General features: G+C 46.8%; 5 protein-coding genes across 7 annotated transcripts in view; all 5 read left to right on the plus strand.

Annotated features, from left to right (window-relative positions):
* LOC309566867 (uncharacterized protein) overlaps window positions 1-25,825 on the plus strand; it is a gene marked incomplete at its 5' end in the record, with an annotated part of 43,445 nt that extends 17,620 nt beyond the window's left edge. Inside the window, 5 exons of the mRNA XM_082272215.1 lie at window positions 2,249-2,368; window positions 8,049-8,300; window positions 11,813-12,019; window positions 23,330-23,377; window positions 25,642-25,825. Of these exons, the coding sequence (XP_082128341.1) occupies window positions 2,249-2,368; window positions 8,049-8,300; window positions 11,813-12,019; window positions 23,330-23,377; window positions 25,642-25,643 (629 nt within the window). The 3' untranslated portion in view covers window positions 25,644-25,825. The remainder of the gene's footprint in view (window positions 1-2,248; window positions 2,369-8,048; window positions 8,301-11,812; window positions 12,020-23,329; window positions 23,378-25,641) is intronic.
* A 5,240-nt stretch (window positions 25,826-31,065) lies between these two features.
* MYADML2 (myeloid associated differentiation marker like 2) lies at window positions 31,066-32,293 on the plus strand. Its single transcript, XM_082272633.1, has one exon. It carries the CDS (start codon window positions 31,176-31,178, stop codon window positions 32,082-32,084), a length of 909 nt encoding a protein of 302 aa, XP_082128759.1. The 5' UTR covers window positions 31,066-31,175; the 3' UTR covers window positions 32,085-32,293.
* A 15,228-nt stretch (window positions 32,294-47,521) lies between these two features.
* Window positions 47,522-83,625, plus strand: PYCR1 (pyrroline-5-carboxylate reductase 1). Its single transcript, XM_082271305.1, has 8 exons — window positions 47,522-47,560; window positions 56,820-56,946; window positions 57,127-57,197; window positions 72,348-72,527; window positions 74,711-74,932; window positions 80,928-81,020; window positions 81,627-81,790; window positions 83,385-83,625. The coding sequence occupies exons 2-8, from the start codon at window positions 56,880-56,882 to the stop codon at window positions 83,545-83,547; spliced, it is 960 nt and encodes a 319-aa protein (XP_082127431.1). The 5' UTR covers window positions 47,522-47,560; window positions 56,820-56,879; the 3' UTR covers window positions 83,548-83,625.
* A 7,658-nt stretch (window positions 83,626-91,283) lies between these two features.
* Window positions 91,284-104,088, plus strand: MAFG (MAF bZIP transcription factor G). Of its 3 annotated transcripts, XR_014225923.1 has the most exons (4): window positions 95,576-95,669; window positions 95,752-95,821; window positions 102,309-103,655; window positions 103,817-104,088. XR_014225923.1 is itself a non-coding variant. In XM_082272601.1 (3 exons), the coding sequence occupies exons 2-3, from the start codon at window positions 95,780-95,782 to the stop codon at window positions 102,759-102,761; spliced, it is 495 nt and encodes a 164-aa protein (XP_082128727.1). In that variant the 5' UTR covers window positions 91,284-91,498; window positions 95,752-95,779; the 3' UTR covers window positions 102,762-103,808. The 3 variants fall into 3 exon arrangements, 2 of the variants coding, with proteins under 2 accessions (XP_082128727.1, XP_082128726.1); XM_082272601.1 differs by lacking the exons at window positions 95,576-95,669; window positions 103,817-104,088 and adding an exon at window positions 91,284-91,498 and having other exon boundaries at window positions 102,309-103,808; XM_082272600.1 differs by lacking the exon at window positions 103,817-104,088 and having other exon boundaries at window positions 102,309-103,808.
* A 17,937-nt stretch (window positions 104,089-122,025) lies between these two features.
* SIRT7 (sirtuin 7) overlaps window positions 122,026-144,179 on the plus strand; it is a 29,000-nt gene continuing 6,846 nt past the window's right edge. Inside the window, 8 exon segments of the mRNA XM_082272692.1 lie at window positions 122,026-122,156; window positions 122,227-122,364; window positions 125,182-125,286; window positions 128,078-128,148; window positions 131,150-131,222; window positions 134,417-134,515; window positions 138,044-138,280; window positions 142,603-142,683. Coding sequence (XP_082128818.1) covers window positions 122,079-122,156; window positions 122,227-122,364; window positions 125,182-125,286; window positions 128,078-128,148; window positions 131,150-131,222; window positions 134,417-134,515; window positions 138,044-138,280; window positions 142,603-142,683 — 882 coding nt within the window. The 5' untranslated portion in view covers window positions 122,026-122,078.

Consider the following 144,179-nt stretch of genomic DNA (forward strand, 5'->3'; position numbering starts at 1 on the left):
TTTCACCGCGAACGTCAGCTCATGGGCAGCAATTCTAACACCAGATCTCCTCTGTAACTCTAAAGTAGTAACCTGTAAAGGCTTTTAATTGGTCGCCAAAGGATAGTAAAATTGACGCCGTTTATTAGACAATCGCGACATGTCTGAAATTTATTTACTCAGCATAATATCATCTTTTATATCTTACAAAAATATTAGGTTATCTATTTTTTTTTTTTTGCATTAAAATTCTAAAAAGTGTATTTTTTCCCAAAAATAATTGTGCCGCGTGACATTTAAAAAAATGGCAAAACCCAACAATGTATTCTCTAGGGGCCTCGGATTTAAAAAAATACATACAGTATCTCACAAAAGTCAGTACACCCCTCACATTTTTGTAAATATTTTATTCTATCTTTTCATGTGACAACACTGAAGAAATGACACTTTGCTACAATGTAAAGTAGTGAGTGTACAGCTTGTATAACAGTGTAAATTTGCTGTCCCCTCAAAATAACTCAACACACAGCCATTAATATCTAAACCACTGACAGCAAAAGTAAGTACACACCTAAGTGCCAATGTCCAAATTGGGCCCAATTAGCCATTTTCCCTCCCCGGTGTCATGTGACTCATTAGTGTTACAATGTCTCAGGTGTGAATGGGGAGTAGGTGTGTTAAATTTGGTGTTATCGCTCTCACTCTCTCATACTGGTCACTGGAAGTTCAACATGGCACCTCATGGCAAAGAACTCTCTGAGGATCTGAAAAAAAAAATAATTGTTGCTCTACATAAAGATGGCCTAGGCTATAAGAAGATTGCCAAGACCCTGAAACTGAGCTGCAGCATGGTGGCCAAGACTATACAGCGGTTTACCAGGACAAGTTCCACTCAGAACAGGCCTCGCCATGGTCAACCAAAGAAGTTGAGTGCACGTGCTCAGCGTCATATCCAGAGGTTGTCTTTAGGAAATAGACGTATGAGTGCTGCCAGCATTGCTGCAGAGGTTGAAGAGGTGGGGGGTCAGCCTGTCAGTGCTCAGACCATACGCCGCACACTGCATCAAATTGGTCTGCATGGCTGTCATCCTAGAAGGAAACCTCTTCTAAAGATGATGCACAAGAAAGCCTGCAAACAGTTTTCTGAAGACAAGCAGACTAAGGACATGGATTACTGGAATCATCTCCTGTGGTCTGATGAGACCAAGATAAACTTATTTGGTTCAGATGGTGTCAATCGTGTGTGGGGGCAACCAGGTGAGGAGTACAAAGACAAGTGTGACTTGCCTACAGTCCAGCATGGTGGTGGGAGTGTCATGGTCTGGGGCTGCATGAGTGCTGCCGGCACTGGGGAGCTACAGTTCATTGAGGGAACCATGAATGCCAACATGTACTGTGACATACTGAAGCAGAGCATGATCCCCTCCCTTCAGAGACTGGGCCGCAGGGCAATATTCCAACATGATAACGACCCCAAACACATCTCCAAGAGGACCACTGCCTTACTAAAGAAGCTGAGGGTAAAGGTGATGGACGGGCCAAGCATGTCTCCAGACCTAAACCCTATTGAGTATCTGTGGGGCCTCCTCAAATGGAAGGTGGAGGAGCGCAAGGTCTCTAACATCCACCAGCTCTGTGATGTCATCATGGAGGAGGGGAAGAGGACTCCAGTGGCAACCTGTGAAGCTCTGGTGAACTCCATGCCCAAGAGGGTTAAGGCAGTGCTGGAAAATAATGGAGGCCACACAAAATATTGACACTTTGGGCCCAATTTGGACATTGTCACTTGGGGGTGTACTCACTTTTGTTGCCAGCGGTTTAGACATTAATGGCTGTGTGTTGAGTTATTTTGAGGGGACAGTAAATTTACACTGTTATACAAGCTGTACACTCACTACTTTACATTGTAGCAAAGTGTCATTTCTTCAGTGTTGTCACATGAAAAGTGAGATACTGTATGTATATATATATATATATATATATATATATATATATATATATAAGTTTGGGGGTTGTAAAACTCATTGTTACATGTAAACAAAAAATGCCAGAAAAAGCCCGGTCCAGAAGTGGTGGTACAAAACATCGATGTAATGAGATTAATCGGCTGCTTATGAGAAACATCAGTACTTCATATCAATCGTTTTCCTCCCCATGAGATGCAAGTAGTTTTGTCTTTAGCCTAAAAACATTGCTTTGGCCTTTGTTAGGATTAGCGGATGAGCGCCGTATATTTCCATGTATAACTGTGGTAGACTTAACTTTTCAGTGCACCATTCAACGTTCCTCGGTGAACAAACTGAACATCACTCCACCGCAATACCCTCAACTGTCACCAAGAAGGCTCTCCAACCCATCCCTCAAACGACGCACACTGCAAACATAACAAGTAAGTAAATCTCCAACTAAAACCTAAAGAGAACCTGTCATCACAGCAACAATATTCCCATAAGATTATTTACCTGTTACCTATCTACATACAGAGGGGAAAATAATTATTTCATCCCCTGCAGATTTTGTAGGTTTGCTCACTTACAATGAAATGGCGGGTCTATAATTTTTATCATAGGTGTATTTTATATGATAGAGACAGAATATCAACCAACAATCCAGAAAAAAACACATGATACAAATGTTATAAATTGGGTTGCAGTTCAGTGAGTAAAATAAGTATTTGATCCCCAAGAAAAACATGACTTGGTGGTAAAACCCTTGTTGGAAGCACAGAGGTCAGACATTTCTTGTAGTTGGAGGTTTGCACACATCTCAGGAGGGATTTCGGTCCACTCTTCTTTACAGATCTTCTCCAAATCCTTAAGGTTTCTTGGCTGTCGCTTGGCAACTCAAAGTTTCAGCTCCCTCCATAAATTTTCTATAGGATTAGGGTCTGGAGACTGGCTAGGCCACTCCATGACCTTAATGTGCTTCTTTTTGAGCCACTCCTTTGTTGCCTTGGCGGTATGTTTTGGGTCATTGTCATGCTGGAAGACCCATCCATGACCCATCTTCAGTGTTCTAGCTGAGGAAAGAAGGTCCTCATCCAAGATTTTACAATCCATTGGCCCCTCAATGCGGCAAAGTCGGCCTGTACCTTAAAGCGGAACTTCGCTTTAAGGACTTGTCCCCCGCTCCTCTTGCACAGTTGGCACTTTTGAGAAGCGGGTGGCGATTTTGACAGGCCCCTGCTCCCACTTCGGTCCTGAGCACCATGGCACTCGGGAACGGAAGTTCTCCTCCTTCCTTCCGCCCTGCAGTCTTCTGGGAACATGACAGGTCCCAGAAGACTGCATCCACCAATCCAGGATGCACCGCGCAACTCGCGCATGTGCAGTGAACACCTGGCTGTGAAGGAGCGGGTGGCAATTTGGACCGGTACCTGCTCCCACTTCCGCCCTGAGCCCTGCAGCACTCGGGAATGGAAGTTTTCCTCCCTCTATCCGCCCTGCAGTCTTCTGGGACCATGACAGGTCCCAGAACATTGCATCCACCAATCCAGGATGCACAGAGTGACTCGCGCATGCGCAGTGGGCACCTGGCTGTGAACTAGCAAGTTGTCACAGCTGGGTGCCCATAGTGAAGATGCCAGCACCGCTGAGGGAGGACGGAGGTGGAAGACGGCTGGGCTGAGGGCACCGCTGGACTGTGGGACAGGTGAGCAGCTGTTTTTTTGTAGCTGCTGACTTTTATTTTTTTATATAGGAGGCTGGAACTCTTTAAGCAGAGAAACCGTCCCAAAGCCTCATGTTTCCACCTCAGTGCTTGACTGTAGGGATGGTCTTCTTAGGATCAAATGCCCCCCGGAATCTCAACTTCCCCTTGAAAGTGGTTGTTAAGCCACTTTATACCATCCTGTCTGGTCTGTTTAATAATCCCATGTGCCCTTGTGTCTGAGTCTGTGTTTAAAAAAAATAAAGCGTTCTTTACCAGTTTTCAGAGAGCCGATCGCCGCTCACGTGACCCTCCAGCTCTCTCCTCTCCCCGTCTGACAGCTGTCTGCAGCGGGCAGGGCCCAGGATTCCTTGCTGTTGTCAGTTGGGAGGGGAGGAGGAGAGGAGGGGGAAAGGAGCAGAGAGGCGGCAGGTCACGTGAGCGCTCTGATTGGTGCTCTGAAATCTTGTAAAGAATGGCTTATTTTTATAAAACACAGACACGGGGGCACACAGGAGTTCTAAACAGACTGTAGACAGGATTTGATATTTTAAATGAAACTACAGCAGCAGGAGGGGAGGGGGAGGGCACTGAAACAGGAGCAGACAGTCAGGGAGGGAGGGGGGAGAGAAGACAGAGGAGGACAGGAGAGCTGCGGATGATGGAGGCACATAAACTGACCACGGTGTCAGGGCTCAGCAGCCATGATATACCGTGGTCAGTTTACAGAGGGGAGGACATAGACAGGCCGGATCAGCCAGGTAATTTAGGTGATAGAAGGGGACAAATTACACAGCACAAGCACTGTGCTCTGTAACATGCTTTAAGGGAACAGGATCAATATATTGTTTTTTTTTTTTTTACGTTAACAAACATTTTAAAAATAAATGTTGCCGTTTGCCCTTAAAAAATAAATACTCAAAATAAGTATAATAACCAAGCCCCTCCCCTTCATGACATTATTAAAAAGGGGCGGAGCATGGGTGACCTTAAAATGATGCCCCCCCCCCTGAAAAAAGTTCTGCAGACGCCCATGCCCAGACTTAGGGCTCTTTCACACGGGCGGTCCGATCAGATCCGCCTGTCAGTTTTTTAGGCGGATCTGATCGGATCCTCCATGCAGCTCTATGGGGCAGCGGGTGTCAGCGGAGACACCTCCACTGACACCCGCTGCCCTCCGCATCCGATCCTGTGCTGAAATCTGGATGGATGGAAACCCTATTTTTCCATCCGTTCAGTAATCGGAGCGGAGCGGATCTGATGAGAGCGGACAGGCGGTCTGCTCTCATCCGATCCCCCATAGAGGGCAGCGGGGGCTGAGACACCTCCCTCTCCGCTCTGCAAGCGGAGACGGAGCTGTCATCCGCCGGCTCAGCGGGGATCGCGGATCGATCCCCGCTGAGCAACACGGATCCGCCTACGGAGGCGGACCGTGTGAAAGAGCCCTTAAGCTAAACTCCCCACCAACAGCTAAATATACAGATGAATTAATATATCTATTTACACTGAACAAAATAACAAAATTATAAACGCAACACTTTTGTTTTTGCCCCCATTTTTCATGAGCTGAACTCAAAGATCTCAGACTTTTTCTATGTACACAAAAGGCAGATTTCTCTCAAATATTGTTCACAAATCTGTGTAAATCTGTGTTAGTGATCACTTCTCCTTTGCCGAGATAATCCGTCCCCCTCACAGGTGTGACATATCAAGATGCTGATTAGACAGCATGATTATTGCACAGGTGTGCCTTAGGCTGCCCACAATAAAAGGCCCCTTTAAAATGTGCAGTTTTATCACACAGCACAATGCCACAGATGTGACAAGTTTTAAAGGCATGTGCAATTGGCATGCTGACTGCAGGAATGTCCACCAGAGCTGTTGCTCGTGAATTGAATGTTCATTTCTCTACCATAAGCCGTCTCCAAAGGCGTTTCATCCAACCGGCCTCACAACCGCAGACCACGTGTAACCACACCAGCCCAGGACCTCCACATCCAGCATCTTTACCTCCAAGATGGTATGAGATCAGCCACCCGGACAGCTGCTGCAACAATCGGTTTGCATAACCAAAGAATTTTTGCACAAACTGTCAGAAACTGTCTCAGGGAAGCTCATCTGCATGTTCATCCTTCTCATCGGGGTCTCCACCTGACTGCAGTTCCTCGTCGTAACAGTCTTGAGTGGTCAAATGCTCACATTGGATGGCGTCTGGCACTTTGGAGAGGTGTTCTCTTCACGGATGAATCCCAGTTTTCACTGTACAGGGCAGATGGCAGACAGCATGTATGGCGTTGTGTGGGAGAGCGGTTTGCTGATGTCAGCGTTGTGTATGGAGTGGCCCATGGTGGCGGTGGGGTTATGGTATGGGAAGACGTATGTTATGGATGGAGAGGCCCATGGTGGGGGTGTGGTTATGGTGTGGGCAGGCGTATGTTATGGATGGAGTGGCCCATGGTGGCGGTGGGGTTATGGTATGGGCAGGCGTTCATTGTGTATGGAGTGGCCTATGGTGGTGGTGGGGTTATGGTATGGGCAGGCGTACGTTGTGGATGGAATGGCCCATTGTAGCGGTGGGGTTATGGTATGGGCAGGCGTACGTTGTGGATGGAGTGGCCTATGGTGGCGGTGGGGTTATGGTATGGGCAGGCGTATGTTGTGGATGGAGTGGCCCATGGTGGTGGTGGGGTTATGGTATGGGCAGGCGTATGTTGTGGATGAAGTGGCCCATGGTGGCGGTGGGGTTATGGTATGGGCAAGCGTATGTTATGGATGGAGTGGCCCATGGTGGCGGTGGGGTTATGGTATGGGCAGGCGTATGTTATGGATGGAGTGGCCAATGGTGGCGGTGGGGTTATAGTATGGGCAGGCATATGTTATGGATGGAGTGGCCCATGGTGGCGGTGGGGTTATGGTATGGGCAGGCGTATGTTGTGGATGGAGTGGCCCATGGTGGTGGTGGGGTTATGGTATGGGCAGGCGTATGTTGTGGATGAAGTGGCCCATGGTGGCGGTGGGGTTATGGTATGGGTAGGCGTATGTTATGGATGGAGTGGCCCATGGTGGCGGTGGGGTTATGGTATGGGCAGGCATAGGTTGTGGATGGAATGGCCCATGGTGGCGATGGGGTTATGGTATGGGCAGGCGTATGTTATGGATGGAGTGGCCCATGGTGGCGGTGGGGTTATGGTATGGGCAGGCGTACATTGTGGATGGAGTGGCCCATGGTGGCGGTGGGGTTATGGTATGGGCAGGCGTACGTTGTGGATGGAGTGGCCTATGGTGGCGATGGAGTTATTTTTTGGGCAGGCGTATGTTTTGGATGGAGTGGCCCATGGTGGCGGTGGGGTTATGGTGTGATCAGGCGTATGTTGTGGATGGAGTGACCCATGGTGGCGGTGGGGTTATGGTATGGGCAGGCGTAAGTTGTGGATGGAGTGGCCTATGGTGGCTGTGGGGTTATAGTATGAATAAGGCATACGTTGTGGATGGAGTGGACCATGGTGGTGGTGGGGTTATGGTATGGGCAGGCGTATGTTGTGGATGGAGTGGCCCATGGTGGTGATGGGGTTATGGTATGGGCAGGCGTGTGTTATGGATGGAGTGGCCCATGGTGGCGGTGGGGTTATGGTATGGGCAGGCGTATGTTATGGACAAGGAACACAGGTGCATTTTATTGATGGCATTTTGAATGCACAGAGATACCGTGAGGAGATCCTGATGTTGCAGCATGATAATGTGCGGCCCCATGGTGCAAGGATCTGTACACAATTGCTGGAAGCTGAAAACATCCCAGTTCTTCCATGGCCAGCATACTCAACGGACATGTCACCCATTGAGCGTGTTTGGGATGCTCTGGATCGGCGTATATGACAGCGTGTTCCAGGTCCAGCCAATATCCAGCAACTTCACACAGCCATTGAAGAGGAGTGGACCAACATTCCACAGGAACCAATCACCAACCTGATCAACTCTATGCCAAGGAGGCAAATGATGGTCACACCAGATACTGACTGGTTTTCCGATTCCCCCCCGGACACCCCCCCCCCCCCAATACAGTAAAACTGCACATTTTAGAGTGGTCTTTTATTGTGGCCAGCCTATGGCACACCTGTGCAATAATCATGCTGTCCAATATCAGCATCTTGATCTGCCACACCTGTGAGGTGGACGGATTATCTCGGCAAAGGAGAAGCGCTCACTAACACAGATTTACACAGATTTGTGAACGATATTTGAGAGAAATCGGCCTTTTGTGTACATAGAAAAAGTCTTAGATCTTTGAGTTCAGCTCATGAAAAATGGGGGGCAAAAACTAAAGTTTTGGGTTTATAATTTTGTTCAGTAAACGAAACGAACCTCACATGTCTAACCTGGCAACCCTGACAATGAATCTGACCATTTCTCTCTTCTATTCGCAGAGTCCATATCCGTGCCAAATGTAAGCATAACGCTGGGCAATGGCTTCCAGATCACCTGCATCTCCGAACGTGGACCTCCGGCCATCCACTACGAGCTCATCCAGGGGGACAGAATAGTGAAAAATATGACGGTCCACGGGGGGGAAGCGGCCACATTCCAGCTTGATATAGCTCCGGGATCGAATGAGTTCTACTGCCGAGCAAGAACTCCGTCTGGAGAGGAGGAGACGAGTAAACCTCTAAAAATTTTAGGTGAGTAAAATGGTCCTTCTAGACTTGCCGAAACAATGATGGAATTTGGATGCTGAGCTTTAAAAAAATGGAGGAGAGGAGTAATAACCTGATGGGTTTCACGTTCTCCCTCTCTTCAGCCCTCCACCCCCCCCCCCCCCCAACCAGCAAACCCTTACCTGTAGAATCCTTCACCACTCCAACCCTTCTCTTCTCTATTCTCCTCTACAAGAAGAACTCTGTGTATACAAGGGAGCATGGGGAAGCTCATGGCCAGGGCCGCTGATAGGGGGACCACCAGACCTCCTGTAAGGGGTCCGGGCACACAGGGGGGGCCCCAACAGCACGGGGAATCGGTGCGGTCAGGTGGAGGGGCAATTACAGAAAGAAGCCCTGTGCAGCTCTCTGCAGCGGCTGAAAGCCAGTTTCTCCCCCTCCTGCCAGCTTTCAGCTACTGCAGGGAAAGACACAGACACAGGGCATCATTCCTGTAATTGCTTCTCCAACACCGATCCCCCTCCCTGTTCTTTCTGCTTCTGATCCCCCCCCCCCCACCTCTCCGTGTGCCCCTCCTTCAATGTGCCAGCCCCCCCCCCCCCCCCCCTGCAGGCTTCCCTGTCCTGTGAAATAAATAACACAATACATAAGGGGGGATATGATCTCCATGTATAAATACATGAGGGGGATATTATCACCATGTATAATGAAAAAAGGGGGGATATGATCACCATGTATAAATACATAAGGGGGGATATGATCACCATGTATAAATACATAAGGGGGGATATGATCTCCATGTATAAATACAAAAGGGGGATATGATCACCATGTATAAATACATAAGGGGGGGTATGATCACCATGTATAAATACATAAGGGGGGGATATGATCTCCATGTATAAATACATAAGTAGGGATATTATCACCATGTTCACCATGTATAAATACATAAGAGGGGGGGGGGGGTATGATCTCCATGTATAAATACATAAGGGGGGTATATGATCTCATGTATAAATACATAAGGGGGGATATGATCTCCATGTATAAATACATAAGGGGGGGTATGATCGCCATGTATAAATACAAAAGGAGGGGGATATGATCACCATGAATAAATACTTAAGGGGGGGGATATGATCACCATGTATAAATTCATAAGGGTTGGGGATATGATCACCATGTAGAAATACAAAAGGGGGGATATGATCATCATGTATAAATACATAAGGGGTCCATATAGTGAACTTGGTGTTGAGTTATTCACTTCAGAGTCATCACAGAGGACAAGGGGGCACTCTGCATCTGGAGGAAAAGAGATTTCATCACTAAATACAGAAAGGCTTCCTCACAGTAAGAGCTGTGAAAATGTGGAATAGACTCCCTCCAGAGGTATTTCTGGCCAGCTCAGTAGATTGCTTTAAGAAAGACCTGGATTCTTTCCTAGGTGTACATAATATAACTGGGTACAAATATTTATGGGTAAAGTTGATCCAGGGAATATCTGATTGCCTCTCGGAGGATCAGGAAGGAATTTGTTCCCCTGCTGGAACAAATTGGATCGTGCTTTGCTGGGGCTTTTTGCCTTCCATGGATCACTGTGTATATAGGATTGTGTATACACTGGGGAAAATTATTATTTGGATCCCCTGCAGATTTTGTAAGTTTGCCCAATTACTAAGAAATTAAGGGTTTATCATTTTTATCATAGGTGTATTTTAAATTATAAAGACAGAATATCAACCGAAAATCCAGAAAAAACACATGATACAAATGTTATAAACTGAGTTGCAATTCAGCGAGTAAAATAAGTATGCAATCTCCTGTTGTCCTGCCTCGAGTTGCATCACCAACCTCACCTTAAAATATCACCCAAACCATCCTCCTCCAATAATTGCACCCAGGACCTCCCCAGAGCTTCTCCCATCCTCTGGAACTCCTTACCCCAATCGTTCCACCCCCTGGAATGAAGAGATAAAGAGTACCTGTTTAGGCACCAAGTCAATCTGGTTGGGGCTTACACAGGGTTAAGGGACCACCCCATGTAATAGCAGGTGATTGGCTGCTGAGGCATCCAGCAGTGTATTGTAGGTGGAGGGGTGTGGGCAGGGGAGGACTGGGTCAGGAGGGAGGGGGACAATTGCCCCCCGGGCCGCTCTGATGCCCCGTAAAAAGGCTGCACCGCTTCTGCCACAGACATGCCTAAAGGATTCCTGGTGAAGAGAAGTAAATATTCCCCCTGCTAACCTACTGAGTGTGGGATGAAGACAAGGACAGAGCGCAGGCCTCCCCACAGCATGGATGGTGTACACTGTGTCTGAGCGGAGGCCCGTTCCATGCCCCACTGGAGACTCTCCTCCCCCGGCCAGCCCTGAGTTTGGCCAGTGAATAGAGAGTACCTGGAGTGGAGCTTCAGCTTGGAATGGGGGTCAGGAGGAGGCCAGGAAGAGGGAGAGTGGGAGGAAGGCCGAGTCGCTGCACCATGGGCCTCTGGTTTGTACTTGCCCCCTGGGCCGAAAGTGGCCAGGCAGCCCTTGGGTGTGGGTCTGTCACGTACCTGATCCAAGGCCAAGATGCAAAGAGGGCTCCCCTTGCGGCTGAGTGCGGCACACCCCTGGGGTTGAGACAGAGGGTGTAGCGCCCACAGAAGCACTGGTTGCCGGCAGGATCCTGATGGTAGACAGGCGGTCTCTAGCAGAGTGCTGGGCAGGAATACACCGGACAGTCCAAGGAGGAACCAGGAACAACCAAGCAGTAGGTGTAAGACCGGCCGGGGGTCAAACACAGGGCTCGGCAGGAGGCTGCAACAGGTGCAAGCCAAAGGTATAGCAGGAAGGCCAGAAGCAGACAAGTCCGTGGGACAGCCAAGATCAGGTACTGGAGGGCAGGTAGACAGGAAGGAAGTCCGTGAGCCAAGCCGAGATCAGATAACGGGAGAGCCAAACTGGAGCAGGGATGGTCAGACGAAGCCGAGGGTCAAAGCCAGGAGAGAGAGCAGATAGGTCAGGAACAAGCCGGGTCAAACTGGAATCCAGGAAGTAGCAATGCTCAGGAAACAGGAAGAGCGAAGACAATCCAGCAATCTGATGGGCTGAGCAGAGTCCTTTTATAGGCCAGTGAATTAGTCTATGGCCTGAGTCCATTGCGGCCATGGGAAGTACTGGCAAAGTTGCCAGTTGCAGCACAGCCATTTCACTGACACTGAGTCTATGGCCTGAGTCCATTGCGGCCATTGGAAGTACTGGCGGAGTTGCCAGTTGCAGCATGGCCGTTTCTCTGACAGGGTCACATGATCCGCCATACATTGGACTACTAAGCATTTTCTTGCACTCTGTTGGGTGAACAGAGCAATGAAGGGTGATATATTTTGGCTGGAGTTGGCCGTTAAGTGAGCCTGTTTCTTTACCCAGTATATGCAACGCTCTGGTTTACTCTGCAGATAGTATATAGCGCTCTAGCTGAATATATAATTGATTCATGTGTATGGTGTGTATATGGAGCCGATTGGTCATTTTGTCTCATTCCACATACAGGCGCAACCACAGAGAGTGAGGACAAACCTGGGGACAGAGCAAAGTCTGATAAGGAAGAACGGGACGCTGCACCCAAATTCCTGATTTCATTAACGCATATCCTGACGTCTGTGTCCAAACCAGTGCAGGACCTGAATGCCCTCATCATCAGCATCTGCGGCCCCATTATCCTCATTCTGCTTCTATTCGTCTTCTTAATACATTTCTGTAAGTACAAAGAGAACCTGGAAAGGAAAAACCGGGGCAGAGAAGACCATTAGGCAGGACGGGCCTGAGCCTGGGTGGGGCGTGCCATCGGCCAAGGAGGCATCTCTCCTTTTTTTTTTTAACCTGAACTCTTTGTGAGTAAACTCCCCACAGAGGCTTCTGAATGAGGAAATTCGAAACTTTTCATAATTATTTAAAAATGTTCTTTATTTTCTTTAGTTTTTCTACTGCTAACCCTAAATTCATATGCCTTAAAATTGACCCCCCCCCCAATCAATTTGCTTGTTTAGTCCTTCCTTATAAAATATAAGGATATTCCTGTTTATACAGGCTATGACAGTGCTGGGCCCACCATCGTGTTAGAAGAGGTAAATCTCCAATGAGGTTCTCACGGATGCAGATTGAGGGGCTCCACAATGTTGGTTTTTGAGTGAAGAAAATAGTTATTTCATTTTTCTCAGATTGGGTTCTGGAGTCTGGAGGCTTCGAAGAGTCCTTGGAAAGGATGAAGCCTCTAACCCTTTGTCGAGGTCTTACAGGAGACCAGCAGGCTGTGCATGTAGGTGTGCACAGCCATTATAATCAAGGGCCTGTCTGTAATTCAGGGATCAACTTTGGAAACAGGAGGTCCCTGCCCAGAGGTCAGGGTGTGGGACAGTGCAGGAGGGAGCTGTGAGAGAGAGAGAGAGAGAGAGAGACAGCCGAGAGAAAGACAGACGCAGAGTCTAAGTTTCTTGAGATGGTCTAAAGGACCAGACAGAGGCCTGAAGGGTGAGGTCAAAGCAGCGGCACTGCCAGAGCAAGCCGGTTGATGTTCTTTGTTTATGCAGGCTGCCCACACCCCCTGTGATGGCGCCCGCCTTGCCACTGTGTTTAAAGGAGGTACATCTCACACAGGGTTCTCACGTTTGCAGGTTCAAGTTTTCTCCAGGATTGGTAATGCCTGGATTGGGTTCTGGAATCCAGAGGCTTCAAAGAGTCTTGGGAGGGATGAAGCCTCTAACCCTATGTCTAGGTCTTACAGGAGACCAGCAGGACGTGTGTGCAGGTGTGTACAGCCTTTAAAATTAAGGGGCTGTCTGTAATTCAAGGCTCCACCCAGGAGACAGGAGGTCCCCTGCCCATAGGCCAGGGTGTGGGCTAGAGCAGCAGGGAGCTGAGAGAGATGAAAGTGCCGAGAGAAAGACAGACGTGGAGTCTAAAAATTCTTGAGATGGCCTGACGTGGTCAGAGCAGCGATGCTACCAAAGCAAGCCTGGAGGTATTCCTTGTTTTTATGCAGGCTGCCCACACCCCCCCTGTGACAGTGCCGGTCCTGCCAATGTATTACAAGAGGTACATCTCACACAGGGTTCTCACGGATGCAGGTTCAAGTTTTCTCTGAGATTGGTAATGCCCAGATTGGGTTCTGGAGTCCAGAAGCTTCAAAGAGTCTTGGGAGGGATGAAGCCTCTAACCCTATGTCCAGGTCTTACAGGAGACCAGCAGGACGTGTGTGCAGGTGTGTACAGCCTTTATAATTAAGAGGCTGTCTGTAGTTCAGGGCTCTACTAAGGAGACAGGGGGTCCCCTGCCCAGAGGTCAGGGTGTGGGCCAGAGCATCATTGAGCTGTGAGAGAGAGTCAAGAGAGAGGCAGATGCAAAGTCTAGAGCAGAAGGGAGCTGAGAGAGATGAAAGTGCCGAAAGAAAGACAGACGCAGAGTCTAAAGTTTCTTGAGATGGCCTGATGTGGTGAGAGCAGCGATGCTACCAAAGCAAGCCGGGAGGTATTCCTTGTTTTTATGCAGGCTGCCCACACCCCCCTGTGACGGCGCCCGCCCTGCCACTGTGATTAAAGGAGGTACATCTCACACAGGGTTCTCACGTTTGCAGGTTCAAGTTTTCTCCGGGATTGGTAATGCCTGGATTGGGTTCTGGAATCCAGAGACTTCAAAGAGTCTTGGGAGGGATGAAGCCTCTAACCCTATGTCCAGGTCTTACAGGAGACCAGCAGGACGTGTTTGCAGGTGTGTACAGCCTTTATAATTAAGAGGCTGTCTGTAGTTCAGGGCTCTACTCAGGAGACAGGGGGTCCCCTGCCCAGAGGTCAGGGTGTGGGCCAGAGCATCATTGAGCTGTGAGAGAGAGAATCAAGAGAGAGGCAGATGCAAAGTCTAAAGTTTGGTGAGATGGTCTGGAAGACCTTACAGGGGCCGGAAGTGTGAGGTCGGAACAGCGGTGCTGCCAGAGCAAGCCGGGTGGCTTAAGCAAGTTTTTATGTTACTGAGAAGCATTGAGAGAGGAATCCTCAACATGGCTGTAAGGGTAACCTCTTCGTTCAAGTGGGCCAGCAAGCTCTGAAACATATTTCCTAAACTTAATGTTAATGAACTTAATGTTAAAGGCACTACACTTGTCTCTCCTCTTTGCTTCTTGATCCGTTACAGTCCAACAATGCAGGACCAGTGGTTAACCGCTTGACGACCGCCGCACGACTATTTACTGCGGCACTCAGCCCAGTACAGGCAAAGCGACGTAGGGCTACGTCGCTCGCCCACGAGCCTCTAGGGGGCGAGCGAGCGCCGCCGGAGGCGCGCTCCCACCCCCGCTCGTTCCCTGCCTTCCCCACGCGAGTGACTAGCGGCTCCGATGTCCGCCGGTCACTCGCAATCTCCCGCTGGAGAGGGAGAAAGGCAGACGGATGATGTAAACAAAGCCGCCTGTCATTCTCCCTGGTGTAACAGCAGAGATCATACGATCCTACTATGTAGGATCGTGTGTCTCTGTGGTTACATCAGAAGCCACACCCCCCCACAGTTAGAAACACGCCCCTAGGGATACATTTAACCCACTGATCACCAATAAAGTTAACCCCTACCCTGCCAGTGTCATTTTTACAGTAACAATGCATATTTATAGCACTGATTACTGTAGTAATGTCACTGGTACCCCCAAAAGTGTCAAAAATGTCAGTAAAGGGTCCGATCTGTCCGCCGCAATGTCGCAGTCCCGCACGCAAAAAAAAATCGCCGCCATTACTAGTAAAAAAAAACAATAAAAATGACATAAATCTTTCCCTTAGTTAGTAAATGCAATAACTTTTGCGCAAACCAATCAAAATACGCTTATTGCGATTTTTTTTTACTAGACATATGTAGCAGAAAACAAATTGGCCTAAAATGTTAAAAAATTTAGATTTTTACATTTTTTGGGGGGAATTTCATGTATAAAAAAATGTGAAAAATATTGTTATTTTTTAAAAATTGACGCTCTTTTTTTGTTTATAGTGCAAAAAGTAAAAATCGCACAGGTGATCAAATACCACCAAAAGAAAGCTCTGTTTATGGGGAAAAAAAGGACGTCAATTTCATTTGGGTACAGCGTCGCACGATCACGCAATTGTCCATTAAAGTCACGCAGAGCCGAATCGCAAAATAGGCCCTGGTCTTTGAGCAGGAAAATCCTCCGGGGCTTAAGTGGTTGCTATAAATGGATTTTTGTAAGAACTTACCGTAAAATCCTTTTCTCTTAAGCTCATTGACAGACGTAGTCTTCTTGATTCTCAAGAGCTGGGTTATGTTGTCTCCGCAGGAGTAGGACTAGGCAGAATGACAAAACGTTCTGGCTCCACCCTAGGGGCAGTCCCTGAGGGTATATCCTCCCTCTCTCTGCTACAGGGAATCAGTTCTGTTTAAAGCAGTACAGAGAATTTAACCCAACCCAACTCAATGATAGAGGGGCGGGTACTACGTCTGTCAATGAGCTTAAGAGAAAAGGATTTTACGGTAAGATCTTACAAAAATCCATTTTTCTCTATCGCTCATTGACAGACGTAGTCTTCTTGATTCTCAAGAGCTGGGACATCCAGAAGCAGTGCCACAAATGAGGGGTGGGATTGACAAAATCAAATCCAATCTAGAAGGCCCAACCGGTGCCAAACTAGAAGTTTTAAAGGCTCATTATAAACAAAGAATGAGGCTAAAGAAAAAATTTTCCAACGGAAAAAAACCCTCGAGGTAGACCACTGGTCTCCTCAAATTGCGGCCTGCAAAACCTTGCGGCCAAATGAGGCATCAGACGATGCCATTACATCAACTTTATAATGTTTAGAGAAGGTATGCACCGACGACCAGGTAGCCGCCTTGCACACCTGGACCACTGACGCCTGATGGCGAAAGGCCCATGACGCACTAAGTGCCCGAGTGGAGTGCGCCTTAACAGGGAACGGGGGCTCCCGACCCTTAATAGAATAAGCCTGCACTACCGTCTGTCTGATCCATCTGGAAATGGTCGCGGCAGATGCAGGCAACCCCTTTTTGGGTCCATCTGGGATCACAAAAAGTGAATCCGTCTTGCGAAACGAGTCTGTCGTTTTCAAGTATACCCTGATCGCCCGGACCACATCCAAGGAGTGCAAAGCAAATTCCCGAGGATGACTGGGCTTAGGACACAGGGAAGGTAATACAATTTCTTCATTCAGATGAAATTCTGAAACCACTTTTGGTAGGAGGGATGGATTCGGACGAAGAACCACCTTATCTCTATGAACCACCAGATATGGTGAACGACAAGATAATGCGGCCAGCTCTGACACCCTGCGTGCAGAAGTAATAGCCACCAAGAAGGCCACCTTCTGGGACAACGTGGGTAGAGGAATCTCCCTAATATCTTCAAAGGGAGGTTTCTGAAGAACCGACAACACTAAATTAAGATCCCAGGGGGGTAACGGCGCGTGCACTGGCGGAGCCAGATGTCGCACCCCCTGGATGAAATTCCGCACCAAGGAATGAGTAGCCAAAGGCTTCTGAAAGAAGATGGCTAATGCTGAGACCTGACCCTTGATAGTACTCAAGGCCAGTTTCTGCTCAACCCCTTGTTGCAGAAAAGCCAATATTCGACTAATCGAATAAGACCGAGGACGGAACCCCAAAGGTTCACACCATGCAATGTAGGACTTCCATGTGCGATGATAAATCTTTCTGGAAGTCGCTTTCCTTGCTTCAACTAGAGTAGGAATAACTGAAGCTGACAAACCTTTGTCTTTCAGCACCTGGGTCTCAATAGCCAGGCCGTTAAAGCCAGCGATCGTAAAGCAGGATGGAAGATCGGTCCCTGAGACAGTAGATCCTCTCTGAGAGGAAGTCTCCATGGGACGTCCGCCACCAGTCTGACCATGTCGGCGTACCAAGCTCGACGAGGCCAGTCCGGAGCTACCAGGATTACTGGGATTCCTTCCTCCTCTACCCTGCGAAGAAGTCTTGGCAGTAACGCGAGAGGAGGGAAGGCATATATTAGCTGGTATTGCCCCCACGGGGCGATCAGTGCATCTGCGGCTTCTGCTAGAGGATCGCGGGAGCGAGCCACGAATCTCTGAACTTTCCTGTTGAATCGTGATGCCAACAGATCCACATCCGGGGTGCCCCACCGTAGGCACAACTGGTGGAAAACGTCTGGATGGAGGGACCATTCCCCCTGATCCAGGGTCTGACGGCTGAGATAATCTGCCTGCCAATTCTCCACCCCCGGAATGAACACCGCAGAGATTGCTGGAACAAATCGTTCCGCCCAGCGAAGAATGCAAGCCACTTCTTTAGCCGCTCGGACACTCTTGGTGCCCCCCTGATGATTGACATAAGCCACGGCCGTGGCATTGTCCGACTGGATCCGAACCGGGCTGCCCTGGAGCTGCTCGGTCCAGTGAATCAGACAAAGTCTGATCGCTCTCAGTTCCAATACATTTATCGGTAATCTGGATTCTTCCGGGGACCAAAGTCCCTGGACAGATAACTGACCAAGAATTCCTCCCCATCCGGATAGACTGGCATCCGTGGTCACTATCGTCCAATATATTGGCAGAAATGACTTTCCCTGGCTGAGCATTGGAGACCGAAGCCACCAAACCAGAGACTCTCTGGTCTGTTGCTCAATAGTATCTGATTGTCCAGGGATTCCGGATTCCGATTCCATCTGAGAAGAATCTCTTGCTGAAGAATTCGGGTATGGGACTGGGCAAATGGGACTGCTTCGAATGAAGCCACCATCAACCCCAGAACCCTCATGCAAGTCCGAAGGGAAGACCAGCTGTTGGACAGTAACAACTGGACTGCTGATTGAATCTTTCGGAGTTTCCCTACCGGAAGGAAAACTCTTGTCCTGACTGTGTCTAGAATTAGACCCAGATATTCGAGCCTCTGGGTGGGAACCAGAAATGACTTTTGCTGGTTCACCAGCCACCCGAATTCCTGTAAAGAAATCATAGTAATTTCTATGTTTTGTAGCAAGGTCTGAGGAGACTCTGCATGAAGCAGAAGATCGTCTAGGTAACCTAGAATCGATATACCTCTTTGGCGCAGAAGTGCCAACATTGGGGCCAACACCTTTGTGAAGACCCGCGGAGCCGTGGCGAGACCGAAAGGTAACGCCACAAACTGATAGTGGTTCTCCTCTACGGAAAAGCGTAGAAAACGCTGATGTCCTGCGAAAATGGGAATGTGAAGATAGGCGTCCTTGATGTCTATGGACGCTAGGACATCCCCTGGATGCAGGAAGGCTGCTACCGTGCGAATGGACTCCATTCTGAATCTTCTTATGTTGACGAAAGAATTGAGTGCTCTTAAGTCCAGAATTGGACGCACTTTGCCCTCTTTCCTGGGTATTGTAAACAGGTTTGAATAAAACCCTTGAAACCGTTCTGTCCAAGGAACGTGGACTACCACTCCTTGTTGTAGTAGATCTGTGACTGCTCTCCGCAGATCTTCTAGACGATCCGGAGATAGTCGGATATTGGAAGGGAAGAATCGCGCCGGTGGGAGAGATCGAAACTCGATCTTGTACCCTGACTTTATGACTTCGCAAACCCATTTGTCCGGGATTCTGGAAAGCCATGGATCCGGGAACCGGCGAAGACGTCCCCCCACCCCAGTTATGGGTGGGGGCGCACCTTCAGGCTTTGGATGGTTTATCTTCAGGTCTGGAGGGGGCGGGCTTTTGCTTGCCCGACCAACGACCCCTGACGCCTCCTGCAGGAGCTTTGGAGGACTTAGTTTTTTCACCCGCTGGACGAAAAAACCTCTTGTGAGCAGAAAAAGAAGGCCCTCGTCTTTGACGAGTTCCTCTACCTTTAAAATTTTGCGGTAAAAAGGTGCTTTTTCCACCGGTGAGATCCTTAATGATCTCATCTAAGTTGGCTCCAAATAGACGCTCTCCTGAAAAGGGGATATTAGCCAATGCTTTTTTGGAACCTTGGTCGGCTAACCAACCTTTTAGCCACAGTGTACGCCTGAGAACCACTGCTGAGACTGATGCTCGCGCCATTATGGAGTGGCGTCTAACGCCGCATCACATACAAACTGTAACCCCTGTATCATTTGTTCCAACAAATCTGATACCGCCTGAGGGACTTCTTCTAAGTCCCGGCGTAACCACTTGGTCCATTCAGTTACAGCCTGCGAAACCAGACCAATAGCAATTATTGGCCTGAAAGCTGATCCAATCAAGGAAAACATGGTGCGAGACATAGCTTCTATCTTGCGATCCACTGGATCTTTAAAAGACGGAGCGTCTTCTAAAGGAATAACCGTGGCTTTATTCAATCTAGCAATAGGTGAATCCACCACAGGTGGTTCTGTCCATTTCTTAATAAGGGTTTCCTCAAACGGATAACGCCTGTCAATGCGTTTAGAAATATTAAAAGTGCGTTTTGGCAGACGCCATTCTTCATCGATTGGATTGCCAAAACATTTGGGCAATGGAAAGACCTTTGCCACTTTGATGCGCTTTTTAGTCCCAAAAGGGATTTCAGTTTCAGCTATTTCTGATGGAATACCCTGTAACCTTAAAGTCTCTTGAACAGATACAATGAGTGCGTTTACCAACGCTTCCTCTCGGGCTATGGCAGATGCCGAAACATCCTCCTCACTGTCTGAAGAGACAGGACCCGAGACACCAATACCAGATGAAGTACCTGCAACTGCAGAAATAGGCTCAGAGTCTGAATCCGAGGTTTCAGATAATAAGGGGTTAGGCGGGGGTCGCTTTCTTGCGCCCTGTCCCTGACAAGCCACTTCCACCCGGGACACAAAAGTTTCCATAATAGCTGACAAAGATTCAATTGTCAATGGGGTGCTGGAGGATCCCGCAGACCCCTCGAGGGGATCCGGAGGAGATACATGAGTGGCAGGGTCCATGTTAATACAGGACACCTTTGCCAGCAAAAACAAAAAAACTTTTTTCTTTTTTTTTTTTGTGTGTCTCCCCCTAGCGCAATAGCGCCCCTCAGAGTACCTGCTTCTCGATCCCAGAGAGAGAGAGAGAGGGACCCCCAAGGCTCACCAACCGATGCAGTGCAGTTTCCAACAAACTGCAGCCAGCGTCTGTCTTACACAGACTGGAAGGAGCTGTTTGCTTTTTCCCGGGCAGAAGGCGTGGCTCCGCCCCCTGTGTACGCCTTCCGGCGTTCCCAGCCCTCCACGAGGAAGCTGGGCTCACAAAACATGGCCGCCCCCATAGAAGAGACATAAGACTCCAAAAACATGGCGGCCGGCGTGACCTGAGGACATATATGTATTCGGTCTACGGCAAAATGGCGGCGGACCGCCGAAATCGTCTTCCCAGCACATCCACCTGTACTCTGCTAGAGGTGACATATGGATCTACAGAGATACACTGCACATAAGGTAGGATTATACCTCCTATGTCTGCTGTAATGTTACAGTCTGCTGGGTAGAGTGTTAGCTCTTGAACCAAGTCCACTTCCCACAAACACATGCTGTATTACAAGGGGGACTTGTAAGTATCAGATATATACTGACCATATATGGAGGGGCCCATAATACATACTGCCTCATAATGAGGAAAAAAGGGAACGTTTACTCACCATACCGAACCGATAGGCACCCTCTCTTCACAATACCCTCTCCACCGGGGTGGGGGTTTGTGGACGCCTCGACTCTCTGGTACCTGGCGTCCAAGCGAGCTTTTAACTCGCAAAGTCAGTCCCTTTACTGGGACTCCGTCGCGGCCGACTCAGCGCACTGGTCTGCACGCGCTTTTAGGCAGAAACCGGGGTGACCACTGGATCTCAACATCCAGCCCGTCGCCCGGCCCCGCATACTTACTTGAATATGTCGCGGCCGACCAAGCGCAATGCCATGGTCTGCGCGCGCTCGTAGGCCGGCTGGGGTGACCACAAGTGTCGCCCAGTCCGGCATTTTTGCTTGAAGATCTCACAGGAAAAAACACTGGAGAAAACTACCTAAAAAATGTCTTTTTCTTAAAGAAAAAAAGTCTTGCCAGGACCAAAAGATCCCAGCAAGGAACTTAGGTCCTTACTCCTGACTAGACAGAAAAAAACTGATTCCCTGTAGCAGAGAGAGGGAGGATATACCCTCAGGGACTGCCCCTAGGGTGGAGCCAGAACGTTTTGTCATTCTGCCTAGTCCTACTCCTGCGGAGACAACATAACCCAGCTCTTGAGAATCAAGAAGACTACGTCTGTCAATGAGCGATAGAGAAATTAGGATGGCAAGGGTCCATCCTCTTCTGATCTTCTCCAGTGATGGGTGGTCCATGGACATGATCTCAGTGCTGTTGTCTCCATCAATAAACAGTGAATGTGGTGGGTGGATCCATGGTGATTTTCACTCACTGTAATGTCCTCAGTCTTCCTCGATGAGGCACACTGAGCATCGCTCAACCCAGAAAACCGAGGACATCTTGTGGCAGAAAATAGGTACTGCAGGGGACAGCAGTGGACTGAAAGTGAATATGCTTTAAATTTTTAATGACAATTTTTTTTTTTTTTTTTTTGCCAAAGATGCTTAATTTCATTAAATGATAAAGTAACAAGTATAACAATTATTTATGAACGAACCATCACAAATAAAAAAAGATATTCTGCGTCGGTGTAAATATCATTCAGCGTGTGACAATTCCCACTAACTTAGACTGCTGCACTCACTGTATTTCACATAACAATACAAAGCTAGTAAAAGGGGGAGGAGGTGTGTTGCATTTAAAGTGCATATAAGTGCCTTCTAATTCCTAAGTGAATACAATAAAAAATATAAAATAAATTAAATTAAATGTGAAATATCAAATAAATGTGATATATACTGCATACATATAACAATAATTCCATAATTCATAAAGTGCCTTCTAATTTATAAATGAAATAAAAAATATAAAATAAATTATAATATCAAATATAAAGCAATAGTCCCAGAATTCATTAAGTCCATATGCCAATATCAAGCAAAAAGGAAAATCAATCCCAATATAAGTAGTGATATTGTATGTATTGTAAATAAAGTGCTCTACTCGCGTGCCTCCTAGAATTCCTGTGCTTCAGATGATCACTCAATTGTGCTCCACCAGGAAAAAATATTAATTTAACCTCTTCCCAGATAATAGGACCTCATTACAAAGGTCTAAAGCCCTGTACACATGTACCGATCGTCGGCCGAATGATCGGCCGTCTTTTGTCCCCGGGCTGTCGTGTCCGCTGAAAAGTGCTAAAGACTGCACACGAATTTTGTCGGCCAACAACAGCCGACTGCAGAAGTGATGTCATGTGATGGTTAACTTTCCTTGTCTTTTTTCTTCTCTGAGCATGCCCAGTCTTGCAAATCTGCTGATTGTCGGCCGAATTCTGTACTGACTGGGGAACAATCGGCCGTTCTGGTGTTGGCCAACAAAAATTTTAATGCCTGCACGACAGATTCTGTTCAGCCGAAAATGCGCTGTCGGCTGTCGAAAGCATCATACTAACAAGCCTACAATCGGCCGATCGGTCATCGGCCGAATATTTACGGCCGACGATCGGTACGTGTGTACGGGGCTTAACTGTGCCTTGGTGAAAACAACCCTCATTCGGGATAAAGCAGCTCGGCTCCAACCGGAAACCACTAAGAATTTCAGTCAGCGGTGTACACTCTTGATGCGCGCTTCCTAGACGACCTTCCACGGCAAGACTAGGGCAAGATACTTGCAACATATGGAGAGGCATTTACTTGTAAAGAGGAAGAGAGACACTCATTGTGCAGTGTCTAAAATCCCAACTTATTAAAAAAAAAGTAGTGTAGTTCCAAGCACAAAGAGTAAACAGGCATCATTCCCATAAAATCAAATGGAGCCCCAGCGGGCATGATGACGTCACCACTGCAAACTCTTTCCTCTACGCGTTTCATCCTAATGGACGTCGTCACTGGGGCAACACACCTCCTCTCCCTTTTAAAAATGACTTGTGTTATTTCAATTTTACCCAAACTGAAACCTTCCTTTATAGTTTAAGATTCTTATCAGCTGAAAGGTAATTTTTCTTCTATTTCCAGCTAACCGCCGAGGACGTAAGACGGGATCAACTCTTTTGTCCGATGTGTGTAAGTGTCCTATACATATCATCACCTGCCTAAATGATATCCTGTATGTCATATACACAGCATCTCACAAAAGTAAGTACACCCCTCACATTTTTATTATGAATATTCTATCTTTTCATGTGACAACACTGAAGAAATGACACTTTGCTACAATGTAAAGTAGTGAGTGTACAGCTTGTATAACAGTGCAAATTTGCTGTCCAAGGAGGAGGTGGATGTCTGTCTCTACTCCTGCAGCTGTAAAGGAAGGTGGTTCAGGCAGTTTGCCTGTTGAACCAAGTGTGGAACTGGGCTGCAGAGGATCCAGAGTGCTGACCAGTGGAGCTGTTGGTAGAAACTTTGGGAAAAACAGTATCGTGAGTACCAAGGGGTCTGCCTAAGAGAAGGGGCCACTCCAGAGAGAAGTCAGGGGATCAAGGAGCCAGCTCACACAGGAGTGTATCAGGAAAGAGGGTGCCGTGTAGTTGACCCTGAAGATAAGGAACAAAGGGGGTGCCAGGAACGGCCCTGAATTTGTTCAGCAGTACAGTGCAGTTTACCTCAGGATACAGATTACTTAAGAAAGCTCAAGTATTCACTTCACAGCCATTCAGCGTTACTCAGCGTTACTCAGCGTTACTCAGCGTTACTCAGCGTTGCTCAGCGTTACTCAGCATCTTTCAAGTCGCCCCAGCCAATTGTGCATAGTGTATAAAGTTGGAGTATCCCACTCATTCCCTTCTCCTATCCAAGTTCCAAATAAAAACACAAAGACCAAAGATACTGGACTGTCTCCTGACTGAGCTAAAACACTTGGGAAAATGTCAAACTGTCATATTGTTGCTAATGGTAACCCAGGGGAACCCATAATCAGTAGCTCCCAAGGGAGTAGTGCTACATCACTTAGGGGTGTACTCACTTTTGTTGCCAGCGGTTTAGACATTAATGGCTGTGTGTTGAGTTATTTTGGGGTGACAGCAAATTTACACTGTTATACAAGCTGTACACTCACTACTTTACATTGTAGCAAAGTGTCATTTCTTCAGTGTTGTCACATGAAAAGATAGAATAAAATATTTACAAAAATGTGAGGGGTGTACTTACTTTTGTGAGATACTGTACACTATATTGTCAAAAGTATTGGGACGCCTGCCTTTACACACACATGAACTTTAATGGCATCCCATTCTTGGTCCGTAGGGTTCAATATTGAGTTGGCCCACCCTTTGCAGCTATAACAGCTTCAACTCTTCTGGGAAGGCCGTCCACAAGGTTTAGGAGTGTCTATGGAAATTTTTGACCATTCTTCCAGAAGCGCATTTGTGAGGTCAGGAATTGATGTTGGACGAGAAGGGCTGGCACGTAGTCTCCGCACGAATTCAGCCCAAAGGCGTTCTATCGGGTTGAGGTCAGGACTCTGTGCAAGACAGTCAAGTTCCTCCACCCCAAACTCGCTCATCCATGTTCTTATAGACCTTGCTTTGTGCACTGGTCCAAATCATTTGGTGGAGGGGGGATTATGGTGTGGGGGAGTTTTTCAGGGGTTGGGCTTGACCCCTTCGTTTCAGTGAAGGGAACTCTTAAGGCGTCAGCATACCAAGAGATTTTGGACAATTTCATGCTTTGTGGGAGGAGTTTGGGGATGGCTCCTTCCTGTTCCAACATGACTGCACACCAGTGCACAAAGCAAGGCTCATAAAGACATGGATGAGGGAGTTTGGGGTGGAGGAACTTGACTGGCCTGCACCTTTGCCCTCTTCTGCAGGCAGATCACAGGCAATACTGGTGACTAGGCCTTTGCCCTCTGCTGCAGGGAGACCACAGGCAATACTGGTGACTAGTTTTTGTCCCCTGGTGGATGGAAACCCCAGACAATACTGATGACCAGTCCTTTGCCCTCTGCTGTAGGCAGACCACAGAATCTACTGGTAACTAGTCTTTTGTCTTCTGCTGCAGGGAGATCACAGCTAATACTGGTGACTAGTCTTTTGCCCTCTGCTGCAGGGAGATCACAGGGAAATCAGTGACTAGTCCTTTGCCCTATGCGGCAGGGAGACAAGAGACAATACTAGTGACTAGTCCTTTGCCCTCTGCTGCTGGGAGACAAGAGACAATACAAGTGACTAGTCCTTTGCCCTATGCTGCAGGGAGACCACAGACTATACCAGTGACTAGTTATTTGTCCTCTGCTGCAGGGAGATCACAAATAATACTGATGACTAGTCCTTTTTCCTTTGCTGATTTTTGTCTGTATGATGTGAATTGTATTTTTTTTAATTTTTCAGGATATCTTTGAGAATAAAACCACATCCCGGGACCCGGAAGATGAGGATCTCAGCTCAGGGAACTCCATGATATGGGAGACGATATGTAAATTATTCCTCGTCCTCTGCTAAGAAAAGATGATGTACAGTAGATGTAAATCCCATGGGATGACATATAATACGCCGTGTATAAATATATAAATAAGGATCTTTTTCCCATTAAATATAATTTTCATCTATATCATCCTTCTCCATCTTTCAGCCATTTCTTGTATACAAAGCGATGACAAGATGGACAAAGCATAGACCACGACCCAATCACGTAGTCTACTATGTGGTGGGTTCCAGTCTACCATGGTGTACCATGTGGTGGGATCGGGTCTACTATGATCGACCATGTGATGGGGTCATGTCTAACATGGTCTACCATGTGCTGGGGTTGGGTCTACCATGGTCTACAATGTGATGGGTTCGGGTCTACCATGGTTTACCATGTGGTGAGGTCGGGTCTACTATGTGGTAGGGTCGGGTCTACCATGCTCTACTATGTGGTGGGGTCGGGTCTACCATGTGTTGAAATCAGATCTACCATGTGGTGAGGTTGGCTCCACCATGGTCAACCATGCGGTAGGTTTGGGTCTACCATCATGACATGTACCATGTAGTAGGGTTGGGTCTATCATGGTCTACAACGTTGTGGGGTTGGGTATACCATGGTCTACCAAGGTCACCTTTTTCCATTGCTCCGCAGTCCAGTTCTTATGTCCATGTGCCCATTGGTCAATTATGGAAAAGAAGTTCATCAAATCCAGAGATATTCGCCATGGGTCGGGTCTACCATGTGGTGGGGTTGGGTTTATCATGGTCTACCACATGGTGGGGTCAGGTCTACCATGGTCTACCACATGGTGGGGTTGGGTCTACTGTGGTCTAATATGTGGTGGGGTTGGATATACCATGCCATGGTCTACCAAGGCCACCATCTTCCGCTGCTCCGTGGTCCAGTTCTGATTTCCATGTGCCTATTGGTCGACCATGGAAAAGAAGTTCACCGAATCCAGAGAAATTCGCTGGAAAACATCACTGAAAAAACCCCATTAACCACAAGAAGAGGGAAGTCGGACGGAAATTTGTTTTTTGGAATGATTGGCTAGTGAATGTAGGAGGAACTTTGGGAGAATCTGACATTAACCCTTTATTAGTGAGGGTCATTGCACTCCGACCATTTGCCACTTTGCCCCAATGTGTGTGTTTTGTATATTTTCTTACATATACAGTACAATAGAAATAATAAATTGTTTGGTAGTTTGAGTTTTGTAGTGGAATCAATAAATGTTATAGAATTTTTAGGATTGTGTATGTGTAGTCCTTGGGCACCAAGTCCACTAGCAGTCATATGGCATTTCATTGACTATATTTTGGATTTGGTTCCCCACCAATTACACCAAAGAAGCTCCTGCACCTTTTTGGGCATAGAACTTTGCATGACTTTTTTACAGCTTGTTTTAGCATGTTTGTGACGCGTTTTGCTGGCTGTTAAATGTTAAAAGGGGAATGAGGTGTGTTGCCCCAGTGATGACTTCCATTAGGACGAAACGCGTAGAGGGAAGAGTTTGTAGTAGAGACGTCAGCAATGCCCGCTGGGGCTCCGCTTGTTTTTTTGGGGAATAATACCTGTTTACGCTTTGTGTTTGTAAGTACACTACTTCTTTTTTAATAAATTGGGATTTTAGACACCGCACAATGAGTGCCTCTCTTCCTCTTTACAAGTAAATTCCTCCCCATACGTTGCAGGTATATTGCCCTAGTCTCGCTGTGGAAAGTCGTCTAGGAAGTGCGCATCAAGAGTGTGTTGAGTTATTTTGAGGGGACAGCAAATTTACACTGTTATACAAGCTGTACACTCACTACTTTACATTGTAGCAAAGTGTCATTTCTTCAGTGTTGTCACATGAAAAGATATAATAAAATATTTACAAAAATGTGAGGGGTGTACTTCTGTGAGATACCGTAGTTGATGGTAGATTGTACAATCAGATTGTAACATGTGTGGTCAGCTTAAGGCAGGGGTCTTCAAACTATGGCCCTCCAGTTGTTCAGGAACTACAATTCCCATCATGCCTAGCCATGTCTGTGAATGTCAGAGTTTTACAATGCCTTATGGGATATGTAGTTCCGCAACAGCTGGAGGGCTGCAGTTTGAGGATCCCTGGCTTAAGGCCTCTTTCACACTTGTTGTCAAAGCTTAATTGAACAAGCCGAAGTTGGAAGCTGATTGGCTCACATGCACAGCTGCACCAGATTTTGCACCCCCTGGCCTTAGTAAATCAACCCTAAAGTGTCAGAAAAAGGCGTGTTCTTCAAGTGGTTAAGGGCTTGTTCATACCAGATGCGGTGCGGGAACATGGGAAAAATCTCATGTTTTCCTGTACTGCATAAAAACGCGCTGCCTTCTGCAGACACCCAGTGGGTGCCATTAATTCTTAGAGGCAGCTCCATCTATCTGACAAATGCACATGGGTGCACGCCCACTAAAACGTATTGTACTTGAGAGCAATGTGTGTTGGTGGGGCTGCGCGAAACGACATAGGGGTACGTCGGTCGTTGGAGTGGTGCTGGGGGAGGGGCAAGCGTGTGCCACCGGTGGTGCGCTCCCACCCCCACTAGGCAGCGGGGATGCCGATCCACGGGACCCGCGGCCGCGATTCCCACAGGCCACCCGCGATCGCTCCCCGCTGAGAGAGAACGACGGTCTGCTGTTGTAAACTTCTCTCTGAAATGATCACAGAGCGCCTGTGATCCTTCTTTCTAGGGTCACAGGTCTCTATGGTCATTTCACAAGTCCCTCTCCCTCACAGTTAGAAAGCACCCCCCCCTTTGATCACCCCTGGGTTAACCCCTTCCCTGCCAGTGTCATTAGTACAGTGACAGTGCATATTTTTAGCACTGATTACTGTAGTAATGTCACTGGTCCCCCAAAAGTGTCAAAAATGTCAGTTAGTGTCTGATCTGTCCGCCGCAATGTTGCAGTCCCGCTAAAATTTGCCAATCACCGCCATTACTAGTAAAAAAAAAAATAAAAAAAAAAATTAAAAATGACATAAATCTTTCCCCTAGTTTGTAGACGCGATAACTTTTGCGCAAACCAATCAATATACACTTACTGGGATTTTTTTTACCAAAAATATGTAGCAGAATACAAATTGGAGTAAAATGATGAAAAAATTCGATTTTTAAATGTTTTTTTTTTATTGGGAATGTTATATAGCAGAAAGTAAGAAATATATATATATATCTTTCCAGAATTGTCGCTCTTTCCTCGTTTGTAGCGCAGAAAATAAAAAAAATGACATAAATCTTTCCCCTAGATTGTAGAGAACTTTTGCGCAAACCAATCAAATTACGCTTATTGAGATTTTTTGATTTTTAAATTTCATTTTTGGGAATGATATATAGCAGAATGTGAAAATTATTGTTTTCTTTTTTTATTTTCAGAATTGTTGCTCTTTTTTTGTTTATAGCACAAAAAATAAAAATCGCAGAGGTGATCAAATACAACCGAAAGAAAGCTCTGTTTGTGGGAAAAAAAGGACATCAATTTTATTTGGGTACAGCATCGCACGACCGCGCAATTGTCCGTTAAATAACATAGTGCCAAAAAGGACATCAATCTTATTTGGGTACAGCGCTGCATGACCGCGCAATTTTCCGTTAAAATAACGCAGTGCCAAAAAGGACATTGATTTTATTCGGGTACAGCGTCGCACGACCGCGCAATTTTCCATTAAAATAATGCAGTGCCAAAAAGGACATCCATTTTATTTGGGTACAGTGTCGCACGACCACACAATTTTCCGTTAAAGTAACGCAGTGCCAAAAAAGACATCAATTTTATTTGGGTACAGCGCTGCATGACCGCACAATTTTCCGTTAAAGTAACGCAGTGCCAAAAAAGACATCAGTTTTATTTGGGTACAGCGCTGCATGGCCGTACAATTTTCCGTTAAAATAACGCAGTGCCAAAAAGGACATAAATTTTATTTGGGTACAGCGTCGCACGACCGTGCAATTTTCCATTAAAGTAACGTAGTGCCAGAAAGGACATCAATTTTATTTGGGTACAGCGCTGCATGACCGCACAATTTTCTGTTAAAATAACGCAGTGCCAAAAAGGACATACATTTTATTTGGGTACAGCGTCGCATGACCGCCCAATTTTCCGTTAAAATAACGCAGTGCCAAAAAGGACATCAATTTTATTTGGGTACAGCGTTGCATGTCCGTGCAATTTTCCCTTAAAATAACGCAGTGCCGATTGGAAAAAATGGCCTGGTCATTATGGGAGGAAAATCTTCTGGTCCACAACAGATTAAAGGAACGTGCGCAAAAATTGGACACACTCAGATGTAATTCATGGTACAAATGAGCCCTTAGTGGACGTGAAATGCCAAATCATATGCAATACATTCCGACAGATTTACCAACAATAAATAAATCTAAATTTCATATATCAGAGCTCCAGCAACTATTGGGAAATTTAGTGCCGGTTCACACTAACGCGGCACGACTTCGGGGGCGACCTGTGAAGTCGCGTGCACCGCGAATTCGGCGTGACTTGCATGGACTTCATAAAATGAATGTCTATGCAAGTCGCCTCCAGGTCGCCCCGAAGTAGTACAGGAACCTTTTTCTAAGTCGGCGCTCCTATTAGAACCGTTACTGTAGCACAATGGACCGCGACGGACCGCGACTTGACAGGCTGACAAGTCGCGGTAGTGTGAATGGACACTAAGAGCCCATTCACACTGATCCGACTTGGACCGCGACTTGTCAGCCTGACAAGTCGCGGTCCGTCGCGACTCCCATTGTGCGGTACAGGAGCCGTTCTAATAGGAGCGACACAAGTCACTCCGACTTAGATAAAGGTTCCTGTACTACTGCGGGGCGACCTGGAGGCGACTTGCATAGACATTCATTTTATGAAATCCGTGCAAGTCACGTCGAAGCCGCGGTGCACGGGACTTCACAGGTCGCCCCCGAAGTCGTGCAGCTGCAGTGTGAACCGGCACTTATTATGCTCTACCTAAAATCAGATTTGATACATAAATAAATAAAAAGTTCAGATTTCTTATAACATTTTTCTGTCTCAAGGAATAAATAACTCCGTCCAAAATTCTCCAAATCCCGCTCCACCCAAAATCTTTCTGAGCCGCGCCAATCTCTGTTGTGCAGCTAATGTTGTCTAATGGCCATTGGTGGCGTGTTGGAGTGTGTGACGGTCTGAGATCATTATCCAGTTCGAGGTATGTGAGAGCTGTGACAGGTGGACTTTTTGGAATGTGCTTGTCTGTAAGGGGAACCATCTCATCCCCTCGAAGGGCCTGTTCTGAACTTCATCCAACACTATAAATACTGCCTCCTATTTATACTCAGAATATTCTCTGAGGATCTCTGCACGGTCATACTGCCATTCTGGAGGTGACCAGCCAAGTGAGAGACACAGACTGGTAGAGGAGCCCGGAAGACCAAGGACCCCTTCAGTTCTGCACCCAAAAATGGACCATTCTGGAGGGGCTTATCTAAATGTCCAGGCCGTGTGGTCCAAAGTCGGGATTATCCGCATGCTTCAACTATTATTCGGATGTACCACCTTCAGCCTGGTTCTCCACCGAGCCGGGTTCAGCGCAGCTTACGGAACCTTCTGCGTCTTCGTTTGGTGCTTCTGTTTTGCTATCACCACCCTCATCGTCATCTGCGACTTCACGAGGCTGCAGTCCTGCCTACGCAACCTCTCCTGGGGGAACTTCACCGCCGCCTTCGCCATGTTGGCTTCTCTCATGACCCTCACTGCCTGCGTCATCTACCCCCTCTACTTCGTTACCCTAAACTGTTCATCGACCGACTGCGCCACCAGGAACCACAGACTGGCGGTCAGCATCTGCGCGGGGCTTTTGTTCCTGGTCTACGCCATGGAGGTGTTTTTGACTCGTGCCAAGCCCGGTATGCACTGCAGCTACATGGCCACGGCGTCGGGGCTTCTGAAGGTGGTCCAGGCCTTCGTGGCATGCGTGATCTTCGGAGCTCTGGCTACGGAAAGCCAATACAAGAGGTATGTGGCCACTCAGTGGTGCGTGGCTGTGTACAGTTTTTGCTTTGCAGTGACTGTGGTTGTGATCGCACTCAACATCACTGGACGGGCGGTGACGCTACGCTGCCCTTTTGAACGCTTCGTGGTGATCTATACGGTGGTTGCGATACTGATGTACATTAGTGCGTCTGTTATATGGCCCGTGTTCTGCTTCGATACCAAATACGGGTCGCCAACCAGACCAGCCAAATGTTACTGGGGGCGCTGCCCATGGGACAGCCAACTAGTGGTCACCATCTTCACCCACATCAACCTGGCATTGTACATAGCGGACTTGGTGTACACACAGAGACTGAGATTTGTGGCTCAGCGCTAACGCCTGTTTATTGCGTGTACACAGGACTTGGGGACCACGGGAGGTACTGATTTACTAAAAAAAAAAATAATAATAATTGTGCAATCATTCATATTTATTATACTTCATGACGTGAGTTTATTACTTTTTGCCTGCATTTATTCTGTTTTTGAGAATTGACTTGAGAATGTAATTGTATAAATAAAAATTATTTTTTCTATAATTAGCTATGTCATGGGTCGGAGTATAAATTGGGCTCAGAAGGGCTATTTTTAGCTGCCCATTTCTAAAGCCAGCTTTCGTTGAACTGTAAGTATAAAATGGAATTTATAACCCAGACTATTCTTTTAGCCCCGGTTCATACCGATGCGACTTCTCATGTGATTTGTTTCAATCTTGTTTTATTAAGGTTTTCAAATCTAGGAAAAAAAAAATTAAATGTATTAGAAAAAAAAAAAATTAAATGTATTAAAAAAAAAAATTAAATGTATTAAAAAAAAATTAAATGTATTAAAAAAAAATTAAATGTATTAAAAAAAATTAAATGTATTAAAAAAATTAAACGTATTAAAAAAAATTAAATAATATAAAAAAAAATGTACAATAGTTCTATTATAAAAAAAAAAGAGATGCAAACATTTAAGATATGATGTCCACTTAGTGATTACCAAGGGTATACTTTACCAAAATACTATATATAAAAAAAGAAGAAAAAAAAAAAAGGGAGGAAAACAAAAAAGAAAATGAAAAAAAAAAAAAAAAATGTTACCTCAGCACTTAGTAGGATCCAGAAATCCAATTAAAAATTAGATAGTCTTATATTCCACCCTTGCGTTCTGGGATACATCTATGTGTGTATTATTCATATTGTCTTTTTTATGTTATTTTTTTACTGAAATTTCAATGTAAAACTAAAAAACAATTAAAACATTTATTGAATTTAATGGGAAGGATTTTTCGTGAGCTTTAAAGGCGCTTTTTTTTTTTTACCGCCAAAGCGCTTGAAAAGCTATGTGAAAGGCTCTTAAAGCAGGAGGGGTTTATTGTTACTGCCAGGGCGGGTGCTACCACTAGGCGAACTAAGCAGCCGCCTAGGGCGCACTGCCACCTAGGGTGCAGCCATGGCCAGTGCCACATTCCTCTCCTTTCACTACCTCATCCCCTGTGGGTGTTACCTCTAGAGAGGGGGGCAGTGTGTACAGGAAGGGGGGTGTAGGGTTAAAGGGGGGCAGTGTGTATAGGAAGGGGGTGTAGGGTTAAAGGGGGGCAATCTGTATAGGAAGGGGGTGTAGGGTAAAACGGGGGTAGTGTGTATAGGAAGGGGGTATAGGGTTAAATAGGAGCAGTGTGTATAGGAAGGGGGGTATAGGGTTAAATAGGAGCAGTGTGTATAGGAAGAGGGGTGTAGAGTTAAAGTGGGCGTAGGGTTAGAGGGGGGTAGTGTGTACAGGAAGGGGGGTGTAGGGTTAAATGGGAGCAGTGTGTATAGGAAGGGGGTGAAGAGTTAAAGAAGGGGGTAGCACTAAAGGGGGGCAGTGTATGCAGTAAGGGGCTGTAGCACTAAAGGGGGGCAGTGTGTGCAGGAAGGGGGTGTAGCGTTAAAGGGGGGCAGTGTGTGCAGTAAGGGGCTGTAGCGTTAAAGGGGGGCAGTGTGTGCAGTAAGGGGCTGTAGCATTAAAGGAGGGCAGTGTGTGCATGAAGGGGGCTGTAGCATTAAAGGGGGGCAGTGAATGAAATAAGGGGCTGTAGCATTAAAGGAGGGCAATGCGTGCAGGAAGGGGCTGTAGCATTAAAGGAGGGAAATGCGTGCAGGAAGGGGCTGTAGCATTAAAGGGGGGCAGTGTGTGCAGTAAGGGGCTGTATCATTAAAGGGGGCAGTGTGTGCAGGAATAGGGTGCAGCATTAAAGGGGGGCAGTGTGTGAAGGAAGGAGCTGTAGCATTAAAGGGGGGCAGTGTGTGCAGGAAGGGGCTGTAACGTTAAAGTGGGCCAGTGTGTGCATGAAGGGGGGTGTAGCATCAAAGGAGGGCAATGCGTGCAGTAAGGGGCTGTATCATTAAAGGGGGGCAGTGTGTGCAGGAATAGGGTGCAGCATTAAAGGGGGGCAGTGTGTGAAGGAAGGAGCTGTAGCATTAAAGGGGGGCAGTGTGTGCAGGAAGGGGCTGTAACGTTAAAGTGGGCCAGTGTGTGCATGAAGGGGGGTGTAGCATCAAAGGAGGGCAATGCGTGCAGTAAGGGGCTGTAGCATTAAAGGGGGGCAGTGTTTGCAGTAAGGGGCTGTAGCGTTATAGGGGAGCAGTGTGTGCATGAAGATGGATGTAGCATTAAAGGAGGGCAATGCGTGCAGTAAGGGGCTGTAGCATTAAAGGGGGGCAGTGTGTGCAGTAAGGGGCTGTAGCATTAAGGGGGCAGTGTGTGCAGGAAGGGGGTGTAGCATTAAAGGGGGGCAGTGTGTGCAGGAAGGGGGGTTTAGCATTAAAGGGGGGCAGTGTGTGCAGGAAGGGGCTGTAGTGTAAAAGGGGGGCAGTGTGTGCAGTAAGGGGCTGTAGCATTAAAGGGGGGCAGTGTGTGCAGGAAGGGGGGTGTAGCGGTAAAGGGGGGCAGTGTGTGCATGATGGGGGTGTAACATTAAAGAGCGCAGTGTGTGCAAGAAGGGGCTGTAGTGTAAAAGGGGGGCAGTGTATTCAGTAAGGGGCTGTAGCATTAAAGGGGGGCAGTGTGTGCAGGAAGGGGGGTGTAGCGTTAAAGGGGATGAGTGTGTGCAGGACGGCGGGGGGGGGGGGCAGTGCAGAGGCGGGCTGGCCCGGGGGGCAAGGTGGCAATTTCCCCCCGGGCCGGTCTAATCCCCCTCAGAAAAGGCCGCTCAGTTTGGGGTCAGTCCCGCCGTCCGTCGGTATGGTATGTCGCTAGTCAGTGAGTCACAGTCACAGACACGCTGTCACTTCCTGCCATGGCCCTGCCCTGGAGACCTGGTTGCTAGATCACCGGCCGCTTAGCGTCTAGCAACCAGTGACGTAGCGGTCTCCAGAGCAGAGAGGAGAGGAGACCCATCATGCAAAGCCGTCGGCCGTCCTCCGCGCCGATCACTGGCCCCAGCCGCCCGGCCCCTCCCACCTTCGGCTCCTCCCTCCATCCCATCAACGTGGGGCCGATGCAGAAGAGGTGGCTGGCCTGGCCTAGGAAAATGCAAGTCTGCAACGGGCAACAGCGGGTCAGCGGCAATCCAGATTGAGATTCTAAGTGAAGTTACCTGCTGCGGTGCGGTGGACAGTGTCTGTGAGGTGGTCGGGACTCGGAGAAGAGCAGCGGCAGCCAGTGAGTGACAAAAAAAAAAGTGACATGTGGACATTTTTTCCCTGTACTTTCCCCTGGCACTGTCACTCGGAGAAGAGCAGCCAGTGAGTGACCAAAAAAAAAAGTGACATGATGTGGACATTTTTTCCCTGTACTTTCCCCCTGGCACTGTATACAGCCTGTATATTGATGTAAAGCTGTTCCTGGCACTATATACCTGTATTATACAGGTATGAGACAAGTATTTAGAGCCAGGAGCAGCTATACATCAATATACATGCTGTATACAGTCCAGTTAAAGAGGTTGTAAACCCTTTTTTTTTTTTTTTTTTCTTTTTGACCCTGCAAGAGAGACATAATGAGCTAGTATGCATCGCATACTAGCTCATTATGAAATACTTACCTTAGAATGAGCCCCCGCCGTGCCGCCCGCTTAGCTGGATGACGGGCGACATGTCCAGTCGCCTGTCTTCCAGGATCGCGGCATCCGGCCATCTGATTGGCCGGAGCCGTGGTGACGTCACCGGACTCTGAAGAAATGGCACCAGCGGCCGGTCCTTCAGAGCGCATGCGCCAGTAACGTCACTGGCTGCATGTAAGGTAAATATCTCCTAAACAGTGCATTTTTAGGAGATATTTACACTACCTATAGGTTAGCCTTAATAAAGGCTTACCTATAGGAAAAAGTGTCAGAGGAGGGTTTACTTCCTCTTTAAAGAGATAATTACCTGACATGCAGCCAGTGACGTCACTGGCACATGCGCTCTGAAGGAACGGCCGCTGGTGCCATCTTTTCAGAGTCCGGTGCCGTTCCTTCAGAGTCCGGTGCCGTGACCGTCGGCTCCCGCGGCTCTGGCCAATCAGATGGCCGGATGCCGCAATCCCGGAAGACGGGTGACTGGACATGTCGCCCGTCATACAGGTAAGCGGGGGTTCGTTCTAAGGTAAGTATTTCATAATGAGGTAGTATGCGATGCATACTAGCTCATTATGGGTTTCTCTTTCAGGTTGCAGCAAAAAAAAAAAAAAAATAGTTTCATGGGTTTACAACCTCTTTAAAGGTATTGGGTCCCTGAGGTCCCCTAGGGCTCCCCCTTGTGTCATGGGAGCGTAAGCTGGCCGCAAAGGAGGAGGTCACATGTGTAGATCTCAGCCAGGGTTCATGCTGGGACTTGCAGTCCTTTGCTTTTGGGGATGTAATCCCCCCAAAAGTGAAGGACTACAGGTCCCAGCATAAGCCCCTTTAGAGCTCAGCATGTGTCACCCACCCCCGATCCCCCAACTAGTGCAGGACTACAGGACCCATTCATCCAGCTTAACCACTTCCAGACCGCCCACCGCATATATAGTGTGGCAGGGCGGCCTGGCTGTGCAAAATCACATACCGATGCGTGATTTTGTGCACGGGTTCTAGGGGACGCGACACAGCTGGAGCCAATCAGCAGGTCACCTGCGATCATGCAGGAGAATGACAGAACGGCGGTCTGCCTTTGTAAACAAGGCAGACGGCTGTTCTGTCACAGGAAGATGGAGATCTGTGTTTCAGCTGAGCTGAAACACAGATCTTTTTATTTTCTCTAGTACATCCATCCCCCACACAGTAAGAAAGCATTCCCTAGGAGCAAACTTAACCCCTTGATCACCCCTAGTGTTAACCCCTTTCCTGCCATTGTCATTTATACAGTAGCAGTGCATTTTTTAGCACTGATCACTGTATTAGTGTCACTGGTCCCCAAAAAGTGTCACTTTGTGTCAGATTTGTCTGTCGCAATGTCACAGTCCCACTAAAAAGCTGGGCATGGATGGTGAGTTGATTCGGTAGTTCAACGGGCCACTTGACCTGACTTGCCCCCCAGGCTTAAGGCTGCCAGCCCTCCCCTGGGGCAGTGTGTACAGGAAGTAGGGTGTAGGGTTGGGGGGGCATTATGTGCATGACGGGGGGCAATGTGTACAGTTTTTTTTTGGGGGGGGGCTGCAAGTGGCTTGTCTTAACTAGGGCGCAAAATATTCTAGCGCCGGCCCTGGTTACTGCAATGAAGGAGGGTTAATTATTACCACAGACCCTTAATGAAAAGGGGGATCGGGGGGTTAATTATTACTGCCAACAACTACCAATTAAGAGGGAGGGGTTAATTTCTTACTGCCAATGACAACCAATGAAGGAGGGCATTCATTTTTATTGCCACTGACCGCTAGTTAAATGGAGGATTGGGGTGTTAATTATTACTGCCATAGCCATTCACTATACAGCATGGATGGATAATCCTCCTGCTGCAGCTGTTGTATCCTGACAGCCAGTGCCAGTGGCTGTCGGAATACCTGAACAGTAGCTGCATTTGATTGGATGCAGCCACTGTACTAATGACAAATTTCTGCCTGGTTCCTATTGATTTTTAAATGTAAGGATGTTGGGCAGGAGGGTGCCGACAGAGCCACCCATGAAGTGACTTTTGGTCGATCATCAGGAACCGGCAAAAATTTGATGAGTGAATGGCCAGCCTGAAATGTTGGATTCTATCTCAGTTACAATGGCCATCAGAAAAATACTGTAAAGATGGGGGTGAATCTTCCCAGCGGGGCCCCAGACGGCAATAATAACCTGTCTCAGGATCTTCTATCCAAAACTAAAAAAAAAAAAATAAATAAATAAGTTTTGCCTTTACAAAAACTAAAATAATAATTTCATATGAAAACTGTTTTCCTGGTTTTGGATAGTTGGGAAGAATCGGAATCCCTGTCGCACCTCTTTCAACATTGAGTACATTTACCTTCACTTCCTGTCCTGGGGTCACCAGGACAGGAAGCGATGGAAAGGTTTCCCAAACATGCAGGAAGAGAGCACGATAAATCTGATCAATGTTCCGGAAGGCATGGATGGGGGGGGGGTGCCCCTGCGCCCCCCCAATGGACGGGCCACCACTGTATTACAGATAGACTAAATCAAACTAAAGCTGTACTGAAATTTTTATTTTTTTTTAAATCTAAACTTGTGTTATAACCGCGTCCGCTTTTTTGACCACACCCACTCGCGGTACGTAAGCAGGGCACGTTTTTCTTTTTGTTCCCTTCAAGGTGTCCCTCACATACCATGATGGAGTCTTCTATTACAGGATGTCTTTATTACACATTCATCCTTGTAGTGGCGGGGTCAGTGGTCACTCTAATCCAGGTTTTCTCAACCAGGGTTCCTCCTGAGGTTGCTAGGGGTTCCTTAAGGCTACGTTCACATGTGGGCGTAGCGATCGCGGGCAGAATCACTGCGATTCTGCCCGTGATTTGGAAATCATTGCAAATCGTGGGACGCCTGTGCGTTGCCCGTGATTTGCAATAGCACCCCCCTAAACGCTGTGCAATGTTGCCGTGATTTCCGCTTGCCGAATCGCAGTAACATCGCGCAAACAAAATCGCAGGACGCATGACGCCCCAAAGAAGCTCTTGTACCTTTTTTGGGCGTCATGCGACCCACGATTTTGTTTGCGCAATGTTACCTGCGATTCGGCAGGCGGAAATCGCGGCAACATTGCACGGCGTTTGGGGTGCTATTGCAAATCACGGGCAACGCACAGGCGTCCCGCAATTTGCAATGATTTCCGAATCGCGGTAATTCTGCCCGCAATCGCTACGCCCACATGTGAACGTAGCCTAAGAAATGGGCAATTTCTGCCTCTCAGATAAGTTCCCAATGACACCATTGTTCCTTTTAGCTATCTGTAAGGGGGGGTAATTCTTCCCAATGATGACAAGAGTAAGGAGCATTCTTCCCACTGACTGTCACACTAATGTGTCATGAGTCAGGGGCGTAACTACAGGGGTTGCAATTGCAACCGGGCCCCATGCTCCAGGGGTCTGTGTGGCTCCCCTGTACACCTGGATAGGAGGGGCGGCGGGGGCAGCATGTAGAGAAATCACTGTCCTCCTTTTTCCTCCTGTAGCTGCAGGAGGAAAATGGAGGAGATTGGTTCCTCTGTATTCTGCCCCCACCACCCCTCCTATCCAGTTCACTTGTGTTCTGCTGTCTCTGGGCCCCTGTGTGCTCCCCTGGTCCACTCCCCCACCCCCACACCGTGCTCCCTCCCCTCTCCTGCCGGATGCTGCAGGGGATGTGTCACAATAGAGAACCAGGAAGGGGTCAGTGAATATGTAATTTACCAGCTCCTTCCTTTTCTGAATGGACAGAGTCATAGTCAGTGACATTGTAAAAAAAAAATAAAATGATAAAAAATAATACAATTAAAATACCAAAAAATAAAAACTACTGACACCAGTGGGTGAACTTCCAGGATGGCAAAGGTCACACTTGCAACGGGGCCCTGGCATTCCACCATCATGGGGAGGCCCCAAGATGGCAGGAAGGGGGGCCCACTGTATAACTTGTGAAAGGGTCCCGCTGTGGGACCGTACTAAAGGGCCCCGCAATGAGAGTAAAGGGCCCCAGGATCAGTAGGAAGAGCCCCAGGTTTGTAGGGAAAGGCCCCGGCTAGGGGTCCGGGGGGTCCTTCATGGTTTCTTGCCCTGGGCCCTGAAGGTTCTTGTTACGCCTCTGTCATGAGTTGTAGATATGGTAATTTTTAGCAGGGGTTCCCCGAGATCAGAAATTTAATTCAAGGGTTCCTCTGTGTTGAAAAGGTTGAGAAAGGCTGATCTAATCTACTTCTGTGTTCTGTGTCTGTAAAAAGTTCATGCGTCCCAAAGGTGAAGACAATAAACATGTGAGCGCTGCAAAGCTCAACAGAACTTCATATTTTTAGGAAGATAAACCCGGCCCAGCAAGGTCATCATTTTTATCTTCTACACAAATGCCTGTGAGTAGCAGATGGCAGAAAGGTGAAAGGCCGGTTGTACCAGACAGTGGGGTTGAAGGAAAGCATAAAATTATTTATATCAAAAATGCATAAAGAAAAACAAACAATAAATAAATAAACAAATAAAATCTGTTGGGCAACACAAAAAGCTTCCAGTTTTTTTATTCATTAAGGGACAAAACTGGGGGGGACTGACTTGGTCCGGGACAAAGTCATCAGTACGGGGAATGTCCCCAGAAACCGAGGACGTCTGGTCACCCTAATGTAAGGGAGCACTTTGATGGGGACACCTGATGTAGGGGAACATGCTGATGTAGACACCCAATATAAGGGAGCATTCTAATGGGTAGACCTGATGTAAGGGGACATTCTGATGGGAACACTAAATATAAGGGAGTACTCTGATGGGGACAGTTGATGATGTAAGGGGGCACTCTGATGGGGACAGTTGATGTAAGGGAGCACTCTGATGGGGACACTTGATGTAAGGGGGCACTCTGATGGGGACAGTTGATATAAGGGGGCACTCTGATGGGTACACTTGATGTAAGGGAGCACTCTGATGGGGACAGTTGATGTAAGGGGGCACTCTGATGGGGACAGTTGATGTAAGGGGACACTCTGATGGGGACAGTTGATGTAAGGGAACACTCTAATGGGGACAGTTGATGTAAGGGGACACTCTGATGGGGACAGTTGATGTAAGGGAACACTCTAATGGGGACAGTTGATGTAAGGGGACACTCTGATGGGGACACCTGATGTCATGGAAGCACTCTAATGGGGACAGTTGATGTAAGGGAGCACTCTGATGGGAACAGTTGATGTAAGAGAGCATTCTGATGGGGACAGTTGATGTAAGGGGGCACTCTGATGGGGACACCTGATGTAAGGGAGCACTCTGATGGGGACACCTGATGTAAGGGAGCACTCTGATGGGGACAGTTGATATAAGGGAACACTCTGATGGGGACACCATATGTAAGGGGGCAATCTGATGGGGGTACCTGATATAAGGGAGCACTCTGATGGGGACATTTGATGAAAGGGAGCACTCTGATGGGGACACTTGATGTAAGGGAGCACTCTGATGGGGACACTTGATGTAAGGGAGCACTCTGATGGGGACACTTGATGTAAGGGAGCACTTTGATGGGGACACTTGATGTAAGGTAGCATTCTGATGGGGACACTTGATGTAAGGGGGTACGCTGATGGGGACACTTGATGTAAGGGAGTACTCTGATGGGGACACCTGATATAAGAAAGCACTCTGATGGGGACACTTGATGTAAGGGAGCACTTTGATGGGGACACCTGATATAAGAGAGCACTCTGATGGGGACACTTGATGTAAGGGAGCACTCTGATGGGGACACTTGATGTAAGGGAGCACTCTGATGGGTACACTTGATGTAAGGGGGCACTCTGATGAGGACACTTGATGTAAGGTAGCATTCTGATGGGGACACTTGATGTAAGGGGGTACTCTTATGGGGAAACCAGATGTAAGGGGACACTCTGATTGGGAAAGTTGATGTAATTGGACATTCTGATGGGGGTACCTGATATAAGGGGGCACTCTGATGGGGACACTTGATAAAAATGGGACTCTGATGGGGACACTTTATGTAAGGGAGCACTCTGAGCGGGACACTTGATGTAAGGGAGCACTCTGATGGGGGCACTCTGATGGGGGCACTTGATGTAAGGGGGCACTCTGATGGGGACACTTGATGTAAGGTAGCATTCTGATGGGGACAGCTGATGTAAGGGAGCCCTCTGATGGGGGCACTTGATGTAACGGAGCACTCTGATGGGGACACTTGATGTAAGGGAGCACTCTGATGGGGACACTTGATGTAAGGGGGGCACTCTGATGGGGACACTTGATGTAGGGGGGCACTCTGATAGGGACACTTGATGAAAGGGAGCACTCTGATGGGAGCAGTTGATGTAAGGGGACATTCTGATGAGGGTACCTGATATAAGGGAGAACCCTGATGGGGACACTTGATGTAAGAGGCCACTTTGATGGGGACAGTTGATGTAGGGGGGACTCTGATTGGGACAGTTGCTGTAAGGGGGACTCTGATGGGGACCGTTGCTGTAAGGGGGACTCTGATGGGGACAGTTGATGTAAGGGGACATTCTGATGAGGACACCTGATATAAGGGAGCACTCTGATAGGAACACTTGATATAAGGGGGCACTGTTATAGGGACATCTAAAGTAAGGGGACACTGTGATGGGGGTACATTTTTGATAGACATACAATAAATACATATATGCTGTCTGAGTCAAAGTACAAACAGGAGATTCGAATCTTTGCTTGAACAAAATTTTACTGACTGGACCTCATTAAACTTCACTTCTATACTCCAGGAATATTTGATTATTTGCATGGCCAGCATTATTATACCAGATCCTGTACAGTTCCTATGTGCCTACTGCATTTGTTTTCTCTATTTTTACTCATTTTTTAGATTGTATTGGAAACAAATTCACAATTTATATGTACTGTACATCTCCCAGACACTCTTGGATAGCATTCTTGCTAGAAGTGGTCCTTGATTACTAACAGGAGTGATCTAAAATTATATATTTTTACAGAAATATTTTACCCATCTCTGGAATGTTGAAAGGTATTTGCTGTATCTCTATTCTTGGGTCCTGGAAAGCTCGTGGCCCCCGGTGATTGGTGTCGGCCCCCAGTGATTGGTATGCTCTGTCTAGGCTCTGTCTAGGCAGGAGGCTATGGACACAATGTACACACCATCCAGACAAAGCCATGTGCTTGCAGTAGACAGCTGACTCTCACAGAGGGGACAACTCCTAGGAATGGATGGAATGGGCAAATGCATGTCGAGGAATTTGTTTCTTCTAGCATTCCAGGAATGAGAGAGTTTGTGTTATCCTTGTGTAGTCCTCTTTTGGGGGGGGGGTTGAGAAAAGGTGTTCCCTAAACAGGATATTGTGCTAAACCTGTAAGCAAATAAAAGAACCAGAACCTTCACTAAGAAGAAGAATGGGATTGATAATACAGTTGGCAGCATCTCCACCCAGGACAGGGCTTCTGTGAACAGAGGGGATTCCCTTTGTGGGAAAAGAGCCAGTAATCTAATCAAAGTATTTGGGAGCAGAGGAACTACTGTAACCAGCATATAACATTACCCACAAGTATATACACTATATTACCAAAAGTATTGGGACGCCTGCCTTTACACACACATGAACTTTAATGGCATCCCAGTAAAGCCCGTACACACGATAAGAAAATCTGTAGGGAAAATTCGTCCGACGACCGATCTGCCGATTTTCGGATGGTTAGTATGGTGCTTTCGACAGCCAACTCCGACTTTCGGCTGACAAAATCCTGATGGGCAGGCTATAAAATTTTTGTCGTCCGTAATACAACATACGATTTTCGTCTCATTAGTACAGATTTCGACAGAAAAAAATCTTAATAGCAAGACTAGGCATGCTCAGAGACGAAAGAACACATACAAAGCAATCCAACACATGACATCACTTCTGGAGTAGAATTCTGTCATACAGGAAAATTTGTATGAAAATAACCTCTTCACTTTCCACATCAGACTAGCATGCCACAAAAAAACAGACGACAGATCTTTCGATAATCTGATCGTGTGTACGGGGCTTTAGTCTGTAGGGTTCAATATTGAGTTGGCCCACCCTTTGCAGCTAAAGGAGCTTTAACTCTTCTGGGAAGGCTGTTCAAACCTTCAAAACACCTTCGGTTCTAGGGTGGCAACACTGCTCCTCCCCTGATAATGTACAGTGTGTAAGAGTTGTCACCCTAGGACAGGATATGAAAATAAAAATGTATGCACCCACCATATCTAAGAACTGCCATGTTTCAATGCAATATAATAAATTCTATAATACATTATATTTAAAAAAAAAATGAAATTTTGTTCGTTGCTTTAGATACACTTTAACGGTGAAGCTCAGGAGGTCCGGAGACCCCATTATTTATGGTAATGCTCTCAGTGGAGGAATGATGGCTACCTTGGCCCATTATAAAATAATTTTCCCACCACTGAGTAATAGGTAATCCTTCCACATGGCAAATGCCCATTTCAGACATTCCTTGGAGTTTTCTCCCCATTGAGGGTCAGCTGGCAGATGTCTTTGCTTTTATTATTATACACCGGGCTCCCCAACATAGTCGAACATGCCAATCTGTGGGCTGGGGGTGGCGGAAAATTCCTGTCCATTTTTAGTTACACAACATTCCAAATTCCAGAGATCGATTATTTGCAGGAGCTTGTTACAAGCTGGCCAGTAATAGCATAGTACAGTACAGCAATATAATAGAATAGTATCATATAGTAAAGTAATATATTAGTATAGCACAGTATCATGTAGTATAGTATAGCATCATATACTATAGCATAGTATTGCATAGTATAATACAGTATAGCATTAAAATAGTAAAGTATCGTATAGTAATATATTAATATAGTATCATGTAATATAATACAGTATAGCGAGTATAGTATCATACAGTATAGTAAAATTATAGTACAGTACAGTATTGTGTACTTTGTAGTATAGTACATTATATTATAGTATCATATAGTATAGTAATATAATAGTTTAAAATCGTATAGTATACTGTAGTAATATAAAAGTGTAGTATTGTATAGTATAGTAATATATTAATATAGTATTGTGTAGTATCGAATAGCACAGCATATTATCATATAGTATAGTAATATAATAGTGTAGTATGGTATAATATAGTGATATAATAGTAAAGTACAGTATAGTAATATAATAGTACAGTATAATATAGTATTACAATACCAGTATATATCCTAACACATTACCCAGTCCATGCCAGTATAGATCCTAACACATTACCCAGTCCAAACCAGTATAGATCCTAACATATTAACCAGTCCAAACCAGTATAGATCCTAACATATTAACCAGTCCATACCAGTATAGATCCTAACACATTATCCAGTCCATGCCAGTATAGATCCTAAGGGTCCTTTCACAAGGGCGGTCCGTATGTCCGTATATCATCCCATCCGTTTGCGGATGATATACAGACATAATGTATGTCAATGGGATTGCGGATGTCAGCGGATGACCATCCGCTGACATCTGATTTGCGTCCTTTCAGTTCTGTTCCGTTTTTTGGAATGGAACAGAACCCTATTTTTCTTCCGTTTAAAAAAAAACGGAAAGGACGCAAAATCGGATGTCAGCGGTGTCATCCGCTGACATCCGCAATCCCATAGACATACATTATGTCCGCATATCATCCGCAAACGGATGGGTTGATATGCGGACATACGGATCGGATGACACAAGTGTCAACTGTGTTCCAAAAAAAAAAAAAAAAATGCCGGAGCGGATCAAAATACCGTCCGCCCCGTTTGAAAAGACCTTAACACATTACCCAGTCCATACGAGTATCAGTGGCATCTGGTGCTCAAAATTTTTGGGGGGGTACAAAAAGAAAAATTTGCGGCAAAAAAACGCAGTAAAAGATTGCGTGACTTTGATGTCACACAAGTGTTAAAGGGGCCTTCAGTAATCAAGGAACAGTGCCTTGAAAAAGTATTCCCCCCATCAATGCAGTGACCAGCTTGTCTGCCCCCATCATCAATGCAGAGACCAGCTTGTCCGCCCCCATCATCAATGCAGAGACCAGCTTGTCCGCCCCCATCATCAATGCAGAGACCAGCTTGTCTGTCCCCATCATCAATGCAGAGACCAGCTTGTCTGTCCCCATCATCAATGCAGTGACCAGCTTGTCTGTCCCCATCATCAATGCAGAGACCAGCTTGTCCACCCCCATCATCAATGCAGAGACCAGCTTGTCTGTCCCCATCATCAATGCAGTGACCAGCTTGTCCGCCCCCATCATCAATGCAGAGACCAGCTTGTCTGTCCCCATCATCAATGCAGTGACCAGCTTGTCCGCCCCCATCATCAATGCAGAGACCAGCTTGTCCGCCCCCATCATCACTGCTGCACGTGGGGTGCAAACCCCCCCCCATAGTCACCAGTAGGTCAGACGCCCCTAGTGGGCTGAAACTTGTAATTTTTTTTTCTTTTTCTTTGGCCACAGATTGGGGGGCGGCGCCCCTGCGCCCCCTATAGATCAGCCGCCACTGACCAGTATAGATCCTAACACATTACCCAGTCCATACCAGTATAGATCCTAACACATTACCCAGTCCATACCAGTATAGATCCTAACACATTACCCAGTCCATACCAGTATAGATCCTAACACACTACCCAGTCCATACCAGGATATATCCTAACACATTACCCAGTCCATACCAGTATAGATCCTAACACATTACCCAGTCCATACCAGTATAGATCCTAACACATTACTTGGTCCATACCAGTATAGATCCTAACACATTACCCGGTCCATACCAGTATAGAGCCTAACACATTACCCAGTCCATACCAGTATAGATCCTAACACATTACCCAGTCCATACCAGTACAGATCCTAACACATTACCCAGTCCATACCAGTATAGATCCTAACACATTACCAAGTCCATACCAGTATAGATCTTAACACACTACCCAGTCCATACCAGTATAGATCCTAACACATTACCCAGCCCATACCAGTATAGATATCCAGTATGATATTTTCCCCATTGAGATCTGATGTGTTTTTAATGTGTTCCTTTCATTTTTTCTTGCAGTGTATTCTAAGATTTATTTTACCTTCAGGTATTAAGGGGTTAATTGTAACGTTTGCTGTGGAAATGCCCTTGGTACATAAAGTGTTAATTTTCCATCCCTTAGAAGTGAAATGATGAGCTGGGCACACAATTGGGTGAAAAGCTACAAACTGCTACAATCTAACAGCAGACTCCGCCCCCTCTAAGTCATTACAGCGTACAGACTCCGCCCCCTTCCTCTCACTTTCAGCCTTTCAGTGCCAAATAGTAGCAAATGGGCGGGTTCACCGAGACTGCTCTTGGTAAAGGGCGTGGCTTACATTAGCTAGCCACGCGGACAAGCGTGTTGGCAATCCTACGGCTGAGGGCGTGCCAAGCGGCGAGATTAAATAGATTAGGCGTGGCTTGAGACTGGCCTACGCGGCAGCTGCCCTATAGCACGCAAAGGGCGGGGCTTCGACGTGCTCCGAGGGGCGGGGACACCTGTCTGAAGCATTGTCAAAGGGGTGGGGCTTGGGAGGGAACACTGTAGCTAGTCGCTTCTTGTATGGACGGAGGCGGGGCGTGGTTTCCTCTGTGTATTCGGTGATCCGGTACCGGTATCGCGTATTGCTGGGTGAGAGGAGAATCAGAGGGGACCGAGGAGAGACCGGAGAGGAGGAAGGAGAAGAAGAGGAGGTCGGGGACCGGCGGGGAGGTGACAAGGGGTGAGCAGACGACACGTGTCACATGTGTTACATCATCCACATCACACTGGATTATCCCATAATAGTTACATTGTATCTTCTTCTATACAAATACTGATTACAGCACTATTACCCCCCAAACCAAAAATATAATATATTCCACTTACCAATCATTAGATGTGGTGGCTGCATTCCTTTTCTTTTTTTAGCCTCCCCCCATCTGCCCTCACCTGGTGATCTGGCCACTAACACCCCTCCTGTATTAGATTGCCCCCACTCTGCATGAAGGAGCACAGGAGGCACGCAGGAGGATGAGAAGAGATCACACCGGATACTTTATTACCAGCTTATCCCACAACCGTTACATTGTATCTTATTCTATACAAATACTAATTAAAGCACTATCAGAGCGGAGTTCCACTTTATCTGATTCCTTCTGACTGTGGTCAGTGGGAGGAATAGTGCCCCCATCATTGGTGTCAGTGGGAGGAATAGTGCCCCATCATTGGTGTCAGTGGGAGGAATAGTGCCCCATCATTGGTGTCAGTGGGAGGAATAGTGCCCCATCATTGGTGTCAGTGGGAGGAATAGTGTCCCATTGATGCTGTCAGTGGGAGGAATAGTGTCCCATCATTGGTGTCAGTGGGAGGAATAGTGCCCCCATCATTGGTGTCAGTGGGAGGAATAGTGCCCCATCATTGGTGTCAGTGGGAGGAATAGTGCCTCATCATTGGTGTCAGTGGGAGGAATAGTGTCCCATCATTGGTGTCAGTGGGAGGAATAGTGTCCCATCATTGGTGTCAGTGGGAGGAATAGTGCCCCATCATTGGTATCAGTGGGAGGAATAGTGCCCCATCATTGGTGTCAGTGGGAGGAATAGTGCCCCATCATTGGTGTCAGTGGGAGGAATCGTGCCTCATCATTGGTGTCAGTGGGAGGAATAGTGTCCCATCATTGGTGTCAGTGGGAGGAATAGTGCCCCCATCATTGGTGTCACTGGGAGGAATAGTGCCCCATCATTGGTGTCAGTGGGAGGAATAGTGCCCCATCATTGGTGTCAGTGGGAGGAATAGTGCCCCATCATTGGTGTCAGTGGGAGGAATAGTGCCCCATCATTGGTGTCAGTGGGAGGAATAGTGTCCCATCATTGGTGTCAGTGGGAGGAATAGTGTCCCATCATTGGTGTCAGTGGGAGGAATAGTGTCCCATCATTGTTTGCAGTGGGGGGCAATAGTGTGTCATTGGGGTGATTGGTGCCCCATTGTTGGTGTCAGTGGGGAGAATAGTGCCCCGTGGTTGGGGCCAGTAGGGGGGGAATAGTGCCCCAAGATTGGGGCCAGTAGGGGGGGAATGGTGCCCCGTGATTGGGGCCAGTAGGGGGTGGGAATAGTGCCCCGTGGTTGGGGCCAGTAGGGGGGGAATAGTGCCCCGTGGTTGGGGCCAGTAGGGGGGGAATAGTGCCCCATGGTTGGGGCCAGTAGGGGGGGAATAGTGCCCCATGGTTGGGGCCAGTAGGGGGGGGGAATAGTGCCCCGTGGTTGGGGCCAGTAGGGGGGGGAAAGTGCCCCGTGGTTGGGGCCAGTAGGGGGGGGAAAGTGCCCCGTGGTTGGGGCCAGTAGGGGGGGGAAAGTGCCCCGTGGTTGGGGCCAGTAGGGGGGGGGGGAGTGCCCCGTGGTTGGGGCCAGTAGGGGGGGAATAGTGCCCCGTGGCTGGGGCCAGTAGGGGGGTAATAGTGCCCCGTGGCTGGGGCCAGTAGGGGGGTAATAGTGCCCCGTGGCTGGGGCCAGTAGGGGGGTAATAGTGCCCCATGGTTGGGGGCAGTCGGGGGGGGAAATAGTGGCACAAGGGTCTGCTAAAGGCAAGCAAGGGACTACAACTGGCCCAGTTTGTAGACCATAGATCTAGAGCATGCAATGTGGTAACATGACTGAGCCGTGTATGTGTCATGTATAAGCTGCAAGCTGTGGATATTTGTATTTTTTTTAATACTTTGACTTTTTGGCTAATTCAGTGTCTTGGCAAAACTCGCTAACAATTCCCCAGTAATGTGATATTTCCCTAAGGTTCGGGTTGGCACAGAAAACGGTGATTATAAATACGAAGCACGGAACCCGGCACAAACTAAAAGAAATTCCCATAAACTGCAGCCAATCAGGGCCCTTTTTCTTTGTACAGTGCTGCCTGTGGAAGTAACGCATGTTCTGCAGGGCCACATCTCCTAAATGGCATCTCAGTGTACCTTGCCTACAGACAAATAAGCGTGGTGATGCACTGCCAAAAAATTGTGCGTTGCGCCTTTTTTTGCTGTATTTTGGTGCATTGGGCAGCTCATTTAAATAAATAGAATATACAAAAAAACGTGTAGCGCTAATTATAATAAGTGTTGGAGGAAAAATACTCAAATACATATACATAGGATTCAAAATGAAAATAATAAAAATGTGAAGATTCCATATAAAAGTCCATAAATGAAGAAGAAAAATGAATCCAATGGTGGAAAAAAAGACTTGTGCTTTAAGGGAGAACCACAAGTCCCAGCATGCAGATGGAGACAGCACTCCTCTCACGGTAAAACAGGAAGAAGCCACCAGTGGAACATAAAAAAAATGGCTGCTTACCAAATGCTGCTGGCCTCCAAATCAATGGAGAAGCCAAATGCGCTTGAGAGGGATTAAACCCACCAGGTGCAGACCATCAAAAACAACCTTTCAGGGTATACCCACAAGTAGGCACATAGGAACCACATGGATATAAAAGGGATGACAGGGCACATGGCATAATACCGTTTTAAAATAAAGACCATATATTGTAAAATAGTGCACTCACATGCTGAAGATAGTATACATTCATATCGATATCTCCAAATACCAGTAAAAAAACACAGGCTGCAGTGTTCAGTAGTAAAAGGCCGGCTTGGGGACATGGTGACGTCATGTCTGGTCCCACCCAACGCGTTTTGTCACACTCTTGACGTCGTCAGGGGCATGGGCACCAGACGTGCACGTCTGCCTGTGTACTATCTTCACATTTGTGCTAGGAGGTGTGAATTATTATTATTATTATGTTTTTTTTTTGGGTGGGGGTGGAATAGAGATTTGTACTGGGAGGGGGGATTTCAGCAGGTGGGCAGATATGTACTGGGGGGGTAGGGATTTATACTTGGGGGGTGGTCATACAGATTAATACTCAATTTTGAGCACTTGGGGGATGTTTGCTGACACATAATGCTCATGCAGTTTGCCATGTTCACCCTGACATTGTTGTGGCACTGATGCCCGCTAACAGGCACTGCCATGATGGATCTGAAATGACAGGTGCTCTTTAAATGTAAGGACTCATTCATGCTGGTAATTAGAATCTTTAATATTTGCAAACAAATTGAAGGTTTCCTATTTAGAATAATAAGCTGTCAGGTTAGTAAAACAGTGATATCAGAACCGATTCAATCATACAGTTTGTAGTGTACAAATATTTGCAAAACAATGGGATAAAGGAATATTCCTGAAGTTTGTTTTATCTCATGGTTACTGTGAAATTGTGTGAATGCATCAAGGTAAATGTTATCTCAGCTTGCAGAGCTTGAGTTTACCAAAAATGTAAATATTGCAGAATATACAGCCTCATGTAAGTCCCCGTTCACACTAAGGCGACCTGTGAGGCGACCTGGTCGCCTCACAGGTCGCCGTAGGTCGCCTTCCATAGGGAAGCTGTGGACCCGTTCTAATAGGAGCGACACAAGTCGCTCCGACTTAGAAAAAGGGTCCGGAGCTTCTTTGGGGCGACCCGGAGGCGACCGCCATAGACTTCAATGTTATGAAGTCCGTGGCGGCCGCTCCGAGGTCGCGGCGCGCTGCTCGCACCGCGACCTCAGAGGTCGCCCCCCCCCCCAAGTCGGATCGCGGCAATGTGAACGGGGCCTTACATAACTAAGCTCCATTTTGTTGCCAAATATAATAATAAATATAAGTATATGTGAATTAATTTAATAAAAAATCAGAAAATTCATCATATGCAAGCCACGTGAATAAATCTCATAAATAAGCATCATAGAAATTTCAATGATCATTACAATAAATGTCCTCCCCAAGTGTAAAAATCAAATATGAATAATAAATATTTACATAATTAAATAAGGAATCCATGTTTTTTTGGTTCATGTGTGTTATGTGAAAGCACTGAATGCATGCAGCCATTAAGAGTTCATTGGTGTTTTTGAATATTTAATTGAGCTGATTTTATTTTGTTTTCACTTTTAAATTATTAATGTGTTTTAAATAGAAAACTATCTTTAGATTGATTTTTTTTTTTTCCTACAAAAGCATTTTTATTATAATAAATTTGATAAAAAAAAAAAAAAAATCCTATTTAATTTTTCAAAAAATCCAATTTTGTTTTGTTAATTTTTTAAAAAGAAAAATATAACTTTATCCACCCTGGTAACTCTCACTAAACTGTGAAGCAAGGATACACATGACAGCTCTGTAGCTTCAGAAACCTTATTAATGGCAGATCCCATAGTTCTATACTGAACGGTTCTCTTTAAGCTGAATCTATCCCCTGTGCCAGGAGTGTCAGTCCCAGACCAAACATTATTCTTCCCTGCTGGCAGGCGGTGTATATAACCCTCATATAACCCGCATTTAGATCTCTGACCTCAGCTGCACCTGGAAAGTGCTGTGTGTGCCTTTCCAGTAGGCTTGCATGCGGCATGCATGCGCGGTCTGTGTGTATTCAGTGAGAAGGGGGAGGGGGGGGGTCACTTCTGCACTCCTAACCTCTCTAATTCAGGTGGCCAAATGAAAGGGATTTTATGCCAGGGAGATCTATATATCTGTTACCAGAGACTGGCTTTTCCCATCCTTTGATGTCAGCTAAGGCTTCAATCTGATAAAGTTGTGTGCTGTCACGGTGCAGAAATTAAAGGAATAGTCCACCGTTTTGTTAAAAAAAAAAAATGCACCTTTATTAGATTTAAAAATAAAAAAAGTTTACATTTTATTTTATTTTTTTTTTGATTGGACCCTGCAGACCATTGCAACTATGATCAGTGTAACGCGAATGGCTCCTGCAGACTATTCCTCCACCCCCATGACCCTTTATTATGGGGCTGGAGGAAGTATAAATGGACTACAAGTGTGGTGACCTCACCAAATTGGGCTCCGTTTGGATCCTCCAGTCCCTCTGTAGTTTTTTTCATCCTGTGGATGAATGGCGCGGCTGTCTGGGCGGAGCTATGTACGGCCAACCCAAATTTAAAAAAAAATGACAGGAGCCAGCAGGGAACAAAAACCCTGAATTCTGGAATAGGGGTGCAGACTGTGACCTAAATATGGGTATAACCTAAAAAAAACAAAAAAAACCCTCCCTTTTTTCTGCAAATAAAACAAATTATTTACAGCCCAGCTTATGGGGTTTGGGGTAAAATGGGGAGGAATTGGAATGTCTTTAATTTTATTTATTTTTTTTTTTTTTTTTGGGCGAAAAATTCTTTAGTGCCCAGCTAATCGGGTTTTGGTAAAAAATTGGGGGAAAATTTAGAACTCCTTTTTAGTATTATTTTTTATTTTATTTTTTTATGCCCCTGTTGAAAATATTTCATCTTTCTTCTGTCTTGGTGACCACACAAGAAGTGAGGATATCTCTACATTGGGAAAACAAACCACAATAAAAACCTGGCAGAGGCCCTCACCCTTCTTCAATACATGATTGGATTGCTTTTTTCTTTTTTTTTTTTCATTTTATTGCAAACTTCTAAAAATAAATAAAAAAAATTGCAAAAGGTGGTACAAAAAGAATAACACATTGCAATAACAGCATAACATCATAGCATGATTTGGAAACTGACATTTGTGAGGCATATGTGAACTTTCATGGTACCATATACTGTAGCCGCTTAACAAAATTATTTTTTTTTCAATAAAATTGTTTTATTCAAAACATATTAAAACATATACACAGGGTACTGTATTGTTTTTGTTGAGCTAGATGGGCTTGTCTGTCCTTTTTCAACCTAACTATGTAACTTCTGTTGGACCTTTGCTGCATTTTCTCTAGCCATTGGGGGGATTTTCCCTCACTTCCTGTGTGGCCATTGAAAGAGGAAGTGATCAAAAAAAAAAGAGACCTATTAAAATTTAAAAAAAGGAATCGTGCTATGATATTAGAAAAGATGCCAATGTAGATCATATATAGGATGGGTAGCAGAATATGGAAACTGGCATTTTTGAGGCATATTGTGGACTTTCATGGTACCATATAGAGGCTTAACAAAAAAAAATTTTTCAATAAAATTAACCTCTATTCAAAACATGTTAAAACATATATATTTTTTTAAAACCTATACACAGGGGACTGTGTCTGTCTTTCCAAATTTAGCTCTTAACAGAGGAACACAAATCACAAATGGGGTAATATAACCACTAGCGATAATGGCAGATACCATCTGGATGTTGGACGCTCGACATGTTTTGCGGAAAAATATCCCCTTCTTCCCCCGCTTCTTCCTCTTCTTCCCCCGCTTCTTCCTCTTCTTCTTCCCCCGCTTCTTCCTCTTCTTCTTCCCCCGCTTCTTCCTCTTCTTCTTCCCCCGCTTCTTCCTCTGCTTCTTCCCCCGCTTCTTCCTCTGCTTCTTCCCCCGCTTCTTCCTCTGCTTCTTCCCCCGCTTCCTCCTCTGCTTCTTCCCCCGCTTCCTCCTCTTCTTCTTCCCCCGCTTCTTCCTTCTTCTTCCCCCGCTTCTTCCCCCGCTTCTTCCCCCGCTTCTTCCTTCTTCCTCTGCTTCTTCCCCCCACTTCTTCCTCTGCTTCTTCCTCTGCTTCTTCCCCCGCTTCTTCCTTCTTCCTCTGCTTCTTCCCCCGCTTCTTCCTTCTTCCTCTGCTTCTTCCCCCACTTCTTCCTCTGCTTCTTCAGGAGCTTTTAACACATTTCTAGTGCAGTGTTCACATATAGTGCTGGAATGAGACCACATAAAGGGAGCCCGGAGACAAACGTCTAATGCTGGAATCCCACCCGACACAAAAAGGGGGAGAAGAAAAGTAGAAAACACCAGGAGTCCCTTATTGTGATGACAGATGCTGGAGTATTGAGCCTCCCAACGCTAAGTTGGCGCAGTGCTAATGAGCAACCCATCCCCCCACTGGATGTGCAGAGGGAAAATCTGCTTGGCACAGGACTGGGAAGATTACGACTATCCCTGTAGTAGCAGCAACTACTACATGGATTGTCCGTTTACCCATCGGATCCCTCCGGTATGGTTTACACATACTTGCATTGTGCCAAGCTGGACCATAGTATATAGAATAAGGGTAATGCCGGAGTCCAGCTTTAGTTGGGTAATCTTGTTTTATTTGCATTTGTGGTTTCTTACATAAGGTGAAGCCATGTTTCTGTATGAAGGGCCGCACAAGTCTGTTTGCTCTGTACAGTCAGGTTATGTTTGTTGAGGATCTCGGTATGTACTCTGCTGTGGAATCTGTGTGTGTGGTCTGATGATGGACATCTCACGCTAGCATAGCTTACCGCCATGGTAAATGTGGCCAATGTTTGCGCATACCTGGCCATCCCATCTGTTTGACCAAAATTCTATGGAATCCCTATCTAAATAATTCAGTTCAGGCGTTCTGGTGACGAGTACTGGTAATGATGAAACGTACAAACATATTTTAGACCAGACGTTAGGAGGGGTCTTCAGACTTTGGGGGAGGGGGGGGCTGGTTTGTGGACAGTGAGGGCAGAAAATGCCCCAGCATCAGTAGGAGTAAACAATACAGTTTGATGGTGAGTGGTAGTAAAAGAAAAATTACATGACCCCTATGGTTAGTGGGAGGACTAGTGCCCCATCTTGTGTCAGTGGGAGGACTAGTGCCCCGTCGTTGGTGTCGACGGGAGGACTGGTGCCCCGTCGTTGGTGTCGACGGGAGGACTGGTGCCCCGTCGTTGGTGTCGACGGGAGGACTGGTGCCCCGTCGTTGGTGTCAACGGGAGGACTGGTGCCCCGTCGTTGGTGTCGGCGGGAGGACTGGAGCCAGTGCTGTATTTTGGCCTAGGCCAACAAGGCCCAGGCCTAGGCGGCACATTGCAGCGGGGCAGCAAAAAAGCCGCCCCCCCTCCACCTGAGACTCTGTTGGCCACTGGTTGCTAGAGCCGCCTCTCTCACTCCCCTCTCACTCAACCCCCCTCTCTGTCTCACCCCTTCTCTCTCTCATCCCCCCCTCTCTCTATTATCTCCCTCTCTCTCTCTCACCCACCTCCTCTCACTCCCCCACCCTCTCGTGAGATCTCAGGGGTTCATGCTGGGACTTGTAGTCCTTCAATTTTGGAGGGAGTCGCATCCATTAAAAAGGGAGTTGGGCAAATTTACATGGGGGGGGGCAATTTTAGTCTTGCCTAGGTCAGCACAAAACCAAAATACACCACTGACTGGTGCCCCGTCATTGGTGTCGGTAGGAGGACTGGTGCCCCGTCATTGGTGTCGGTAGGAGGACTGGTGCCCCGTCATTGGTGTCGGTAGGAGGACTGGTGCCCCGTCATTGGTGTCGGTGGGAGGACTGGTGCCCCGTCATTGGTGTCGGTGGGAGGACTGGTGCCCCGTCATTGGTGTCGGTGGGAGGACTGGTGCCTCCTCCTCATTGGTGTCGGTGGGAGGACTGGTGCCTCCTCCTCATTGGTGTCGGTGGGAGGACTGGTGCCTCCTCCTCATTGGTGTCGGTGGGAGGACTGGTGCCTCCTCCTCATTGGTGTCGGTGGGAGGACTGGTGCCTCCTCCTCATTGGTGTCGGCGCACCATGACTTTGCCCCCGTTCCCAAAGCCATCTGCATAAGGACCTAGTTTGTTGCGGAGGAACTCACCTGGCCTGCCACCAAGCCCTGGCCTTCACCCTACTGAACACCTTTAGGATCAATCAGGTGTGAGCTGCCAGATCTTCTCACCCAACTTCAGTACCTGACCTCACAAATGTTCTTTTAGCAGAGTACAAACCCCAGAGGCCAACTCCAAAATCTTGTGGAAAGTCCTGGTGGAGTGAGGGTTGTTAAAGCCCCAAAAGGGGTGGGGGTGGGGGGGGGATCCATATGGATACCCATGGTTTTGGAATTGGATGTCCAGACTCCAGCAAGCTCATATGGATGTGATGCTCAGTAGGCTTTTGGCCATGTAATGTATATAAAAGTTTTGCAGTTAAATACAAGAGTGTGTTTTAGACTCCCGTTCTCAATAGAGCCTCATCTCTGACCTCATGCCTCCTGACAGGTCCTCTTTAAATATTCTATTTCTTTTTGTTTTCAGGGACTTGACTTCTCGTGTTCCGTCTCTCCTTTCTAACTTTTGCCCTGACCAAGAAGCATCATGAGCGTTGGATTCATCGGAGCGGGCCAGCTCACTTATGCCCTTGTGAGGGGTTTTACTGCTGCAGGTAATGTGTTTCCAGGTGGATCTGCAGAGTTGTAATGAAGGGTTGGGATCCTCCACCCCCACACCTGGATCTCATCTGATAACTGCTTTGTAATTGCTTGCAATTGGCTGCGTTTTTTTGGACTTTGCATGCATCTGCAGGGTTCTAATACCAATCCCACTTTCTTTTTTTTTTTTGCAGGGGTGCTGGCAGCACATAAAATCACAGCGAGTTCCCCTGACACTGATCTGCCCACTGTATCTGGACTAAGGGTGAGATATTAAAGAAACAAAAAGGAAGAAAGATATATTCTTTTTTAGTGAATATGAATTGCTTTGTTAAAAGAACCTGTAATTAGCAAGCTAACCTTTTGGGCTGCACATCCCTTAGTCCCGGTTCACACTTGCGAATATACAGCGTGATCCCGCATCGCATCCGCACCTCTAGCAGTTCACACTGCCATATGCGATACGCAGGTGGTGTCAATTAAAAGTTAACGACACCCCCAGTTGCGATCGCATATCGCAGTGCGATCTGCCAGTTTGCACAGAATCGGATCGCACTAGTGTGAACCACCATGCGATCCGATTTCTGCTGCGGCTAAAAAAAAGCCTCATGTGCGAATTTATTGCGGATGCGGTGCGAATTCAGCCATACAGAGTGTATGGCTGAAATTCGCACCGCACATGAGATCGCAAGTAATTCAGAGTAGTGCGCTCCGAATTACATGCGATCTCCGCAAAGGCACAAGTGTGAACCGGCAACTTTTTTTTTGGCACATTCACATGTGCGACTTGCACATTTTTATGCAGTGTTTTGGAGCTTTGGCTTTTTTTATTAGTTAATAGAGGAAACTACTATCTGTTGCATCATTTGTTGCTAAGGATTTCAGCTTTTTTAGCTTTTCCCTTCGCTTTTATTTCTTCTTTCACTTCTCCTTTGCTGAGATAATCCGTCCACCTCACAGGTGTGGTATATCAAGATGCTGATTAGACAGCATGATTATTGCACAGGTGTGCCTTAGGCTGGCCACAATAATGCCTCGTACACACGTTCAGATAATCAGCGACTTAGGGCTCTTTCACACAGTCCGCCTCCGTAGGCGGATCCGTGCTGCTCAGCGGGGATCGATCCGCCGATCCCCGCTGAGCCTGCGGATGACAGCTCTGTCTCCGCTTGCAGTGCGGAGAGGGAGGTGTCACAGCTCCCGCTGCTCTCTATGGGGGATCGGATGAGAGCGGACTGCCTGTCCGCTCTTATCCGATCCCTGAACGGATGGAAAAATAGGGTTTCCATCCGTCCGGATTTCACACACAGGATCGGATGCGGATGGCAGCGGGTGTCAGTGGAGGTGTCTCCGCTGACACCCGCTGCCCCATAGAGCTGCATGGAGGATCCGATCAGAACCGCCTTAAAAAAACTGACAGGCGGATCTGATCGGATCGCCCGTGTGAAAGAGCCCTAAGGCCCCTTTTCACACGGAGTCTGTCGGACGGACTCAGTTTTTCTCAGCGGGGGATCGATCCACCGATCCCTCGCTGAACAGGAGGATGACAACCGTGTCTCCGTGCTGTGAGCGGACAGCTGTCGGAGCCCCTAACATCTCTATGGGGGAATCGGATGGGAACAGACCGTCGGTCCGTTCTCATCCGATCGGATCCGCTGGACGGATGGAAAATAGAGTTTCCATCCGTCCAGATTTGATGGATCGAATGTCAGCGGACATGTCTCCGCTGACATCCAATGCCCCATAGAGATGCATGGGGGGGCTGTTCAGATCCGCCAAAAAAACTGACAGGCGGATCTGAACAGTTCGCCTGTGTGAAAGGGGCCTTATCTTCGCATTTTGTTGCATGATTCTAATATTGAATTCAACAATGCATTTATAGGTAGGATTTGTTTTGTACGAGTCTGGAAAAGCTTCCTGGTTGCGTAGCTACGTATCAGATGGTGCAAAACAAAAACAATGGCAGCCGGGCTCTTTCCGTGCTATTTTAGTGTTTCTGATCATGCGCGGTCTTTGTCGATCGATTTTTAGCGGCCGCACACTGTACTGATGAAATGATTGTCGTTCGCTAGGCTATCGTATAACAGAAGTTTTCCTGTTTGTCCCTTCGGATTTTGTTGGATGAACTGTCGTGATCGGCTGTCGAAAACTATGTACTAACCATCAGATTATTGTGCGATCAGGTTGAAAGTGAGTTTTATCGTACGATTGTGTGTATGAGGCTTTAGGCTGGCCACAATAAGGCCCCTTTCACACAGGCAATTGGATCCGATCCGCCGGTCAGTTTGTCAGGTGGATCGGATGCTCCATGTATCCCTATGGAGCAGCAGATGTCAGCAGAGACATCTCCACTGACACCTGCTGTTATCCGCTTCTGATCCTGTGTGTGAAATCCGGACGGATGGAAACCCTATTTTCCATCCGTCTGAAGGTTCGGATTGGATGAGAACAGACAGGCGGTCCGTTCTCATCCGATCTCCCCATAGAGGACAGCGGGGATCTGACAGCTCCGTCTCTGCACACAGAGAGGAGACGGAGCTGTCATCTGCCTGCTCAGCGGGGATCGGAGGATTGATATCCGCTGAGCAAAACGGACTCTGTTCTTTATATATTGTGCACGGTACTTTGCACAGATCATTTTATCAGTTCATGGTAAAACACATGTTTTGCATAAATTATCTCAACTATTGCATGGTTGATCATTGATCATATGCATATAGATTTTTGTCAAACCACTTGTCATTTAGCTCTGTGCACTTTATTGAATTTATATTTTCTATGTATTTTACACATGTATAATTCGTTATGCACTTATCACTTTAGGACACTTATTTATTTGTACAGTTGCGCCGATTTTTATATCCTGGTTTATCTAATAGGAGATGTGACAGCGGGCATCCCTGCCCCTTGCCCTGAGAGATGGGGAATGTAGAGGATTTAAAACCCCCATATTTCACATAGACTTTGGGGGATCATACAGACTGTGTACCCATTAACCACTTGCCGACTGCCGCACGACTATATACGGCGGCAGTCGGCCCCTCCTGGGAAAAGCGACGTATCGTTACGTCGCTCACCCACGAGCGTCTAGGGGACGTGCTCCCGCCCCCGCTCGTTCCCTGACATTCCAACACGAGTGACTGGTGGCTCCGATGTCCGCCGGTCACTCGCGATCTCCCGCTGGAGAGGGAGAAAGGCAGGCGGCTGATGTAAACAAAGCCGCCTGTCATTCTCCCTGGTGTAACTGCAGAGACTATTAGGGCTGCAACGATGCATCAACGTAATCGATTACATCGACTACAGAAATACGTCGACCTGTGTGAAAGTCGTTGACGCGCCACGCGTGACGTCACACGCCCCCTGCTCATATTGCCGGCTGGTGTTCCGTGAACGTTACAGCGGGCCGCTGCATTGATTGGGGCCGCTGCATGCTGCACTTCCCGCGCCCCCGCTGCACTCCAGTCGAGAGTGTCCGGCTCTTCTACGTCAGCCGATTGTGAGCGGCATGACGTCCCGGGGCGGCTGCGCCTGCGCATCAACTGAGCTGACTCTCTGTGGCTGCAGACTGCCGCCAACACCGATGATCCCTCCCACTGTCCCACACAGACGAGACGTCCACTCCAGCAGCATCATGTGATCGCAGGTGAGCCTGAGGGGTCTGCACTGAGAGGGGGGCTTACTAAGTGGTCTGTACTAGGTGGGGGGGGCTTACTGAGGGGTCTGTACTAGGTGGGAGGGCTTACTGAGGGGTCTGTACTAGGTGGGAGGGCTTACTGAGGGGTCTGTACTAGGTGGGAGGGCTTACTGAGGGGTCTGTACTGGGAGGAGGGCTTACTGAGGGGTCTGTACTGGGAGGGGGGGCTTACTGAGGGGTCTGTACTGGGAGGGGGGGCTTACTGAGGGGTCTGTACTGGAAGGGGGCTTACTGAGGGGTCTGTACTAGGTGGCAGGGCTTACTGAGGGGTCTGTACTGGGAGGGGGCTTACTGAGGGGTCTGTACTGGGAGGGGGCTTACTGAGGTGTCTGTAATAGGTGGGAGGGGGCTTACTGAGGGGTCTGTACTGGGAGGGGGCTTACTGAGGGGTCTGTACTGGGAGGGGGCTTACTGAGGGGTCTGTACTGGGAGGGGGCTTACTGAGGTGTCTGTAATAGGTGGGAGGGGGCTTACTGAGGGGTCTGTACTGGGAGGGGGCTTACTGAGGGGTCTGTACTAGGTGGGGGGGGGCTTACTGAGGGGTCTGTACTAGGTGGGGGGGGGCTTACTGAGGGGTCTGTACTAGGTGGGGGGGCCTACTGAGGGGTCTGTACTGGGAGGGGGCCTACTGAGGGGTCTGTACTAAGTGGGAGGGCTTACTGAGGGGTCTGTACTGGGAGAGGGCTTACTGAGGGGTCTGTACTTTTTGTTATTCAAAGGATTAATTAGCTAATCAAAAAAGAACACTCAATTAAGCAAAAAAAATAAAATAAAAATAATCGTTGGATTAGTCGACAGACAAAATAATTGTTAGTTGCAGCCCTAGAGACTATACTCTCCTGCTATATAAGATCGTATGTCTCTGTGGTTACATCACAAGCCACACCCCTTTACTTTTCACGCCCCTAGGGACACACTTAACCCCTTGATCACTAATAAAGTTAACCCCTTCCCTGCCAGTGTCATTTTTACCGTAACAGTGCATATGTATAGCACTGATTACCGTAGTAATGTCACTGGTACCCCCAAAAGTGTCAAAAATGTCAGTCAGAGGTCCGATCTGTCCACCGCAATGTCGCAGTCCCGCAAAAAAAACGCAGATCGCCGCCATTACTAGTTTAAAAAAAAAAAAAACAATAAAAATGACATCTTTCCCTTAGTTAGTAAATGCAATAACTTTTGTGCGAACCCATCAAAATACAGTACGCTTATTGCAAATTTTTTTTTATTTTTTTTTTTTTTAACCAAGCATATGTAGCAGAAAACAAATTGGCCTAAAATGTTAAATTTTGATTTTTTACCTTTTTTTTTTTTTTTTTTTTTTTTTTTTTTTTTGGGGGAATTTCATATAAACAAAAAATTTGAAAAATATTGTTATTTTTTCAAAATTAAACGCTTTTATTTTGTTTATAGCGCAAAAAATAAAAATCGCACAGGTGATCAAATACCACCAAAAGAAAGCTCTGTTTGTGGGGTAAAAAAAGGACATCAATTTCATTTGGGTACAGCATCGCACGACCGCGCAATTGTCAAATTCACGCAGTGCCGAATCGCAAAATAGGCCCTGGTCTTTGAGCAGCCAAATCCTCCGGGGCTTAAGTGGTTAAAGAAAGTGTAGGTCAAAGCCCCATTTTTCCAAGGTGTAGAATAAGAAGGGTCAGGAGGCCGTATGGAAGGCTTTTCTTTTAACATTTATAGATAGGAACATGGGAGGATAAAAAGGACATCAATTGTATTAGGGGTACAGCGTCGCACGACATCGCAATTGACCGTAAAGTAACGCAGTGCTGAATCGCAAAAAAATGGCCTGGTCATTAAGGGGGAAAATCTTCCGGTCCAGAAGTGGTTAATGACCAGTATCTTGCGCCGACTCTGACCGCCATAAGCATTGCTTTGCTGAATTAAACCGCCTTGATGGACTGAGGTTACTGCATGGCGCCGATCAGATATGCAGCTTTTTGCGGTTTTGTTATCTCTTCGCTTCAGATTTCCCCGATTTATATATCTGTAATGACTGCTGATAAACCCAATAAAGTCCAGACAGTTCTTTCCAGAACAATCCATTTTTATTGGTGCAGTAAACGGAATAGATATTGGAGTAATATACAGAGGTCAGTCTAAGGTAATGCGTAATCGTGACTGCGCAAAGTACAGAACGCCGGAGTTCCTTGCTTGTAGAAGTCTCCATTACCATTTTTTCTTGCATAAAAATTTTACTCTGCACGTGCACCGATCCCCTTATGACGTTAAGATCCTTTAAAATAAGCTGCTTCTGGACAGCCAATGAGAAGTGGGAGGGATGCCTGGCAGGAGCACAGCATAAAGGGCCCATTAACGCTAATCACACGCAAAAATGATCCATTGTGTGGCGCTGGTGGGAGTGGTGCATTCCGTTACTTTGCATGATCTAGTTTACGATCACGACAGTTTGTCCAACAAAATCCGAAGGGACAAACAGGAAAACTTCTTCTGTTCTACGATAGCCTAGCGAACGACAATCATTTCATCAGTACAGTGTGCGGCCGCTAAAAATCGATCGACAAAGACCATGCATGATCAGAAACACTAAAATAGCACGGAAAGAGCCCGGCTGCCATTGTGTTTGTTTTGCACCATCTGATACGTAGCTACGCAATTTTTTTTTTTGCTTGCAGATGATTGGATGATGGAAGTCAGCAGAGTTTTTGCTCATTTACTAAACTCTGGGGCAACTGCACTTGCAGAATGAAACTGCACTTTGCAAAGTGCAGAGTCTATTTGCCTTTAGTAAATCAACCCCATAATCTCAGATACAACTGGCCCTTTGATGGCAACCATAATGCCAATGCGTCCCTCGAATTTTGAGTTTGACGCTGCTGGTCTAGAGCTTTAATCAGCGATCACAACGTTACAGCAGATTGCAACGTTCCAGGGCTGTGCAGGACCCCTTTATCAGGCATGTGACGTCACATGCCTGATGAAGGGGTCCTGCACAGCTCCAAAATGTTGCAATCTGCTGTAACGTTGTGATCGCTGATTAAGGCTCAGTTTCCACTAGTGCGACTTGCGGTGCGACTTGACACATGTCAAGTCGCACAGCAAGTCAAAACCCATTGTTTTCAATGGGGCAGGTTTCCACTGCCGCGGCTTCAGTTGCCGCGACCTCAAAAGTAAATCGTGTACTACTTTTGAGTGCGACTTCCCTCCTATATATGAGGGACAAGTCTTAACTGAAGCCGCGGTTTACTTTTGCTACGAAGTCGTGCTAGAAGTAGCACGACTTCGTAGCCGCACTAGTGGAAACCGAGGCTTAAGGGAAGGAAGACTGGGTGAACATGGAAGCCCTGTCAGCAGTTACAACGCACAGCTGGAGGGCTTTGTTTTACAGGCAAGTCTTTCACAATGTGCTAGTATGTGATGCGTACTAGCGGATTTTGCCTTTATCTTGCAGGGGGCCCAGTCAGTTAAGTAGCAGAGGGGGTTGTTAATCATTGTCAGCTGCTTTGGTGTTAACGAAATTAACAGGGGCCCTAGATGGGCAACAACGAGACAACCACCAAAACAGGAATGGTTTTACAGGTGGAGGCCACTGACATTTTTTTCCTCAATCATCTTTTCTGGCTGTTTTTCTCTAGTTCTGCATTTGGCTGGGGTCAGTGTCACTACTGGTAGCATGAGGCCATACCTGGACCCTATAGAGGTTGCACAGGCAGTCCAAATCCTCCAGGATGGCCCATCAATACGTGTCATTGCCAGAAGGTTTGCTGTGTCTCCCAGCACAGTCTCAGGAGCATGGAGGAGATTCCAGGAGACAGGCAGTTACTCTAGGAGAGCTGGACAGGGCCATAGAAGGTCCCTAACCCATCAGCAGGACCGGTATCTGCTCCTTTGTGCAAGGAGGAACAGGATGAGCACTGCCAGAGCCCTACAAAATCACCTCCAGCAGACCACTGGTGTGAATGTCTCTGACCAAACAATCAGAAACAGACTTCATGAGGGTGGCCCGAGGGCCCGACATCCTCTAGTGGGCCCTGTGCTCACTGCCCGGCACTGTGGAGCTCAATTGGCATTTGTCATTGAACACCAGAATTGGCAGCTCCACCACTGGCGCCCTGTGCTTTTCACAGATGAGAGCAGGTTCACCCTGAGCACATGTGACAGACATGAAAGGGTCTGGAGAAGCTGTGGAGAACGTTATGCTGCCTGTAACATCGTTCAGCATGACTGGTTTGGTGGTCAGTGATGGTCTGGGGAGGCAAATCCATGGAGGGACGCACAGACCTCTACAGGCCAGACAATGGCACCCTGACTGCCATTAGGAATCTGGGTGAAATTCTTGGACCCATTGTCAGACCCTACACTGGTGCAGTGGGTCCTGGGTTCCTCCTGGTGAAGAACAATACCCGGCCTCATGTGGCGAGAGTATGCAGTCAGTTCCTGGAGGATGAAAGAATTGATACCATTGAATGCCCCCACGCACCCCTGACCTAATTGCAATAGAACACCTCTGGGACATTATGTTTCGGTCCATCGGTCGCCGCCAGGTTGCACCTCAGTCTGTTCAGGAGCTCAGTGATGCCCTGGTCCAGATCTGGGAGGAAATACCCCAGGACACCATCCATCGTCTCATTAGGAGCATCCCCTGATGTTGTCAGGCATGCATACATACATGGGGGCCATGCAAACTACTGAGGACCATTCTGAGTTGCTGCAATGAAATATCAGCAAAATGGTCTCGCCTGCTGCATCATTTTTTAAGTTAGATTTTCGGGGTGGCTTTGAATTCAGCCCTCTGTAGGGTGATAATTTTCATTTCCATCAAATGATATGCCATCCTTTCCTTCCTAACACATTACCCAGTCCATACCAGTATAGATCCCAACACATTACCCAGTCCATACCAGTATAGATCCCAACACATTACCCAGTCCATACCAGTATAGATCCTAACGCATTACCCAGTCCATACCAGTATAGATCCTAACGCATTACCCAGTCCATACCAGTATAGATCCTAACGCATTACCCAGTCCATACCAGTATAGATCCTAACGCATTACCCAGTCCATACCAGTATAGATCCTAACGCATTACCCAGTCCATACCAGTATAGATCCTAACTCATTACCCAGTCCATACCAGTATAGATCCTAACGCATTACCCTGTCCATACCAGTATAGATCCTAACGCATTACCCAGTCCATACAAGTATAGATCCTAACCAGAGTTGTATAAAGTACTCGAAACCCATACTTGAGTAAAAGTACAAGTGCTCGATCAAAAAGTGACTTGAGTAGAAGTACTAAAGTATTCAACATTTTTTGTTTTTTGTACTTAAGTAGCAACATTTTTAAAAAAACTACTTGCAACACTTAAGTATTGAAAGTAAAAGTACAAGTACTGTGTTATGTAGTTATTAAAGAAAGAAGTCAAAAGTTTGAACATCATATTGTTTTTTATTATTTCAAATGCAGCTTTTATTTATGCATACAGTAGCTTTTATTTTCCTATGCGCTGATAATACACAATGTTTTGAGCTTCATGAAACTTCCATCTACTGTTCTGGCAGTGGTAATTTTTATAATAGTAACGAGTAACTATGCAGCACAAAAAAAAATATTGGAGTAGAAGTATTGAAATCATCGAAAAAATGTAGTGAAGTAAAAGTGGAAGTAGAAGAAAAAAATTCTACTCTAGGAAAGTACAGATACCGCCTTTCCGTACTTAAGTACAGTAGTGAAGTAATTCTACTTAGTTACTATACATCTCTGATCCTAACGCCTTACCCAGTCCATACCAGTATAGATATCCAGCATATTTGTCCCCATTGAGATCTGATGTGTTTTCAAAGTGTTCCTTTCATTTTTTTTTTTTTTTTTTAAGCAGTGTACATTTGGTAAAAATAGAAAAAAATTGCAAAAACCTCTGACCTAACAAAAAGTTAAAATGACAACGTTGTCAAAACCAGACAAAGCAGCTGCAGACACCCACACAAACCACACATCCACCCCACACTCACCCAATTCAATGGGTCAATCAAAGCGGCACTAGGGTAAGTGGCTGCAGATGAGAAGTATAATATTTTTTTTTTACCAGTTAGTCAGTCTATGACTTCAAAGGTAGTACAGGGCCAGACATGATGTGGAGTATGTGAGGGATGGATGGATGGCTGTATCCGCTGAAACATAGTTAATCAGTGGTGCATTTGCACACATGTCCGGGACAGCTGTGGTCCGGATTGAAAAAGGTTCCTGTGCGTGTTTGAGTCCAATTTTTCAGGTGCGAATTCAGGCAAAAATTCGGGCCTGAATCGCACCTGAACCAGTGAACAGACATGCATTGGACCCCAGGCGCACATATGTGACCCTGGCCTTAAGAATGTTACCCATAGCAACTCCCAAAAAAAAAAAAAAATATTCTTTTAGCAAGGAACATACATTCCACAATATTAACGATGCTATTAAAAGTTTGAACTGTAAATGGCCTCCAGCATTGTTACTGTTTCGGCCTGCTGAAGGCAGCCATTTTGCTGAAGCCCAGAGCTCCTGAACAGCAGTAAATCTTTAGGCTGTCGGCAGATCGGCCCCTAAAAATTCAGCACAGTGCTTAAAAATGGAGAACAACTCTGTAATGTGCAGAGCAGGGTGAGACCGTGTATTACTGGATTTTAAACCCGATAGACACTTATATTTAATGTTTTACATGGCTATACCTGCAAAAGGGGCCGGCCTGAAGTCCTCTAGCAGAACTTTTTAGTGATTGTAAAGTCTGAAAAAATAACAAACGTTATACTTCCCTCCTCTGTGCAGTTGGAGCAGCCCCACTCCTCTTCTTCTCAGGTCCCTTACTGGCGCTTCTGGCCCCTCCCTCCTGCTGAGTGCCCCCACAGTAAACTGTTTGCTATGGGGGCACCGAAGCCGAACCACTGCTCTGTGTGTCCATTTAGACACGGAGCTGTCATTTGGCCCCATTCTCCCCCCCCCCCTCCTCATTGGCTAACTGACTTTGACAGCAGCAGGAGCTAATGATGCCGCACTGCCATCTCAGCCAATGAAGAGGGAGAGTCCCGGGCAGCCGAGACACTCCTGCTACATTGTTGGATCGAGATGGCTCAAGTAAGTTTTAGGGGAGCTGCTGTGCACAGAAGGTGTTTTTTTTTATCATAATTTTGGCTAGAATAAGGGAGGGTTATAACCCCTGTCGGGTTCTTTTTTTTACCATCTGTGTCCCATTGCGGAGATTTTCCTTCACTTCCTCTCCCATAGCCAAACGGCAGTAGGAGGAAATCCCGGTAAATTAGGGGGAATTCCTTGGGGACCCCCAGGTCACCAGAACTAGTGTCCCCATTGGAAGATTTCCAAACTTTGGGATTTTCTTTTATCATCACTTTTAATGATAATGGTAAACAGGACATATACAGAGGGTGAATCTCCTTGATGGGGGCCACATACACCAATAAAAACTCACAGGTGTTCTAATACATCTAGACTTTGTCCATCCCTAAAAATAAGTTTTGCCTTTTTAGTTCTACTTTAAGGCAGGAGTCTTCAAACTATGACCCCTCAGTTGTTTAGGAACTACAATTCCCATCATGCCTAGTCATGTCTGTGAATGTCAGAGCTTTCCAATGCCTCATGGAATCTGACTAAAGTTCCACTTTAATATCACCATCCTTTCAGAGGATGTGGATGGTCACACAATCTGAGGGACCACAGTGCAATTGTTCCATAATATGAAGTGTTTATAGCCAGGAAACCTTTGCAGTAGACAAGCATTGGCCTTCATAACAGTTGTCTGAACCGTTTTGGTCATATTGGGAGACTTCTACCTTTGAGAGGCCCTAACCCTTGATGGTTGACCTAATCTGCTCATCTCCTCCCATCTTCCCTACCATTTATGCCTTGCCCGACATTCATGTTTGTAATGGAACTGCGACCCACACTGCGTTTGTGGGCTTCCATCAGAATACCGCTTCCTCCAGTCTGAACATAGATATCAGATATTACAGCTGCCCTACATACAAAGCTAGCCGACAACGTAGCTTGTATAAGTTCTGGAAACTTTTTATTGAACGACCTCACACAGAATATATACCTCACAGGAGGACATCCCCCCCTCCTGATCAGATTACCCTACCAGGTCAGGTGATTGATTACATTATCCTATGCAGATGAAATTGTGTACAGAAATATAATTAACCTGAACTAATTATCTAAGGAACCACCAACACAAACGGTATTCTACTTTCCCACCAGTAACTAATAGATGACAGTGATTTAATCAACCTGAGCCAATTAACTAGCAGACTTGCCACCATTGAACTCCTGAAGTACAATACACGTTATTATAAGTGTAAACACAGAACCCTCAGTAGATAACAGGTGAGTAAATCAGTATAATCAACCATTTGTGGACGACAGGTGGTTGAGCTGATGATATTAGCATCTGCTATGAGTCTGACTGTGTGAAGCAGTCTCTTATTGGCAATAGGCAGCTAGGCCTTAACATGAATCCTAGGTCTAGATCAGTGTTTCTCAACCTTTTTTCAGTCAAGGCACCCTTTAAAAATTATGGACAGTCTCAAGGCACCCCATTCTAAAATGTACAAACTACACACTATTGCAAACTGGTACTGACTAGTATTCCAATGTTTCTCTTCTCCGTGTTTTTTTTCTCCATCACTCAGTTAATGTGACCCCAGCGCTTATGGAGCGGGGCAGGGTAGGGTCAAACAAGGATGTAAGGCAGACTACTGACATCCTCCTTATCAACCGATGAGGCTATTGGTCATTAAGATGCCGGCAGCTAAAAGGTTTTAATGGTTCACAATTAAATCCTGTGACTTGGTGTAACTAAAAGGCAGGTCTCATGCACACCCCGGCTTGTATACAATTTTTGGGCAATTTTTAGGTGTTTTGCCAAGGCACCCCTGAAGAAACCTCAAGGCACCCCCTGGGTACCCTGGTTGAAAAAGTTTTCATATGTTCCTTGAGATATATTGACAAATCTTACCGTCCCGTTTGAGTAATCCAAACCATATTCTCAGTGTCCATTATTTTCTTGGTCACCCTGTTCCCTAATAGACAGAGGGTGACTTACACATAAGAGGCACCGGGGAAGCTGGGCAAAGCATTTCCCAACCTCTCTAAGGTAATTTGGGTTCCACGAGCTCCACGCCCAAAGTGACTCCCATTTATGACCTCGCAGTGTGAAGATGGTTCTTGAAGTCCTGATCCAAGTGCAGTCTATGGGCACGTCTAGCACAGCAGATGGACCATTTGCCAAACTGCTAAATACAGGGTTCGTACGGTCATGAAAAACCTGGAAAAGTCATGGGATTTTAAAATTGTCTTTTCCAGCCCTGGAAAAGTGTTGGAAAATTAACTTAACCCACAAGGTTTTGGAAAAGTCATGAAAATTATTTGTTGCATATTAGAGCTGCACGATTCTGGCCAAAATGAGAATCACGATTTTTTTGCTTAGAATAAAGATCAGGATTCTCTGTGTAACATATTTTTACATTATAAAAAAAATTGGGATAACTTTACGGTTTTGTTTTATTTTTTTATTCATTAAAGTGTATTAATTGCGTTTGAAAGACTGCTGCGCAAATACAGTGTGACATAAAAATTTACAACAATCACCATTTTATTCTGCAGGGTCTCTGCTAAAAAAAAAAATATATAAATGTTTGGGGGTTCTAACTACTTTTCTAGGAAAAATAAACTGATTTAACTTGCAAGCAACAAGTGTAGGAAAAAGGTTTAGTCTTTAAGAGGTTAAACTTCCTTCCTCCAGCAGAGGGAAAGAAAAGATACAATGTAATCATTTGTGTTTACAATTCAGTGGGAGACTAATGCTGATAGGCTTTTGCGGGAGGCTTTTTTTTTTTTCTTTTGACAGCTGCTCCCTCAGAGCCATGTAAAGAATCGAGCAAGTGTCATGTTAAGATCGTCAGGGGGAGTGAATCGCGATCTCGATTCTGTTACGATTAATCGTGCAGCTCTATTGCATATGCAGAAAAGAGAGAAAGGCGCCACTCAGTGGAGCATGTAAATAATTTTATTGACTCCTATTATAATTAAGAAATTACATGGAGGTGTAAGCATCTATCCTAGCTATAAAAAAAAGGGGATTCACTCCAGAAATAAAGAGATTCTCCCTCTCTACAAGACTCTGGTCCGGCCACATCTGGAGTATTCCGTCCAGTTCTGGGCACCGGTCCTCAGGAAGGATGTGCTGGAACTGGAGAAAGTCCAGAGAAGGGCAACAAAAATAATTAGGGGAATGGAGGACATCAACTATGAGGAAAGACTACAAGCACTGAACTTATTCTCTCTGGAGAACACGATTGAGGGGGGATATGATATCAATGTACAAATACTGTACTGGTGACCCTAGCATAAGGAACAAACTATTCAGAGAAAGGGAATACAATAAGACACGTGGCCACTCACTAGGACTAGAGGAAAGGCGGTTTAACCTTAAAGTACGTAGGTGGTTCTTCACTGTCAAAGCAGTAAGGATGTGGAATTCTCTTCCGCAATCAGTCGTATCAGTAGGGAGCATCGATAGTTTCAAAAAACTATTAGATGGGCACCTTAAAGACCACAACATACAGGAGTATACAATGTACAACATACAGGGGTATACAATGTACAACATACAGGAGTATACAATGTACAACATACAGGGGTATGCAATGTACAACATACAGGGGTATACAATGCACAACATACAGGGGGTATACAATGTACAACATACAGGGGGTATACAATGTACAACATACAGGGGGTATACAATGTACAACATACAGGGGGTATACAATGTACAACATACAGGGGGTATACAATGTACAACATACAGGGGGTATACAAGGCACAACATACAGGGGGTATACAAGGCACAACATACAGGGGGTATACAATGTACAACATACAGGGGTATACAATGTACAACATACAGGGGGTATACAATGTACAACATACAGGGGGTATACAATGTACAACATACAGGGGGTATACAATGTACAACATACAGGGGGTATACAATGTACAACATACAGGGGGTATACAATGTACAACATACAGGGGTATACAATGTACAACATACAGGGGTATACAATGTACCACATACAGGGGGTATACAATGTACGGTTAACAGCAAACACACACACATATCATAGGTTGAACTGGATGGACTGATGTCTTTTTTTCAACCTCACTAACCATGTAACTATAGGGGAGAACCAATCAGGGGAATCGGTGTGATCGAGGCCGCGGTGAAGCGCATACCTCACTGGAGGGCCACACGAACGTGATGACGTGGGGGGAAGGAGCGGTTCACGCATGTTTCGAAATTGGTTACTGCCCCCCCCCCCCGCATCATCACCTTCGTTTGGCCCTCCAGTGAGGTATGCGCTTCACCGTGGCCTCGATCACACCGATTCCCCTGATTGGTTCTCCCCTCTCCCGGCTGCTGGCCAGCCTGGGACGGAAACACCGCGGACCCGGAAGGACGCCGAGCTAGGATAGACGCTTACACCTCCATGTAATTTAACATGTATACATAAACATTTCATGAAACATTAGGTCATGAATATTTACTTGAAGTCATGGAATTTTATTGGTAAAAATGTGTATGAACCCTGTAAATTACTGTTGTCCTGGATTATGCTGAGATAAGCCATTGATGCTCAACCAAATTTCTATGTTTTTTTTTTTTTTGTTTTTTTTTTTCAGAAACTGGGAATAAATTTCACCAACAGTAACAAGGAGACTGTGAAGAACAGTGATGTCCTTTTCCTGGCTGTAAAACCTCCCATCATTCCCTTTGTGCTGGATGAGATTGGCTCCGACATTGAGGACCGTCACATGGTGGTGTCCTGCGCTGCCGGTGTCACTATCGGCTCCATAGAGAAGGTAAAGCTTTAACCTGTTATAGAGAGAATCACTTTGGACCTCGGCCTATGGATTCTTAGTTCTTGAGCGGTACGGTTTGGAACGGTACGCAATTTTTGCCTTTTGATTGTCAAAAGTTGTGAATGGTACCCTAATTCCGAAACGTACCGTACCACTTTTTTTGGGAGCCTTTCGTTGGGGCACCAAGCACAATCGTACCGTACCAACAGGGTGGAGCTACACTATTGAGGTACCGTTGAGCTGATTTACTATTGGCGGTGGAAACGCAAGCCTGATCAAGGTGTACCGTTCCGAACCATACTGAACCGTACTGAACTGTACCGGTCAGTGGAAATGAGGCATTATTAACCACTTAAAGGCTCGTACACACTATAAGAAAATGGGGCGAACATTTTCGTCCAAAGAATTTTCGTACGATTTTTGTATAGTGTGTACACGACTTTCCACAGCCGATTCTTAACCACTTGCTGACTAAGCACTGTATATTTACATCGGCAAAGTGGCAGTCCCAGGCAGAATCACGTTAATAAACGTCATCTGCCTGGGAGGAGCTAGGGGCTAGCGCGTGCCGCCGCCGGCGCGCTCCCTCCCCGTATCGTCAGCGGGGAAGCCAGTGCGGGTGTCAGGCGGCTCCGATTGCCGCCCGACACTGGCGATCTCCCCCCGCTGACAGAAGAGGACGGACGGCTGATGTAAACACTGCCGTCCATTCTTCTCCCTCGGATGATCGGAGACTATGCGATCCTGCTATATAGGATCGCATGTCTCTGTGATCATCTCACAAGCCCAACCCCCCACAGTTAGAATCACTAGGCTTACATTTAACCCCTTGATCACCCACAGTGTTAACCCCTTCCCTGCCAGTGTCATTAGCACAGTAACAGTGCATATTTTTAGCACTGATTACTGTAGTAATGTCCGCCGCAATGTCGCAGTCTCACTAACAATCACAGATCACCGCCATTTTTATTGTTTTTTTTTTTTTTTTTTTTACTAGTAATAGCGGCGATCTGCCATTTTTAGCGGGACTGCGACATTGCGGCGGACAGATCGGACCCCTGACTGACATTTTTGACACTTTTGGGGGACCAGTGACATTACTACAGTAATCAGTGCTATACATATGCACTGTTACTGTAATAATGACACTGGCAGGGAAGGGGTTAACACTGTGGGTGATCAAGGGGTTAAATGTGAACCTAGGGGAGTGATTCTAACTGTAAGGGGGCGTGGCTTTTGAAATGATCATAGAGACCTGTGATCCTATATAGAAGGATCACAGGAGCTCTGTGATCATTCCAGGGAGAAGAATGGTCGGCTGTGTTTACAACAACTGACCGTTCTTCTCTCTCAGCGAGGAGTGATCGCGGGTGCCCGGCGGCAATCGGAGCCACCTACCCGCTGCAAAGGAGTCCCCCCTGCCCCCTAGCTGCAGGTGCGTGACTGACGTATACCTATGTCGATTCGCGCAAGAGGGGCTGCCTGCCGCAGTATAACTGCGGCGGGCGGTCCTTAAAGTGGAGTTCCACCTGAGAAAAAAATTAGATAAAAATCCCCCCGGGACAGTCAGGGCTAGTACATTTCACAATAGATAGCCTCTGAATTGTCCTGGGTCGCACTTACCTTTTAGAAGAAATAATTACCTTGAAAATTTCTTGTCCAGCGCTGCCGTCTTAGGTGTGGGCAGCTGAAGCCGCAGCGCCCCTCTTCTGTGTCCTATTTGTGTCCTCTTCCGTCCCAGAATGCCCTGCACCAGCCCTGACGTCAGTTCCGGTGCAGACGCGTCACCTCTGCACAGCGTCTGGGCATGCCCAGAAGCTGTTTAGCAGTGAATGATGCGCCTGCACCGGAACTGACGAGCGGGGCTGGTGCAGGCGCATTGATTCCTGGGGGCAATGACATTCAGCTCCCAGGAATCAATGCAAGCAGGAAGTCACGGCGGTAGACGTGTCAGCAGAGGGAGGAAGAGGAAGTAAGGGAAGTATATTTTCTTTAAAAACAAAGGAATATGAATAAAAAAATTGAATTATCCAATTCTTTTACAGGTTAAAAAAAAAAAGCAAACGGATGGTGGAAAAAAAAAAAAAATTCAGGGTGGAACTCCGCTTTAACCCATAAAAGACAGTCCATGCTGATTGAGAGAGTGAAGTTCCACTTTTAACTCTAAACCTTTTTTCTTCCAGAAACTGTACGCCTTTCACCCAGCTCCCAGAGTCCTCCGCTGCATGACCAACACCCCTGTGATCGTACGTGAAGGGGCCACGGTATACGCTTCAGGGACCCACGCAGAGGTGGAGGACGCAAAGCTGCTGGAGCAGCTGATGCAGAGTGTGGGGTTTTGCACAGAGGTGGAGGAGGATCTCATTGATGCCGTGACCGGTTTGAGTGGCAGTGGCCCTGCTTATGTAAGTGTGAAGACCGGTGTGGCCCTATTCTATGAGGGCTCATGCATATGGACGTTTGCAGGTGTAAGTTTCTCATTTGGGGGGTACGTTGTATGAGCATGCGTGGGTCAGTGCAAGTTTACCTTGCAACAAGTACAGCCATTAATTTCTGTGGTGGGCTGTACACAGTGGCGGCTGGTGCTCAAAAATTTTGGGGGGGCGCAAACAAACCAATGATGGGGGTTATTATTATGGACACTGACACCAATGATCGGGATTACTATTGCAGCCACTGATATTGGAGGTGCTATAGTGCGGCCCTCTGGAGGTGTCGGGGGCCGGATGTGGCCCTTTATGATGATGGAGTCCGGTGACCGTACACTGTGTAGAGGGTGTGGGGAAGTGTGATCTCCATCCATCCCACCGATCCCAGTCCCGGCTCCTCTGCAGCTCCCTCCTTCCGGCCCACGTGTAGGGAGGGGAGCCGGCTACGTCTAGCAGAGAGGGGGAGGCGGCACACAGCGCACACCGGACACCCCACCAGTCCGATCCCGGCGATCGGTCGGTATTAGATCCCCCCCCCCCCATAAACACACACAGAGGGCTGAGTTGAACAGTGCTGGTCCCGGGACTCACCTCGGTGTCGGGGGTGTCCGGTGCTCACAGCTCTACACCCATGGGGATCAGACGCGCTTCCTGATTGGCCAGGAGGAGGATCCGTGTGACAATAGCGAATTTTCATTCGCTATTGTCACACAATGGGTGGGCTCGGGACGCACTGCTCTTCCCCCCGGATCTACCCTTTTTTTTTTTAGCCTGTGAGAGTGAGAGCCTCTGGCTCTAATCACATGGCTAAAAAAAAAAAAAATCCCATTGTACTCCATGCGTCCGGCGCCCCGCATGTAGATTAGGGGGCTGGACGCATTGATAGGGGGGGGGGCAGCACCCCTGCGCCCCATATACACCGGCCGCCACTGGCTGTACATGCCATCTGTGGCTTCCCAGGTTCAGGAAAATGCCGGGATGTTTACACCAGAGGAGATTTACACCTGCAAACATTTGTGTGCATGAGCCTTAAATGTGTCTAAAATAAGAATATTTTGTGCTCATTGCATTTCGTGTTTGGAAATAACATTGCAGCTGAAGCTTGCACTGTACCTGTATGTCCTCCCATGTGCTTGTATGCATGCCTAACAACGTCGGGGCATGCTCCTAATGAGACGACGGATAATGTCCTGGGTATTTCCTCCCAGATCTGGACCAGGACATCACTGAGCTCCTGACCAGACTGAGGTGTAACCTGACGGCGTCGGATGGACCGAAACATAATGTCCCAGAGGTGTTCTATTGGATTTAGGTCAGGAGAGTGTGGGGGGCCATTCAATGGTATCAATTCCTTCATCCTCCAGGAACTGGCTGCATACTCTCGGCACATGAGGCCGGGCATTGTTGTGCACCAGGAGGAACCCAGGACCCACTGCACCAGCGTAGGGTCTGACAATGGGTCCAAGGATTTCATCCCGATACCTAATGGCAGTCAGGGTGCCATTGTCTAGCCTGTAGAGGTCTGTGCGTCCCTCCATGGATTTGCCTCCCCAGACCATCACTGACCACCACCAAACCGGTCATGCTGAACGATGTTACAGGCAGCATAACATTCTCCACGGCTTCTCCAGACTCTTTCACGTCTGTCACATGTGCTCAGGGTGAACCTGCTCTCATCTGTGAAAAGCACAGGGTGGCAGTGGTGGAGCTGCCAATTCTGGTGTTCAATGGCAAATGCCAATCGAGCTCCACAGTGCCAGGCAGTGAGCACAGGGCCCACTAGAGGCTGTCAGGCCACCCTCACCCACCTTGCTTAGTGCACTTGTAAGCAGTCATGTTGGAACAGGAAGGGGCCATCCCCAAACTCTTCCCACAAAGTTGGGAGGATGAAATTGGCCAAAATGTCTTGGTATTCTCAGGCCTTAGGAGTTCCCTTCACTGGAACTAAGGGGCCAAGCCCAACCCCTGAAATACAACCCCACAACATAATCCCCCCTCCACCAAATGATTTGGTCCAGTGCACAAAGCAAGGTCCATAAAGACATGGATGAGCGAGTTTGGTGTGAAGGAACCTGACTGGCCTGCACAGAGTCCTCACCTAAATCCAATAGAACACATTTGGGATAAATTGGAGTGGAGACTGTGAGCTAGACCTTCTCGTCCATCATCAGTGCCTGACCTCACAAATGCGCTTCTGGAAGAATGGTCAAACATTCCCATAGACACTCCTAAACCTTGTGGACAGCCTTCCCAGAAGAGTTGAAGCTGTTATAGCTGCAAAGGGTGGAGCCAACTCAATATTGAACCCTACGGACTAAAGCCCCGTACACACGTACCGATCGTCGGCCGAAAAGCTTCGGCCGATGACCCATCTGCCGATTGTAGGCTTGTTAGTATGATGCCGCCGACAGCGCACATTCGGCCGAAAAGAATCTGTCATGCAAGCATTAAAATTTTTGTAGGCCGATTGTTCGCCAGTCAGTACAGATTTCGGCCGACAGACAGCAGATTTGCAAGACTGGGCATGCTCAGAAAAGAAAAAACACAGGGAAAGTGAACCATCACATGACATCACTTCTGTAGTCGGCGGACAAAATTCTTGTGCAGTCTTTTGCACTTTTCAACAGACACACAGCCCCTGGACAAAAGACGGCCGATCGTTCGGCCGACGATCGGTACGTGTGTACGGGGCTTTAGACTGGGATGCCATTAAAGTTCATGTGTGTGTAAAGGCAGGCATCCCAATACTTTTGGTAATACAGTGCATATCCTAATAGGGAGTGTTCTGATTTATGATGGCCTGTCATTTTTAATAGTAGGGTTCTGGTGTTGCATAATCCACCATAATTACTTTCTGATAGATTTTTAGGACTCTCATGAGTGCACCACGTGCTCAAGTCTTTTCCTGTTAGTACAGGCCTATAAGGGGGGGGGGGGGGGGTTGTGCCTCATAATGGGGCGTTTTAAATATTCATAATACCTGGAAACATCCTAATCATTACGCACGTCATGCTACATAGTTATTCTGGTTGAACAAAGTAGGGATGCACCGATCCGATATTCGGATCGGATATCCGCCCCGATACGGGCAAAATAGCTGGATCGGGGGATCGGTAAAATGAACAGATCCACGGGCCGATCCGGTTTTGCTCTTTATAGCTTGTGAGAGCGCAGAGAACAGCTGTCAAAGAAAAAAAAAAAAAAAAAAGAGCCTCCTGCAAATGCCTTTCAACTCTCCCAATTAAGTAATTAATGATTACAATGTATCTTTTCATTCCGTCTAGATTTTGAATGCACAATGTTATAAGGTATCTGCCGCTACCGATCCGGAAGTATTATTTTGTTATAAGCTCACAAAACAGTACTTCCGGATGAGACTCGGGATCAGCGATTTCACAAAGCAAAAGATCGGGATCGGGACCAAAAAAGTCGGATCGGTGCATCCCTAGAAAAAAGACACAAGTCCATCCAGTTCAACCATGTTGTGGAAGTGTGATAAAAAGGCGCAGAACCCCCCATTGTACTCTTCAAAGGATTTTGCTTACTAAGGCAAAGTGTTGCATTCTTTTAACCCTGGCTGCTTGCTTAACACATATTGTATGTGCTGTGACAGATGGGTGGGCTTTACCACCCACACACCACATATATGCCTCAAAGGGTAGCTGAGGTTTCTGAGAGCAGCCCCTACGCAAGGACCGAGCTGTCCAAGACGGCTCTCGGCCCACACTGATTGGTCCAAGACGGCTCTCGGCCCAGCTCCTGATCATGTGACCATTATGACAACCAATCACAGTGGTCATGATCACCGATCCTTACCCCCACCCCCTCACGGGTGTACAGACCCTAATAAAGAGACCCCGGGGCTGGGCAGGAAGGGGTTAACCAATGATTTGTATCCTCTTTTGCTGGTTGGATTACACTAAACCAGAGCGAAGCTGGTTTCTGATTGGTTGCTGTGGGTTTTTTGACCATCGGCTCAGACGAGTGATAATTCGTTACGGGTGCAGCTCAATGGCATCAGTCAGTCCCTGGCTTTTTTTTTTTCGCTTGAATATACCATTAGCAAGATCTCCCAGCAATAATTCCTGACTCTGCTCCTGTCCACCTGGGAATTTTGAGTGTTAAAACCCACCTTTGTGTGTTCTGGTCTCCTCCTGTTACATTCTCCTCCATAATATAAAATGAATAACAGACTCGGGAACTCAGCACAAGGATGTTGGGTACCCATCATAATGGGCACAGCAGGTGTACAGATCTAATAACTCAAAGCAGGGATGATGGGAAACCTCATATGGGGCACAGCAGGTGTACAGACCCGGGAACTCAGCATAGGGATGGTGGGAACCCCTCATAATGGGCACAGCGGGGGTACAGACCCAGGAACTCAGCACAGGGATGGTGGGAACCCCTCATAATGGGCACAGCAGGTGTACAGACCCAGGAACTCAGCACAGGGATGGTGGGAACCCCTCATAATGGGCACAGCGGGTGTACAGACCCAGGAACTCAGCACAGGGATGGTGGGAATCCCTCATAATGGGCACAGCAAGTGTACAGACCCGGGAACTCAGCACAGGGATGGTGAGAACCCCTTATAATGGGCACAGCAGGTGTACAGACCCAGGAACTCAGCACAGGGATGGTGGGAACCCCTCGTAATGGGCACAGCAGGCGTATAAACTCAGGAACTCCATAGAGGTAGAGCTGCACGATTTATCGTTTTAGGATCGCGATCTCGATTCACCCCCCTATACGATCTCCATTCTAACTATCGGCGATTCTGGGGGCAGGGCCTGGAACGCAAGTGGCGGCGTCGCCACCGATACAGGAACTGACGCCAGCAGTGAGAGACCGCATCCACTGATGGGCGGTACCTTCAGAAGCCCCATGGACGCTGCACTCCAGCCCTCACATTCCATCGTGAGGTAATCGACAGAGGAGGGGAGGAAAGGAGGGGAGGAGAGGAGGGGGTGCAATCCCTAAAAAAAAATAAAATAAAAATAATAATAATTAAATGTGTATTCTAATGTGTGGAAATAGAGATTATATATATATATATATATATATATATATATATATATATATATATATATATATATATATATATATATATATATATATAATATATATATATATAATCTCCATCACACATTATAATACACATTTAATTTTTTTTAGGGATTACATTTTCTGCACATAACACTACCTTTTCAGCAGTTTGACTTGTGAATTATTAATATAATATAATAAATGAAATTATTATTTTCATTATATATTATTTATGATTTTATATATATATATATATATATATATATATAAAAATAATAATTTGATATACACTCACAAAAGTTTCTCCCACTTTTTCATTTTTATTTTTTGAAATGTCACATTACAAGATGATTCAATCGAGTTAATGTACAATGACATGCAGTGAAGTGTGCGGTGACTTTGTTGCATAAAATTCAGCATATCTATTTTTTTTTTTTTTCTTTACACAAAGCGCCACAACCTACCTTATCACAATGTTATGGTGGGTACAGGCCAGGGCACACAGAAAATAAATGTGGTCTGGGTGCCATTGCGTTATGCCTGCAGTGCACCATTTATGGACCGCCCACCGTGTATTTACGTCGGAATTTTGACATTAAATACCGGGGTTATGGCAGTAGATAGCTGCAATAACCCCGGTATGTTTTTTTTTTTTAAACGGCGGACGGTCTGCTTTAACATAAGTGTGGTCCCAGCGGCGGATTTTGAGAATCGTGATCTTCATTCTAAGCCAAAAAATCGTGATTCTCATTTTTGCCAGAATCGTGCAGCTCTACATAGAGGTCTCACCAATAGACCACTAAGGGACAGAAGAGACTGTCAGTTGGGTTAACTGTCCAGCATCTACCAGTTTTGAGTGGCGTGACCCTTTAAAGTGGATCGCTCTTCATGCCAAGTCTAAGTTCTCTCTTTATTCTCGCAGGCATTCACAGCTCTGGATGCTCTGGCTGATGGAGGGGTGAAGATGGGTCTGCCTAGAAGGCTTGCAGTTCGTCTCGGTGCTCAGGCCATGCTGGTTGGTACATGTTTTGTTTACTGTTCTTTACAATGGCACCCCACCCACCAGACCTACCCCCCCCCCCCACCAGACCTACCCCCCCCCCCACCAGACCTACCCCACCCACCAAACCTACCCACCCCACCCACCAAACCTACCCCACCCACCAGACCTACCCCACCCACCCCACCCACCAGACCTACCCCACCCACCAAACCTACCCACCAGACCTACCCCACCCACCAGACCTACCCCACCCACCAGACCTACCCCACCCACCAAACCTACCCACCCCACCCCACCCACCAGACCTACCCCACCCACCAGACCTACCCCACCCCACCCACCAAACCTACCCACCCCACCCACCAGACCTACCCCACCCACCAGACCTACCCCACCCACCAGACCTACCCCACCCACCAAACCTACCCACCAGACCTACCCCACCCACCAGACCTACCCCACCCACCAGACCTACCCCACCCACCAAACCTACCCACCCCACCCCACCCACCAGACCTACCCCACCCACCAGACCTACCCCACCCCACCCACCAGACCTACCCCACCCACCAGATCTACCCACCCACCAGAAGATTCATACTCTCTGTAATATCTTAGGGGGCAGCAAAAATGCTTCTCGAATCAGAAGAGCATCCTGGGCAGTTGAAGGATAACGTTTGCTCCCCAGGGGGCGCTACCATTCACGCTCTGCACTTCTTGGAAAGCGGAGGATTCCGGTCCCTGCTCATCAATGCTGTGGAAGCATCCTGCATCAGGACAAGGTCAGTCATCTCCTGAAAGAACGAGGAGGAAAAAAAATAAATCCTATGATCATGTTAAACAGAATTGTGAGTAGATACCTCAGTATTCTGCTTCTCCTTTATTATCCAATCACAGCCTAGGAATGTGTTTTTTACCAGACTGTGCCGCTGCATTCCAAATCCGGGTTCTGGCTGTGTGTTGGATTTGGGTTTCTAGAATACTGAACAGAATCGCAAACCATTTGGCAAGCAAAATGGTTCCTTGTATGTGCAGGCCAGCTGACAGCTGAAATGTAAACCTAAGAATGCCAGAAATTAAAAATTTGTTTAAAAAAAAGAGTAGGGTTCTCCCCCCCCCCCCCCACCCCCAATCCTTGCCAGGCTCTTCAGGTGTGGTATGGATTTTAAGAGGAACCCCACACCAAAATATAAATAAAATTGGGGTGCCAGAGATCCGCGAACACGATCTCCATCTTCCCCTCTCCCAGAAATGCGGTCTGCCTTTTTTTCTTAGGGCAGACCACCGTTCTGCCTCTCCTGGGAACAATGGCTGGGTGCCGGGGAACATGGGGTCTGCAGGACCCACTGATTGGCTCCCTCTGTGTCCAAAAACACCAGGAGCAGATCGCCGGTGGTGAGTGTGCGACCCAGACCCAGTGCAGGAAATCGCCCCCCCCCCCCTAGATTGACACCCACCTCTGACACCCACCTCTCAAGATCTTTTGCTACTTGCATAACCACTGCTTACATGAGGGCTGAAGGCTCTTGAATGTCCAACACACTGAGACAGGGTGCTGTCGGTTCCCTACTGCGCATGCGCGAAGCGCGCTGCACATTCTCATAGGCTCAGCGGGGGGGGGGGGGGAATTTCTGGTGGATGGCGCCGTTGCGCTGTCTCCTGGAAGTGGAGAAGGGTACCTGTCAAAAAAACAGGTACCGCCCCCCCCCTCCTCCTAAAAGGTGCCAAATGTGGCACTGGAAGCAAATGAGTGGAAGTTCCACTTTTGGGTGGAACTCTGCTTTAATTATGTTTTCTGTATACAGTTGTGTTTGCATATGATAATGTGATCAGTCTCATTTGAGAGTGTAGTGTATAAAAAGCCTATATTCTTGTTCAATAAAGAGTTCCAGTTTCATACAAGCTTTTTGCCGGCTAGTCTTGTATGGTGCGGCTATAATATCTGATATCTATGTTCAGACTGGAGGAAGCGGTATACTGACGGAAGCACTCAAATTATTGGGGGATGCTTTTTATACATGAAATAATGTGTATTGTACTTTGTGAGCTCAATGCCGGCAAGTCTGACCTGGAATGAGATCCCTGATTGTCCAGGTGGCTAGTTGTTTAAATTAACTTAATGTTTATAGTGTTATTTCTATTCATGTGTATGAAAAGCCTGTATTGTTTAAAAAAATGTTCCAGTTCATACAAGCCATTTGTCGGCTAGTCTTGTATGGTGCGGCTATAATATCTGATATCTATGTCCAGACTGCCGGAAGAGCTTAAGTGGAGTGTGGGATGGTTCTGCCACACCAACCAATCAGAAATAATCTTTTAGCTTATTTGCATATTTAAAAGCACAGTGCGTTGACCCATTTTTCTTTGTCCCCCTAGAGAGCTCCAGTATTATGCAGACCAGGAGAAGATTCCAGCAGCCGCCATCAAGAAAACGACGCTCAGTAAAGTTCAGCTAGAATCTCCAACGATTTCCACCGCTTCCCACGGGGTGAAAGTCAGTCTGTTCAACAGCAAGTCTCCAGGAGCCCGAAAATTCTGAGAGAGGCCGTCTATTTCAGAGCAAAGCCATAGACCAGCTGGACAGGATGGACAGGGTGTGCATGTGAGGCCAAGAGCCCCCCTTTTTATGGGCCTGAAGGGCTAAGAGCCCCCACCCCACCCCACGGTGACAGCTGTGATTGGTTCTCTGCAGATCTCTGGTTATAATGAATGGATTTGTATGCAGAACACGTCAGATGTCTGCATGGCTTTACACATCCATTGTGGCCTTCACACATTTTATTAACCTTTTTATTGCCACCGACGGCAGCGGCAGCATCGGCCTGTAATCAGACTCCTGGCTGCTCCAACGGCTTGGAGTTTATTTACATATTCACAGCCGCATGTCAGCGTGTATGTATAGAAAGGGAAGAGCGCCATCTAGTGGGCAGTGGGATACTTTTGGTCATGTACTCGCTGATACTTTGCGTCAATACAATAAAAATTGTCACAAACCGCACTGCAAAGAATCGCTTGCGATTTGAACAGGACTGAGGTGTGATTCCTGTCCAAATGTGTGTGTAGAAAGGGAAAAGTGCCATCTAGTGGGCAATTTATTAAAAATGTTAGAACTCTGCATAGTGTTCCGATCCCGCCGATGATAGGAAATCACGGCCGCTGGAGGAGATGTAGAGGCGGTTTGCCCTTCAGCTGACATTTCTTCCGCCCTATACCCATGGGGGTCCCAGGACTTCTCCTTCAGCCATGTGAGCACTCACAGTAGATATCTAGGCCAAATGCAAAATCTTTTTAGGTGTCCCCGGTCCCGCCGATGATAGGAAATCACAGCCGCTGAAGGTGCTCACTGGGCTGGAGGAGATGTAGAGGTGGTCTGCCCTTAACCACTTCTGGACTGGAAGGATTTGCCCCCTAAGGGTCCTTTCACACGAACGATCCGATCAGATCCGCCTGTGAGTTTTTTAAGTGGACCGGATCGGATCCTCCATGCATCCCTATGGGGCAGCGGATGTCAGCAGAGACACCTCCACTGACACCCGCTGCTATCCAATTCCTTGAAATCCGGACGGATAGAAACCCTATTTTCCATCCGTCCAGCATATCGGATCGGATGAGAAAGGACAGGCGGTCCGTTCTCATCCGATTCCCCCATAGAGGACAGCGGGGATCTGACAGCTCCGTCTCCGCACACAGAGCCGAGACGGAGCTGTCGTCATCTTCCTGCTCAGCGGGGATTGGCGGATCGATTCCCCCGCTGAGCAGAGAACGGACTGCGCCGGACAGCGGATAGTGTGAAAGGACCCTTAATAGCCAGGCCTGTTTTTTTTGCGATTCGGCACCGCGTTACTTTAACGGACAATCGCGCGGTCGGGCGACGCTGTACCCAAATAAAATTGATGCCTTTTTCCATAAATAGAGATTTCTTTTGGTGATATTTGATCACCTCTGGTTTTTTTTCTTTTTCTTTTTGCGCTATAAACAAAAAGAACAAAAAAAAAAACAATATTTTTTACTTTCTGCTATATAACATTCACAAAAAAAATTAAAAATCAAATTTTTTTTCATCATTTTAGGCCAATTTGTATTCTGCTACATCGCAGAAATACAAAAATCGCAATAAGCGTATTTTGATTGGTTTGCGCAAAAGTTATTGAGTCTACATACTAGGGGAAAGATTTTTTTTTTTTTTTTACTAGTAATGGCGGTGATCTGCGATTTTTAGCGGGAATGCGACATTGCGGCGGACAGATCGGACCCCTAACTGACAATTTTGACACTTTTGGGGGGACCAGTGACATTACTACAGTAATCAGTGCTAAAAATATGCATTGTCACTGTACTAATGACACTGGCAGGGAAGGGGTTAACACCAGGGGGCGATCAAAGGGTTAAATGTGCCCCTAGGGCAGTGATGGCGAACTTTGGCACCCCAGATGTTTTGGAACTACATTTCCCATGATGCCCAATTACAAGCTTCATGGAAAATGTAGTTCCAGAACATCTGGGGTGCCAAGGTTCGCCATCACTGCCCTAGGGGGTGCTTTCTAACTGTGTGGGGAATGGGCTTATGGAATGAACACAGAGACCTGTGATCCTAAATAAAAGGAACACAGGATCCCTGTGTTCACAACTGACTGAAGTGCGGTGTGCGGTGTTTACAATAGCAGACCGCCGTTCTGTCTCTCTGGGGAGCGATCGTGGGGCCGGCCCCGCTGATCGCCTCCCCCCTGTGTCGATAGGTGTGGGAGCGCACCTCTGCTAGCGGTCCCGCGAAGTGGCGTACAGTTACGTCGTTTCGCGGGACAGAGCCGACCTGCCGCCATATAAGTACGGCGGCTGGTCGGTCAGTGGTTAAAGAGAAGCTCCGTCTGAAATAAAAATGAAGTCCGTAGATACAAATCCTGTATCTCCTTACTTTTAATATTCGGACACTTACCTGTCCGGGGATCCCGCAATGTCGGCACCCCAAGTGCGTCACTTCACAGCCGGTTTCATACTGCGCATGCGTGAGTTGCACTGCGCTTTCTGAATTGTCCCGCCACCTTCTGGGGCACACACGGGTCGCAGAAGGCAGAGGGGCTGGAAGGAGGAGGGGCTTAGTATGTCGTTGATTGCCATTCGACGATCTTACCCGGAAGTGGGAGCAGGTAACTGTCAAACCCCCCCCCCCCCCAAAAAAAAATTGCCAAATGTGGCAGTGGAGGAGGGGGAGGGTGCGAACCCCCTTTTGGATGGAGCTCCGCTTTAAAGTGATATTACATTGTTATTTTATATTTTTATTTTTTTTCTTCCCTCCTCTGTGTAATGGTTTTGCACAGAGCGTCCCGGATCCTCCTCCTCTCGGGTCCCCCGCCAGTGCCTCAGGCCCCTCCTCCTTGGGGAGTACCACTTTGCATGGGGGTACCTGTGCGTTCTTGCTCCCTGCATCTATTGACACGTACCAGTCGACTGGGCCCGCTCCCCACTCTCATGACAGAATTTGATTGACAGCAGCAGCGGGAGTCAATGACTGGCGCTGATATCAGTCTGCCCAATGAGGAAGGAGACGCTGCTGCTCTCATGCACATCTCTGGATCGGCTCGGGTAAGAATAAGGGGGCTGGGAGGGGCTTCTGCAGCCTAAGTTTTTTACTTTTAATGTATATAATGCATTAGAACCTTGATGCTTCAGAACCACTTTAAGAAAGGGCTGCGGTAGTGAAATGGTTAAAGGATGCAGTGGTGCCACCTTCCCCCTCCCCCAACTTGCTAACTGGATAATAAAGGAGCAGCAACATGCTGATAAGTCATCAGCTTTTCCCACCCATCCTGCATGTATGTCTCCTGTTGGCACATGTGTGTACAGTACTCCTGATTGGCACCTATTGCTGCCCCTCCCTCTCCCAGTCTGAGTGCTGCTGTGTTGGTGAAAGATAGGAGGCCGAGAAAAAGACAGATTCCGGTACTTACGATAGTTTTATGTAACAATACATAAAATGTTATTAATTGTTTTGTTTTTTTAAAGAAAATATATATATATATATATATATATATATATATATATATATATATATATATATATATAAAAATTATTCTCCATCTCTCTTATATATAATATTTTTTATATATATATATATTTATTTTTTTAAAGTAAAAAAAAAAAAATGATTCTCTCTCTACCTAGAGATATATATATATATAGTAAAAAAAATATTATATATAAGAGAGATGGAGAATAATTTTTTTTTTTTTTTAAATATATATTTGGAGTTCTTGGAGGTAAATGTATTTCTGCAGAGAACCAGTGATGGCTGTCAGAGTTCGGCGCTGGCCTGAGCCTATCTGAGCCGGGCTCTGGGGGTACATGAGGGGTGTGAGCGTGTCTGCCCTGGCTCCTGTTCTTTTGGATCTTCTATCCTTCTTTTTTTTTTTTTTTTCTCCTCTTTTTTTATTATGTCCAGGAACTGATATAAAATATTTTTTTTTCTTTTATTATGTCCAGGAACTGATTAAGAATATTTTTTTTCCTTTTATGTCCAGGAACAGATTTAAAATTATTATTTTTTTTTTTTTAAAAAACCTGTTTTATTCCTCACCCAAACGGTTCAAAATGAATTTAGTACATTTGGAGTTGGTAAAAAAATAAATAAAATTGTAAATAACTTGTTTTCCGGTTTCATTATTTGGAGAATCTGTTAATATTTATGCAAATAGAGGGAAGGATCAGAAATTGTTACAAAGTACTTAACCACTTCTGGACCAGAAGGATTTCCTCTTTAATGACCAGGCCATTTTTTTTGTGATAGGGCACTGCGTTGCTTTAATGGGACAAGAATTGCACGGTCGTGCGACGCTGTACCCATATAAAGTTGATGTCCTTTTTTTTTTCCCCACAAATAGAGCTTTGTTTTGGTGGTATTAGATCACATCTGCGGTTTTTATTTTTTGCGCTATAAACAAAAAGATCAACAATTCTGAAAAAAAATATATATATTTTTTCACAGAAAATATAATATATTTTTTCACAAAACATATACATATTATATTTTTCACAAAAAAAAAAATAAAAAAAAAAATATATATATCTATCTATCACTTTCTGCTATATACCATTCCCAATTAAAAAAAAAAAAAAAAAGTCAAAATCTAATTTTTTCAGAATAACAAATTTAGGAATCCGCAACGTTTTTTACATTCCCTTCAATGTACAGAGATCACTCAGAAGGGAATGTTTTTTTTTTTTTTTTTCTCAACAAAAGTGGAGTTACGCTTTAACAATATTCGTATTGGTATTTCGTGTATGAAGTCAATATTTTGATCCAAAATTTCTGTATTTTTGGGACATCGCCACCAACTGTGTACCACAAAACCTTCATAATCACAATTTCTAAAATAATTAGAAGATACATTTCGATTTATTTTCGCTATTCTCAATGGAACCATGTCCCACCGCAATGGAGTTTTTTGTAAGTAGATTCCACCAAAGACGTATTAAGCGATATATTGGATAGATTATTGATTGTTTTATACCATTCCGAGAGTTCCCAAGAAAAATTAGGATCTTTTTTTCTATTGGTCCATATATGGGAGCGGCTAATGTTCAATTAAAATACACTGCTCAAAAAAATGAAAGGAAAACTTTTTAATCAGAGTATTGCATCAAGTCGTTAAAACTTCTGGAATATTGATCTGTTCAGCTAAGTAGCGGAGGAGATTGTTAATCAGTTTCAGCTGCTTTGGTGGTAATGAAATGGAACACAAGGTGCACTAGATGGGCAACAATGAGACAACCTCCAAAACAGAATGGTTTTACAGGTGGAGGTCACTGACATTTTTTTTCCCTACTCATCTTTTTTTTTTTCCTTATTTTTCTGGCTGTTTTTCACTAGTTCTGCATTTGGCTGGGGTCAGTGTCACTATTGTAAGCATGAGGAGATACCTGGACCCTATAGAGGTTGCACAGGCAGTCCAACTCCTCCAGGATGGCTCATCAATACGTCCCATTGCCAGAAGGTTTGCTGTATCTCCCAGCATAGAGGAGATTCCAGGAGACAGACAGTTACTCTAGGAGAGCTTGACAAGGCCGTAGAAGGTCCTTAGCCCATCAGCAGGACCGGTATCTGCTCCTTTGTGCAAGGAGGAACAGGATGAGCGCTGCCAGAGCCCTACAAAATGACCTCCAGCAGGACACTGGTGTGAATGTCTCTGACCAAACAATCAGTAACAGACTTCATGATGGTGGCCTGAGCTGTCCTCTAGTGGGCGCTATGCTCACTGCCCGGCACTGTGGAGCTCGATTGGCATTTGCCATTGAACACCGGAATTGGCAGCTCCACCATTGGCACCCTGTGCTTTTCACAGATGAGAGCAGGTTCACCCTGAGCACATGTGACAGACATGAAAGGGTCTGGAGAAGCCGTGGAGAACGTTATGCTGCCTGTAACATCGTTCAACATGACCGGTTTGGTGGTGGGTCAGTGATGGTCTGGGGAGGCAAATCCATGGAGGGACGCACAGACCTCTACAGGCTAGACAATGGCACCCTGACTGCCATTAGGTATCGGGATGAAATCCTTGGACCCATTGTCAGACCCTACACTGGTGCAGTTGGTCCTGGGTTCCTCCTGGTGCACAACAATGCCCAGCCTCATGTGGCGAGAGTATGCAGCCAGTTCCTGGAGGATGAAGGATTTGACACCATTGAATGGCCCCCACACTCTCTTCACCTAAATCCAATAGAACACCTCTGGGACATTGTTTTGGTCCATCCGACTCCGCCAGGTTGCACCTCAGTCTGTTCAGGAGCTCAGTGATTCTCTGGTCCAGATCTGGGAGGAAATACCCCAGGACACCATCTGTCGTCCCATTAGGAGCATTCCCCAACATTGTCAGGCATGCATACAAACACATGGAGGCATACAAACTACTGAGGACCATTCTGAGGTCCTGCAATAATTTTCAGCAAAATGGACTCGCCTGCTGCATCATTTTGCACTTTGATTTTCGGGGTGTCTTTGAATTCTCTGTAGGGTGATGATTTTCATTTCCATCAAACAATGCGGCATCCTTTCCTTTCTAACACATTACCCAGTCCATACCAGTATAGATCCTAACACATTACCCAGTCCATACCAGTATAGATCCCAACACATTACCCAGTCCATACCAGTATAGATCCTAACACATTACCCAGTCCATACCAGTATAGATCCCCAGTCCATACCAGTATAGATCCCCAGTCCATACCAGTATAGATCCCCAGTCCATACCAGTATAGATCCCAACACATTACCCAGTCCATACCAGTATAGATCCTAACACATTACCCAGTCCATACCAGTATAGATCCCAACACATTACCCAGTCCATACCAGTATAGATCCCCAGTCCATACCAGTATAGATCCCAACACATTACCCAGTCCATACCAGTATAGATCCTAACACATTACCCAGTCCATACCAGTATAGATCCTAACACATTACCCAGTCCATACCAGTATAGATCCTAACACATTACCCAGTCCATACCAGTATAGATCCTAACACATTACCCAGTCCATACCAGTATAGATCCTAACACATCACCCAGTCCATACCAGTATAGATCCTAACACATTACCCAGTCCATACCAGTAGAGATCCTAACACATTACCCAGTTCATACCAGTATAGATCCTAACACATTACCCAGTCCATACCAGTATAGATCCTAACACATTACCCAGTCCATACCAGTATAGATCCTAACACATTACCCAGTCCATACCAGTATAGATCCTAACACATTACCCAGTCCATACCAGTATAGATCCTAACACATTACCCAGTCCATACCAGTATAGATCCTAACACATTACCCAGTCCATACCAGTATAGATCCTAACACACTACCCAGTCCATACCAGTATAGATCTCCAGCATGAGATTTTTTCCCCAATGAGATCTGAAGTATTTCTTTCACTTTTTGTGAGCAGTGTATAGATGATATGATGTCTGAGGGTTCATATTAATTCTCTATCATATCTGTGTGAGAAATACCATGATTGGTGAAGGCAGGAAGTGGCTAAAGCCTGTAATAGGGCTGTCCCTAGAAATTATTCTGTCACCATAGTAACTGTGCAGCCTGAAATTGTGAATCAGGTCCCCTTTGACAGCTTGGTCCACCAACAATATGGCGGCGCTGCCGCTAGGTGTCACTGGTCCGCATCCGAAGGGACGCCTCTCCTTGCGCTCTACGTCACGCGGCCACGCCCCCTGATCCGACAGCGCTCCATCAATGGCGTCACGTGACCCAAACATCAGATGACGTCTTCCCAGCGTGAGGACTCAGCGCTTCGGGCTCCACGCCTGACCCGCTCGTCGACTTCCGGGCCCGAGAGTCACATGATCCTCTAACCGGGGACTGCACGGTCTGACGTGACCGCCCCCCCGGGCTCCTCCCACAGTGGGAGCGTGACGTCACCGGAGAGATGAGGTCATGAAGAAGGCGAAGGGGAGGAGTTGTGATTGACAGGTGCTTATTGGGGTGATTGGGGGGACTGAGTGCGGGCTGGGGGGGAGGGGAGGGGTGTCACTGCCGGGTCACCTAATGTGCGCTGTGTGCCGCTTCTGTCATTGTGTGTTCTGTCCTCATCTCCACCCCTCCCCCATCACCCCTACCCCATCATCATAGATACCCCCTACCCCTCCCCCATCATCACTACCCCTCCCCCATCATCCTAGATACCCCCCATCATCCCTCCCCCTCCCCCATCCTAGATACCCCCCTCATCATCACTACCCCTCCCCCATCATCATCACCCCTCCCCATCATCCCTACCCATCCTCCCCATCATCATAGATACCCCTCCTCCATCATAGATACCCCCCCCATCATCCCTACCCCTCCCCATCATCATAGATACCCCCCATCATCCCTACCCCTCCCCCATCATAGATAACCCCCCCCCATCATCCCTACCCCTCCCCCATCATAGATACCCCCCCCCCCATCATCACTACCCCTCCTCCCCAGCGTCATAGACACCCATCATCACCCCCCAATCATCACCCCCTCCCCCTCATCATCACCACCCCTCCCCCCATCATCACCACCCCTCCCCCCATTATCATAGATACCCATAGATAGTCCATATCAGTATAGATCCTAACACATTACCCAGTCCATACCAGTATAGATCCTAACACATTACCCAGTCCATACCAGTATAGATCCTAACACATTACCCAGTCTATACCAGTATAGATCCTAAGACATTACCCAGTCCATACCAGTATAGAGCCTAACACATTACCCAGTCCATACCAGTATAGATCCTAACACATTACCCAGTCCATACCAGGATAGATCCTAACACATTACCCATTCCATACCAGTATAGATCCTAACACATTACCCAGTCCATACCAGTATAGATCCTAACACATTACCCAGTCCATACCAGTATAGATCCTAACACATTACCCAGTCCGTACCAGTATAGATCCTAACACATTACCCAGTCCGTACCAGTATAGATCCTAACACATTACCCAGTCCATACCAGTATAGATCCTAACACATTACCCAGTCCATACCAGTATAGATCCTAACACATTACCCAGTCTATACCAGTATAGATCCTAAGACACTACCCAGTCCATACCAGTATAGAGCCTAACACATTACCCAGTCCATACCAGTATAGATCCTAACACATTACCCAGTCCATACCAGTATAGATCCTAACACATTACCCAGTCTATACCAGTATAGATCCTAAGACACTACCCAGTCCATACCAGTATAGAGCCTAACACATTACCCAGCCCATACCAGTATAGATCCTAACACATTACCCAGCCCATACCAGTATAGATCCTAACACATTACCCAGTCCATACCAGTATAGATCCTAACACATTACCCAGTCCATACCAGTATAGACCCTAACACATTACCCAGTCCATACCAGTATAGATCCTAACACATTACCCAGTCCATACCAGTATAGATCCTAACACATTACCCAGTCCATACCAGTATAGATCCTAACACATTACCCAGTCCATACCAGTACAGATCCTAACACATTACCCAGTCCATACCAGGATAGATCCTAACACATTACCCAGTCCATACCAGTATAGATCCTAACACATTACCCAGTCCATACCAGGATAGATCCTAACACATTACCCAGTCCGTACCAGTATAGATCCTAACATATTACCCCGTCCATATTGTGACGGTGGCGGGTATCAGACCCCTGGCCTTCTCATCCATCTCGTGACCAAAGACCAAGCAATCTCACACCCTGCTGTCACTTGCGTAACAATGCCACTCTCAGCTGCACCCAGCACACAGATTGTCCAACTTACGGGACCACAATCTGAATGCCAGCAGACTGAGATGATTGTCACCGGGTTAATTAAACGATTAACCCTTTCTCTGCCACCACCCCTACGTTTGAGCCCAGCGGACGCTCGTAATTTTAGAAATATCAATTATGACTTTAGGATAATCGTCTGTAACACACACTGTCACCTCAGACAAGAATGTTCAGATAGGTTAGCCTATAGTAGCGCTCTTTCGGGAGACAGGTTCTTTTGGGTCAGTTTGCATTTAAAAGCTTAGAGACAAAGTTAACACTTTTCAAAATAAGGTTTAATTATAAGAAAGGTTAAAATTGGTGCGAATAAAAATATTTACAGAAAAAAGGGGTTACAAAGAAATAGAGACACAATACAGCAATTTAGAAAGAATGAAAATACTTGCATTAAAACGGTCCTGGTATTACCTTAGTTTCAGAAGCTGAACAGGTATGATCGGTTCCCCTTGAGCGATGTTATGGCTTGGATGGTAGGATGAGAACTGAGCTCTCGATCAGTTCCTGTCCTTTTTTCACTGACCCCCCAGGGGGTGTCTCCAGAAGTACTTGGCCAATAGGCTCTGAGACTGTGGGCGGTCTCCCTGGAGCTCACACATGCTAAGACACATCCCGTTTAGACAGAGTATTAAAATAACTCATATCTGGAAATATGTAATGGTTACATGCTTGAAACTGATATGTTATTGTACGATATTTAATCTATTTTCTACAGACACTAAACACGGGTTATTTCAGAAATAACCTCTGACCTGTAAGGAATCTGATCACTAGCTTGTCTTTCCTAGGCATGAAGGTGTTCATGTTTGATCTTAAATGGATCGGTATTTTATCTGGCATTCAAATATTTACTTTCTAGAGACATATCTTGCTTGTGTATGAAATTATGAAGTTTGGGGTTAGCTGTGTCCTAGACCTAGGAGCCATGTGCTGTGTTCAGATTACCACTTAACTCTAAGGACGAGGAGACGGAATGTCTCGGCGGTCAGTCTGCTTGTGTATATTAAAGGTGTGAAAAGTGTCAGCTGTGCAGGAACCTGGCATTCAGTGACCCAGGCGGTCATTAACACTGCCAAAAGGCTGGGGGGATGAGGCTGGTAAGAATGACCCATTTGGTTTGTAACACTGTCAACTAAGCTCGCAACACAAGATGGATGCTTGCGACAGCGTTTGAACGAGATGGCGGCCTGACAAACTAGGGTGCCAACGCACGATACCATTACACAGACCAGTATAGATCCTAACGCATTACCCAGTCCATACCAGTATAGATCCGAACGCATTACCCAGTCCATAGCAGTATAGATCCTAACACATTACCCAGTCCATACCAGTATAGATCCTAACACATTACCCAGTCCATACCAGTATAGACCCTAACACATTACCCAGTCCATACCAGTATAGATCCTAACACATTACCCAGTCCACACCAGTATAGATCCTAACACATTACCCAGTCCATACCAGTATAGATCCTAGCACATTACCCAGTCCATACCAGTATAGATCCTAACACATTACCCTGTCCATACCAGTATAGATCCTAACACATTACCCAGTCCACACCAGTATAGATCCTAACACATCACCCAGTCCACACCAGTACAGATCCTAACACATTACCCAGTCCATACCAGTATAGATCCTAACACATTACCCAGTCCACACCAGTATAGATCCTAACACATTACCCAGTCCATACCAGTATAGATCCTAGCACATTACCCAGTCCATACCAGTATAGATCCTAACACATTACCCTGTCCATTATTTATTAATAAATCATTTGATTGGAGAACAATGGAATAGAACAGAACGCCGTCCATTGTCTCGGGTCACCTCTCCATTGTCTCGGGTCACCTCTCCATTGTCTCGGGTCACCTCTCCATTGTCTCGGGTCACCTCTCTATTGTGGGTCAGCTGTTGTTATGGAGTTATTTTTAGCAGAATATAAATAGATCAGAGAGGTGACCGGCCACACACACGGAATATTCCGGGTATTACTTGTCAGATCAGCAGATTTGCCTTAGGGGAAAAAAAAGGACGCGTGGTTGTGTTGCCGATGCCTTTGTATATAATGTATATACTGTATATATATATATAATCACACACAGGATACGGCATGCTGCCGTCTGATACACTCTGCTGACTCAGCATGACTCGCCTGCTCAGCACTTCTTCCCCTCCCAGCTTATTTTTAAAGTTCGGTCCCCCCCGGGGGGGATTGTTATTGGTGTGAAGCGTCCTCTGTTAGGGAAAGTCCTCATTAGCAGGGGCGGCTCGCCAGGACTTGGGTCCTATGGGCAGCACTAGGTGAGCGAGAGAAGGGAAGTTTTTCTGAATTGTCTCTGCTGAGGTCATTCTCACACATTGACGGCTCTCTTGTCTCTCTTAGTTTGCTGACACACGGTGGTTCCCAGGGCATGACGACTCTCATCAGCAAGGGAAACAGCAAAGCTCTGAAGGTAAGAGGAGTACGGCCTGGAAAGGTGGCGGAATGTCTGCTTTTTGGTCAGAATGACAGCCTACATTTAAAGCAGAGTTCCACTCAAAAGTGGAACTTCCACTTATCTGTCTCCTCCCCCCCTCCGGTGCCACATTTGGCATCTTTCAGGGGGAGCGGGTACCAGTTTTTGACAAATATCCTGTCCCCACTTCCGTTGGACCTTGCCGCGGCCCCCTTCTCCTCCCTCTGCTTTCAGGCCAATTACCGAGTGCAGCGTGCGTCGCGCATGCGCAGTAGGGACCCGGCTGTAAAGCCGTATGAGCTGTCAGAATGACAGCCTACATTTAAAGCGGAGTTCCACTCAAAAGGGGAACCTCCGCTTATCTGTCTCTCCCCCCCCCCCCCCCTCCGGGGCCACATTTGGCACATTTCAGGGGGGAGGGGGAGCAGGTACCAGTTTTTGACAGGTACCCTGTGCCCACTTCTATTGTCACCTTTCAGGGGGAGAGGGGGGGAGCGGGTACCAATTTTTGACAAATATCCTGTCCCCACTTCCATTAGACCTGGCCACGGGGAGGTACATCAGAGGTTCGGCCCCCTACTCCTTCCTCTGCTTCCTGGCCAATTACCGAGCGCAGCATGCGTTGCGCATGCGCAGTAGGGACCCGGCTGTAAAGCCGCATGAGCTTTAGAGGCGCCGGATTTAAAAAGTGACTGTATTCAAAAATACAGTTTTCGGTGTTTTGAATACATGGAAATGCAGTGGAGGGATTTGGAGTCTTTTAGACCCCCGATCCCTCCATAAAGAGTACCTGTCACTGCCTATTACTGTCACATTCCCCCCGATCCCTCCATAAAGAGTACCTGTCACTCCTATTACTGTCACATTCCCCCCGATCCTTCCATAAAGAGTACCTGTCACTGCCTATTACTGTCACATTCCCCCCGATCCCTCCATAAAGAGTACCTGTCACTCCTATTACTGTCACATTCCCCCCGATCCTTCCATAAAGAGTACCTGTCACTCCTATTACTGTCACATTCCCCCCGATCCCTCCATAAAGAGTACCTGTCACTGCCTATTACTGTCACATTCCTCCCGATCCCTCCATAAAGAGTACCTGTCACTGCCTATTACTGTCACATTCCCCCCCGATCCCTCCATAAAGAGTACCTGTCACTCCTATTACTGTCACATTCCCCCCGATCCTTCCATAAAGAGTACCTGTCACTCCTATTACTGTTACATTCCCCCCCGATCCCTCCATAAAGAGTACCTGTCACTCCTATTACTGTCACATTCCCCCCGATCCCTCCATAAAGAGTACCTGTCACTCCTATTACTGTCACATTCCCCTCGATCCCTCCATAAAGAGTACCTGTCACTCCTATTACTGTCACATTCCCCCCGATCCTTCCATAAAGAGTACCTGTCACTCCTATTACTGTTACATTCCCCCCCGATCCCTCCATAAAGAGTACCTGTCACTGCTATTACTGTCACATTCCCCCCGATCCCTCCATAAAGAGTACCTGTCACTCCTATTACTGGCACATTCCCCCCGATCCCTCCATAAAGAGTACCTGTCACTCCTATTACTGTCACATTCCCCCCGATCCCTCCATAAAGAGTACCTGTCACTGCCTATTACTGTCACATTCCCCCCGATCCCTCCATAAAGAGTACCTGTCACTGCCTATTACTGTCACATTCCCCCCGATCCCTCCATAAAGAGTACCTGTCACTCCTATTACTGTCACATTTCCCCCGATCCCTCCGTAAAGAGTACCTGTCACTCCTATTACTGTCACATTTCCCCCGATCCCTCCGTAAAGAGTACCTGTCACTCCTATTACTGTTACATTCCCCCCCGATCCCTCCATAAAGAGTACCTGTCACTGCTATTACTGTCACATTCCCCCCGATCCCTCCATAAAGAGTACCTGTCACTCCTATTACTGGCACATTCCCCCCGATCCCTCCATAAAGAGTACCTGTCACTCCTATTACTGTCACATTCCCCCCGATCCCTCCATAAAGAGTACCTGTCACTGCCTATTACTGTCACATTCCCCCCGATCCCTCCATAAAGAGTACCTGTCACTGCCTATTACTGTCACATTTCCCCCGATCCCTCCATAAAGAGTACCTGTCACTCCTATTACTGTCACATTCCCCCCGATCCCTCCATAAAGAGTACCTGTCACTGCCTATTACTGTCACATTCCTCCCGATCCCTCCATAAAGAGTACCTGTCACTCCTATTACTGTCACATCCCCCCCGATCCCTCCATAAAGAGTACCTGTCACTCCTATTACTGTCACATCCCCCCGATCCCTCCATAAAGAGGACCTGTCACTCCTATTACTGTCACATTCCCCCCGATCCCTCCATAAAGAGTACCTGTCACTGCTATTACTGTCACATTTCCCCCGATCCCTCCATAAAGAGTACCTGTCACTCCTATTACTGTCACATTCCCCCCGATCCCTCCATAAAGAGTACCTGTCACTGCTATTACTGTCACATTTCCCCCGATCCCTCCATAAAGAGTACCTGTCACTGCCTATTACTGTCACATCCCCCCGATCCCTCCATAAAGAGTACCTGTCACTGCCTATTACTGTCACAAGGGATGTTTACTTTGCTTGTGACAGCGATAAAAGTGATCAGATTTTCTTTTTTTTTCAAAAACCTGTGCTAAAATTAAAAAAATAAAATAAATAGGAAAAAAAAAAAACTTTTAGCTGCCCCCGTCACCGTTAGCTCGCGCACGAAAGAAAACGTATACGGAAGTCGCGCTGCAAATAAAATCGCTGTTCAAACCACACATGTGAGGTATCGCCGCGATCGCCAGAGCGAGGGCAATAATTAAAAAAAAAAAAGAGAGCTACTCTGTAAGTAAACTGGTAACCGTTAAAAATGTTTAAAGCGTCGCCTATGGAGATTTTTATTGACCGTAGTTTGTCGCCATTTTGCGGGGTGTGCGCAATTTTAAACCATAAAACACGTTGGGTATCTATTTGCTCGGCGTGACATCATCTTTCACAATATCCAAAAAAAATGGGCTAACTTTACTGTTTAGTATTTTTTTTTAAATGCAGTGAAATGTAATTTTTCTTAATTTTTCCAAAATAATGTAGTTTGAAAGACCGCTGCGCAAATACCGCATGACAAAAAATATTGCAATGACCGCCATTTTATTCTCCAGAGCCTTTGCTAAAAATATATATATATATATATATAATGTTTGGGGGTTCTAAGTAGTTTTCTAGCAAAAAATACTGATTTTAACTTGTAAACAAAATGTGTCAAAAATGGGCTTGGGGCTTAAGTGGTTAAAGACCGGGCTTGTTTCTGACATTTGTTGCTTACAGGTTAAAATCAGTATTTTTTGCTAGAAAATTACTTAGAACCCCCAAACACATATATATATATTTTTTTTTTTTTGTAGCAGAGACCCTAGAGAATAAAATGGCGATCGTTGCAATATTTTATGTCACAGTATTTGCGCAGCGGTCTTTCAAATGCAATTTTTTTTTAGAAGAAATACACTTTCATGAATTTAAAAAAAAAACCTGGACAGCCGAGGCTCTTGTGTAACATCACTGGATCAAGATGTGGCTCAGGTAAGTATGAGGGGGGCTGCTGCTCACAGAATGCATTAAGATAAAAAAAACCTTCTGCCTTTTAAACAACTTTAGGAGGGTCGGGGGGATGCAGCCCACCCCCGGTGATGGCCAGCGGGCCGACCAATATTTCTTTTTTTGTGTTATGCAGTGCAATATCTGTTGGCAGAAGCAGCGCCGTTGTGCCAGTATTATAGGCACTGCAGCTCCACCTCTGCCTGTCTGACAGCGACAGTTCAGAGCCAATAAGAGGCTCCTTCTCGGCTTCAGTCACATGACACTCTAAACTGCCACTGCATCTGGTAGGAAAAGGGAGATAAGCATTAAAGCGGAGCCTGTACTAAGGAGTTAAACTGGGTGGGGGTGAAGTCTGTACTAGGAGAGTGTCTACGTTGGGGGGTTTGTACTGGGGGGGGGGTCTGTACTGAGGGAGAGTCTATACTGGGAAGGGGGGTACTGTACTAAAGGGTTAGGTTCCAGGGGGGGGGGGGGTCTGTACTGGGGAGGGGGGAACTGTACTAAACAGGTTGGGGAGGGGTGTACTTACTTGGGGGGAGGGGGGTGAGGTGGAGCCTGTACTGAAGGGATAGGCTGGGAGGGAGATATGTACTGGGGGTGTCTGTACTGAAGAGTTAGGATGAGAGGGGGGGTCTGTGCTGAGGGATTAGGCTGGGGGGGGGGGAGGGGGTCTGTCCTGAGGAATTAGTCTGGGGGGATCTTTGCTGTGTGGTCAGGAGGGGTGGGGGGTCTGTAATTGGGAAGTATAGGACCTATACTGAGGGGTTAGGCTGGAAGGAGGGGGTGTCTGTACTGAGGGAGAGTCTATACTGGGAAGGCGGGTTCTGTACTAAAGGGTTAGGTCCCGGGGGGGAAGGTCTGTACTGCGGAGGGGGGAACTGTACTAAACAAGTTGGGAAGGGGTGTACTTACTTGGGGGGGGGGGGTAAGGTGGGGTATGTCCTAAAGGGATAGGCTGGGAGGGAGATATGTACTGGGGGTGTCTGTACTGAAGAGTTAGGATGAGAGGGGGGGGGGGGTCTGTGCTGGGGGATTAGGCTGGGGGGGTCTGTGCTGGGGGATTAGGCTGGGGGGGTCTGTGCTGGGGGATTAGGCTGGGGGGGGGTCTGTGCTGGGGGATTAGGCCGGGGGGATGGGGTCCGTCCTAAGGAATTTGTCTGGGGGGATCTTTGCTGTGTGGTTAGGAAGGGTGGGGGGTCTGTAATTGGGAAGTATAGGACCTATACTGAGGGGTTAGGCTGGAAGGAGGGGGGTGTCTGTACTAAGAAGTTAGGCTGGGGGGGATTCTGTATTTGGGGGGCCGAGCGTAGGGGGGTATCCTGAACTGAGGAGTTAGGCTGGAAGGGGGGGGGGATTGTACTGAGGGGTTAGACTGGGGACTGTACTGAGGTGTTGGGCTGGCAGGGGGGATTCAGGGCTGTAGGGGAAGATCTGTACTGGGAACAGATTGGGGTTGTTATGTGAGATCTGTGCTGTATAAGGGGATATGGGCTTGGAGGTGGGGGGTTTGTACTGGCAGGCAGGGGTCATTTTTGCTTGTATTCTGTGCAGGGGCCTGCTCATTAGGGTGTGGGTACAAGTACATATGTGTGGTGTGTATACAGTAGGTAGGCTCATGTTGTATTTAACAATTGCCCTTTAGGCCCCTGCAACTAATAACTCAAGTTGGCCTTACCCACAATTTGGTATGGCATGCACCACTTTGTTCCTTTATTTTGTTTCTTTTTGCAGGGGTGGGGGCTTATTCATATTTAAGTATTTCAGCAACGCTTACCGTATATACTCGAGTATAAGCCGAGTTTTTCAGCATGTTTTTTCATGCTGAAAATGCCCCCCTCGGCTCATACTCGTGTCACTGGCTTCACTGTGTTTTTAAAAATGGCGCCGCTTGGTGCCGACGTGTCTCTGCGCATGTGCGGTATGCCCGGGAATAGCCAAACGTGTTTGGGTTTTCCCGAGCATCGGCAGCGCATTTGCGGTGACGTAGTATTGGCGCCAGGCGGCGCGTTTTTTAAATTGAAAGCGGCTCACCGACAGGTAAGTGAGACTCCTCCGCAGCCCCTGCATTTCCTCATGCAGTGCTGCGGGCATGGTACAGGACATTCTCCTGTACCATGCCCGCAGCACTGCATCTTCTGTGCCATGCCTGTACTTACTGTGCCATGCCTATACCTACTGTGCCATGCCAATACCATCACCTGTGCTATGCCTATACCATCTCCTGTACCATGACCTGTGCCATGCCTGTACCATGACCTGCGCCATGCCTGTACCATGACCTGCGCCATGCCTGTACCATGACCTGCGCCATGCCTGTACCATGACCTGCGCCATGCCTGTACCATGACCTGTGACATGGCTGTACCATGACCTGTGCCATGCCTATACCATCACCTGTGCCCTGACCTGTGCTATGCCCTTACCATGACCTGTGCAGTGCCTATACTATGACCTGCGCCATCTCCTGTATCATGTCCGCAGCCCCTGTTTTGTGTCTTGTAGTGGTCCAGTTGGGTCCAATAGCTGCTGCATTTCCCACCCTAGGCTTATACTCGAGTCAATAAGTTTTCCCACTTTTTTGTGGTAAAATGAGGGGTCTTGGCTTGTATTTGGGTCGGCATATACTCGAGTATATACGGTACTTAAACGTGCATTGCCACAACACACTTGTTCTGTGTAATGCATTGTGGTGCTCTTCATTGTCGATGGCACCACAACACACTGTACAGTAAAGTGCAATGTATGGCACTGCTAATACCAGGTTCATAAAAGTGAAAAATGGGCCCATAGTGGCTACATATGAGTGGCCCCTATGCATTATGCGTGTTAATTTTGACTCCGTCTGTTTTGCACGCAGGTGAAAAGAGAGCCGGGGGAAAATGGCACGAGTCTCACCGATGAAGAACTGGTCACCATGTCTGTGCGGGAGCTGAACCAACATCTCCGCGGCCTATCCAAAGACGAAATCATCCAGCTAAAGCAGCGGCGGCGCACGTTGAAGAACAGAGGCTATGCCGCCAGCTGCCGAGTGAAACGCGTCACCCAGAAGGAGGAGCTGGAGAAGCAGAAGGCGGAGCTGCAGCAGGAGGTGGAGAAGCTGGCTTCGGAGAACGCCAGCATGCGACTGGAACTGGACTCTCTTCGCTCAAAGTACGAAGCTCTTCAGAACTTTGCCAGGACTGTCGCCCGCAGCCCTATTACTCCTACAAGAGGACCAATAACGCCTGGAGTCAGACCCCTTATCCCCGGCAAAGTGGGCGCCACAAGCGTCATTACCATAGTCAAATCTAAGACAGAGGCTCAGTCTTAGGGGTGTGAGAAACCTGGATCCCCCGCCCCTCCTCCTTCACCATCTGTTCCCAAAGCACAAGTACCCAAAGATTACCATAACCAGAGGAGGAACATTAGTACGTGATGTTCAGGAGGCTCCATAACATCGGAGTGAATTGGTTTGGGTTCTGTGGCGGGGAACATAGGTTGTCCACATCTTAGTATCTGCAGTTAAGGGGAGGTGACACTTGGTGACAGGGTCTCGCCATGCCTCATTCGACCCTTCATCTAAGCACTCTGACCCTCAGCCATTACGAAGACAAGAGGAGAGGCTACAAAGCCATCAACATCTTCCAGCTTTGGTTCCCCTGTTGGAATAGTCACTGGTCCTCATGTACAAAAGTGTCTGGCAAAAAAAACGCCCATGCTGCTTATGAAAGCCAATCAGGTTACTTGTTTTAGTCTCCCCCCGAGAACAAGAGATGATTAGTTGCCATGAAAAACAAAAAGTGGAGCTGTCAACTTTTACCTGAATCTGGGACACTAGCTGCTATGGGTTTTTTCTTTAGTGTTTATGCACAAACCCTTGTGGGGTTAATGAATGCAACTGAAGCTAAAGAGGACCTGTAACAGCCAGATGTCATCTTTCAGAGGAAACAGGAAGTATGCTTTTGCATCATATTTAAAATGTAACCATTCAGCCCTTGGTAAGTGTTAAGAGCTGGAGGAGAGCGTGCTGCTAAGGGTCTTCAACAAGTAATGGGAGATAGAGGAGCGTTTCCTGCTCTTGGCAGCCAATCCAATTCCAGTTGCCATTGTAAAGAAGCACCTGGTTGGTTGCCATGTGCTAGAGTTTGGTTCTAACCAAGGCATGGGAGATGGAGGAGCATTTGCTGCTCTTGGAAACCAATGAAATTCTAGTTGTAATTGTAAAGTAGCTCTTGATTGGTTGTCATGGGCCAGAATTTGGTTCTCACCAAGGCATGGGCGATGGAGGAGCATTTGCTACTCTTGGAAACCAGTTAAAGTCTAGTTGTCATTGTAAAGGAGCACTTGATTGGTTGTCATGGGCCAAAATGTAGTTTTTTTTACAAGGGATGGGAGATGGAGGAGCATTTCCTTCTCTTGGCAGCCAATCCAATTCCAGTTGCCATTGTAAAGAAGCACTTGATTGGTTGTCATGGGTCAGAGTTTAGTTCTCAACAAGGCATGGGAGATGGAGGAGCATTTGCTGCTCTTGGCAACCAATCAACTTCCAGTTGCCATTGTAAAGAAGCACCCAGCTGGTTGCCATGGGCCAGAGTTTGACTCTCAATAAGGGATGGGAAATGAAGGAGCAATTGATGCTCTTGGCAACCAATCATGGGCCAGAGTTTAGTTCTCAACAAGGCATGGGAGATGGAGGAGCATTTGCTACTCTTGGAAACCAATTCAGTTCTAGTTGTCATTGTAAAGGAGCACTTGATTGGTTGTCATGGGCCATAATTTAGTTTTTTACAAGGGATGGGAGATGGAGGAGCATTTGCTGCTCTTGGCAACCATCAACTTCCAGTTGCCATTGTAAAGAAGCACCCAACTGGTTGATGGGCCAGAGTTTGACTCTCAACAAGGGATGGGAAATGAAGGAGCAATTGATGCTCTTGGCAACCAATCATGGGCCAGAGTTTAGTTCTCAAAAAGGCATGGGAGATGGAGGAGCATTTGCTACTATTGGAAACCAATTCAGTTCTAGTTGTCATTGTAAACGAGCACTTGATTGGTTGCCATGGGCCAGAATTTAGTTTTTTACAAGGGATGGGAGACGGAGGAGCATTTCCTGCTCTTGGCAACCAATCAACTTCCAGTTGCCATTGTAAAGAAGCACCCAACTGGTTGCCATGGGCCAGAGTTTGATTCTCAACAAGAGATGGGAAATGAAGGAGCATTTGATGCTCTTGGCAACCAATCATGGGCCAAAGTTTAGTTCTCACCAATGCATGGGAGATGGAGGAGAGTTTGCTACTCTTGGAAACCAATTCAGTTCTAGTTGTCATTGTAAAGGAGCACTTGGTTGGTTGCCATGGGCCAAAATTTAGTTTTTTTTACAAGGGATGGGAGATGGAGGAGCATTTGGCAACCAATCAAATTTCCGCTGTCATTGTACTAGATGGAGGAGCATTTGCTGCTCTTGACAACCAATCAAATTTCAGTTGTCATTGTAGTGTTTGCTGCTCTTGGCAACCAATCAATTTCCAGTTTCCATTGTAAAGAAGCACCCAACTGGTTGCCATGGGCCAGAGTTTGATTCTCAACAAGGGATGGGAAATGAAGGAGCAATTGATGCTCTTGGCAACCAATCATGGGCCAGAGTTTAGTTCTCACCAAGGCATGGGAGATGGAGGAGCATTTGCTACTCTTGGAAACCAATTTAATTTTAGTTGTCATTGTAAAGGAGCACTTGATTGGTTGTCCTGGGCCAGAATTTAGTTTTTTACAAGGGATGGGAGATGGAGGAGCATTTACTGCTCTTGGTAACGAATCAAATTTCAGTTGTCATTGTAATAGATGGGAGATGGAGGAGTGTTTGCTGCTCTTGGCAACCAATCAAATTCCAGCTTTCATTGTATTAGATGGGAAATGGAGGAACATTTGCTGCTCTTGGCAACCAATCAAATTCCAGTTGCCATTGTAAAGAAGAACCCAACTACTTGCCATGGGCCATAGTTTCATTCTCAACAAGGGATGGGAAATGAAGGAGCAAGTGATGCTCTTGGCAACCAATCATGGGCCAGAGTTTAGTTCTCAACAAGGCATGGGAGATGGAGGAGCATTTGCTACTCTTGGAAACCAATTCAGTTCTAGTTGTCATTGTAAAGGATCAATTGATTGGTTGTCATGGGCCAGAATTTAGTTTTTTACAAGGGATGGGAGATGGAGGAGAATTTACTGCTCTTGGCAACGAATCAGATTCCAGTTTTTCATTGTAATAGATAGGAGATGGAGGAGTGTTTGCTGCTCTTGGCAACCAATCAAATTCCAGTTACCATTGTAAAGAAGCACCCAACTGGGCCATGGGCCAGAGTTTGATTCTGAACAAGGGATGGGAAATGAAGGAGCATTTGATGCTCTTGGCAAGCAATCAAATTCCAGCTGTCATTGTATTAGATGGGAGATGGAGGAACATTTGCTGATCTTGGCAACCAATCAAATCTTAGTTGTCATTGTAAAGGAACCCCCTGATTAGTTGCTACAGGCTAGAGTTCAGTTCTCAAAAAGCGATGAGAGCTGAATGCACTGCTTTGGGCAACCAAATTTCAAGCACCTGATTGGTTGCCATGAGTTCAGCCCTCAACAAGTTATGAGAGTTGGGGGGAGAGTATGCTATTCTTGGCAACCAATTACATTTCAGCTATCATTGTAAAGGAGCACCTGATTGGTTGCCATGTGCCACAGTCCAGAGTTGGAGGAAAGTATGCTGCACTAATGGCACTTTTCCACTGCAAGCACCGGCTCGGCTCCTCTCGGCACTGCTTGGCCCAGCTCGGCTCAGTTTGCTTTTCCACTGCGTGGTACGAGTTGGCATCTTTCAGCACTGTATAGGCTCTACTCAGCTCGGTTTGCTTTTCCACTGTTTTAGTACTTTAGTAAGTGGGTGGGATTACAACGATTCTATGACCAATCAGTGGCTAGTAGTGACAAACAGTCAATGCTGCATGCAAAGGATTGTGGGATATGGTATCGGTACGGCCTGCTTGGAACCCCAACCGAGGTGGTACTGTTTAAGCGAGCCGTACGGGCGCTGTACCATGTAGTGGAAAAGCGCAGCTGTACCAAACCGTACTGAACCGTTCTAACCCATACCATGCGGTACCATGCAGTGGAAAAGCGCCAAACCGAGCCGTGCCATGTAGTGGAAAAGCGCCATAAGCTAACAATCAAATTTTAGATGTCATTAAAATGGAGCACCTGTTTGCTATTGGCCAGAACTGGTTTCATGGTTGGTCATTAGGCTGCAAAGCCTCCTCAAAATGAATTAGGTTCTCCGACCCTTCTGTATCCTACCAATAGCAAATCTTAATATTCTTCCATTAAATTTACAGTACCCTCCACTCTGGTCAGCATCTGATGCCAGCTCTGCCTTGGGCAACCAATACCAACATCTTTATCCCATTGGTTGACATTTTTTTTGGACACTTTTGAACGTGGCCGTGTTATATGTGCTGAGTTTCCCATGCTGTCCAGCTGTCGGGGTCTCTATCAGTGTATAGTGTGACGTAAGATTGTAGCGCTCGTTGTGGGTCAGTGTGTGTCGTTGAATTGTGACGTATGCAGTGATGTGGCCCGGTCTACGATGTGACGTCTGGTGGTCCTTTGCTTGTCTGTGGAATTGTGACTGACAACTTGCGGAGTGTCTGTGTGCAGGTTTCTTCTTAGTCTATACACGTGTGTGCCGTGTACTTTGTGATCTCAGACTATGCTGCTCTTTTTTTGGGGTCGTTGTGTAATTTCGTGCCGTGAGATTATACAGCTTCTGGATCGGTATGTTGTTCCCGTGATGTCCGTACGTGTCCCATCGTGGTCCGTGTGCAGTTTTTGACGTGGGTTCCTCTTGCTGTGGATGTTTTTTTTTATGATGTGGTGGAGGCATTTTGACGTCGGTGGTGTTTTTGTGCCAACGATAGATTGCAAGATCTGTCGATCGTAGGAGGCTTTTTACAAATGCATTATTGCTCACAACATTCTGGTACATGAAGCTATCTTGACTCAGTCGTTTATGAAGCTTGCATGGTCCGCCAGCATTTAAGGGCACCAGGACTTTAGTAGGAAACATAACGCTGCAGATGGGGGTCGGGGAGGAAAAGCTGCACTCGGTTCTTCCAATTAAGATGTGTAATGTTACCATAACAGAACTAGGAGTTTAGGTTGTAGGACAGAGGCGTAACTAGAACCTTCAGGGCCCTGGTGCAAGAAACCATGAAGGGCCCGCCAGACCCCTTCCCTTAAAGCCTGCGGCTCTTCCCACTGATCCTGGGGCCCTTTACTCTCGTTACGGGACCCTTTCACAAGTTCTGTAGTGGGCCCCCTTCCTGCCATCTTGGGGCCTCCCCACGGTGGTGGAATGCCAGGGCCCGGTTGCAAGTGTGACCTTTGCGGTCCTGGAAGTTCACCCACTGGTGTCAGTAGTTTTTATTTTTTGTTATTTTATTTTGTATTATTTTTTATCATTTTATTTATTTATTTTTTTTTACAATGTCACTGACTATGACTCTGTCCATTCAGAAAAGGAAGGAGCTGTTAAATTACATATTTACTGACCCATTCCTGGTTCTCCTATCCCTGTGGTCCTCAACCCTGGCCTATCCAGGTGTACAGCGGAGCCTCACAGGCCCCCTGGAGCATTGGGCCCGGGTGCAATTGCAACCCCTAAAGTTACACCCCTGTTGTAGGAGATATGAAGACTATCCATGAATCGAAAATTGGATGATTCGGCAACGATTGGCTAAATTTCGATCCATGCATGGGAGCTGTGGTTGAACAGAAGTCGATCGGTAGATTGATTTCTGTACAACCGCCCTGTCGGGTTTTTGCCAGTTAGCTACTTGTGGACCGGAAGACTTTTCCAACCAAAGTAATGGCCGACTTCCGGGCGTGACAACTTGGCGTAAGGCTGGCTCCTACCAACGCGTTTTGTCATTAAGACGTCATCAGGGGGCCCTTAATTACCAGGCCATTTTTTTTGCGATACGATCAACTGACACTTTTTGGGGACCAGTGACATTATTACAGTGATCAGTGCTAAAAATATGCACTGTTACTGTCATAATGACACTGGCAGGGAAGGGGTAAATCCAGGGGGCGATCAAAGGGTTAAGTGTGAGCTTAGGGGGTGCTTTCTAACTGTGGAGGGGATGGGCTTGCTGCATGAACACAGAGACCTGTGTTCCTAAATAGGAGGATCCCTGTCTTCATTGCTGACAGAACAGCGGTCTGCTGTGTTTACAATGGCAGACCGCCGTTCTGTCTCTACAGGGAGCGATCGCAGGTGCCCAGCGGCAATCGCGGCTGCCAGACCCGCAGATCAGCTTCCCCTTTGGAAGCTTTCCCCTGATCTGCAGGTCCGGCAGCCGCCGGGCACCTGTGATAAAGGGGAAGCTGATCTGCGGGTCTGGCGGCAATCGCGGCTGCCGGACCCACAGATCAGCTTCCCCTTTGGTGCATGGGTGTGCGCCCCCACTTGCGTTCCTGCGAAGCGACGTACAGTTACGTCATTTCACGGGACAGAGCCGACCTGCAGCTGTATATGCACTGCTGGCGGTCAGCAAGTGGCTACAGCAGACTTTGCATTTCCGTGAAAGGTCTGCATTGACTCTGCTATGGTAACCTGCACCTGTAAAAGTGGGTGGGGCTTAGAATGCTCAAAATACACCAAAACCCTTCAGACCGGTGCCTGCCCCTCCTACCATCCTCCTGTGCAGCGTCATGTCTTCTACACAATAATAGACTGATCTTACTTGACTTTTGCGCAGTTCACACGGAAAGCAGCACTGAACCTTCCATCCTCTTCCAGCCATCTCTGACTTCCAGGATGGTGACACATATCCCGTCAGTTCTCACAACACCTCTCCTGTTTTCTGATTGGCTGCCTAAAGTAACCGGCAACCAAAACAGCCAGTTACAGAAGGGGAGAATTTGTTTTAACTCGCCTGGAGGGATGCGCAGCTCAATGGACGATCCCTTTAAGTTGTCGCGTTTTTGTGACTTTCTTTTTTTTTTTTTTGTACTTGCTGCTGCTCTGGTTATTCATCGTTTTTATTGTATTTATTGATGATTTGTTCATTCAATGTGACAGTTGCTGTGTGGCAGACCGGCGTGTCTGTGTCAGTTACCTCTGGGCTTCAAAAAGGAGACGTTATACCTTAAAGGGCAACTCCAACTAAGGCCCCTTTCACACTTGTGTGACTTGTATTTGGCTGGGGTCAGTGTCACTACTGGTAGCATGAGGAGATACCTGGACCCTATAGAGGGGGTCAGTGTCACTACTGGTAGTATGAGGCCATACCTGGACCCTATAGAGGGGGGGGTCAGTGTCACTACTGGTAGTATGAGGAAATACCTGGACCCTATAGAAGGGGGTCAGTGTCACTACTGGTAGCATGAGGCCATACCTGGACCCTATAGAGGGGGTCAGTGTCACTACTGGTAGCATGAGGAGATACCTGGACCCTATAGAAGGGGGTCAGTGTCACTACTGGTAGCATGAGGCCATACCTGGACCCTATAGAAGGGGGTCAGTGTCACTACTGGTAGTATGAGGCCATACCTGGACCCTATAGAGGGGGTCAGTGTCACTACTGGTAGTATGAGGAAATACCTGGACCCTATAGAAGGGGGTCAGTGTCACTACTGGTAGCATGAGGCCATACCTGGACCCTATAGAAGGGGGTCAGTGTCACTACTGGTAGTATGAGGCCATACCTGGACCCTATAGAGGGGGTCAGTGTCACTACTGGTAGCATGAGGAGATACCTGGACCCTATAGAGGGGGTCAGTGTCACTACTGATGGCATGAGGCCATACCTGGACCCTATAGAGGGGGTCAGTGTCACTACTGGTAGTATGAGGCCATACCTGGACCCTATAGAGGGGGTCAGTGTCACTACTGATGGCATGACGCCATACCAGGACCCTATAGAGGGGGTCAGTGTCACTACTGATAGCATGAGGAGATACCTGGACCCTATAGAGGGGGTCAGTGTCACTACTGGTAGTATGAGGCCATACCTGGACCCTATAGAGGGGGGGTCAGTGTCACTACTGGTAGTATGAGGAAATACCTGGACCCTATAGAGGGGGGGTCAGTGTCACTACTGGTAGTATGAGGAAATACCTGGACCCTATAGAGGGGGGGTCAGTGTCACTACTGGTAGTATGAGGAAATACCTGGACCCTATAGAGGGGGGGTCAGTGTCACTACTGGTAGTATGAGGAAATACCTGGACCCTATAGAGGGGGGGTCAGTGTCACTACTGGTAGTATGAGGCCATACCTGGACCCTATAGAGGGGGGGTCAGTGTCACTACTGGTAGTATGAGGAGATACCTGGACCCATAGAGGTTGCACAGGCAGTCCAACTCCTCCAGGATGGCACATCAATATGTGACATCAAAGTTGCATGACCTGTCGTTCCCCATAATTTCCAATAATAACCATTCATATATGTGTTACTTAAAGTTACAGCAACTTCAAAGCAGTTCATGCACTACTTTGGTCCAACTTTCATGCAACTTGAGGGCCAATGTTAACCCTCAGAGGTTGCATGAAAGTCATGCCTGAATGTTATACAATGCAACTTGTGTGCAACAGTTGTCCATTATCACTGGGCAAAGCCAAAGTCGAATCCAAGTTGCACCCATCCAAAGTTGCACTTCAAGGTCCGCGCAACTTTGGAGTCGTACGAGTGTGAAAGGGGCCTAATGCACATACTTCTCAAATCCCTCCCCACCCCCATCTGTGTTATAGGGAGAGTGACCACTATACTCAGGACCTGCAGCTATGCAGACTTAGTGCCACTGCCCCGCCTACATTTGCCCCTCGGTGTACACAGGTGATGCCAATCATGAGATATATATACAGCGCCTATAAAAAGTATTTACGCCCCTAGAAGTTTTTACATTTTTTTTTTTCTCATAGAACATTCATTCGCTGTGGATTTATTTATTCTTTAACTGATCATGAGAATTTGTCAAATGGTAACGGATCTGTGCATAGGGATTATTCCCAGTGAAATAGCTTATTGCATAAATGTTCACCCCCTTCCAGTCATTATTTGGAACGGCCTTTTCCAAATCCAGCCACAGATTCTCCATTGAGTTCAGATCTGGACCCAAAGGACAAAAATGTAATATATTGCAGCTTACCGGCCTTGGATGTGTGACCCCAAAAACGTGACAAAACAATGTGATGTCTGCATTAGTTTTTGGCTTTTTTTTTTTATTTGGCCAGTGACACACTTCCTGCCCTGGGTGACAACGCTCATCATACTGTATCTATGGAGGATCAGCGTTGTCACCCCAGGCTGCTGTCCTGATTTGGACTACAAACACCTCCCCCTCTCCTCATCTCACGTGGGGTGTTCTGTAGTTCCCAGAAGAGAACTGGGAAGGCTGATAACATTCAGATCTCAGTTTAGCTCATAGGAAGTGAAAGGAGCCTTGGATTTCCGGTTGGATCAACAGATATTTTCTGTACTTTCAGAAAATATTCTTAGTCTACAAAAAAAAAAAGAAGAAAAACAGGACTACAAAACCCCACCCCTCCAGATTAAGGAGAAAAGCAGAGGGGGAAGTGGAATTTAGACTGAAAAAAAAGAAAGAGGGACTACAGAACCCCACCCCTCCAGGTTAGGTAGAAAAGCAGAGGGGGGACACAGAATTCAGACTGAAAAAAAAAAACAAAACGAATGCAGCCGCCACATCTAAGGGTTTGTAAGCTGAAACATTTTACATTTCTGTTCTTGGGTTTGGATAATCCTTTAAGGCGCTCTTCTGTAGTTTTGGCTTCATGCCTGGGGTCAGATTCTTGCTAAAAGACAAATCTCCCGATCCTCGGGCTTCTATGATATGAAAAAATCCACTCTGATTTGTTGTTCTATGACAAAGGGGCAAATATCTTCAAAAGGGGATATATATATATATATATACACAGGATCTCCCAAAAGTAAGTACACCCCTCCCATTTCTGTAAATATTTTATTCTATCTTTTCATGTGACAACACTGAAGAAATGACACTTTGCTACAATGTAAAGTAGTGAGTGTACAGCTTGTATAACAGTGTAAATTTGCTGTCCCCTCAAAATAACTCAACACACAGCCATTAATGTCTAAACTGCTGGCAACAAAAGTGAGTACACCCCTAAGTGACAATGTCCCAATTGGGCCCAGTGTCAATATTTTGTGTGGCCTCCATTATTTTCCAGCACTGCCTTAACCCTCTTGGGCATGGAGTTCACCAGAGCTTCACAGGTTGCCACTGGAGTCCTCTTCCCCTCCTCCATGATGACATCACAGAGCTGGTGGATGTTAGAGACCTTGCGCTCCTCGACCTTCTGTTTGAGGATGCCCCACAGATGCTCAATAGGGTTTAGGTTTGGAGACATGCTTGGCCAGTCCATCACCTTTACCCTCAGCTTCTTTAGCAAGGCAGTGGTCATCTTGGAGGTGTATTTGGGATTGTTATGTTGGAATACTGCCCTGCGGCCCCCCAGTCTCTGAAGGGAGGGGATCATGCTCTGCTTCAGTATGTCACAGTACATGTTGGCATTCATGGTTCCCTCAATGATCTGTAGCTCCCCAGTGCCGGCAGCACTCATGCAGCCCCAGACCATGACACTCCCACCACCATGCTTCACTGTAGGAAGACACACTTGTCTTTGTACTCCTCACCGCCACACACGCCTGACACCATCTGACCCAAATAAGTTTATCTTGGTCTCATCAGAGCACAGGAGATGGTTCCAGTAATCCATGTCCTTAGTCTGCTTGTCTTCAGCAAACTGTTTTTGGGTTTTCCTGTGCATCATCTTTAGAAGAGGCTTCCTTCTGGGACGACAGCCATGCAGACCAATTTGATGCAGTGTGCGGCGTATGGTCTGAGCACTGACAGGCTGACCCCCCCACCCCTTCAACCTCTGCAGCAATGCTGGCAGCACTCATACGTCTATTTCCCGAAGACAACCTCTGGATATGACGCTGAGCACGTGCACTCAACTTCTTTGGTTGACCATGGTGAGGCCTGTTCTGATTGGAACCTGTCCTGTTAAACCGCTGTATGGTCTTGGCCACCGTGCTGCAGCTCAGTTTCAGGGTCTTGGCAATCTTCTTATAGCCTAGGTCATCTTTATGTAGAGCAACAATTCTTTTTTTCAGATCCTCAGAGAGTTCTTTGCCATGAGGGGCCATGTTGAACTTCCAGTGACCAGTATGAGAGAGTGAGAGCGATAACACCAAATTTAACACACCTGCTCCCCATTCACACCTGAGACCTTGTAACACTAACGAGTCACATGACACCGGGGAGGGAAAATGGCTAATTGGGCCCAATTTGGACATTGTCACTTAGGGGTGTACTCACTTTTGTTGCCAGAGGTTTAGACATTAATGGCTGTGTGTTGAGTTATTTTGAGGGGACAGCAAATTTACACTGTTATACAAGCTGTACACCACAGGTGTCAAACTGGCGGCCCTCCAGTTTTTGCGAAACTATAAGTCCCATGATGCTTTGCAGTTACAAGTATAACTCCCATAGGCAGAGGCATGATGGGACTTGTAGTTCTGCAACAGCTGGAGGGCCAGTTTGACACCCCTGCTGTACACTCACTACTTTACATTGTAGCAAAGTGTCATTTCTTCAGTGTTGTCACATGAAAAGATAGAATAAAATATTTACAAAAAAAGTGAGGGGTGTACTTACTTTTGTTAGATGCTGTATATACTTAGCATTGTATATGGATTTGAAAAATAAAACTTCAGCTTTGCCAACTTTTCCCAGCTGCAGGTGGTGCAGCTGGGAATGCCTGGTGATTGGCTGCTGCCCCATAGTCATAAAGCCCCCCCCCCCCTGTGCTGGCTAGGGCTGTATCAGTGGTGAGGGATTGTGGCTGGGTGAGTATACATGCCATGGGGAGTGGGTGATGTGCAGACAGTGTCTCTTTAAGATATCCCATCCACTTTAGATATGGAGATAGACCCACTTGTGCACTTATTTTTCGGATTGATTATGAAGTAGGAGATCCTCACAATGTTGGAATAGGAGACATTGGGCTTAGTGAATCCCAGTAGAGATGGAACTCCCAGTGCAGTGAACATCCCCCATGGTTGGGATGCCATATTCCGTACCATAGTGTTATTTTGCTGCAAGCCATGTGCAGAATAAAAAATAATAGGAAAGGCCAAAGTAACCCAAATTTTAAACATTGCCCGCCCACTGCTCTAAGGCCCCTTTCACCCGGGGGCCAATCCACTTTGACCGACTCCACTAGCTCAAGCGGGGGATCGCTCCGTTAAAAAATTCTAATGGAAATACTTTTTTTTTTAACAGCAATGCTTAAAAAGTTGCTTTTTTTTTAGCCTTTCCTTCTATTTTAATTAAATGGCAGGAGGACAAGAACTCTGTCTACTTTTGTTGGGGTTTCAAGGAAAAGAAATACAATTTTTAGACACAAAAATCGTTATAAAACATTCGTTGATTTGAATGTTACAGACATTTGCGCAGGCTGGATAATTTTTTTCCCCTGTATTTTCTGTAATAGATTCATTCCTTTGATTGTCAACTCCATCTAGTGGCCATAATGTGGTATTTTTTTTTCTTCAGAAAACTATACTGCATTTTGGCCACAAGATGGAGCTGACGATCATAGGAATTAATCGGTTACAGTAAATTCAGGGACGTTTCACCCAGCCTGTGACATTCATCCAACGAATATCTTTATAAATCGACCCTTTCTAAAATAGTAGCTGCTGAAAAAAATGGAAAATTCATTTTTAATCACTATTATGAAAATATGGCTTGTGTAACCGTTATATACAGAAAGTATTTAGGAGATTTTCCTATGTGGATGAATGAGGAAAGGATTTATAGACGGAATTTAATTCAGTCTCTGACAGTCCCCTAGAGAGAGGAGTCTGGATATTGTGTGTTTCTGCATTCCATTGGGTTATGCTTTATTTTGGATCCTCATTGAAAACCGTTCTGCCTGTTTGGTACGCTGCCTCCCTGCGGGGCTCCGTTTTGCTGTATGTTTGGTACGCTGCCTCCCTGCGGGGCTCCGTTTTGCTGAATGTTTGGTACGCTGCCTCCCTGCGGGGCTCCGTTTTGCTGTATGTTTGGTACGCTGCCTCCCTGCGGGGCTCCGTTTGCGGTATGTTTGGTACGCTGCCTCCCTGCGGGGCTCCGTTTTGCTGTATGTTTGGTACGCTGCCTCCCTGCGGGGCTCCATTTTTGCTGTATGTTTGGTACTCTGCCTCCCTGCGGGGCTCCGTTTTGCTGTATGTTTGGGACGCTGCCTCCCTGCGGGGCTCCGTTTTGCTGTATGTTTGGGACGCTGCCTCCCTGCGGGGCTCCGTTTTGCTGAATGTTTGGGACGCTGCCTCCCTGCGGGGCTCCGTTTTGCTGTATGTTTGGGACACTGCCTCCCTGCGGGCTCCGTTTTGCTGTATGTTTGGGACGCTGCCTCCCTGCGGGGCTCCGTTTTGCTGAATGTTTGGGACGCTGCCTCCCTGCGGGGCTCCGTTTTGCTGTATGTTTGGGACACTGCCTCCCTGCGGGCTCCGTTTTGCTGTATGTTTGGGACGCTGCCTCCCTGCGGGGCTCCGTTTTGCTGTATGTTTGGTAAGCTGCCTCCCTGCGGGGCTCCGTTTTGCTGTAGGCTGTTATTACTCGCCTTCCTGAAAGTCTATAGACTTTATTTTAAAGCTGAATTCCAGGTATAGCAATTTGTAGATAAAGCCATTGGTCCAGCTTGGTGCCCTACCTATGGGATCCTATAGTAGTGATCCTATTGTACGGACCCTATAGTAGTGATCCTATTGTAGGGACCCTATAGTAGTGATCCTATAGTAGCGATCCTATTGTAGGGACCCTATAGTAGTGATCCTATTGTAGGGACCCTATAGTAGTGATCCTATAGTAGTGATCCTATTGTAGGGACCCTATAGTAGGAATCCTATAGTAGTGATAACTACTACAGTGATTTCCAGCTTCCCTTAGCTCAGTCAGGGCTGCTGTTAGAAATAATGGGGCCCCGTACAAACCCCCCCGCCCCGAATATATCAAGACAATATTTCTAAAATCATAATTAGCAGACACAAACAGAACCTGTTTTACATTAAAAAAAAATTATATATTTTTTTAAAATGTTTACAATTATTTTATTTTACAATTTTTTAAATTATGTATTACAATGTTTAATTTTCTTTTTTTTTTTTTTTTTTTTTTTACAATCAGTTTTTTTTTTTTACAGGACAGGGAAGCCTGCAGGGGAGGGGGGGGGGGCACAGTGAAAAGGGGGCACACAGGAGGGGGTGGAGTCAGAAGCAGGCAGAACAGGGAGGGGGATCGGTGTCAAAGAAGCAATTACAGGAACGATGCCCTATGTCTGTGTCTCTCCCTGCAGTAGCTGAAAGCTGGCAGAAGGGGGAGCAACTGGCTTTCAGCTGCTGCAGAGAGCCGCAAAAGGCTTCTTTCCTTAACTGCCCCTCTGTCCGACCGCACAGATTCCCCCGTTCTGTTGGGGCCCCCCCTGTGTGCACCCCTACAGGAGGACTGGTGCCCCCCCCCCCCTCATCAGTGGCCCTGGGTATGGACGAATGTAACTATGTAAAAATTGCTTTACCTCGAATTCATCTTTTAGCAGCCAATCAGAACACCTCTTCCTTTTTACTCAGACTCCTCTGATTGGTTGCTCTGGGTTAATGCACACCATTGCTATTTGCACTATGTTATACATAAGCCTCTGTGTCTCGGAGTGTGCGTCTCCAGCCACTGGTACAAGTCGTATCACAGAACATATGCTAGTACTTATTGCTAAATTATTGTAGCATCGGCATCTGTAGATATCTGAAGAAGTGTATATGATGTTAATTTATTCCTGTATATTTGGGAGTACCGGCGTCCAGCACTGGGAGGGTTCTAAAGGGCCACAGCTGATCTGTCGGGGGCTGATTTATACAAAGAAAAGAAAGCAGAGCAGAGCTGTTACCCAGCACACGTCCTCAAAGGCAGCGGGAAAAGTTCCATAGGGGGCCTTTCACACGGCCTTCCGCCCAGCGGACTCCGTTTTGCTCAGCGGGGATCGATCCGCCGATCCCCGCTGAGCAGGAGGATGACAGCTCCGTCTCCCCTCACTGTGCAGAGACGGACCTGTCAGATACCCCGCTCTCCTCCATGGGAGATTGGATTATAACGGACCGCCTGTCCGTATTCATCCGAACCGATTCGATCCGATCCTCCAGACGGATGGAAAATAGGGTTTCCATTGGGGATCATCGGATTATCGGTAAAGCCAATATATTGGGGGCCGATATGCACTTTCCCCGATATATCGGAATCGGCCCCTGAGGTTACCGATATTGCTGATATTTCGGGAAAGTGCTGTACCAGAGTGATCCCTGCAGCTAGAGGCATCACCCCGGTACCGGCGTCCATAGCCGAGGGTCGGCTGTCTTGTAATGACAACCAATGTGGCTGCGAAGCCGCTCGGCTGTCATTACAAGGAGTGGGAGGGGACGCCCCGCCTCCTGCCAGCTTCCGCGGCTCGCCTGGGTCTCCCTCCCTGCACGGCCGCCGAAGAGAAGATCCGACCAAAGCTGCATTCGGCTCTGATCGGGTCTCCATGTAAAAACCCAGAAGTGATGTCATGACATCACTTCCGGGTACTCGGCGCCAAATTCAAAAAAATGACAGCATTCAAAACAGCCAAACTTGGCGTTTTGAATGCTTTTAAGTGCAGAGGAGGGGTTTGGGGTCTTTTAGACCCCCAGATCTCTCCACAACAGTACCTGTCAACAAAAAAAATTTTTTGAAAATATCAGCCGATACCGATATGCGATGACCAAAATATCGGTATCGGCAATAAAAAACGATATCGGTCGATCACTAGTTTCCATCCATGTGGATTTCACGGACAGGATCGGATCGGATAGCGGCGGGTGTCAGAGGACATGTCACCTCTGACATCCACCGCTCCATAGAGGTGCATGGAGAATCCGATCCGGTCCACCTGAAAAACTGACAAGGACCGGATCAGAAAACCCGTGTGAAAGGGGCCTTAGGCTCAGCGTAGAATGTCGTGGCTCTGAAAAGCAGGGCGCTGATAAGGAAGTACAGCCAGTTTTCTGCCGAAATCTCCAACTTGCCGAGATCTCCAACAACGTTATTTCCGGTGAGTGTACAGCAGGAATAATTGGAGATTTCCACCACTTGGGGTTTTCACAGAACACCAGCAGCCTTTATACTCCAGTAGATGCTATAACTAGTGGGGATTGTTAGTCTGAGGGTACAGGGGGGGGCATTTAAGGATGGTGAGTGGGGGGCTCACTATCCGGAATTAACACAACTTTCCTGAGTGAACGATCAGTGCCTATTTATTGGGGGTGCTGATATTGCCTCCTTGCCACCTGCTTTAACCCCGCAATAGCACACCGCAAGCGCATGCTTTGCAGGAGATTGCGGGGCCTCTCAGGGCAGTGCTATTCACAGAGGTATCATTACTGCAAAGCATAGCGTCATGTTTGTGGCATTTTAGGTGGGGGGGGGGGGGCCCTGTCAGATAGGCTGTATGGGGCCCTGTGGTTTCTATTAGCAGCACTGCTGGAAAGCGATCCACATTTGGATTGCTTTACAGAGGCATTTGACAGCCAGTGAGGAGGGAATATAACGCCTTCTCAGCCTGTAATTGCTGCACTAATGCACTGCAACTGCACTCATTGCATTGGCGTTTTCAGCACATCCCCATTCACTGGAGTGGGCAGCGGTGCTGCCCGCTGAACGTGACGGGAAGGATAGTTTTTGGTGCAAAGCTTTGCGACCGCAGCATGTGAACCCCCGCCTCTGCTAAACCAAACTACAGAATGGACAGACAAAGCCATGCAGGTAAGTGACCTTGGGTGTCAGGGCAGGGGGCATCCAGGCTGGGGTCTGGGTAGGCATCGGAAAACAGAAATGGATCCAAGGGTTGGGCTCGTGTCACGAAATGACAGAAATAATCACAAATGGAGGTGCCAGAAAAAAAAAAAAAATTATATATATATTTTTTTTTTTACGGGGACCGGTAAAATAATTGATGGCGCCTAATTAGTTGCTGTAGGTAGCAGACGCTGTACTGCCTATTTACTTTGTAAATCAGCCTCCTCGGATCATGCGGAGACCTTACCTGCCTTGCTGGGTTTAATCCTATTGTATATTATGTATGTTTGATATAAGGTCTATTTTATATTGTATATTGCCATTAAACATCTTTTAAAAATCAGAGTTTTTGTATATTCATTGTCTGCTCCTTCCTACGACTCGGATCTCCATGGATTTTATTATAGAACAGATCTAAATTTAAAACCCCATTATGAATTGTGTGAACACATTAGAGTTGGTTTACTAAAGAAGTCCATTGGGAATGTTCACCGAGTACATAAGATGAAGCTGTGTTCACTTCATTCAACCAATTGTTGGCCAGCAATTTTTTTTTTTTGCACATAGTTTTGTATTTAATCCCGTTCGCTGCCAGAGCCGTGTTTGTGCTTTTTTTCAGGCATTTTTTAAAAAAAAAAAATATTTGAAGGGTAACTCCACTTTTGTGGGGAAAAAAAAATAGCAAATAAAGAAAAAAAAAATATATAGCATATACGTATACAATTGCAACACTTTCACCCCCCCCCCCCCCCTCCTGCCCAGGCCAATTTTTAGCTTTTCGAGCTGTCACACTTTGAATGATAATTGTGCGGTCATACTACACTGTACCCGAATTACATTTTTATCATTTTTTTTTTTTTTTTTTTTTTTTTACAAATAGAGCTTTCTTTTGGTGGTTTTTAATCCTCACTGGGTTTTTTATTTTTTGCTAAACAAAAAAAGGCCGGAAGATTTGGGAAAAAAAATGTTTTTGTTTCTATTATAAAATTCTGCAGTTTTTACATTTTTCTTCTTCACTGATGGGCACTAATGAGGCAGGACAGATGGGCACTGATGAGGCTGCACTGAGGAGCCAGCACTGATAAAGCTGCACAGATGGTCACTGATGAGGCTGCACAGATGGTCACTGATGAGGCCGCACAGATGGGCACTGATGAGGCTGCACAGATGGTCACCGATGAGGCTGAACTGATGGTCATTGATGAGGCTGCACAGATGGTCACTGATGAGGCTGCACAGATGGTCACTGATGAGGCTGCACAGATGGGCACTGATGAGGCTGCACAGATGGTCACTGATGAGGCTGCACAGATGGTCACCGATGAGGCTGAACTGATGGTCATTGATGAGGCTGCACAGATGGTCACTGATGAGGCTGCACAGATGGTCACTGATGAGGCTGCACAGATGGTCACTGATAAGGCTGCACAGATGGGCACTGATGAGGCTGCACAGATGGGCACTGATGAGGCTGCACAGATGGTCACTGATGAGGCTGCACAGATGGTCACCGATGAGGCTGAACTGATGGTCATTGATGAGGCTGCACAGATGGGCACTGATGAGGCTGCACAGATGGGCACTGATGAGGCTGCACAGATGGGCACTGATGAGGCTGCACAGATGGTCACTGATGAGGCTGCACAGATGGTCACTGATGAGGCTGCACAGATGGTCACTGATAAGGCTGCACAGATGGTCACTGATAAGGCTGCACAGATGGGCACTGATGAGGCTGCACAGATGGTGTCTGATAAGGCTGCACAGATGGGCACTGATGAGGCTGCACAGATGGTCACTAATGAGGCTGCACAGATAGTGTCTGATGAGGCTGCACAGATGGGCACTGATGAGGCTGCACAGATGGTGTCTGATGAGGCTGCACAGATGGTGTCTGATGAGGCTGCACAGATGGTCACTGATGAGGCTGCATAGATGGGCACTGATGAGGCTGCACTGAGGAGGAGGCACAGTTTTGTAAGCTATAGCAACCAGTCAGATGCCACTCTAGGCCCTAGAGCCTGTGTCCTGGTTGCTATGGGATACCAATGATGTTTTGAAACCTATAGCAACCAATCAAACCCCATTCTGGGCCCCAAAGCCTGTGTGCTGGTTGCTATGAGATACTAATGGTATTTTGTAACCTATAGCAACCAGTCAGATGCCATTCTAGGCCCAGAAGCGTGTGAGCTAGCTGCCGTGGGATGCTAATGGTTGACTGTAACCCTAAGCAACCAATTAGAAGCCACTGTAGAATAAGAAGACCACTCTAGGCCCTGTAGCCTGCCACTTGGTCACTATGGGATGCTAATGTTAATGTAACCTATAGCAACCAATCAGATGCCACTCTAGGCCCTGAAGCTCAGTTGCTATAAAATGCTAATGGTGGGCTGTAACCCACAGCAACCTATCACAAGCCACTGTGTATAAATCAGGCCAATCTAGGCACCTGAAGCCTGCTCTGCGGTTGCCATGGTATACTAATTGTGGGCTGTAACTTATAACAACCAATCAGAAGGCACTGTGTATAACCCAGGCCACTCTAGGCTCCTGTACAGCCTGCGCTCCGGTTGCTATGGGTGACCATGTCGCTGGTTGTTATCAGGGTAGGCGCAGCGGAAACGTCACATCCGGTATTGGCTGCTCCCGGAAGCGGAAGTCCCCGGTGCTGTCTGTGCGGTGAATTTGCCAGTAGAATGGGAAGAGCGGAGCGGAAAGCGGAGATGCGGGAGGAGATCGTACGGCGGGAGCAGCAGAGGGAGCGGAGGAGGCAGGTGGGACGCCACGGGCTGGGAGGGTCAGGAAGGACGGGAATAACGGGAACTCTTCGCATTCTCCCCGCAGATCTCCCGTATATTGCACAAGACGGCGGCGGAGAGGAGCCCCGGGGAGCGGCAGCTGCTGGAGAGCTACGCCGAGCTGGTCCGGGAACTGGAGAGACACCAGCAGAGGAGAGAGAGGGCGCGGCACCGGGAGGAAGAGGTGTGTGCACCGGAGGGGGCTGTTCTGGGGTGACAGGGGTGCAATCACTGGGCACAGCACTGATGGAGGAGGAGGGGTGCAATCACTGGGCACAGCACTGATGGAGGAGGAGGGGTGCAATCACTGAGTACAGCACTGATGGAGAAGGAGGGGTGCAATCACTGAGTACAGCACTGATGGAGAAGGAGGGGTGCAATCACTGGGCACAGCACTGATGGAGGAGGAGGGGTGCAATCACTGGGCACAGCACTGATGGAGGAGGAGGGGTGCAATCACTGAGTACAGCACTGATGGAGGAGGAGGGGTGCAATCACTGGGTACAGCACTGATGGAGAAGGAGGGGTGCAATCACTGGGCACAGCACTGATGGAGGAGGAGGGGTGCAATCACTGGGCACAGCACTGATGGAGAAGGAGGGGTGCAATCACTGGGCACAGCACTGATGGAGGAGGAGGGGTGCAATCACTGAGTACAGCACTGATGGAGGAGGAGGGGTGCAATCACTGGGTACAGCACTGATGGAGGAGGAGGGGTGCAATCACTGGGCACAGCACTGATGGAGGAGGAGGGGTGCAATCACTGGGCACAGCACTGATGGAGGAGGAGGGGTGCAATCACTGAGTACAGCACTGATGGAGAAGGAGGGGTGCAATCACTGAGTACAGCACTGATGGAGAAGGAGGGGTGCAATCACTGGGCACAGCACTGATGGAGGAGGAGGGGTGCAATCACTGGGCACAGCACTGATGGAGGAGGAGGGGTGCAATCACTGAGTACAGCACTGATGGAGGAGGAGGGGTGCAATCACTGGGTACAGCACTGATGGAGAAGGAGGGGTGCAATCACTGGGCACAGCACTGATGGAGGAGGAGGGGTGCAATCACTGGGCACAGCACTGATGGAGAAGGAGGGGTGCAATCACTGGGCACAGCACTGATGGAGGAGGAGGGGTGCAATCACTGAGTACAGCACTGATGGAGGAGGAGGGGTGCAATCACTGGGTACAGCACTGATGGAGGAGGAGGGGTGCAATCACTGGGCACAGCACTGATGGAGGAGGAAGGGTGCAATCACTGGACACAGCACTGATGGAGAAGGAGGGGTGCAATCACTGGACACAGCACTGATGGAGGAGGAGGGGTGCAATCACTGGATACAGCACTGATGGAGAAGGAGGGGTGCAATCACTGGGCACAGCACTGATGGAGAAGGAGGGGTGCAATCACTGGGCACAGCACTGATGGAGAAGGAGGGGTGCAATCACTGGGTACAGCACTGATGGAGGAGGAGGGGTGCAATCACTGGGTACAGCACTGATGGAGGAGGAGGGGTGCAATCACTGGGTACAGCACTGATGGAGAAGGAGGGGTGCAATCACTGGGTACAGCACTGATGGAGAAGGAGAGGTGCAATCACTGGGTACAGCACTGATGGAGGAGGAGAGGTGCAATCACTGGGTACAGCACTGATTGAGAAGGAGGGGTGCAATAACTGGGTACAGCACTGATTGAGAAGGAGGGGTGCAATCACTGGGTACAGCACTGATGGAGAAGGAGGGGTGCAATCACTGGGTACAGCACTGATGGAGGAGGAGTGGTGCAATCACTGGACAGAGCACTGATGGAGAAGGAGGGGTGCAATCACTGGACACAGCACTAATGGAGAAGGAGGGGTGCAATGACTGGACACAGCACTGACGGAGAAGGAGGGGTGCAATCACTGGGTACAGCACTGATGGAGGAGGAGGGGTGCAATCACTGGGCACAGCACTGATGGAGGAGGAGGGGTGCAATCACTGGGCACAGCACTGATGGAGGAGGAGGGGTGCAATAACTAGGCACAGCACTGATGGAGGAGGAGGGGTGCAATCACTGGGTACAGCACTGATGGAGAAGGAGGGGTGCAATCACTGGGCACAGCACCGATGGAGGAGGAGGGGTGCAATCACTGGGCACAGCACTGATGGAGGAGGAAGGGTGCAATCACTGGGTACAGCACTGATGGAGAAGGAGGGGTGCAATCACTGGGTACAGCACTGATGGAGAAGGAGGGGTGCAATCACTGGGTACAGCACTGATGGAGAAGGAGAGGTGCAATCACTGGGTACAGCACTGATTGAGAAGGAGGGGTGCAATAACTGGGTACAGCACTGATTGAGAAGGAGGGGTGCAATCACTGGGTACAGCACTGATGGAGAAGGAGGGGTGCAATCACTGGGTACAGCACTGATGGAGAAGGAGGGGTGCAATCACTGGGTACAGCACTGATGGAGAAGGAGAGGTGCAATCACTGGGTACAGCACTGATGGAGAAGGAGGGGTGCAATCACTGGGTACAGCACTGATGGAGAAGGAGGGGTGCAATCACTGGGTACAGCACTGATGGAGAAGGAGAGGTGCAATCACTGGGCACAGCACTGATGGTGAAGGAGGGGTGCAATCATTGGGCACAGCACTGACGGAGAAGGAGGGGTGCAGTCAGTGGACACAGCACTGATGGAGAAGGAGGGGTGCAATCACTGGACACAGCACTGACGGAGAAGGGGGGGGGTGCAATCATTGGTCACAGCACTGATGGAATATCGGCTGATCATAGCCGCGGTATGAAACACTGCTAGATACTGGGGTGATAACGGCAATGATGGAGAAGCGGGGGTGCAATCACTGGGGTGATAAGTCTTCTGGGTGGAGGGTGGATAACAGCCGTAACATAGATCAGTGATGGATATTTCTTTGTAGTATAGATGTAGTAAAGAATGGAGATTGTGGCAGACATCGTTTATGTTGTTGCAATTAAAATTTTTGGTTGTCTTCTTCAGATTGTTGACACTGATGAGGTGCTGCAGGAGAAGGTGCTAGATCTGGCAGATGCTGTACATGGTGCTAAAAACCTGGTCATCTACACTGGAGCTGGAATCAGCACGGTAAGTAGGAAGAACTATCCCTTGGCACTGTTAAGGTTGCACAGATGGTCACTGATGAGGCATTGCTAAAGGATAACGTCAACCTAAAGTTTGCCATGCATGGCTCGATTTTCTCTCCGCTCGCTAACAGTTTGGAGGGAAGAATGTCCATTGTCAGCTATTGTGTCCAGGCATCCATGGCTGCCTAAATATCCGAACAGTGACTGCATCTGATAAGCCTTGTCACAGCCAGTTCCCTACTGCGCATGCCGAAGTGTGCTGTGCTTTGTGAATGACTTGGTGGTGGGGAAAGGAGGAGGGGGGCGAGCTTTTGGGGGACTTTGCTGCCGTGAAGTCACACAGAAGTGGAAGCAGATACCTATCATGATCAGGTACCCGCAACTCCCCCCCCCCCCCCCCGTGGCAGCGGAGGGGGGGGGGGGAGCAAACAAGCAGAGCTTCCGCTTTTGAGTGGAGCTCTGCTTTAACAGATACCTACGCTACTGTAGATTTATGACCCGTGAATTGTCTTTAATGACCAACTGAGCTGGGACCGCTCTTTGCTATCCATATGATTGCATCTATAGTTTAAGTGGATTATGTGGCGGACTGGGTCGTGCGGGAAACCTCTTTTTTTTTTTTTTTTTTTGTTTTTCTTTCCCTTTTTTCTCCTTCTTCCAATCTTTCTTTTGTCTCTTCCCCTTCTTTATAACCGCAGGTTGTGTGCTGAAAGCAATCATTTCACAATCAGTCATTTAGATCAGTGTTTCTCAACCTTTTTTTCTGTCAAGGCATCCTTTAACCACCTCCCACCCGGCCATTGTAGATATACGGCCGGATGGGAGTCTCGTCCTTCTGAATGGACGTTCCGGAACGTCCTTCAGAAGGAGCGAGATCGCGCCGCCGCGGGCACGCGCAGCGGCGCGATCTCGATGTGCCCGTGTCCCTCGGACACAGCGCAACAAGATGTGTCAGGAGGGCCCTGTGATTGGCCCTCCTGATCACATGACGGCTGTGTCCAATCACAGCCGTCATGCAATGTAAATACAGCCGTTGTAACGGCTTCGATCTCTTCTCCTCCCTGACAGATCCTGTCAGGGAGGAGAAGAAGAGGATCGATACTGGAGCTGGGGTGATCAGTGAGTATTTCTAATTACTCACTGATCACATGGGGGGTCTGTGCTGGTAATCAGAACATTGATTACCAGTGCAGTCCTGGGGTGGGTGGGGTGCCACTAGAGCCACCAGGGATGCCCACCCATGACCACCAGGGATGCCCACCATGGCCACCAGGGATGGCAAACAGCCTGCCAGTGGTGCCCTCCTATCAGTGCTGCCCACCAATGCCATATATCAGTGCTGCCCACCAATGCCATATATCAGTGCTGCCCACCAATGCCATATATCAGTGCTGCCCACCAGTGCCCATTATTGCCACCCACCAGTGCCCATTATTGCCCACCAGTGCTGCCTATCAGTGCCCCCCATCAGTGCCCATCAGTGCTACCTATCAGTGCCCATCAGTGCTACCTATCAGTGCCCATCAGTGCTACCTATCAGTGCCCACCAATGCTACATATCAGTGCTACCTATCGGTGCCCATCAGTGATGCATATCAGTGCTACCTATCAGTGCTGCATATCAGTGCCACCCCATCAGTGTCTCCTCACCAGTGCCTGTCAGTGCGGCCTCATCAGTGCAGGAAAAAACTTATCTTTTCACAAAATTTTATAACCTAAACAAAAAAACTTTTTTATTTTTTTCAAACTTTTCGGTCTTTTTTTATTTGTGCACCAAAAAAGAAAAAACCTGGCAGTGATCAAATACCACCAAAAGAAATCTCTATTTGTGGGGAAAAAATGACACAAATTTGGTTTAGGTACAGTGTTGCTTGACCGCGCAATTGTCATTCAAAATGCAACAGCGCTAAAAGATGAAAATTGGTCTGGGAAGGAAGGGGGTTTAAGTGCCCGGTATTGAGGTGGTTAAAAATGATTGACAGTCTAGGGCAGTGATGGGGAACCTTGGCACCCCAGATGTTTTGGAACTACATTTCCCATGATACTCATGCACTCTGCAGTGTAGTTGAGCATTATGGGAAATGTAGTTCCAAAACATCTGGGGTGCCAAGGTTCACCATTACTGGTCTAGGGGGCACTACATTCTAAAATGTGAAAACTATTTTAATAGTTTTATATAATGCAGCAACATTCACATAAGTAGGACACTCCGTGTTAGAGGGGATTTCTTTTTCCAAAGAAAATACACTTTTTTTGCAAACTGGTACTGACTAGTATTCCAATGTTTCTCTTCTCCCTCGGTTTTTCTTCATCACTCAGCTAATGTGACCCCTAACACTGATGGAGAAGGTCAAGAGAGGGAGATTCAAGGATGCCGTGCAGGCGACTGATATCCTCCTTATCAGCTGATGATGCCGTTTGTTGTTAGGACGGCGGCAGCAAGAAGGTTGAAATGGTGCAAAGTGAAAATCTGCAGCTTGATCCATACGCCAGCTTGTATACAATTTGTGGACAATTTTTAGGCATTTTGCCAAGGCACCCCCCAAGAAACCTCAAGGCACCCCAGGGTTGAAAGGCTGATTTAGATCTCTCATCTTATCTGTGTTTATTCCACTCCAAGAACTGCTCACCCTGATCCTAGCTGCATGCTTTTGGTATTGAGTTGCAGCCACCTGATTTGTTCTCTATGTACTGGGGGGTGACTGATCCAAGTGTCCCCATGAATCGGCTTTTGATTGTTTTATTAGTTGCTTGTCTTTTGTATGTGACCCCCCTCTGTTTGCTTCCAACAGGCCGCTGCTATTCCAGATTATCGGGGACCAAGTGGGGTCTGGACTCTACTGAACAAGGGCAGAAGCGTGAGGTGAGCAGACACGAGGGTCCTATTTTTATAAAGAAGTGGGGTGCCTTACAGCAACAGCTGTTTCAGTGTAGCCGCTGCATCCCAATTGACATGAATTAAAACTAAAACGTCTGGTGCTGTCGGTGACACACCTCCCATCCCTTAAACACTTAAGCCCCGGAAGATTTTACCCCCTTCCTGACCAGGGGGTATTTTGCGATTCGGCACTGCGTGACTAACGGACAATTGCGTGGTCGTGCGACGCTGTACCCAAACAAATTTGGCGTCCTTTTTTTTCCCACAAACAGAGCTTTCTTTTGGTGGTATTTGATCACCTGTGCGATTTTTTGATCACGCGCTATAAACAAAAAAAGAGCGTAAATTTTGCAAAAATAACAATATTTCTCACATTTTTTTATATGAAATTCCCCCCAAAAAAATGTAAAAATCAAAATTTTTTAACATTTTCGGCCAATTTGTTTTGCTACCTATGTTTGGTAAAAAAAAATCGCAAAAAGCGTATTTTGATTGGTTTGCGCAAAAGTTATCGCGTTTACTAACAAAGGGAAAGATTTTTGTCATTTTTGTTGTTTTTTTTTTTTTAACGCGTAATGGCAGCGATCTGCGATTTTTTTTTTTTTTTGCGGTACTGCGACATTGCGGCGGACAGATTGGACCCTTGACTGACATTTTTGACACTTTTGGGGTTACCAGTGACATTACTACAGTAATCAGTGCTATATATATATATATATATATATATATATATATATATATATATATATATATATATATGCACTGTTACTGTAAAAATACACTGGTAGTGAAGGGGTTAACTTTATTTGAAAGGGAGGGGCTATGTGTGTCCCTAGGGGCGTGCTTTCTACTGTGATTGGCTGTGGCTTCAGCTGTATGAACGGTGATCAACGGTTCTACATAGTAGAACCGTATGATCATGTCTCATACACAGGGGAGAATGACAGGTGGCTTGTTTACATTAGCCGCCCGCCTTTCTCCCTCTCCCCCGACGATCGCAGAGTGAGCGGCGGACATCGGGTCCGCCGGTCACACGCGTGGGGGGGTCCGTGACCACGCGGGAGCGCGCCTCCGGGGGCGCGCGCTCGCTCCCTAGACCCTCACAAGTAAGCGACGTAGACCTACGTCAGTTTGCCTGTGAGGGGCTGACCGCCGACGTAGATAGTCGTGCGGCGGTCGGCAAGTGGTTAAACACTTACCGACCAGCCGCCTTACATATAGCTAAAGCTATAGTGCACCATTTATGAAGCACCGTGTTTATATGTATATGAGGTTATATGTAACACTCCATGATAAGTACAGCGCTGTCATTAACCACTTCTGGACTGGAAGGATTTCCCCCCTTAATGACCAGGCCATTTTTTTGCGATTCGGCACTGCGTTACTTTAACTGATAATTGCGCGGTCGTGCGACGCTGTACCCAAATAAAATTGATGTCCTTTTTTCCCACAAATAGAGCTTTCTTTGTTTTTTTTTTTTTTTTTACTTTCTGCTAATTAACATTCCCAAAAAAAATAAAAAAAATTAAACTAATTTTTTCATCATTTTAGGCCAATTTGTATTCTGCTACATATTTTTGGTAAAAAAAAATCCCAGTAAGTGTATATTGATTGGTTTGCGTAAAAGTTACACATTTGGCATGTCATGTTTTTTGGCGTATATATACGTCACTCGCCCGCGAGCCAATAGCAGGCGCGCTCCCGCCTGTTCCTGCACATCCCCGCACGATCGTACGCCGGTCACTCACGATCGTCCGCCGGAGAGGGAGAAAGGCAGGCAGCTAATGTAAACAAAGCCGTCTGTCATTCTCCCTGGTGTAACTGCAGAGATCATACGATCCTTCTATGTAGGATCGTATGTCTCTGTGGTTACACAAACAGCCACATTCCATAACAGTTAGAAGCACGCCCCTAGGGACACATTTAACCCCTGCATCTCCAATAAAGTTAACCCCTTCCCTGCCAGTGTCATTTTTACAGTAACCGTGCATATGTATAGCACTGATTACTGTAGTAATGTCACTGGTACCCCCAAAAGTGTCAAAAATGTCACTCAGGGGTCCGATCTGTCTTCCGCAATGTCGCAGTCCCGCAAAAAAAATCGCAGATCACCGCAATTACTCGTTAAAAAAAAAAAAAAAACAATAAAAATGACAAAAATCTTTCCCTCAGTTAGTAAACGCAATAACTTTTGCGCAAACCAATCAAAATACGCTTATTGTGATTTTTTTTATTTATTTTTTTTACCAAAAATATGTAGCAGAAAACAAATTGGCCTAAAAATGTTAAAAAAAATTTGATTTTTTACATTTTTTTTGGGGAATTTCATATAAAAAAATGTGAAAAATATTTTTTCAAAATTGTCGCTCTTTTTTTTTTTTTTAAAGCGCAAAAAGCAAAAATCGCACAGGTGATCAAATACCAGCAAAAGAAAGCTCTGTTTGTGGGGAACAAAAGGACGTCAATTTCATTTGGGTACAGCGTGGCACGACCGCGCAATTGTCCGTTAAAGTCACGCAGTGCCGAATCGCAAAATAGGCCCTGGTCTTTGAGCAGCCAAATCCTCCGGGGCTTAAGTGGTTAAAAGTCAGCAGATACACCTTTTTGTAGCTGCTGACTTTTAATAAACACAGAAAAGGCTGGAACTCTGCTTTAACAAGTGTAGCAGCTGAGCAAGGATCCGCTCATGGATGAGCACCTGATGGGAGCTGGAGAGAAAAAGGAAAGCTTGGAGCGGCACAGCTACTATTCCACAATTACATCTCTGTCCAAATTCTGACGCACGCTTTGACTCCTAAGAAACGTGCTGAGACTGATTGTTTGGCGCAACAAATAAATGGCAGAAAAATGGTGCAACCTGCGCTAACTTATTGGCAATTTGTTTTTTTATTTGGCCCAGTGTTTTTTTGTTTTTTCTTTAATTTTGTTTTTTCCTTCCGTATTTCCTTTTACGCTAATCAAACACTTTTATCGTTTATTTCTGTAGCACTGGTGATCTAAGTGAAGCTCAGCCAACCTTCACACACATGTGCATTGCTCGGCTCCAAGGAGCAGGACTGGTAAGTTAACTTTTTTTTTTTTTTTTAATACATGTTGGGTGCTGCCATCTTGGATGTGATGTCAGCAATCCCAGCAGACACCAATCTGTCCCTCAAGTGACACTCTACAACACAGGTGTCAAACACAAGGCCCTCGGGCCGAATCCGGCCCTCCAGGCCATTTCGTGTGGCCCTTGCACCTCTCCTGCAGCTGCTGCATCTCCCTCATCTCTGCCCCCACTGATGGCAGCAGAGAGGACAGATCTCCTCTGCCAGATCCTGTGCTTCCCCCCCTGTAGCTGCAGAGAGGACCACCCAACTTAGCAGTTGGCAGCAGAGAGAACACAACTCCACTTACAGATCCTGCACCTCTCTGTGCAGCTGCAGCACCCACTCCTCTCCACCTCCTCTGGTCTTAGCATTCAGCAGACTCCGGCAGCTGACTCCAGCCCTCCTCCAGACACTGCAGTTGCTGCTTCCCAGCTCTGCCTCCAGCTTCTTCCCAGCAGCAGCACATGGTAAAGGGGATACACTGTGATGAGAGGGTGGGGGGCTCTTGACTTCTAATAGTGGTGGGCTACAGATAGAACTGGCCCTCTGAGGGCGACCATAATGGGAATGCGCCCCGTGATGAAATTGAGTTTGACACCTCTGCTCTACAATATTAACCTTTTATGTAGCTGTCAGGAGAGGAGCAAAGGGTATGTGGAAAGTTGAGTGGAGGAGCTAGGCCAGCACAGACAGTAATTGGATACTTTCAAAAGAGGAAAAGGCTATGTCATGCAAGGAGAGAGGGGGCGGTGCTATGAACGGACACTTTGTGGATTGTCAATTCCCTAACAAATTCAGAGGCAGGTTGCAAGTCTAAAAAAAAAATCTGTATGGAAAGATAGAAATCTGCAGGTAAGCAATTCAGATACTTGAGTTTTCTGCGCTTTTTTTTTTTTTTTTTTTTTTTTTTAGGGCTTTCTGTTCAGCACCAATGAGACAGCACTTGGGTCTGACAACTATCTACACTTGAACTGAGCCTTAGGGCCCTTTTACATGGTCAGTCCCATCAGGTCCCGCTGTCAGTTTTTTTTATATACACACATACATACATACATACATCCCTCAAAAATTCTGATCGCATTTTGCAAGTGGAATGATGAGGATGGCGAGTAAGGGCTGTGCTGTAAGAAAAGGGTGGACCCGGGGCACAAATCGGTGCGCCCTGAGCCCACCCATTGTGTGACAATAACGAATGAATATTCGCTATTGTCGCACGGATCCTCCTCCTGGCCAATCGGGAAGCGGGTCCGAGACCCGTTTCCTAATTGGCCGAAAGGCAAACAATTGCCATTGGCCAAGGAGGAGGAGGGAGACGCGGAGGATTGAGAAGCCGCCGCTGCATCAGGTAAGTGCACGCTGGTCTCTCTGCACGGTGTGGGCACCCTGCATTGAAAGGGGGCACGCTGTGGGCACTCTAAAGTTGTTGTTGGTAATATTTTTTTGTAACTTAATTCTGAATAAAACATTTAACAGTGTAATTTTGTGAGATATTTTACGAGGGCGTGTTTAGGTGCGGAGCAGGGTAAGGTTTGGGTGGGGCAACAAGTGGCGAGTAACTCTTAAGGCCTGGCTAGTAGCTCATGACTTGAAATTTTGAGCCCTGTATGTGTATGTATATATGTGTGTATATATATATATATATATATATATATATATATATATATATATATATATATATATATATATATATATATATATATCATTTTAGCAGAGACCCAAGAGAATAAAATGCGATCGTTGCAACCTTTTTATGTCGCACAGTATTTGCACAGAAGTCTTTTAAACGCAGTTTTTTGGGCCAAAATACACTTTAATTAATTTATAAAAAAAAAACTAAACAGTAAAGTTAGCCCAATTTTTTGTATAATGTAAAAGAGGATGTTACACCGAGTATCATGATCTCTCATTTTCTCATTTTCTCCAGAATCGTGCAGCTCTAGTGCGCCCCATAATTGCATCACCAAAAATCCTCATTAGAATAGGTTATACCAGAGGATCTTTGACTATATAGAACAGGGATCCTCAAACTACGGCCCTCCAGCTGTTGTGGAACTACAAATCCCATGATGCATTGTAAAACTCTGACATTCACAGACATGACTAGGCATGATGGGAATTGTAGTTCCTGAACAAATGGAGAGCCATAGTTTGAGGACCCCTGCTATAGAACAATAAACTCCTGCGCATGAATGGATAGACCATGTAGTGGTTATAATGTCAATGCCCGGTCGTAGAGTGGATAATTCTTAGGTAGCCTTGCTGACCTCTAGGACTGGGGTTGTCCTGACCATACTGTAGAAATGAGCCCTAATTTTTTTTTTAATTTTACGGACCCTACTCGGGTAGGTGTGTCAGTGGAGGCAACCCGCATCCATCTGCGCGGAACACCCCAGAACTTTTTCTAAAAATAAGGCCCCTTTCACACAGCCCGTCTGTCGAACGGACTCCGTTCATCTCAGCGGGGGATCGATCTGCCGATCCCCCGCTGAGCAGGAGGATGACAGCTGTTCTCCGTGCTGTGTGCAGAGACACAGCTGTCAGTTCCCCATACATCTCTATGGGGGAATCGGATGGGAACGGACCATCGGTCCGTTCTCATCCGATCCCATCCGCTGGACGGATGGAAAATAGGGTTTCCATGCGTCCAGATTTAACGGATCGGAAGTCTGCTGACATCCGATGCCCCATAGAGATGCATGGGGGGACCGTTCAGATCCGTAAAACAAAACTGACAGGCGGATCTGGACGGCCCGCTAGTGTGAAAGAGCCCCAAAGGTTTCAGAGTCTTGGTGCAAAAAAGAAGTGTATTCCCGGATACCATAAATCTCCTACAGAAGGGAGGCATCTCCGCTGCTACAATTGTGCCCCTTGTCCTGCGGGGGAAAATTCCAATGGAACAGGGTTCCTTCGAAATGTGTTAGACGGTTGGGTCCTGGACAGGGCTCCTTCCCTCGGTCCCTTTACGGGTGTACAGCCACATAGGTGGCCTGATGAGCCTTTACTATTGTGCGGTTTGTGAGTAGACATCTGTATGTTTTATCACCATTTCTCTAATAAATACATTGGATAATGCACCAGGCCGGTCTCTTTTCTCTTTTTCTACGGATCTTTGACTATAATAAGACTGACAATCCAGTTCTAGTATTTGTTCGCTCTTCTTACAGGTGAAACATGTGGTGTCACAGAATTGCGATGGACTTCACCTCCGCAGCGGATTACCTCGAGAAGCCACTTCTGAAGTACATGGAAACATGTACATTGAGGTAACAACGCCTATGGGGAAGTTTTGTGTCCTCTTCATTTTTCCTCCATATCTTCCAACCAAACTGAGATGGCTAATAGAGTAGGGAAACCCTAACCATGAACTTCTCTTAACCACTTGCCAACCGCCGCAAGTACATATACTGCGGCGGTCAGCCCCTCACAGGCAGAGTGACGTATCGGTACGTCACTAGCCTGGGAGGGTCTGGGGAGCGAGCGCGCGGTCACACACCCCACCCCCCCGCGCGTGTGACCGGCGGACCCGATGTCCGCCGGTCACTCTGCGATCGGCGGGGGAGAGGGAGAAAGGCAGGCAGCTTGTGTAAACAATCTGCCTGTCAGTTCTCCCTGTGTAGAGACACTGATCATACGGTTCTACTATGTAGAACCGTTGATCAGTGTAACTACAGCTCAAGCCACAGCCAATCACAGTTAGAATCACACCCCTAGGGACACACACTGCCCCTCCCTCTCAAATAAAGTTAACCCCTTCCCTGCCAGTGTCATTATTACAGTAACAGTGCATATGTATAGCACTGATTACTGTAGAAATGTCACTGGTAACCCCAAAAGTGTCAAAAATGTCAGTCAAGGGTCCGATCTGTCCGCCGCAATGTCGCAGTACCGCAAAAAAAATCGCAGATCGCCGCCATTACGCGTTAAAAAAAAAAAACAACAAAAATGACAAAAATCTTTCCCTTTGTTAGTAAACGCAATAACTTTTGCGCAAAAAAAACAAAATACGCTTTTTGTGATTTTTTTTTTTTTTTTTTTTTTTTTAACCAAACATATGTAGCATAAAACAAATTGGCCGAAAATGTTAAAAAATTTAGATTTTTACTTTTTTTTTTTTTTTTGGGAATTTCATATAAAAAAATGTGAAAAATATTGTTATTTTTGCAAAATTGACGCTCTTTTCTTGTTTATAGCGCGTGATCAAAAAATCGCACAGGTGATCAAATACCACCAAAAGAAAGCTCTGTTTGTGGGAAAAAAAGGACGTCAAATTCATTTAGGTACAGCGTCGCACGACCGCGCAATTGTCCGTTAAAGTCACGCAGTGCCGAATCGCAAAATACCCCCTGGTCTTTTAGCAGCCAAATCCTCCGGGGCTTAAGTGGTTAATTGCTCCCCTTTTGGTCTTTTAAAAATTCAGTTGAAAGCATTTTGTTTTAACTGTTTGAATAATGCAAAAATACTTGTTGATCCTTCCCAAAAAATCTTATCAGCTGATAACTGTGCAGCACAGATCCTGTGCTGTCTGCCTCTGCTTGCTGCAGTGCTATCACTTCCATTGTTCCCAGCTTTGTCTCAGTGGTATAGAGCCAAGCCTCCCTGTTATGAAGATGCAGAAAAGTGAAATGTCAACTGTTGATTTGTAGGCTTGTTCTGAACCCCTGCCCCATGACAGCCTGGGAATAATAAATGTATTTCATTTTTAACCACCTCCTGCCTGGCCTGTTAACCACTTGCCTACTAAGCCTATTTTTGACATTTGGTGTTTATAAGCTAAAATCAGTTGTTTTTGCTAGAAAACTACTTAGAACCCCCAAACATTATATATTTTTTTTTTAGCAGAGACCCTAGAGAATAAAATGGAGATTATTGTAATATTTTTTATCACACCATATTTGCGCAGCGGTCTTCCAAACGCAATTTTATTGGGAAAAAATCACTTTTTTGAATTAAAAAATAAGAATCCAGTAAAGTTAGCCCATTTTTTTCCATAATGTGAAAGATAATGTTACGCCGAGTAAATAGATACCCAACATGTCATGCTTCAAAATTGCGCACGCTCACGGAATGGCGACGAACTTTGGTACTTAAAAATCCCCATAGGCGACACTTTAAAAATTTCTACAGGTTGCCATCTTAGAGTTACAGAGGAGGTCTAGGGCTCAAATTATTGCTCTCGCTCTAACAATCGCGGCGATACCTCACATGTGTGGTTTGAACACCGTTTACATATGTGGGTGGGGTTTCCGTGTGCATTCGCTTCTGCGCGCGAGCTAACGGGGACAGGACGCTTTATTTTTTTTTTTTTTTACTATTTATTTTATTTATTATTTTTTATTTTTACACCGTTTTAAAAAAAAAAAAAAAAAAAATTGATCATTTTTATTTCTAATACAAGGAATGTAAACATTCCTTGTAATAGAAATAGGCACGACAGGACCTCTTTTTTGTGAGATCTGGGGTCAAAAAGTCCTCAGATCTCACAAGTACACTGATAAAGTTGGAAAGGAGAAAAAAAAAAAAAAAAAAAATGACAAAAAAAAGGGACCTTTAAGCCGGTTGCTCGGCAACGACGTTTGCCGTCGCTCCGGTCCTCCAAGACAATAGTCGAGTGAGGGCAAGCTTGCCCTCACTCGACATCCTGTCTGTGAGGATCCGGGACCCAATCGTTTTCCCCGCTGCCGGCGGGTCTGGTAAGCAGGGAAAAGGACCGGGAGGGGGGGGGGCACCGGGGGGGGCACCCCTTCCGCCATCCCGGAAGGTGATCTCGCGGCGAATCCGCCGCTGGGACCACCCTTATCGGAAAGCCGATCGCCTGCAGTTTAAAAAAATACCAGGGTTATGGCAGCTATCTGCTGCCATAACACCGGTATTTAGCTTTAAACTCCGGACGTATATGTACTATGGGCCGGTATTGAGGTGGTTAATAATACGGTTGGGCAGGAGCACTGTTATCCCGGGTGGATGTTGTATGACATTCTCCCAGTCACGCACCTTGTGTGCGCCCTAGGGGCAGTCGGTGACACACTGTGTCCAGTGGAATCGGACCAACCTCGGTACCATGTGATCGCTGTAACCAGTCACATGTCCGTTACGTGATGCTGAGCCTCCATGATTGAAACCTAATGTAACCGAACATGAAGCAGCAGCGGACATCTTCTTACACCCATGCAAGTGCTGAATTTTACATTTATTTTAGCAGTAAACTCGCCTTATAGACTGAAATAGATTATTTCACCGAGACCGAGTTAAATAGTCTATTTCACTATATAATCTGTTTATCACTGAGCAGTGCGGGGTGTACCAAGATGGCCGTCGCCACCTTTTGGTTGCAGGCTTGTCGCTATATTTACTAGAATACAATAATAGAAATGTCATGCTGTGATTCAGTCTATAAGGTGAGTTTACTGCTAGGACTTGCATGGGTGTAAGAAGATGTCCGCTGCTGCTTCGTGTTCTGTCACATTAGGAAACCTATTGGAACGCATAGCACAAGCGCCCTAAGTTCTCATCCGAGCGTCCCTTCCGCTTGCAGAATCTAATAGGTAGAGGTATTCTGATAGAACACTGGAGAGGAAAGAGCTAGATGATGCTGGATGTTCTCCAGCCAGCAAATGAGGCGGGGCTCAATCTGACTTGCTGCAGCTTCTAATGCACATTGTGAGAAGCTGACAGTGTGCAGGGAAATCAGAGGAAGCCGTTTCAGTGCAGGAGAGGAGCCGATACAATTGTGTAAGACAGAAGGGAAGGTTGGCGTTCAGCGGTAACTTTGTGTCTTTGTCTCTTTATTTTAGGTTTGTACGTTGTGTTCCCCGCACAGAGAGTATGTCAGGTTGTTTGATGTGACGGAACGCACTGCTCTCCACAAACACAACACTGGCCGTAATTGTCACAAGTGCGGAGGAGAACTGAGAGACTCCATTGTGCACTTTGGGGAGCGGGGGAAGCTGGCACAGCCGCTGAACTGGGCCGGAGCCGTGAAAGCTGCAGAAAAGGCCGATGTCATCCTGTGCCTGGGATCCAGCCTAAAGGTAGTCCCATCAACCATCGCTCTTCTTCTTTTGTTTTTTTAGAGTTCTGACTGCATTCAAAGCCAAAAGGTTTTATGGAGACCTCCAAAATAAGCTTAGAGTGCGGCTTGAACCTTGACTTTAACCCCCATGGTCCCCCAGGAATGAAGGGGTGCAGGTGTGCCAGCGTGCTCATCCGGTGCAGTAAGCATGACCTGAAGCTTCACCCTACATGTCTCCGCCAAGAAGCCACTCCCACTGAAGCCTTTTAACCTGCTTAGCCATAACGAAGTCCAAGTGGACGGGACGAAACACATCAGGGTGTGGCTTCTGGGTGGAAACCTAGGCTGAAGCCATTCCTTACCTTTATGTCATGCTGGCTGGTCAGGAGAGTCGTGTTTTCTTTCACTTGCCTCAAAACTTTTTATTTTCAAATTGGAGAGAGTTGGGAATCTTAAAGCGGAGTTCCGCCCCCCCTTAAAAAAATTAAGTCAGCAGCTACAAATCCCTGTAGCTGCTGATTTTTATATAGTAGAACTTACCTCTCCGGGGAGCCCGCAATGTCGGCACCCGAAGCTGATTTACATATCGGCTCTCGGGTGCCGCCGTCCAGGGTAAGGGAACCTGGTAGTGGGAAGCCTTTTTGGCTTCACTGCTGGTTCCCTACTGCACATGTGCAAAGTGCGCTGCGCTTTGTAATTGGCCCAGCAGTGGAGGAAAAAGGAGGGGGCCGAACTTCCGAGGGACAGCGCTGCGGCGCCGTCTCCCAGGAAGTGGGGAAGGGTACCTGTCAAAAACAGGTACCCCACCTTGAAAGGTGCCAAACGTGGCACCAGAGGGGGGAGGAAACAAATGAGTGGAAGTTCCACTTTTGGGTTTGGCTTTAAGAGAGCTGTCAGCATAGCCCATACACTACTAGGGGTCAGTGCTGGGGATAGAAGTTGTCAGAGAAGGTCAGTGCAGGGGAAAACCTTCCAGCCCAGAAGTGGTTAAGAAAAAAAAAAAAAAAAAAAAAGTCGACATTCAGCCTGTGTGTATTTCGGTTTGGCAAACGCTGATCAGAGTGTTCTGGCGGGGCGGGGGGGGGGGTCGTCCACCTGTTAGAACACATCAGCTCAGTGGGGGAGAGCGCTGAACTAACATCGCTGGATTGCACAGAAAAAAAACAATTTTTGGGTGGACCCGGCTTTAGGAGAGTTTATCGCTATAAATATCGGATGTTTCCTTCCCAGCATCGCTAGAGTGCGATTAACAATGGTTCCTTCTGTATCCCAGTCTAAGTATATCACATAGGAATGTTCCATTCAACCCTCTGATGGTTGATGTTGAGCTGCATACAAAGTTACTATTGTTATCTTCCTGAGAGCCGTGCTGGGAAGGAAGCCTCCGTCCACAATTCTAACATCGAACGTTCCTAGCGAGAACTCTGATAAGGGAGTGTGGAGTGTTATTAACCATGTAAGGACCGGGCCTATTTCTGTCAATTGTTTGCAAGTTAAAATCAGCATTTCTCTTTCATTCATTGAGGGACACCGCTCCTGTCATTCTTGACCATTGGGTTATGCTGCCCCCTACAGGAGTAGGACACTAGGCAGAAAAAACATCTGGCTACACCCATGGGCAGTCCCTGGGGGTATAATTCCTGCTATAGTCACTCCATTTTTTTTTTCTGCCTAGTCAGGAGTATAGATCTAGTTCCTTGCTGGGATCTCTGGTCCTGGCAACATTTTTTCGATGGGGAATTTTTCGTCCTGGATTTTTCCTGTGAGATCTACTATCAACTGCCGAACCGGGCAACGGCTGAATAATCTAGATCCAGTGGTCACCCCAGTCTGGCCAGCGAGGCCTCAGCTTTGCGCTAGGTTGGCTGCAACCTAGCCCCATTGCCTCGGGCTGAGTCACAGCTTTCCTCCTTGCCGACAGCCCCCCAATTTCAATGGAGAGGAGGATCTGTCTGGATCGGTGCCTACCTAGTTCCTGGTATGGTGAATAGCTATATATATATAATTTTTTTTTTTTTTCAAAATTGTCGCTACCTTTTTTTGTTTATAGTGCAAAAAAATAAAAATCGCACAGGTGATCAAATACCACCAAAAGAAAGCTGTTTGTGGGGGGGAAAAAAAGGACCTCAACTTTATTTGGGTACAGCGTCGCACGACCGCGCAATTGTCAGTTAAAATAATGCAGTGCCGAATCGCAAAATAGGGCCTGGTCATTAAGCAGCAAAATCTTGTCTAAGGGTCCTTTCACACGGCCGCTCCGTGTGTCCGCAAATCATCCTATTTTTTTGCGGATGATTTGTGGACATCAATGTAAGTGAATGGCACTGCGGATGTCGGCGGAATACCCTCCGCTGACATCCGATTTTCCTCCTTTCAGTTCTGTTCCGTTTTTTCGAATGGAACAGAACCCTATTTTTTCTTCCGTGTAAAAAACGGAAAGGAAGGAAAATCGGATGTTAGCGGTGTCATCCGCTGACATCCACATTGCCATAGACTTACATTATGTCCGCATATCATCCGCAAACGGATGGGATGATATGCGGGCACACGGAGCGGATGACAGAAATGTCATCCGCTCCGTGAAAAAAAAAAAAGTCCCGCAGCGGAGCTTTCACACGGAGCGGCCGTGTGAAAGAAGCCTTAACCACTTAAAGCGGAGTTCCGGTCACAGATCTCATTTTTTGATGAACATACCCCCGGGACAGTCAGGGCTAGTAGATTCCACAATGGATAGCCTCTGATCTGTCCCGGTTTGCACTTACCTGCAAGAAGAAATACTTACCTTGAAAATTTCTTCCACTGCGTTTCCATCTCTCTTGTGGGCAGCTGAAGCCGGCGCGGTCCTCTTCGGTGTCCTCTTCCGCGTCTTCTTCTCCCAGAATGCGCCGCACCGGCCCCTCTCGTCACTTCCGGTGCGGCGCCGCATTCCTAAACAGCTTCTGGGCATGCCCAGAAGCTGTTTAGCAGGGGAATGCGGTGTCGCCCGGAAGTGACGTGCAGGGCCGGTGCCGTCGCATTGATTCCTGGGAGCGATGACGTTCAGCTCCCAGGAATCATCGCGAGGCAGGAAGTGACGGGGAGAGCCTCGGCGCTGGAGGAGGAAGTACTCTGAGGTGAGTATTTACGATCTTCGATTACAAGGTGAGTGTACAAAAAAAAAAATAACTATCCAATTCCTTTTCAGGTTATGTGTAGCTAGCGGAGTGGCACAAAAAAAAAATACCGATTTTGTGCCCGGAACTCCGCTTTAAGCCCCGGAAGATTTTACCCCCTTCCTGACCAGGGGGTATTTTGCGATTCGGCACTGCGTGACTTTAACGGACAATTGCGCGGTCGTGCGACGCTGTACCTAAACTAATTTGACGTCCTTTTTTTCCCACAAACAGAGCTTTCTTTTGGTGGTATTTGATCACCTGTGCGATTTTTTGATCATGCGCTATAAACAAAAAAAGAGCGTCAATTTTGCAAAAATAACAATATTTTTCACATTTTTTTTATATGAAATTCCCAAAAAAAAAAAAGTAAAAATCAAAATTTTTTCAACATTTTCAGCCGATTTGTTTTCTGCTACATATGTTTGGTAAAAAAAGCAAAAAGCGTATTTTGATTGGTTTGCGCAAAAGTTATCGCGTTTACTAACAAAGGGAAAGATTTTTGTCATTTTTGTTGTTTTTTTTTTTTTTTTTTTTTTAACGCGTAAAGGCGGCGATCTGCGATTTTCTTTTTTTTTTTTTGCGGTACTGCGACATTGCGGCGGACAGATCGGACCCTTGACTGATATTTTTGACACTTTTGGGGTTACCAGTGACATTTCTACAGTAATCAGTGCTATACATATGCACTGTTACTGTAAAAATACACTGGCAGTGAAGGGGTTAACTTTATTTGAGAGGGAGGGGCTGTGTGTGTCCCTAGGGGCGTGATTCTAACTGTGATTGGCTGTGGCTTGAGGTGTAGTTACACTGATCAACGGTTCTACATAGTAGATCCGTATGATCAGTGTCTCTACACAGGGAGAACTGACAGGCAGATTGTTTACACAAGCTGCCTGCCTTTCTCCCTCTCCACCGACGATCGCAGAGTGACCGGCGGACATCGGCTCCCGCTCCCGCGTGGTCACGCACCCCCCGCGGCGCGTGCTCGCTCCCCAGACCCTCCCAGGCTAGTGACGTACCGATACGTCACTCTGCCTGTGAGGGGTTGACCGCCGCCGTATATAGTCATGCGGCGGTCGGCAAGTGGTTTAAAGTCGTTAAAAAAAAAAAAAAAAAAGTTGGTATTGACCATGTATTTTATTTATTTTTATTTCATCATTATTTATTAACTAACTTCTATGTTCAGGTGCTAAAGAAGTATCATTGTTTGTGGGGAATGAATCGACCTGCAAGCCGACGTCCAAAACTGTACATTGTAAATTTACAGGTAATTTGTTTTCTTTTGGTAATATTACATACTTGCTATATAAAAATGAATCCTGATAAATTCTATCTTCAACATGGAATTCATTAGTAATAGCCAGGAGGAAAACCCAATAAATATGAAAAAAAAATGAATAGATTATAAAAAATCAAGCAAATATGTAGAAATTAATATTTAACCACTTGCCTTCTGTGCACTTAAACCCCCTTCCCATCCAGGCCAATTTTCAGCTTTCAGCGCTGTCACACTTTGACTGACAATTGCGCGGTCATGCTACACTGTACCCATATGAAATTTTTATCATTTTTTTCACACAAATAGAGCTTTCTTTTGGTGGTATTTAATCCTCTCTGGGTTTTTTATTTTTTACAAAAAAAAAGAAAAAAGACAGAAAATTTTGAAAAAAAAAAAAAAAAAGTTTTTCTTATTTTCTGCGAGTAAATTTTGAAAATAAATTTTTCTCCTTCACTGATGTGCGCTGATGAGGCGGCACTGATGGGCACTGATAGGCTGCACTTATGGGCACTGATGAGGTGGCACTTATGGGCACTGATGAGGAGGTACTAATATGCCGCACTGATAGGCGGCACTGATGAGCACTGAGAGGCGGCACTGAGAGGCGGCACTGATGGGCACTGGCGGATGGCACTGGACACTGACGGGTGGCACTGATGGGCAGCACCATCAGTGCCCACACTCAGTGCCCATAGTGCTGCCAGTCAGTGCTCATCAGTGCTTAGATGAGCAGGCACTGATGGGCACTGACTAGCAGCACTATGGGCACTGATTGTGGGCATTGATGGGGGGCACTGATGGCGGGCACTGTGGGCACTGATGGGGGGGCACTGTGTGTGTGTTTTTACCTCTAGTAATCAGGGCACTGGTGATCAGTGCCCTGATTACATTCTCCTGTGTCCCCGGCGCTGTGAGGCTCCCCCTCCTTCCTCACACTGCAGGCTCCGTGTGAGGAAGGAGCGCCGGCGATGAGAGATGATCTCATATGTTTACATATGAGATCATCGCTCATTGGACGGCCCGATCACGTGGTGAATGGCCGCTGTGATTGGCCATTCACCACAGATTTCCCCCGCAGCGCGGGAGCGCGCGGGGGGCGTGTCACTGGGAGGCCGTTTAAAAACGGCCTCCCGAAAATTCGAGTCCGCGCTGCAGCCGTATATAGGCTGTAGCGCGGATGGGGGAAGGTTAAATAATTTAAATATTTTAAAAATTATGAAAGAGAAAGTAACAGAGATGGCAATAATGTTGGCTAAGAATGAATATGGAGGAGAGAGGGAGAGGGAAGATAGAAAAGGGGAAAATGTATTGTAAGGCAACATTTTCGCAAATCTATTCTTAAAGATGATGTATGTCTTTTTCTTTGAAATGTTTTGTAAGTCTATTTTAAGGAAGTTCAATAAAAAAAAAAAAAAAAATAGTGAAAGCAAATAAAGTTAATGTCAGCATCTCTCTCTAAAAAAAAAAAAAAAAAAAAATGAATC

This window comes from Pelophylax lessonae (genome assembly GCF_965119305.1).
Source record: "Pelophylax lessonae genome assembly, chromosome: 11".
NCBI lineage: Eukaryota > Metazoa > Chordata > Amphibia > Anura > Ranidae > Pelophylax > Pelophylax lessonae.

Bases quoted from the DNA above. Each gene is read 5' to 3' on its own strand.
- MYADML2 (XM_082272633.1), top strand. From the start codon at position 31,176: ATGGACCATTCTGGAGGGGCTTATCTAAATGTCCAGGCCGTGTGGTCC.
- PYCR1 (XM_082271305.1), top strand. From the start codon at position 56,880: ATGAGCGTTGGATTCATCGGAGCGGGCCAGCTCACTTATGCCCTTGTG. The intron at 74,933-80,927 runs GTAAGTGTGAAG...TTATTCTCGCAG, and splicing joins GTGGCAGTGGCCCTGCTTAT to GCATTCACAGCTCTGGATGC. The intron at 81,791-83,384 runs GTCAGTCATCTC...TTGTCCCCCTAG, and splicing joins GCATCCTGCATCAGGACAAG to AGAGCTCCAGTATTATGCAG.
- MAFG (XM_082272600.1), top strand. The intron at 95,822-102,308 runs GTAAGAGGAGTA...TTTTGCACGCAG, and splicing joins GAAACAGCAAAGCTCTGAAG to GTGAAAAGAGAGCCGGGGGA.